The 144,179-nt window shown below is 39.7% G+C and overlaps 1 protein-coding gene across 1 annotated transcript; it reads left to right on the forward strand.

The window, feature by feature from the left end:
- The first annotated feature begins 33,663 nt into the window (after positions 1-33,663).
- Positions 33,664-110,414, forward strand: LOC149191359 (uncharacterized). The gene is made up of 6 exons (XM_089404194.1): positions 33,664-34,976; positions 35,267-35,368; positions 106,317-106,421; positions 109,149-109,275; positions 109,556-109,609; positions 109,950-110,414. The coding sequence occupies exons 1-6, from the start codon at positions 34,405-34,407 to the stop codon at positions 110,019-110,021; spliced, it is 1,032 nt and encodes a 343-aa protein (XP_089260320.1). The 5' UTR covers positions 33,664-34,404; the 3' UTR covers positions 110,022-110,414.
- The last annotated feature ends 33,765 nt before the right edge of the window (positions 110,415-144,179 follow it).

The raw sequence follows: 144,179 nt of genomic DNA on the forward strand, positions 1-144,179 counted from the left end.
TGGTCACGCAGATCATTTCTTTCATCATTCTTTTTCTATTAATCGCACCTTCATATGACCAAATCGTACCCTCATCATTCTCCTATATTTGCGCTGTTAGCGCTTGAAATTTCACCTCAGGCTGAGAAAGGTAAACCTCAAGGCAACATCAAACCATTTAGCCTCGTAGCTAGCCCTACGGGGCAGGAGAAGGCTCTCTCCGGTCAATCTCGGTAAAATATTCAAAAGATGAGATGACCAATAAGGTAACACTGATATTAGGCTAGTAAACTGATCAAAAAGGGGTTTTTAATTAAATGACGGGGTTTTTCTGGGCGCATGGGCAAAATCACAGCTTGAACAGAGAAATATAATGAACAACACAGATTATCGACTGAGGCAAGGTAGGCAAGAAATTTAACACCAAATCTAGATTTAAATGGGATGGCAAGACTGGTGAGGAGCTGACAAGGGCATAAGAGTTGAATCCTTGTCAAACAGAGGAAAACATTGAATATGAACAAACTTATAGGCAGAGCATATAATACTATGAATTCTTACCTAAACACTTCATTTGTTCAATTAGAAATGATCATGAAGTGAAATGAAACATAACAGGTTGCATATGAAACAAAGGGAAAACTTACGCTAAATTATCATACCACAGGAATCTCAGAAGTCAGAGCTATATTTTCATTAAAAAACTTTGTCAAAGACTGTACAATGGAGCTCAGTTCTCCTACAGCACTCAGAATTTTCTTTCCCCACTAATTGTCTGTGGTGTTGAATCCGAGAGATCCTCTCACAGAACTCATGGCAAGACATATACTGAAAACATGTGACTGCCATAGGACAGGCCTGTAACTCTGCTAAAGAGGGGGGCTCCTCTCGCTTATGATGTCCACCCTTTCCACCTTTATGAGGCCTCCTCTGTACCTCAATCTCTGAAGCTGATGACTAGTCATCACTTTGCTCATAAGTTTCGGTTTCTGACATGTTTAAAAGAGCAAAGTGGACAAAATGTACTGCTGCTTCTGCTTTATAAAATGCTGATTTCTATGTTGTTTCAAGGGGACAAGGAACATGAGGGAAATGTTAGGGGAGGGGTATTTTTACAAGGAATTGGGAATATATGAATATAACAGGGAATTTAAGGAAAACATTGCAAACAATTATTGCATATAGGAATAAATGTTTATAATCAGGAATATTGGGAAATCATTTGCAAAAATCACTGCATATAGGAATACATGTATAGAAAGTGAACATATGGGAATATGCATACATGCATTAACAGGGGAAGATAGGGAAATATATTTACAAAACTCTTTACATATTCACCAACAAATTCTTGTGTTTACACATGCATATGGTGCAGCAAGATTAGGGTTTGAGTTTTTTGATGCCTTGGGAGAGGGGTAAGGTTTGCATTTTTAGTGATTAGGGAGAAGGGAGGGTTTGCATTTTATTTATAAAATAGTATGGGAAAATAGATATAAATACAAATGTGAGTGGAAAGGGGAAGGAGGGAAACAATTACAAAGGGAAAAAAACCTTGAAACAACACAAACCCTAGCACATTTTAACCATTAATATTGCAGTCATATGAAGCCTCTTCCACTTGCACAATTTGATTCTTAAACACAAGCATGAGGGCCTTCAATCATAACCAACAACCAAATTGAAGTGTAGAGGGCCTACCTCAAACAACTTGAAGATTTGGAGGGAGTTTGAGCGATTTTGAGTTGAGTTTGCAGGGGAAACGTTGACGGGTCGCGCGCCTTACCCAACGGGTCGCGCGCGCTTGACGGGTCGCGCCCGTTACAAAACAACACTGCTGGATGCTCGCTGACGGGTCGCGCGCCTGTCTTGAGCCCGAATTTGACCAGATTTTGCCCAAAGCTCTTGGATACTTGCTCACTCGCACTTGCCAATGCCTTGGATGCATAATGAGAGTAAAAGGAGGGAGATTGGGTTTTTATAAACTCCATTTGAAAAAATTTCATGCTCAAACCCACTTTCTAAAGTTTCTCATTGACACTTTACAAAATTGACTTTTTGGCTTCCTTTGTCCTGAAATTGACTCATTTAGTGCTTTGACTTGATTCTTTTTGCAGGTAGATCATCTGAGGGATCTAGGCAAGGGGACCAGGGTTGCATTTTGTCCGCTGAACACTTTTGAAATTTCATCACTTTTTACAAAAATTTAAAATGACCTTGGCTTTAAAAACAGAGTTTTTTAAATCCAAGGTGAAAATTAACTGTACAATATTGAAATTTGTGAAGAAACACTTTTAAAATCATCCCTCTGGCTTGCTGGGCACCATTTGACCTTCAGAGACATGACCTTGTAATCCATCTTGACCAAAACCCTAGACCTAGGAATTTGACCTTATGAAAAAACAAGACAAGCTTTGAGAGAGCTCAATGACTGAGATGACCTGATCCAGCAATGCCAGGAGGGGGACAATGACACCAGCTCCTCCATCAGGGTTATGGCATGCCTAATGGGATGCAAAAATTAACACTGATGAGACACCTACCTATGCAAATGCAAAGATCTTTGATCACTGATGGAGGGCTACTAGACCGACTCTAACACGCGCCAATCATCAAAACTATCTTTGTGCATACCCCACCATCTTGCGGGTGTAGTGCACAACACCCAATCCAATGCCTAAAAGCGATGCTTCTCTGGTACTTCCCTTTCAAATACATCCAAAAAGTGATCAACATCATTTAACCCATCATAGTAAGGCATATTTCTTACCTCTGATGATACACAGCCCAACAACTTGGTCATCATATTACAGTGCATCGTAGATGCTTCATGTAGTCGATTCTGCCAGTGCTCTAGTTCTTCATCTAAATCTGATGTGTAGGAGCTCTCGCGGTCCCATGCAATACATCTATCTGCTATTAGATTCACCCAATCCTGATTTCGCGCCATTATTTTGTAAATCTGGTCCAAATTGTCATCACTTTCATAATCACGGACTGGTTCAGTATAGTGCGGTCCTTCTGCAGGGTCCTGGTACCACTACATGGAGTGATTTCTTCTCAAATATCATCTTTTGCTTCTTCATATTGATTACCCCATTCATGTCAATGGCCCAATCGATCCCAAGGAGCACAGGGTAGGGATTGTTGTCATCCATAATCTCTATCACTTCAAAATCATCTAGTGCACTCGCGCCTTCAATATCAACTGTTACCCCCTGGAACCTCTCCATTGGGATGATTTTCTGTTGATTCGCCATCCTTAACTGAATCAGAGACCACTATATCGCATGTCTCCTCATTCTTTCCCATGTCTGTTTTAGCAAAATGTTCGCATCGGACCCTAGGTCTAAGATAACTTGGTCCATTTCGTATTCTCCTATCTGCGTAGTGAGTCTCATCTCACGTCTAGTTCTTGCCTTATGCTTACCAATATTTCTAACTATGGGCGGTCCGTCAGTAGCATTTTCCTTTCCAGCACACTTATTGATCAGCTCCTGCAGTCCCATCACAGCCTTGCTATCGCATAGAAGTTTCATGCAGGTCTCCAAGAACGTGGTAATCATGGACGGGTCCATCTCTTCAGTCGGCTTCTCTTGAATCCCTGAGGTAGAGGCCTCAGCGAAACATTTTTTCGCTTCATAAATGTTTCTTTTGTGCATTCTATATCAAACTCAGTCTCCTTTTCTAGTGCTTTGCGGACCTAATCACCTTCTTCAGGCTGCTTCCCCTTATCCTCACCAGTCATTGATCCACTCTGCAACACAATATTTATCTTAGGATCTTCCTCACGAGGCTCAACCCTCATCACTTGCAGGTTCTGAGTCAGTTGTTGAGGCTACGCGCCCTTCTCGCGTATCTTAGCTAACAATATAGGGCAATCCTTCGTTGCATGGTCAAACTGAGTACAATAGCAGCATGACAGTCGCGTCGGGTTTGGGCAGTCTCGCGCGTAGTGTCCTAGTCCTCCACAATTGTAACAAATAACGTGCCCTCAACCTTTACCAGGTCCTCCTCCACCTCGGCCTCATCCGCACCCTTGATACTTGCCTCGCGCTCCTCCAGTGCCTTGGTCCGGAGGCTGTGTTTTTGCTACACCTTGTATGCAGGTGTCTTGTCCATCATTAATTCGTAACTCCGGAAATTGTGCTCATCATGACCCACAGATTGACAGAAGTTGCAGAAGAGTTGTTGTGGTGTCTGTACAAATTTCTGCAGCAAATGGCAATTGTCTGTCGCATGTTTCCTAGCTACCTGACAGATAACACACCATTGCACGGGCCCTGTACTTGGCCCTGTTGCATCTTCCGGCCTCAGAGGATTTGGTCCCCCTGCTGCAACATAATTTGCGAAAACAAGATAGTGATCTTTGTCATGCCCCTAGCTTTTGCACTTTAGGCACCACACTTCTTCGCGCGCCTCTGGCCGAGCTGTTCTGTCTTTTTCCAGACTTTGCATTTCAAGGCAAAGTTTCTACAACTACGCGTGAATCTGTTGAACCCCTAGATTAGCATCTTGCATCGGTATCTCGTGCAATCTCAATGTGATTTCTAGAGCTTCCGCTTGGGTCCCAATCTTCTGTTGTGATAGCGCAACCCTTAGATGAGGCAAGAGCGAGGCCACAAACCATTCGCGGTGCTGCCCATTAGTCAGATTCATGTTAGCCTCACGGATCATACACTTCAATCTCTGATCCAAATCCCAGGGCGTCTCACTAGGCTTCATCATGATCTCTTTGAATCCCACAATTGATTGCGCCTCAAACTTAGGTCTACTAAATTCCTTATTTAGCGCAGTTTGGATATTTGCCAACGCGGATGTCAAATTATTAGTGCAGTACTTAATGTACCAAGTTAGTGCACAGTCCTGCAAAGCACTAACCAACGTTACTTTCTTCATTTGATCATTCATGATACCCTGAGCTTCCCATACAGCCTTTGCGACGAACCAAAATTGGTCTGGATCTTCATTTCCCACGCCCTTGAACACAGGTAGCTTTATGGAGTTCGCCATGTTGAATGGTGGTGGAGGTGGTGGTGGTGTGGGTGAGGGTGTAAGCGGTGGGGGTGAAGATGGAGGTGGTGTGGGTGGATGAGGTATTCGCGGGAACCCTTGCTTTATCAACTGAATAGCACTCTATGGAGAAGCTTGTGCTGCTCCCTCGTCGTCACTCAAAGGAGGTTCAATCAGCAGGCTATATTCAGGGCCTTTTCTTCCTCCATCCTTGAAAGTCCTTCCACTTCGCGTAGCCCCAAACATCAAGGTAACTGCATAACCCACTTTTCACACAAGAGCATCTTAATCCAAGTATTTAATGATTTCAAATACTTACCTCATGACCCTTTGAAGAAGCAGCGCTCTGCTTCGCTGTAACTGACCGAAGTATCGACCATGAACTCTGTCACAAACCCTCCTATGATACGATCGAGCCAATGATCGACAACGCACGCGATCTTATCTTCAGAGGCTTCCAATTTCCGCACTAACTCCAGGGTCCAGACAATCAGACCATCAAGCCTCCACCTCCCTTGGTCGTCTTCCAACTTTGCAATCCACTCGTATAATTCAACCAGGAAGGAACAAAAGAAGATTTCATGTATCTCTGTGTACATATATCTGTCCAACCACTGTTCTTTCGTCAATCGCAGATTCATGTTTTCTTGTGGTGCGAATTCGTGGATTTTTCTATCCAACCAGTCTTCAATCTCCTTCTTAGTTGGATTCCACTAATGCGACATCACACATCTCGTTATGAATATCCCGGTCCTGGCAACAGAACCATTTGTTTGCTCGATGGGCCTTGACCCAAGTTCAACGTTAATCTGCCAGGCAAATCCCTACACTACTAGCCCTTTCGGCATCAATCCACGAAGTGCAAACTGAAGTCTCACCGGAAGTAGTATGGGGGGATGCAGGAACCAAGTTTTCGCACCCTGAGATGGTTGTGATGTTGGTTATATGCCCTAACCTTCCTTCACGCATAACGATAAGCCCTTTAGCACTTATCGAAGTACTTCTCTTATTTGTCCTTAAAGCCTCCGCGAAAGTCTCCGATTATCCTTCACGGACCCTAGATAGATAGATCAGGCACTTACACGCCTCTGTAATTACTCTTACTTTTGTATTTACTCAGATTCACTTGAGTATCGGTTAACTTTAACATGCATTACGGTTATCTTCGCGTAAACAGATATTCTTACTTGTGTTTATATGAAAAAGTAAAATACATAGATTCCCGCATCAATAAAGCATTAATTCATAACCCTAGTATTCAACATAACATCATTGCAACATTCATAAAAAAAAGTAAAATAATGCATACATAGATAATTCCAGAATACTTCTCTTTATTGATAATCCAAATTTCCTGTACAGACTCTGACTACACTGCGCACGCAGCTGCAGGGGTCCGTGCACTCAGCTGTGGACTTCTACTGTAGGCCTCTGTGCACTCAACTGCAGAGCCTCTTCCTACGCTAAGACTCTTCGCTCCTAGCTCTCACAAACCCATAAAATTACTAAGAACTCTACCAAAAACTTGTGACTTAACTACCTTAGACTCTTCTAAGACTCCCTTTTTATATAATCCCATGGTCCATGGACCAAGGGAGGATCTCATCAAGCCAACACAACTATCTAAACTAAGGGCAAAAACCATTTTTTATTGCTTATATCTTCACGCTTCGCGGCCACAAAATGTGGAGACTTTACATTCTTTACACAAACTTGGGCCTTTAGCCCCCAAACTTGGGATTTTAACCCCAAAATTGACCCCAGGGGACCCGTTCCCAACATGGACCCATTTTCCATAAGTGCATCTTGGAAATCAAGTCTCGCACACTAACTCCCATCTCATGTTTACCTTGGCGAGCTTATGGATTTGGGTAAATGTGGGAGGGGTGGTTACACTAAAATACACTAAATATAAAGTTAAGAAGTACAATATTTCATTCTCAACCCAATAACTCACACACTTTGTCAAACTACTCATTTATTCAAGTGACACAAATCTATGTAATTGGAACAAATCAAAACCAAGTAAACATGAGTGCAGTAAAGGTCGAATTGAAAGTTGGGAGCATCCTTCCCCGACCTCCTTCAAAGAATTTCACCCAATTTCATTATACAACACCATTTATAAAGTGATAATGAAAGTGATCGCCTTTAATTTAAAGCACTACCTGTCAAGATCCATTCAAGTGAGTAGTTTGGCTTCTTGGAAGGGAGGCATATACATGAAGTGATCATAGTTGTACATAAAGGCCTCCACAACATCAAAACTCTAAATATAAAAGGTTCAATAGTCAGAATTGACCTCTTAAAAGCCTATGATAGAGTCAACTAGATTTACCTTCGACTCTTGCTTACACACTTAGGCTTAAACCTAGACTTTATCACTTGGGTAATGAGTTGTATCCAAATTGTTTCCTTTTTAGTATTGATAAATGGGTCAATCTCACCTTTCTTCCATGCTCAACAAGGGTTATGTCAAGGATGCCCCTTCTCCCCACTGTTGTTTCTACTAATGGTTGAAGGCTTGAGTCGATTGTTGGTAGAGGCAAAAAGGTGAGGAGAATTTCAAGCTATATTCATTACCAAGGCAATGGCAATAACCCATCCTCTCTTCATGGACAATATTCTCATTTTTTGCAATGAAACTCTAAGAGAGGTGGCAAAGCTATCAGATCTTGTAGATCTCTTTAGACAAGCCATAAGAATGGTAATTAATATAGAAAATCCACAACCACCTTCCACAACTTGGAAGAAGAGGAAACTCGTTAGATGACTTGTTTACTCTTGTTTGAGGCTAGACATCAGAATGAGAGGTTTAAATACTTGGGGTTTTAGATCAAGGTAAACAGTCACAATAAAGAGGCTTAGTTGTACCTCATTTCCAAGGTGGACAAAAGATTAAAAAAAGATGGCTCTCAAGGGTTCGAAAACTTGTCTTTATAAAATTAGTACTGGAGGCCATACATGTTTACTGGATGTTCGTAGCCTCAATATCAAAGGGAATTTTGGAAAAAAATTGAAGAACCTGCTGCAACATTTTATGGTCCAGGAGGCAGGAGAAAGGGGTTCTCCCTTGGGAAAAATGGGACAAGAAAGCATTACCAAAACTCTTGGGTGGTTGGGGATTGAAAAAGATTTTTCAATTTTCTAAAGTGCTGGCAGCAAAATGTGGATGGAGACATATCTCAACACAAAGTCTTTGGATGGAGATATTTATACAAAAATATATAGCACCAAGCACCCTAGAGGAATGGATTAGAAGGGTGGATAAGTCTTGAACAAACATTTCGGTTGTTTGGAGGGTAATGTTAAACTCTTTCAACCTAATCAACAATAGATTGGTATGGAAGATTGGTAAAGGGGATCGAGTGAAACTTGGACTCGACCCATGGATAGGTACTTTCCAAAGCCATGTGCTACCTTAACCCTAATCGACACCTTACGAGACAATGGTTTTTCAAAACTTGCTCACATTGGCAATCTAACCAGAACCACCATATGGAGACAAGGGTAGATTACAGTGGAGGTACTAGGAATTGAGGCAGATTTTAATGGAAGCTAGAACAACTATGTGCTGGCCTTGTCAACGAGCCATATGCGTTTAACATATAAAGAGGACAAACTCATTTGGAGCACCTATCATTTTGGAGATTATACCCCCAAACTTGGCTACATCTCTTTGGAAGTAGATAAAGTTCATGGTGACTTGAAGTAGTGGTGGAAAACAATATGGAAATCAAAATGCCCAACAAAGGGAAAAATTCTCATGTGGTGCTTGTTAGAGGGGAAAGTTCCAACATGGGATGTGCTTCAAAGGAGGTATGTGATAAGGCCAGGTTGGTGCTCCTTATGCAAAAAATGGTGAAACAATCACTCATGTCTTCCAGGAGTGCCCTTTCATTAAAAAATCTTTAGCAGTGTGCCAAGAAGCCATGGGACAACTCAATCAGTGAGAAGGAACAATGTTGGAAGAATCATGGAGGGCATGGCTCACAAATCCCTTTTTTTGGGCATACAAGACACTTCCCTTAATCATTTGTTGGGGGGGTGTTCCTGGCACACTATAGAGCCATTTTTTAGGACCAACCCTTGGCCCTTGAACATGTAGCAGTGAAATCCCTAGCCATACTCAATCACTTTCCACAAGAAAAATATACAGTCCCTACAAGAGTGATAATTGATGAAAGGCCAGATCACTCCAAGCCGTGGGTCTACCTTTATGGTGAATTAGATGAACTTGGGCAAAGGAATGGAGGAGGCTCCTCCACCTGTTCGAAACTCACCTCTTCCTCATCAAAATGGGTTTTGGTTCGGGGACAAACAACCAAACTAGGTTACTAGCCTGCAAACATCTTTTACTTTTTGCCTTAGAAAAAGGGTGCACACAACTTCAAGTATATGCAAATTTACTTTTGACAATCAACTAGTTCAATAAAACACAGGCATGCAAAATTATTACACTTGTTCCTCTTGCAGAAGAAACTCTAAGCATAAAATACATGTACACTAACATTTCTATATCTCACATATACAAGGAACATAATCAACTAGTGAATAAACTTTCCAAAGTTGACACAGAGCTAGAAAAAGACTTGTAGCAGGTGTTGGAGCAACATGATGGCAACAATTCTGAGTACTACCATTGGCCCTGCAGAGAGCCTCCTTTTGAAGGGATTAATTTCAGACTTCTTTGATACTTTATTTTACAATTGTTTTCAGAATCAAAATGTAATACTTATTTTGCTACTAAGTGTGGAATTGCTTTCCACTTATTTTTGACTTGATGTAATGAATTGTTTTTACAACAACCCCATTTTTGAGAGCACGAGCTGTTTTTTTCTCTCTTCACAGAAGACGCTTCAATGCTTATAGAACAAATTTTCAAAACAACACGAATACATGATATGCATGTATATGAATAACGTAACTTTTTATCATTTCCTCAATCATTGAAAATTACAATTTTTTCCTTTAAAAAAACAACAACAAAACAAAACATCACTATTATACCTACAAATCAATACCCAACATTGTTACTACTTTGATATTGTTTAGTCGAAGTTTCAAATTTCATAATTAAATAAAAACATTCAAGCTATAAAAGATGGTTATTTCCCTATTAGAGTGGAGGCAAATCCATTACCAAAGGTTGAAATAAACAGGTTGCCTCATGCTAATAGTCAAGGAAGGTGACGTTGCAGGAATATGGAGGTTTCCTAACGCTAACAGTGAGGGTGTTTGACATTGCCATTTTCCTTCTTTGTTATTACATCGAGAGGCGCTCTACAACCCAGTATGGGGTAGATGTAAAGCGTAAATGTTTAACATTTAACATTCCTAAATGTTGTATGAGACCCCCTTGTTTGTGGGACAAGGGACCCACCTCCGGGCAACGATTTGACTGCTAAGTCTACAGAGGCATACATACTCTACCCCCTCTAGTTTTGAACCTATGACCTCTTAGGAGGAAACATATTCTCTTAACCATTAGGTCCACTCAAGCTATTAAAGTTAATAATAAAAATTTAAAGTTAAAGTCAATTTCTTATATTTTGATTTTGTTGTTAACTTGCGAATAGGCTTTGTTACAATACCATGGGCCAATACCATGACCTATCAATACCACATGCCCAAAAACCATAACTTATTTCACAATCAAAACATTTTATAACCATATGACATGATTTTTAACCATGGATATTCACCCCCACTTTACCTTGGATATTATTAACATGTAAATAGTCTTTGTTGCAATACCATGGGCCAATATTATGGCCTATCAATACCACATGCCATAGTATTGGAGTTTCCATAGTATTGGCCCATGGTATTGTAACCGAGTATTGGATACAATATCCATTGACTATTGAGAAGGTTTATAATTAATTTGGAGTTACTCATTCTATCTTACTTTTTATTTTAAATTTTTTAATAAATTTGAAGTTTTAAATAAGATATGAGTGAGAGCGATGAATAGATAAATGTCAAACGTTTGTAAACTCTATATATTTTATGGAGAATATCTTTATATTTTAAAGAAAATATTTTTTTTTGTTTACTAGTTATGTGAGTTCTCAGATGATGGGCATGATTTACATGTGCCTTGGGCATCTAAGTCGTCAAAATCACCCGGGAATCAAGATGACCTAGACCACACCAACCCTTAGCATGACTAGATTTTACCCATGGAATTTCAAACAAATGACCTTTACAGCATGGAGTGCCTTAACATAACACCTTATCACCATTTGCTCTACACCCTGTGGGCTTTAAAGAAAACATTTTTATATTCTATATGAAAAATATATATGTTTTGGTTTCCAAGGGATTATTTAAACTTAATAACAAGACTCAAAGCCATTATAACAAATCTCATCATGTCACTTGTATAAATTGAACTTGAATGGAAGGATAACCATCCTTCTTACCATCCATGCGACATAAACCTAAACACACACATATATAATCATGATTTTATCTTTATTATAGGGAAAAAGTTGAGTAATTTTATTAAAAGCAACAAAATTATAAAAGTAGATACTAGTAAATATTTCAACCTGCCTCAAAATACCTTTGCATGAGTGGCTGTATCCATTCTCAAAAAAATTCCTTTTGAGATTACATTAAAGGAAATAAAAAACTACATTGTTTTGAAATAAAACTCGGTAGATAGGCTGTTGACGGTGCTGGACCCGCCAACATTCAGGGGATCACCTAGGTATGAAGTCCCAACTAGACCTCACACCGTTCGGTGTGGGAGTCCCATCCGATACGATGGCCTGGTTGCCATTATCTTAAAGATTTTCCTCAAGTTTGTCAACACAGGAGAGTGGTTTGCTTTGTCTTCGAGTAGTGAGGTTCGTGTGCCTGGTGATTGCTAGTGTTACTTGTGTCAATGGTTCTTTCAATGTAGAGGGAGAGGATGGGAGTGAGTCCAAAGTCGGTTGGGAGGAAGCCCCAACTCTATTAGAAACACACAACACAACACGACATGCACAACTTCTAGAAGAACAATCCACACAGATGCGGCAGTCACAACACACAAGGGAAGATAACACGCACAACACTTAGCGAATGAGTCCTCACGAGTGCAACGGTTGTTATAGCAAGTTTTATGCGAAATGTCTGTTTGATGTTCGGGGATGTAACCAACACGGGCATGACAACGTTAACAACACATACAACACATTTTCATTAATATATATGTATGACAACAAGTGAATGAGTTCAAGTGTTAAATACATGTTAAAGAAGCATGCATTACAAGTGTTCAAGAATAGTCTTACAACAGTTACAATATATGTGTGAAAACATGATGGCATGTTAGCAGGCTTCTGAATTAAGCAAAAGTTCCAAGACACATCGTTACACCATACATCATTAACCCCGTGGGCGGGCGTTGGAGCCACTACTTACTCCTCAATGAAAATATTATAGACTCTCAAGGCTATGTGGGAGGAGCTGAGGTAAAAAATCCCTTTGCATGTAGAAATGAGGAGGTATTTATAGGCAAGGATGAAACTGACCCTTGTGGTTGTTTTAGTACCCTCATGACATTTCGACTTTACATGACTCTTCATACAACAAGTGGGTCTCTTGAACTTCCACGTTACATTACATTGATTGACAGTATAGCCCATAGTAGAGATGTGGACGACATGAATCATGACAAGAATCGACATGATAGTGCTGGTACACTCGTGCTACTGCTGGTATGCATGTCGAGTTGTAATATTTTTGAGTGATGGATGTCCTCATGGTGTGTCACAGCTTCACCCCCACATGGAAAAGTGTGTGGAGCCTTCGATGGTCGTTGGTTCGCTTGATGTTGCATTCTCACATTGCTTCTTGCTTGTATGTTGGTACGGTTGACATGTTCATCCATTCGCGAAGATTACATGTTCGCTTGTCCGTTAATCCACGAACACATATTTGCATGATCGTCCGTTCGTGATCACATCTCTTTGCATGCATTATTTGTTCATCCATTGGTGAACATGTCATTCTGCATGTACTCCCTTTGTTCATCCCATCTGTCTTCGTACCATGTTTGTTTGTGTACCTGTATCTGTAGCCACTCATGACGAGACGACATCAAATCCACAAACCTCCTAGTCTACCATGATGCATGATCGTTTTGGATGCAGGTGACCGAGAGAGGAGACAAGGTTGCAAGCTGGGATGGAGGCTCTGGGCCCTGCTGATGAAAACTGCGCAACAGTCACTGGGTGATGGAGATGGGCAATCCAGATCGACAGTGACTATCCGCGGGGTCTGGCTGGGCTGGAGGACAAAAATTGTGCAGTTTTTGAGAGGAACAGTCTGAGCTGTGGGAAGGCTAGGCAGGCAACATCTACGTAATTTCCGGAAGGAATGGGCAGTGGGAGCTTGGCAGCCAAAACCACGCAATTCCTAGAGGGAACTAGCAGCTGGCTGCTGGGTCACTAGCAGCAAAAACTACGCAATTCCTAAGGGGAACTGGTAGTTAGCTGTCAGGAGCTTGGCAGCAAAAACTGTGCAATTCCTGGTGGGAACTAGCAGTCAGCTGCGGGAGCTTGGCAGCAAAAACTGCGCAATTCCTGGAGGGAAGTGGCAGTCTGTTGTGGGGAGCTGCTAGCGGGAAAAACTGCACTGATGCTAGGAGGCTGGCCTGCTGATCACCTCTGCAGAGTTTCTGAGCTGAGTCGACTACTGGGTAGCAGAGGGCTTGCTCATGAAAACTGTGTAGTTTTTCGGGTGAGCAGCGGGTCGACTGACTGGAGGGCTAGCTGGAGAAACTGCCTAATTTCTGAGGTTCAGAACTTCAACGAAATGACTAAGTGTGTGAATGAGTGAAAAGGTGCATACATGATAGTGCAAACACACACTTACATGACTTGACGACGAGACAACTCAAACTATCTAGACACACATGCTCAACGTGACTGACCGACCCTTAGACGACTGCGACGATGCTTACGCGACAGTGAATATGACTTTGTGTGTGAGCGCGACAGATGTTTACATAATGAACACAACCTGTACACATGAAGCGAAGACCTTATGTATGACCAGAACATGGTCGCAAGCATGATATTGACATCAACATGAAAAAGTTGTCGGTGAAATGATCAAGCAAGGTGGGTGCGAAGACTCACACGAGCTCACGAAGTGAACCCGTGTGGGTGGAGTCATCAAGTAAAACTCTCGAAAGAGGCTTCAAAATTGGATGCAAGGTAAAATTTTGGAGGGTGTTGTAGTCACTACAAAACTTGGCGACACACTAGTAGAACTCCAACTTCTCTGTTTTGGTTCATTGACAGCATACGACCTTGGTCTTTTTGGGAGTATTGAATCACTCTTCGGGTTGCTTCAACTTCCCCACTTACCCCATGGACATACATGGTTCACCTTTTGCCAACTCAGCCAAACACAACAAAAGTTCAGCTTGATCCCAGTGTTTCGAAATCGGGAAGGATAGTTTAGCTCGCGAGTTGAAGATTTTCAGAGTATAAGTTTTCATCTCTAATGTTGCTCCACTACCAGTAGGTTTGGACAGTACCCCAGCTAAGTCCCATAGGAACACACTCATTGCTCCACTACCAGCGAGTCTGGTCAATACCCCAGTGGATTTGCATGCTTCACCTCTCTGCACAAGAAGCATTTCTCTTCTTTTGCCTTTGTATTTTTTTTCAAGAGGATTGTGCTTAGGCACTTATTTATTTTTGGTGCAGAAGAGGGATCCCAACTTATTGAGAGTAGAAGAGGTTGTTCCTTCAGAGAAGCATGTAAGACCTTTGACATAGGTTTGCTCGTTTAGACTTCCCCCTTCTCTGCTTCTACTAGTTGAATGAGCTTGAACACACGGAGCATAAAGGCTGAGTACAGGCATGGGGCTTCCCAGTGTGGACACAGGTTCACGGTTGGACCAAAACTCCCGTTGCAGATGGCTCGTATTTTCCTTCAAGAATTCATCGACTGAAGGATATAACCAAGCATGGAGAAGCTGGACACAAGACTGGCCAAGTGCTAAAGTGTCACAAGTCTCTTCAATCTCAGCCACATACTCATTCAAAAGCCAGAATGTAGTAGATGGCAACACTTATTTTCGGAAACAAAAATAGTAAGGTATTAAGCAACTCAAACAAATGAAAACAAAAATAGTAAGTGAAGCAAACCAAATAAAAACAAAGATAGTAAGCAAGGCAAACAAAATGAAAACAACAAGTAGCAAGCAAACTATGTACATGACACGAGGCGCGGCCCAACCTACTGGAAGTAGTGCTTGAGATCTTGGTCATTGACAGGAAGGTTGCAATCCTCCCGTCAAGTGATCGTAGACGGTATGTGTGTGGGCCAAGCTTCTCATGGACTGTGTAAACACCAATCCACAGGGGTTGGAACTTCATATGTTTGCCTTTGTCTTCATGGGACTTATCCCATTTCAGAACCAAGTCACTAACACCGAAGTTAGCTTTCCATGCAGACTTCTTATCGAACCATCTCTTGATATGGTTCTGGTGGAGTGTGAATTTATTTTTTGCTTTCATCCTTTCTTCCTGAAGCTTATGGAGATCATCCATCCTACACTAAACTAGTTGGAAAGGCTTGCCTTGGGATTCTTGGGAAAGCTGAAGTGTAGGCAAGTAGATATTGGGTGGAAGGATGACTTCTTTACCATAGACCAAGAAGTACGATGAGGTGTTCAGAGAGGGTTTGGGGTTACACGGTCAACCCATAATGCATTCTTTAGGGCGGTGTGCCAGTTGCCCTGTTCAGAGAAAATGATCTTTTTGATTATGCAGATGAGTTTTTTATTCATGGATTCTAAGAGACTGTTTCCTTACAGGTAATAGTTAGATGAGTGTTTAAGCACAATATCATTCTGTAATGCAAAATCATAAAGTTTCAAAGACGAGAAGTATGTTTCATTATAAAAAACAAGTGATATCGGAACGCCGAAGCGTGAGATGATGTTCTGCTGGAGGAAGTTGATGACCTCCTGGTCGTTCACTTGTTTGAGCGGAACTGCTTCTGTCCACCGCGTGAAGTAATCAGTTGTTGTTAGAATGTAGCAGTGTTGCTTTGACAAATGTGGGAAGATTTCCCCAATGATGTCCAGGCCCCACTGTTGAAATGGTTCAGTCACTGCAACAGGGTGTAGTGGGGCTGCTGATCTTTGTGTTCTGTCAGCGCATCATTGATAGACCAGGCACTTGCGGGCATAAGTATGTGCATCCTTGAATAATGTGGTCCAGTAGAAACTGGCTCGCATAACTTTGTGCACAGTGGTGTTTCCCGCAAAGTGACCCCCGGTGGGTTCGTCATGCAGATCTTGTAGCACCTTCTCTGATTCATGTGCCTCCAAACACCTAAGCAAAACTTTGTTACTATGCTTCCTGTAAAGCACTCTGTGCACCAACTAATATGCTAAGGCTTTGAGGCACAATTCCCTCTTTTATCTGATGGAAAAGTGAGAGGGTACGATGTCATGTTCAAGGTACTGGCACACATTTGTGTACCAAGAGGTTTCGTCTTCCGTGGGTGTTGATTGCCTTATATCATACATCTCAATTTCCTACTCCCAGTCAACGAGCTCTTCTTCACTCTCTGGTGCGTGTACTGCTTTAGCTACAGGTCTATAGAGCCCATGTCCTTTGATCGTGTGAAATATCTTGATTTCAAGATCATACTCTTGCAAGCTTGTCATCCAGTTTGTGCATCGTTCACCCAGTTCTTGTTGTACAAGCAATGTGTGAACTGCTGGGTGTGGAACAAATACTATGCAGTGGTTCTTCAACAAGGAAGGCCTGAAATGTTTCAACACCTTATAAATTGCATAAGCTTGCTTGTCAATGACGGGTAGTTGAGTTCTGGTCCCTGCATGCTTGCGTTCATGAAGGAGATTGGGTGTTCATCGTTCATCTCATCCTTTTGAATGAGTACTGTAGTGAGCGAATTATCGGAGGCGAAGGTGTATAGCAGGAAATCCTTCTTGAAGTCCGGGCTATAGAGTGCAAGCACTTCTGCGATAGCCTACTTGATCTGGGTGAATGCATACTTTTCCCTCTTGCGCTAGTTGTAGACTTCATGTTTCTTGATCATGTCTTGCATGGGCTTGACCATCTGTGCATAATTCGAGATGAACTTCTGGAGGAAGTTTATCTTGCTCGAGAAGGATTGCATGGATTTCTTATTGGTTGGGTGAGGGATCTATGTAATAGTTTGGACCCGGTCCAGATCCACCTTGGTCCCACTTTTGGAAACAATGTGTCCGAGAAGGTTCCCCTCGGACACGGTGAATACACTTTTTTTGGGATTCAAGGAAATCACATATCTCCGGCATTGCTCAAAAATTTTCTTCAAATGGTGTATGTGGTCCTCACGTCTTCTTAAGAACACAGTCATGTCGTCGAGGTATACCACTATGCTCTGTCTGATGAATCCATGAAAAGTGATGTCCATGGTGCACTAAAAGGTTGTGCCTGCATTTAACAACCCAAACAACATTCATCTGTAAGCGAACATACCCCACTCGGTACGGAAGGTAGTCGTAATTCTGTCAGGTTCTGCTACCAGAACCTAATTGTATCCTAAAAAACCGTCGAGTAGGGAAAACATCTCTATCCTAGGTACTGTTTGCAGAATGTGGTCCATAGATGGCATGGGGTAGTTGTCTTTGTCTGAGGTGCGGTTCACATTTCAGAAATCAACACACAAGCGGATTTCCTCGAACTTCTTGCATACAGGAATAAGGTTTGAAACCCACGTGGAATGGCAAAATTTGTATATGTTCTGTGCATCCAATAGCTTGGTCAACTCCTTTTGTATGAGGGGTTCAAGTGATGGATGTACTTTTCTCAGCTTCTTCTGATATGGCTTGACCCCTTCTTTGATCGTAATGATGTGTTGGATGATCTGCATGTCATAATTTTTTAGATCATCATACGTCCACACAAACACATCTCAGTACTATTTGAACAAGAGGACAAAGGCTTGCCACTCTTGTTGTGTCCAACCTGTACCAAGATTAACAAACTTTAGATCTTGTTCTGTTCCCAGGTTTATCAATTCATGCATCATGGTGGAACTATGGGTCTTGCTGTTCCTCGACCCCTGAAAATGTTCTTGCAAGTCATAAAGCTTTTCCAATGTTGCCACACCTTTTGTGATATGGTGGCTTTTTCTATTACCATCTTCTGCTTGCAGAGAGCGCTCATGCTCATCATCATCTATCGCTACATCTTTGAAGACGTCAGCATTGGCCATGAAATGCAGTATGTGTTGATCATCATTAAACACACGTAAATTAGTTATTTTATCTGGGATAGATGGTTTGCCCAAAATTTCAATAGTAAATCTATCCCTAATCGGTGACATTCATGAAGCTGCATTTGCCAAAGCAATAACCGCGTTATGCATACATGGTACAACAATGATGTTAAATGCTTGGAAGTTAGAGATTAGTCACCATACCTCTTGCTAGTAACTTTTGAGATGCGGTGACAAACAATGAATGGTGTTACGTACCTACCATACCACTATCTCTGAATCACCTACCACTTTGAGCACGACCACGTTGAGGCTGATGGCTTTCTGCAAGCCCAACACGAGTGCTTCATACTCAGCAACATTGTTTGTGCACTCGAACTCCAAGCACCTTGAAACCAAATGCTTCCTTCTGTAAGGGTCGATCAAGACACACCCGACTCCTGAGCCATCCTGTGTCTTTGATCCGTCAAAGTAAATGGAACACAACTTGTCTGTACACAGACTGTTTGACGTGCTTGTTGTAGAAATTCTGTAAATTCTCTACAAATCTCGCTCTGAGACCTATGTAGAAAATATGACTGTAGATTAACCCGATAATGCAATATAAATCAAAGCAGAATACTATAACCTACTTCTACTATCAATTTGTGGAAGCTTTAAAGATCGAGTTGAACATATAACCAGAAGAAGATGAATCAATTGCAACAATACATATGAAAATACTTTGGGGAAAGCCTCAGCTAAAAACCCCACTATCTGTATTATCATACAAGGTAGAAATACATAGGAATTATACAAAGCCTTAGCTCTCACAGCTAGCCAACTCTCAGTGCAATCCTCACAGATGCTCACAGGCAAACTTGGCTTCTCACAAGCCTTCTCCTCTACCCTCCAAGCTTCTATTTCCTTGCGTTGTTCCTTTGGGATGATCTCCTTCAACTAAGTGGAAAACCTCTTCTACCCAGTGGATGATCACTTGATCTCACGCACTGTCAGAACTGCGCAATCCTCAAGGAATTATTCCTTCTGCATGCATGAGTTTTCTATATAAGAAAACACATGCAATTAATAGTACATTGTCCTTGTCTTTAATCTCAACTGGGTCTTTCTCAGAATAGACATGCATGAGTTTCTAATGAGGGAATCTTCAGTTATCTGGAGTACACTAGTTGAGTGCATCCATGCATCAAATGACTGTTAACTCGCTATTAGTTCCTCAAACAGTTTGGAACTAATTTAATTGGACTTAACTCAGTAAACTGAGTTAACTAATTACAACTCAAATATAACTCAATCTTATCTCCTTAATTTAAGGGATAACTCTTGCATGACTTCATAAATACTTCTAACTTGAATTTCTCCAACTAATTAAGTCAAAATAACTTAATTAATTATTCTCAAGTAGCTGGTAAGACTAAATTTGATTTTAATTCACAATTTAATTCAAGGACAAATTAAATTGGAATTTTTGGGTTCTATTTTATCATTTCTTGTTGCTATTTTCAATACTCCCCCTCAACAAGAAAGGAATCCAACTCGATCCTGATCGTGAACCTTTGGAATGTTATGCATGCAACACTTCTCTCTAATGTTGTTGCTCCAGCAACTCCAGAAACAAAAAAACATCCAACCTGAATCAATATGATGCATCTGTCATCAAAGTCTCTGACTGTTATTGCCTCTGTCAATTGAAAACTTTGCGCTTCTGCTGACTTTGCCTTTCTGCACTGTCGTCAATCCTTCTCTACGCTCTTCAGTATCTAACTTCTCTAGCCTCTGTCACTTTGATCTCTGATTGCATCAAGCCCACTGATTCCCCCTGCTACTATGTACTTTGGACTCCCGTAGCAAGGTACGATCCATGAGATAAAACCTCTCAATGGACTCTGCCCAATTTCAACCTTCATGGGACTATCACTTCACATCGCCCCACCTCACACCTGGAGGTATGGATGTATTTGATCCCTCTGCCCACTTGGATCGAAATTCCCCCCTAATGGAGGTATATGCATGAGTGGATCTCTTCACTCAGTCTCCTCTCTGCTTCTCCAATTGTGGCTCCTCCACAATTGTCTGAGACTTCTTCTGGGGCTGCATGTTGAGTGGTAATTTACTCTCCCTCTCAACCACCAAGTCTCTAACATTTGCCTTACTCCTTAAGGCTTTGAATGCATCTTGAACCTAAAGAGAATACAGGTTCTTAACTCATGAGCCGATCTGTTTCACTTGTCTCGTGGTGATGTGTCTAAGGAAAACCTCTCCCTTACTAAAAAACACATCATAGCCACGGTCTTCCAATACCGCGACCAATACCAAGTTATTCTTTAGTCCAGACACATATTTCACATCTGACAAGGTGAGAGGAACTCCATGCTCCCTCTGAAAAGCAACTGTGCCCACTCTTGAAACACTATACCTTCCGTCGTCACCCATCTCTATGCGCATCTTGAGGTCTTTCTCCTCCAAGGTACTGAATAAATTTTTATCACCGGTCATGTGGCATGAGGTTCCAATGTCAAGATGATCCAGGTGGCTTTAGAGAGACACATAGGGCAAAGAGGGCTCAAATATCAAAGTGGCCAAAATGACTTCGAACTAGGACCAGAGCATAGATCTCATCGTCCTGATCATGGAGGTGCGAACGGTTCGTCAAACCGAGCTCGTATGAGGGAGAACGGGCCAGTCAAAGTTTTGGTCAAAAGTGGGTTGTGGGCCAGGTTTAAGTGTCCTACAATTTGACTGACCCCGAGGCATAAACCTAGCTCCCAAAATTGGTCGAAATTGTTGCCTCGTTAATTTTCCAAGTGACCCTTATTTTCTAGAATTTTCAGAACACTCCTTCTTTATAAAAAACAAATAGAATTTGTTATGAGGTGGCAGGCCACCACCCCCGCACCCCAAAATTTCATAACAAAATATTATTATAAGGCCAACGGGTCATACTTCCCCGCTGGCCTAATTGGCCCTACAATATTATCAAACATGTATTTTAAGGCCAACGGGCCATAACTCCCCGCCGGCATAATTGCCCTTACCATATTATCAAACATGTATTTTAAGGCCGACGGGCCATAACTCCTCGACGGCCAAATCAAAAATATATATCGGGTCGGCATCGCATATATTATTAAACATATGAGGTCGAGGCCATAACCTCCCGCCGGTCGAATCGCATCAATTTATGGTTTCGGGTCGGCGGCCATAACCCCTGCTAAACCCTCCTCCACAACCCCCGCATATATCATATATTGCATATATATCGGGGTGGGCGGGCCACTGGCGGTGGACCCGACCCACACCTCATCACCCCGATACAATATATATCGCCGACACATATGTAAACACGTCGATACATACGGCTAGTCAAAGCGTCGATCGTTGATTTTAAGGCGCTGACAGCGGGAGTTAAGGGACCGGCGGGGGTCGACCCACATGGCCGGCCCACAAGCGGGTGGCCCCGACATAAAAACAAAACTTAAAACAAATGTAACCGCCCCTATTAAAATGGGGAACATATGGTTAAATGTGTCAGGTTTGGGCATGGGCGGGATTTGATCCCCCGACCCCATGCCTTTCATTACTATCTTTTACCGTGAGGCCAATGGCCTATTTGTTGGTAAATCCGCCCAGCAATTTTATATAAACATAGGTTTTTACCAGTGCACATACTTAGAGACAGGGGAGAGACTATAGGCACGGATTTCGAGGCAGTTAATTAATATTTTAATGCAGGAACCATGAATTTTGCAGGAGGGCAAAATTTTCACTTTGTCAGATTTTGACAAATTTTATATGGATTCTACACCTCTTGTCACCACGAGCGCAACGGTGTTGTCCATTTCTCCATCAAAGTTTTGAATTTTTCAGCAATTTCCAGAATTCACGTGGCACCATGATTTCAGCGAAAATTGGGAGTGGAACCATGAGCCTTGAAATTTTCCCAAGGAGGTAAAGTTTTGCCATGTTAGATTATAGTCAAGTTTATACTTGTTTTTCATGGTTTTCCACAGGGATCGCAATGGAGAGATCAGATTCACCATCTGAGTTGCAGATTTCTAGTCCACCGATGGAGTAGAATCTTTGAGGAATCCCGAGGGAATCTAAAAGATTCCGTGAGCCCATAATTCTCAACTTCTTAGAATTTGGATTTTGGACAGTCGATTCAGCACTACTCGATGCCACAAATTTGATGGTGTCTTCAGATTTCTTATTCTCCCATTTCTTCTTCTAGCCACTTTTCTAAGTGCCAGTGCAGATGTCCACATTCTTGTGCAAGTAGCCATCTTCATACGATCGATGCCTTGAGATCGATGGTCCGAGCAGCTTCATTAGTGTGACATCCACTTCTTCAGATGGCCCTTAGTTGTGAGGTATATGCAATGTTCATGTACTTCTTCTTTATGCATTATGCTGCACATATCCTTGATTGATGTTGATGCAGGATCTTGTTTATTACATGTTGTCATGATTCCTTGCTTGATTTGATGCAGAATCTTTTATGTGATGTACTTGTTGTCATAACTCATCATGTTATGCTTTGAGATCCCTTGTTGTATGTTGTTGGGATACTCTTGTTGTCGTCATGCATGTGTTTTGCATTGAGATCCCTTTTGTGCCATGTTGGCGGGATGCTCACCATACATGTTTTTTGTGTCATACTGATAGGAGTCTATTGGTTGAGAATTCCAGTAATGGAATATCTCTTAGAGCCACTCCTGCATGAGGGCATTTTTCCTTGTATGATTGAGACATCATCTCTGTGTACATCACCATTATTGATAGCACTTAATGCAACGGCCTACACCATCTTGACACCGGGGCCCGGAGATGTAGTCCCTCCTCGACAAACTCCGTTATCAACGGCTTATTTTTTCATGTGCTAATGATTAATATGTTCCTCTTCTTTTCCGCATGCAGATGTATTCATTAATGTTCTTTTAAAATGCAATTTAACACATCACAAAAGTAAAAGGTCTTGGAAGGGTCCTTCTTCACACTCGGACCTGGATCAAGTGGTATCAGAGCGGTCTTTGCGTTGATGTGAATTGCAGCGTGAACAATGGAACGTGTAGCGACAAAGAATGAAAGAGTGATGTACGAGACCATGGTCAACATTTCCAAGAGAGTGGAAATCGTGTATGAAACTCTACAGAAAGAGACAAAGGAAAAGGAGCGATTACAGCTTCAGTTGCAAGCCACAGAAGAGGCCATGGAAGAACTGAAGAAAAACAAACATAATCTTCAAACAGAGAATGATGAATTGAAGATGCATCTACATGAAGAGAAAGAGGAAAAACAAAGTTTGCTACGACAACTGCAAGCAAAGGACAAGGCCTTGGAAAAGCTACAGCGAGACCCATGTGAGGTAAAAAGTAGTTCTCCATCTTCATGTATGTTTCCTGATAATGATTTCGTTGTTTTTGAAAATCATACCACAGGAATTGGCTCCAAACTGTTGAAGAGAATGGGGTACAAAGGAAAAGGCTTGGGCGTTAATGGCCAAGGCATTGTCAATCCCATCAAAGTGGAGGAATTACTGTGTCGAACATGACTTGGGTATGTCAGGAAAGAAGTTGGGGAATGCGCTAAGACAGCGAGCGAACCACCAACAACGGATGACGGGAGACCCTCATCAGTTCTTTCCAAATCGAAAGAGGAGGTAAAAGATGTTGATTTCCTTTTAGTTTCACCTTCTCATAGTATGATGTTTGTTGGAGATTTGGAGATCCCAATTACAAGGACAAATATGAGGCTCCTTACAAGGACGAGGCACAAGGAGAAAGAAGAACTTGGTGTTAATAACCAAGGCATCACTCAACCTTTGGAGGTTGTGCACAAACATCGATTTGCAGGCTCGAGATACACTAAAGGAGAGTGCTCGAAGGTGTTAGATTCGTCTGAGACATCATCGAGGAAAGAGAATGATGGGAAAACATCCCCATCATCCCATGGCAGTTTCCATTGCAGGGAGAGAGCTGAGGCAAGCTCTCATTGCCATACTAACATCAGAGACAGCAAAGGAAGGTATAACCATTTTTGATCTTCGAATGTTAATTTTGATTATGATCATGTTGTTAATAATGAACGAAGATCAAGGCATCAAAAAACATGTACCTTTTGTGGTTTACCTAACCATACCTTTTCTAAGTGTTGGAAGAGAATGGCAGCACTCAAAAAGATGAGGCGTGAAAAACCCTCGCAACAGTAGGTTAAGTAGATATGGAGGAAGAAAACCCACTGCAGTCATTGCAAAAATGGCCATCAAAGAGCCACTTGTTGGATGCTCCATCCAGAGCAACGCCTTAAAGATAAAGCTTCGGTGCGTGAACCAGGTGAAGGAATTGTTCGACAAGAAAAACCACCTCAAGGAGGTGACCCATTCACATTGATAAGTGAAAAATGGTTTCTAGACATGTTGTCATTTCATGGTCATTCTTTTGTAAATCATTTGTTGCATTTTAAAATGTAAAAGTGATGATGTGTTTCCATCACTTGGTTAGCAACAATGATGTCTAGTGTTTTGAGTTGTATTTTACACTTTGAAAGTGATGATAATGTTTGGCCTTATGTATGTAAATCATGTGTTGCAGTGATGATGTGTCTTCTATCACTTTTTGAAGCAACCATGATCTGTTAGCCTTATTGTCATAGCTGGGGCATTGCGTCCATCTTGTTGTAAACTTGACCACCGAGTGTGTGTTATAAACTCATGGAAAGTGTGGGACGTTTGGGTCTTTAGTTGGTCATGTCAATTAAGCATGTAATTTTCAAAACCATGTACTACAGGTTGCAGAGGTAGTAGGTGTTGGCTCGTCGCTTAAGGCTCCGAAGAACAAAGGTGAAGGAGATGGAAGCGAGACCTTTTCAGGACGCTTGTGATGCAGACATGGTACAGAGAAAGTTGCAGATTATTTTTCATGCTTTTGGAGGACAAAAAGCTCCTCAATGGGGAGGATTGATCCAGGTGGCTCCAAAGAGACACACAGGACAAAGAGGGCTCAAAAATCAAAGTGCTCAGAATGACTTCAAACCAGGACCAAAGCGTAGATCTCGTCGCCCTAATCACGGAGGTGCGAACGGTTCGTCAAACCGAGCTCGTATGAGGGAGAACGAGCCAATCAAAGTTTTGGTCAAAGTGGGCTTTGGGCCAGTTTTAAGTGTCCTACAATTTGACTGACCCCGAGGCATAAACCTAGCTCCCGAAATCAGTGGAAATTGTTGCTTCGTTAATTTGCCCAATGACCCTTATTTTCTAGAAGTTTTAGAACACTCCTTTATAAAAATCAAATATATGAGGTGGCAGGGCACCACCCCCGCCACCCCAAAATTTCATAACAAAATATTATTATAAGGTTGACGAGCCATAAATCCCCACCAGCCTAATCGCCCCTACCATATTATCAAACATGTATTTTAAGGCCGACGGGCCATAACTCCCCACCGGCCAAATCGCAAATATATATCGAGTCGGCATCGCTTATATTATTAACCATATAAGGTCGACGGACCATAACCTCTTGCCGGCCGAATCACATCAATTTATGTTTTCGGGTCGGCGGCCATAACCCCTGCCGAACCCTCCTCCACAACCATCACATATATCATATATTGCATATATATTGGGGTGGACGGGCCACTGGCGGTGGACCCGGCCCACACCTCATCACCCCGATACCATATATATCGCCGATTGCGATATTCGCCGACACATATGTAAACGTGTCGATACATACGCGCCAGTAAAAGCGTCGATCGTCGATTTTAATGCATTGACAGCGGGAGTTAAGGGACCAGCGGGGGTCGAACCCGCCCGACCCACATGGCCAGCCCCCAAGCGGGTGGCCCCGATATAACAAAAAAACTTAAAACAAATGTAACCACACCTATTAAAATGGGGAAATTATGGTTAAACATGCTAGGTTTGGGCATGGGCGAGATTTGATCCCCCGACCCCATGCCTTTCATTACTATCTTTTACCGTGAGGCCAATGGCCTATTTGTTGGTAAATCCGCCCATCAATTTTATATAAACGCAGATTTTTACCAATGCACACAGTTCGAGACAGGGGAGAGACTACAGGCACGGATTTCGAGGCAGTTAATTAATATTTTAATGCAGGAACCATGAATTTTGCAGGAGGGCAAAATTTTCATTTTGTCAGATTTTGACAAATTTTATATGGATTCTACACCTCTTGTCACCACGAGCACAACGGTGTTGTCCATTTCTCCATCAAAGTTCTGAATTTTTCGGTAATTTCCAGAATTCACGTGGCACCATGATTTCAGCGAAAATAGGGAGTGGAACCATGAGCCTTGAAATTTTCCCAAGGAGGTAAAATTTTGCCATGTCAGATTATAGTCAAGTTTATACTTGTTTTTCATGGTTTTCCGCAGGGATCGCAATGGAGAGATCAGATTCGCCATCTGAGTTGCAGATTTCTAGTCCACCCATGGAGCAGAATCTTTGAGGAATCCCGAGGGAATCTAAAAGATTCCTTGAGCCCACAATTCTCAACTTCTTAGAATTTGGATTTTGGATAGTTGATTCAGCACTACTCGATGCCAGAAATCTGATGGTGTCTTCAGATTTCTTATTCTCTCATTTCTTCTTCTAGCCACTTTTCTAAGTGCTAGTGCAGATGTCCACATTCTTGTGTGAGCAACCATCTTCATACGATTGATGACTTGAGATCGATGGTCCAAGCAGCTTCAACAGTGTGACATCCACTTCTTCAGATGACCCTTGGTTGTGAGGTATATGCAGTGTTCATGTACTTCTTCTTTATGCATTATGGTGCATAGATCCTTGATTGATGTTGATGCACGATCTTGTTTATTACATGTTTTCATGATTCCTTACTTGATTTGATGCAGAATCTTTTATGTGATGTACTTGTTGTCATAGCTCATCATGTTATGCTTTGAGATCCCTTGTTGTATGTTGTTGGGATACTCTTGTTGTCGTCATGCATGTGTTTTGCATTGAGATCCCTTTTGTGCCATGTTAGCGGGATGCTCACCATGCATGTTTTTTGTGTCATACTGATAGGAGTCTGTTGATTGAGAATTCCAGTAGTGTAATATCTCTTAGAGCCACTCCTGCGTGAGGGCATTTTTCCTTGTATGATTGAGACATCATCTCTGTGTACATCACCATTATTGACAACACTTAATGCAGCGACCTACACCATCTTGACACCGGGGCTCGGAGATGTAGTCCCTCCTGGACGAACTCCGTTATCAACGGCTTATGTTTCATGTGTTGATGATTGATATGTTCCTCTTCTTTTCTGCATGCAGATGTATTCATTAATGTTCTTTTAAAATGAAATTTAACACATCACGAAAGTAAAAGGTCTTGGAAGGGTCCTTCTTCACACCCGGACCTGGATCACAAGATACCAGACACAACCCATCATTAATGACACCATGCATGCGATGAGGGTAAAGTCCATTTCGAACTGAGAGGCTAATGCCTCACCTTCTCATCCTTCCGAGGATCCCTTCTTAGACTTCTTCGATGGGAAATTAGTCGCATAATGTCCCATCTCGTGATAATTAAAGCATCTCACTTTAGACTTGTCACCCTTCTTCCTTCCATGAGAAGAATTCAATTTGGAATGGGAAACCTTCCTCTTCCCTTTCCTTGCCTTACTTGCTAAGGCCATATTTTCTTCATCATCATCCTTGGATGAAGAACCATCTCGTGTGCTCCTCCTGATCACCTCCTGCATGAGATCCGACCACAATCCTTCCCAATCCGACAGTTTCTCCCTTCCATTCACGAAGTCCTGGTAGCTATTCCAACTCTTTGGAAGGCTAAGGAGAGTGAGGCTCACCATATCATCATCGACAGTAGTTATTCCCACACTACTAAGCTCATCTTTGCAGGTGGTGAGCTTATTCAGATATGTGGAAATAGTATCGCCCTTCTCCATCTTGATTCTTCGAAGCTTATCCTTGAGCGCCAATTTCCTTTGGTCGCTACTGTTCTGGTAGAGGTCTTTCAATTTCTTCCACATTGAAAATGGAGTATCCTTCCCATGGAGACTCGAGACAATATGGTCTCGAACTCCCTCAAGGATGATCCATCTCACCTTTGCCACACACTTCTTCCACTCAACCAACTCTTGTGCATTAGTTGAAGCTGGCTTTTGGATTTCTTAATCAATGAATTCCTTCAAGCCATTGTCTTCTAATACACCCTCCATTATATCTTTCCATGCTATGTAATTCGAGCTGCCTTCCAAGGCATACTCGAGTCTCAAGCCATAGAAGGCCATTGGCCAACCTTAAAGTATGATATGAAATCGATTTTCACCTGTAACCTTGAACATCAAACTTCGAATTCTCTTCTCAGTGTATTGTGCAGAGTCTTCAATGGTCGTTGGTTCGCTTGATGTTGCATTCGCACATTACTTCTTGCTTGTAAGTTGGTAAGCTTGACAGGTTCATCCATTCGTGAAGAGTGCATGTTCTCTTGTTCGTTTGTCCGCGAACACATCTTTGAATGATCGTTCGTTCGCAAGCACATCTCTTTGCATGCATCGTTTGTTCATCCATTGGTGAACATGTCCTGGGATGGAGGCTCTGGGCATTGTTGATGAAAATTGCGCAACAGTCACTGGGTGATGGAGATGGGCAATCCGGATCGACAGTGACTGTCTGCAGGATTTTGCTCGGCTGGAGGACAAAACTGCACAGTTTTTGAGAGGAACAATTCGAGCTGCGGGAAGGTTAGGTAGACAAAATCTACGCAATTTCCGAAAGGAGCAGGCAACGGGAGCTTGGTAGGCAAAATTGCGCAATTCCTTGAGGGAACTGGCTGTTGGGTCAATATTAGCAAAAACTGCATAGTTCTTGAGGGGAACTGACAGTCAACTGTCGGGAGCTTGGCAGTAAAAACCGCAGAATTCTTAGAGGGAACTGGCAGTCAACTGCTGGAGCTTGGCAGAAAAAACTGCCCTATTCCTAGAGGGAACTGGCAGTCGGTTGTCGGGAGCTGCCGGCGGGAAAAACTGCGCTGATGCTAGGAGGGTGGCCTACTGATCACCTCTGCACAGTTTCTCCGCTGAGCGGACTGATGGGCAGTAAAGGGCTTGGTCATGAATACTGCACAATTTTCTGGGTGAGCAGCGTGTCGACTGACTAGAGGGCTCGCTGGAGAAACTGCGCAATTTTATGAGGGAGACAAGGATAGGCATTGGGTATTTGTCTGGCCTTTTTGTGCAATTTTCTCACCTAGCGAACCGGGCAAAGTTTGCAGCCTCTACGCAATTTTTGAGGGGCATGAGTCCCGGGGTGACTGCCGGGTCAAACTCTTCGGTTGACCAGCATGAAGGTTGATTGATCTGCTTGCGGGCATCGCAGCTTGAAATGGCTTGCTTGGTGCTTATGCGCTGTTCTGGGCAATAGTCGATCGAGTCGATGATGGGGTGAAGTCTGGTTGTTAAAGGGGAATCTAGCTGTCAGAACTTTAGCAAAATGACTAAGTGTGTGAACGAGTGAAAAGGTGCGTACGTGATAGTGCAAACACACACTTACATGACCTGACGACGAGATGAATCAAACCATCCAGACACATGCTCAACATGACTGACCGACGGTGTGAGCGACAAGCGTGACGCTTGTGATTGATCATTGGATGACTGCGAAGATGCTTGCACGAAAGTGAATATGACTCTGTGTGTGAGCGTGACATATGTTTACACAACGAACAAAACATGTACACATGAAGCGAAGACCTTATGTATGACCAAAACATGGTCGCAAGCATGACATTGTCATCAACATGCAAAAGTTGTCGGTGGAATGATCAAGCAAGGTGGGTGCGAAGACTCACACAAGCTCACAAAGTGAACCAGAGTGCGTGCAGTCATCAAGTAAAACTCTCAAAGGAGGCTTCAAAATTGGATGCAGGCCAAAATTTTGGAGGGTGTTGCAGCCGCTACAACATAGACATGATTCTAAATATGTATTATCCGTGCTCCATTGAGAGAGACAAGATTGATACATATACCTAAACTATCCAACAACTAACAAGTTTAAACAACCATACAACCCAATCATTCCCCTAAAAACTATGAAACAATGAAGACATTAAATCTAGGATTCATGAAAATGAAAAGAAAGTTGTCTTGGTTTGGATTCAAAGACCTCTCAGGTTCCTTCTTATAGCTCCAATCCTTACTTGGACAACTTGTCAATTTTAGTGTTTTTCTCTCTTGAGACATGAGAAAATGAGATATGAGTGAAAGATGGTTGTAAATTATCAACATATTGAAATAATGGTTGAAGTGAGAAGTTCCTTGGCATATAATGTCCTTTCATCCATTAAACAATTATAAGGAAATTACCAAAAAAATGAAGTTAAGTGATCTCCTTTTCCAGAGCCATAATTAAAACTAGCTTGAGAGCCATGAGCTCATTGTAATTATTTGTTTCCATACCAATCTTAACTCTGAAACAAATGGTATGGGAAGAGGAGAGGAAAATAATTCCCCTAGCCCCTCCTCAACGACGATCTTCTTGATAGGATTCATCAAATAAAGCCCACGCAAAAAGCTTCATTTACAAGTGGTGTTGAAACTAAGGAGTTGGTAGTCATTGTTGAAATTTGAGGAAAAACACTAACTATATTCAGACTTTGAGTGGCACACATGAGGGGTAGGATGTCCCTTCCTTCCCATCATTTAGTGTTTTTAGCCAATCAAATCTCCTATGACAAGGCGAGGGGAAGTGCTTTGAATGTTTTTGTGTCCTTGTTATGTATCCATTACCTTTAAGGCTTCTTTTATGGTGTTCCTTATCTAGTAGTTATAGAGGTCGATTAATCCTTCTATTCCTTTCCAAACATATTTTGAAAAAAGGATAAGAAATAGTTAGATGTAAATTTGATTCAAGATCTGCTTCATAATAACAACATTTGCTAGGGACTTAGAAACTTCTTTCTTGTAAAATTTCCTAGGTGATACCCATGTTATCAAGGAAAAGGCACATAATTTTTTTGGCTTTCACAGGGCATTTAAGCTTCCATATATATATTTCCACAACTAGAATGGTGGTTGGTCATCACTTTCTGTAGCCAGTCCCTTGTATTGAATCTAAGGCTCATATCTCCCATATGGCTTTAGAAACTAGAGGAGTTCATCCTCATCATCATTTAGGATAATATTTTAGAGCCTAAGATAGTTAGTGCAAGACTTCCAAGCCTTAACATATTTTTCATTAAGTTATGGATCTCTCAGCGAGAGTTGATGCCAACACCAACTGTTCGTGTCTTGCCAACAGGTGATGTGATGAAGGGCGAAAAAACCTCTGGCTCTAATGTCTTGAACAAGGGGAGTTGAAAATCTGTGAGAATCTCTATTTCCAATCTAGGGATTGAGGCTAATCAAGACCTTCTCTCCTTTATCAACCTTCCATATTAACCAATTCCCTAACACGGGGAAACCTATGATGGTAGCTTTCCATATTATGAAGGAGTTTGGGGTCTTTTTGTTTGGAGAATGTATCCAATCCTCTACTAAAGAGGAGGGCATGCATTTTTATTTAATAGTTTGGTCCCAAAGGCCCTTTCCTTGCAGTAGGAACCATACATTTATGGCAGTTAAGGATCTTGAAGAGGAATTGAATTTTTAGCCCCCAACCACCTTGAGATTTTGATATAGTAGTTATTCCAAGAAATTAGAGTTGTTCCTTTTTTTGAGCTCCCAACTAGATTAAATGATAACAATTTATCTTCTTTGTTTTAGGATTCCTTTTGGTATCCAAGTGAGGGACATCCAATAAACTGGAATGACCTCTAAAATAGATTTTACCAGGACAATCCATAATGTACACCAAATGTTTAACTTTTTCTCAATCTTGGCTATGAGCCATTATCAATTAGCCTTTAGATAAACATTGGCTTTTAAATGAAATCCTAGATACTTAAAATTTTTGCCAAAAGTAGAAATTAGGAAGGGGGAAATTTCACTAATGTAATTTTTCTTAGCTTCAGAGAGACCCTAGTAAGATACCATTGATTTAGGTGACTTTATCTCCATTTCCATGGCTTCACAAAAGAGATCTAAGATCTCTTCGAGTTTGTATACCATCTATTTTGAACCATCATAGAAATGTCATTGACAAATAGTAAATGATAAAGAAGGCAATAAATACCAATTCAATTTGAATAGCTTTGGATAATTTATTGGTTGAGGATATCTCGAAAGCTTTACTAGGGCCTTCTACAACTAGTAAAAAGAGAAGAGGGGATACTAGAAACCCCTATCGTATGCCTCATTTAGGCTTGAAAAAGGGGGATGCTACTCCTTTGATTACGACCAAAAAAGAAATTAAGGTTATGCAACCCATTTTCTAGGCCACAAAGTGAAGATTGAACCCAAGAATGAATGAATGAATGAATAATGAATGATATTTTAACGTCCATTAGACTAAAAATAGTCTATGGGACTACCAATCTCCCTGTTTGTTGCCTTTTGCAATTCAATCATTTTCTTACTCAAATTGATGATGAGCTGATCCAACTTTCTAACAATCCCCTCACTAAAAAGACAATGCCAAGGAATTGATGCTAACATACTTATTTGTCCCTGATGTCTTTGAAAGCATCACATTCCAAAATGAGAGGCTTATCTGATTCCACTGCCTCAGAAGTGCAAAAAATAACAACTTACTTTGTTAAAAGCATTAAAAAGGTCCACTTTAACTATCATAGATTTTAGGTTTCATACACTAACATAATCTTGTAAACTATCAAACAAAGAATATATTAAAATATCTCTAACATATTTATTGACCAACCAAAATAGCAGATTAAAAACGACTACAAATTTATTAACTGACATTTGGTAACATTACCAAATAAATATTAATATAAGTAATATTACTAAAAATATTACTACCACTTTAACAACATAATCTTGCTAACTATAAAACAAAAAATATATTAGAATATCTCTAACATATTTGTTAACAAACCAAAATAGAATACACTAATTTATAACCCTGAATTTAATAGAGTATAAGTATTAATATAAGTGATATTTTCTACTTATGTGATCCATAATGAATTAAGGAAAATCTTTTGGTAGAAATCAAAAGAAATTTTTTTGACCAACACATTGAATCAACAAATATGGTTCATCATCAAAACTAGATAATATTAGGAAAAATAAATAATACTATTAAAAATATTGCCACCACTTCAACCATAAAACTTCAAAAATCCAAACAAATAAAAGTTTTTTAAACTACAATAAAAATATGATTTAAATTTATTATTTTCCACATTTAATAAAATAAAATTTTAAAGGTTAAACTAATGGATAAGTAACTCATTAGTATTAAACTCAGACCTTTCCAAGAGCTAATAATAATGCATATATTTCCAATTGAAGTTACAGATAATGGATGTTTTGTGAATCCCTGCCGTGAGGTGAGGAAGAGTTGGTAATGGTCATTTTCTTTTCCCATTTAAAATCAGTCCTAAGTGGAAAACGGAAATCCCAGGAGACAGGGCGGAGCCCAAGGACATTTATAATGTCCATATTGCAATTTGCGCCGCGTGATTGTCGCGACAGTGAAATTGATGCCATATTTGCATTCATTTGATTTTGAGAAGGGCGTAAACAGGCCTTTAGATTTTTTAAAAGGAAAACAAATCTGGTACAAACAGATACCTATCTGTGAAAGTAAGCAGGCTTGGCGTTTACACCAGCATGGGACGAACAAAAATCAATTTCCTTTTCAGAAACTGAGATGGCCTGTAATTTGAAAGCGGTGACGAGGCCTATGGAAATTCCCCATATATAACACGGACAAACAGACACAGAAACAGCGATACCATACTTGTTGTCGAAGGCACGCCGTGGCAGGCGGGTACGACAAGACCCACATTTTGGAGGTCGGGAGATGGTGGCTTTTAAGCAAATTTTCTCAATGGGTATATGCCTACATTAACGGATTTAAATGCCAGATAAGCCACCAGTCGGTTGCACACGCGAAATTGGCAGTAAACATGGCGATCCAGGACTGGTTAGAATTGGAAAGAAAACTGCCAATTGAGGATGCAATTATGGGGATCCAGGATTGACTTGGAATTCAGGGAAAATAAATTATCCCAATTTACTGTGTCTGTTGTTTTGGGTAGAGATGAAGTGGGAGGGATTTGCATATGCAGCAGGCGCAGCTGTGGGTCACAGCTGCATCGATGTGAGCAGGAAGATGGCAGCCCAGCATTTCAGCCCTGCAGAGCTGATTGCCCTCGTGGGTCTCCTGGACGCCCTTTTGCTCTGCGCTGTTGTTTGGGCTTTTGGGTCTAATAGCAACATTGGATCTATGGAATCTCTGTTCCAAACCCACGATCAAAGCCTGCTGAGAATTCTGGTCATAAGTGCAGGCCTTAAGGTGATGGCAGGGTACATGTACCAGAGGGCATTGCAGGTCTCTCCTATGTCTGTGACAATACCATATCTTGCGTTCACTCCTGTCATGTTGGTCTTTACCAGCTATTTCTTGATAAATGAGATGCCCAGCTTCAGGGGCCTATTGGGCGTTGTGGTTGTGACTGTGGGGGGTTATATGCTTGTTGTGGAGAAGCATGGGAAGATACAGAGGGCAAACCAGTTGGAAGAGGGCAGAGGAAATCACACGGTAGAGCCATTCAATATCTCCTTGGGAGCAGAGACAAAGAAGGCTTTTTCTGTAAGATCTCTTTTTGATTGGTATGTGTAAAAAAAATTAAAGTGCTTTCTCTTTTCTATTTTTTGATGTCACAACAATGGGCTTTTCTTCAATCCATTTCGGTCATAGAAATTTTCTTGTTTTTCCACGACTTACGTTTTTTTCCCACCCTGTTGTGTCTCGCTCTTCCTGTTTTTTGGGAAATTCTCTAGACCTGCTACTTATTACCCCAAATCATCGACTCATAGCTCGAGGGTGATCGACTTGGGATCTATGCATGCTACAAAATTTTACTTCATGCAAGATGAGACTGATGGAAATATCCCTGCAGGTTTTTGTCCAGCCACATTTTTGAACCATTTATGGCGTTGAGGAATGAAGAGGGCAGCCTTTTAATGCTCGCTGTTGCAGGAGTGTTTAGCATTAGTAACGGGTGGGCTTCTCTGCTCAGTCCCTCTACGTTTATAAACATCTTTTTAATGTAAAAGACTAGTTGCTTGAAGTCCTTTAGAGCTAGATGTTTGGAGCCAAATGAATTATGAACTTTCGGTTGATATGGACAACTGGGAATTAAGAAGGAACATTGACAAATGCAATATCATTTGCCCTATACCTGTCTATAATGAACTGCATTTTAAATTTTTTAAACTGAAACAGAAATTTGTATTCATTCAAAAAGATGGCTGTGCCGAAGCTAGCAGCGATGATATTCTACAGAGTTTATGGGATTGCAACAGAACTATACATAATTCTAGAGTAACAGCTATAATCATTAACGCCTCTTCCAAACAGGATTACCATGTATTTCTACTAGTGGCTTGCTTAACATACTGGGGACAAAATAAAAACAACTGGAAAATACATTCAAACTCAGTCAGAAATGGACACCGCCTTGTTCTTCTTGCCATTCGCCTCCTCCAAACTGGAGTTCCACGTATTTCTACTAGTGGGCTGTTCAAGATATTGAGAGAAAGTACAAACAACTCAAAACTACTTTCAGACTCAGTCAGAAATGGACACTGCCTTGTTCTTCCTGCCCCTTGCCTGAATGAGGGGAGTTTGGGCCTTCGATCTCTATAGGATCTCGATTCTGATGGGCTGTTTCATCTTCTGTTATCCCTGCAGGAGGCAAATTCCTGGTGCCATGATTGTTGGAGGCAAATTCCTGATGCCATGATTGTTGGAGGTGACGGAAAGTGAATCCATACGCTGTGAGAGAGTTAGACAGCAAAGTCTGCCCCACTCAACCTCTAGAGAGTTAGTTCGTTGTTCCTGAAATAGGAGAAGGCTCATAATATTGGCATTATTTGTGGCACTAGCCTGTTGAAACTGTTAATTTTTCAATACCAGATCTGATTTAAAATGTCCAGCAATTTATTTTATACCCAGAAAATGTATTCACCCAGTAAATTATTTTATTGAAAACTGCTGAATAAAAAATACACCGGCATTTAACTTAAATAATTGCAGCGGAAATTTAAATACAAAAGCAGTCAGAAAATACAGCAAAATTTCACTCTCCAAATTCTCCTCCATTTGTCTACGACTCAGAACAATTAGGGTCCCCTAACAGGGAAAATGACCCTCATAGAATACACAGAAAATTCAGCAAAGTTGAACTTGGAATTTTTGGCCCACTGGAAATTTCGGCCTCCTGAAAAATTTGGCCCACTGGAAATTTGGCTCCTCCAATCTGCAAAATCGACCTTTTCTTTCTTGCCCTGTACAGCCCCTTACACCCTAGGAAATTTGCCCTTCACCCCTGCACAAGGCTCTGCTGGAAAACCCAACCTTCTCCCAAAATTTCAGCCTCCTCTCTCCAAGTACTTGGCCTCCTCTGATTCTTCTCCTGGAATCTCCTTGTTGGACACTTTTCTTGCACGTCCATCTTGAGTCTTTGACTCCCTTGAGAAAATTGCTTTACCATTAACTAGATGTGTCTTTGACCTCTCCCTTAGGGTTTTTTTTATAATTTCTGATTGAGCTAGATCGCTAACCCCAGATCTCCTATGTCATGGATGGCTAGGATTAGATCCTAAGCCTCATTTGAGATCAGTGGTAGAGATTAGATCTAACTCACTAAAGTGAATTAATTCACTTTTCATTATAAAACCTTAGCCCAATAGCCAACATTAATTAATAAATTAATCAATGTGCTTTTATTATGTTAAACTTACGAATGAGATCATAAAAGTCACTTGCTCAACATGATCAAGTACCTAAAGAGGCCTTTGGACATCTTTTGCATGCTTGATACCTCCTGTGCAGAAGCACCTCTCCGAGCTATCATCATCAACACAAACTTGGTGATTTCGGAGGAAATTGGCATTACTGCACTGCTGTTGGCCTGGTTGATGTTTTTGTGTTTGCAAAGAACCTGTCTGGCCTCCTTTACGTTGTTGTTGTCCATGGCTGGTGTTGAAATTTGTAATTAGGTTCAGTCTTCATAATATCTTATGTATTCTTGATTTTAGGTATTTGATGTAAAAGAGAAAGAAAATTTATTATTATTATTTTATAGCATGGGTTTCATGTTCAAGGTCAAAGCACCTATTGTGTGCTTCTAGGGTTTTGTCATAAGTCAAGGAGTCAAAATAGTCATTGTTATATGTAATAGACCCTATTGGGCATCTTGTATCAAGTAAAAAATTGTGTCAGAAGTCCCTCCAACACCAAGTCGTTCTGCAAGAGAACAAGTCAGCCTCATGAAGGGTAATTCGACCTCTTTAGAAGCCTATATATAAGAAGCATTCATTCTCATTTGAAGGATATCATCAAGAAAGTTCGATCACTGGAAGAAGAAGTAGAAAAGCAAGAAAGAAGAGCGAAGGACAAGACAAGGACTAGAAGACAACAAAATTTGAAGTTTTTGGGTCAATATCTCTCACACGTGCGAAGAAGAAGCTAGGGTTTCTGCAACTACATAGGACGAAATTTCAGATCTCCAAGGAAGGTCAAAATCTGTGATCAAAAGACAAGACATATCATCTATTTGTTCAAGAAATAAGAAGCAAGCCAAGTGAAGGAGTAAGGAGGCCTAAAATAGCCTATCTATCCCACATGTGCGAAGTTGCAGCTGCTATAGAAGGGTCGAAATGTTGGAGACCTGCAGTGAAGGCCAAAATTGTTGCTGGGGGTCGAAGTGGCAGAAAGTTGCCGGGGTTGAAGTTGCTAAAGTTGTTGGAAGGACAAAAATTGTTGCTCATCTACAAGGAAGATTGACTTGGTCTTGGAGGGGTCTTTGTCTTGGGTCTAAAGGACTTGGAATTCATCTTTTGAAGATTCTATAAGAAGAGAATAATTCTTGTGGGTTTTCCTCTTTTGGAGAGGTTTTGGCCCTGGCTAGCAACCTATATCTTGTGTCCACTTGTTTTATTGATCTTCATGTTTTGGTAGAACATAATAATAATCAAGAGAAGAAGAAGCTAATTATAAATTCTACAAGTTGAAGTAAAAGAACATCACAAGCAATTACCAAAGTGAGAGAAATCACCCTAATCTAGTTACCCTAGATATCTCAACATGGTATTGGAACTAAGGTGACAATGAAAGACAACTTGAAGATCATAAGGGCCGAATATAAAAGGAGGAACATCAAGGAGATCTAGTCATCACATCGCAAAGACCCTTTCATCTTGAAGGAAGAACTCTTGGAAGAAGAAAAGAAGACCTCAAGGACCCCACCACCATCTCAAAGAAAGGACTCTACACATTTGAAGTATTTTGGGAAGCCTCCACATTCTTCAGCATCATCAAAGGAATCAAAGTGATCTCCCTCATATTGAAGAAAAAGATCACACCTCAAGCACTTGTGAAGGAAGAAGAACATCTCTCTCTCATCTTGAAGAAAAGGAACCATCATTTTGAAGAAGGTAGATCATCCCTACCTTATTCTAAATCTCACACTCTAGTGGAAGACATCATTGGCAAGGAGGCGTCTTCATTTGTCAGGTAAGTACTTTATATTTATGTTTCATCTTACAAATCAAATGACTACTTTCTTCAAGGAGAACAATAAACTTGTTGGTACTTCAAACTACCTTGCATGGAAGAAAATAATAGATTTGATTCTCATAGAAAATGAAGTTTTTGAGTATGTCAAGGGTTCCATTATGAAGCCTCCTCAAGAACAAGTTCAAGCATTGTCAAAATATATGAAAGGAGAAATAAGGGCTCAAAGAATCCTCATTGAATCCATCAAGGATTCTCTCATTCCCTTTGTAGCAAATTTGAAGGCATCAAAAGAGATCTATGACAAGTTAGTAGAGTTGTACTCTGTAAGTACAACTAGGGAAATGTTATCTTTAAGAAATTAATTGTACAAGATGAAAGTATCAAAAGAAGAAGGGGTAGCTTCTTATGAAGGTATCTCAAATTAGAAATCAACTACAAGAGCTAGGAGAAACAATGTCAGATATAGAGATGACTACTTGTGTACTTAATGCACTACCAGATGAATGGGGCGACTTTGTATCAAGCATTTATGGAAAGAAGGAAGCTACACCATTCAATGATCTATGGGCATTATGTAAGATTGAAGAAACCAGATTAAAAGCAAAGAATGGCGTTGGATCAAATGAGCAAACACAAGCATTTGCAACAATGACAATGAAGAAAGGAAAGTTTGGAAAATTCGAGTCTCGAAAGAAATTTAATAAGAAAATTGACATGTCTAAGATTCAGTGCTATGATGTAATAAATATGGACACTTCAAAAGGAATTGTCCCAAACTCAAGAAGGGCAACGGGAAAAGGAAAGAAAGAAGTGAAGCCCATGTGGCCGAAGAAGTAGAAGAACCGAAAGAGAAGAAATCAAAGAAGGAAGAATTGAAAGACCTCTACTATTAAAGGTCTCTCACACATTGAGTTTATTTTCAAGACAACAATTATGATAGGAAGTAGTACAATTATGATAGAATGCATTGTAGCAATAATTGAGATGGCATCATTAATATAAATATAAAAGGATAGTACGAGTAGCAATTTGTATGGTTGAAGCAAGTCATCTAGCAAGATAAAAGGATAAGAGATTATCACACCTCATCATCATTAGAATAAAGTATTTACAGAAAAGGGATCATCAAAATCCTCCATTAGAATCTTTGTTGCAAAAGTTCACCTTTACCTAGAAGAAGCAAGTGTTACATAGATAGTCTACATTCCACCTAGTGTGGGATCCACAGTTTAGAAGTATAAAGATATGGTGTCGAAGAAGTGCAACATGACAATTTAGTTGAAGCATTTTCATCTTCAAAAAAGAAAAAGGAAGCTGCTGAAGAAAGCCTATATGACCACATGAAGGAAAAGGTATACATGTATCTGATAATTTTTAATATTTAAATAAAGGGATGTCATCACTTAGTTGCTTGACAAAATGGTTATAATGCTCTATCTCATAAGCATGATTAAAGAAGAAAGATCTCTTCCATATGAAAAGTATATGAAGGCATAAGTTTGGCATACTACATTATGACATGATAAGATCAACATCATATGATCTCATAAAAGATATGAGGTGATGGGCAACAATTGTTGCTATACAAGAGGAGCTATGTATAGAGATCCCGAGAAAGCAATATGTGAAGAAGTTGAAAGGAGAGTTCGTGAAGATGTGTCTACAACTACATAGATAGTATGGATAATCAACATCTCATGTTAAAAGATTGGTTATGACATCACCATGAAGAAATTATGAAGACCCTGATAAGAATGATGAAGAAGGAGAACCTCTGTAATGGAAGCTTTAGAGATGGATTCGTATAGAAAAGGATGTTGATGTTGCAGAAGCAGATGTTATGACGAAAGGCCATCATGAAGAGAAGGTTGTAGAAATTCACCTACAACTGGTTCACATAAATTTGATAGATGATTTTGAGAAGAACATGACTTGGAAGAGGTAGCAGTATGAAGGATAGCCAAATAATGACAAAGAAGGTCACTTTCTGATGAAAAGAAGGATGACATTACTAGCATTACGCGGTTCAACACTATGTTGTTGAGAAATCTAGGGGGCAACAAGTGTAGGTGATTTCTCTTACTTTGATAACTGCTTGTGATGTATTTTTACTTTACTTGATTAACTACTTCTTTCCTTTTATTATTATTAGTGTTCTCTATCATCAAACAACTACCAAATCATAAAGAACAATGAGACAATAGGACACTAGATGTAGGCGATCAGCCAGGGCCAAAACTTCTCCAACTTAGAGGAAAACCCACCAGAATTCTTCTCTTCCAATAGAAATTCAATTGACGAATTCCAAGACCTATGACCATTGACCAAGACCCTCCAAGACCAAGTCAACTTTCTTTCTTGAATAACTTCCAGTAACAAACTTTGACCTTTCAGGAACTTTCATAACAACTTCGACCCCAGCAACAATTTTTGCAACTTCGACCTTGATGCAACTTCAACAACTTTGACCTAGTAACTTCACAGCTTCGATCCTGCAACTTCACAGCTTCGATGTAGCTTCACAACTTCGATGTAGCTTCAGAACTTTGATGCAACTTCAAAATTTCGCCTTGCTTAGTGATTGTAGAAACCCTAACAAAAGAGAGAGAGAGAGAGGCCCAAAAACTTTGAACTTGTTCTTCTTCTCCTTCTTCGTCCTTTTCCAGCTTCTATCTTGAGGAGATCAAACTTGCTTGAGAGTATTTCCAAATGAGGTCGAGTTCCTTTCTATATATAGGCTTTTGAGGGGTACGAATTGCTATCTTTAGGCCGACTTGTCCCTTCATGTAGGCTGACTTGATCTTTGTGCCATGACGAGGTCTTGGAGGGTCTTTTGACTCAATAAATTTTTCTTTATAATATGTAACATGCCCAAATGGGTCTTCAATACATGACAATGACTCAATTGACTTTATGACAAACCTAGAAGCACTCAATGGGTGCTTGATGTATAAAATAAATTTCCTTGAGCATGAAACCCATGCCTCAAGAATAACAATAATAAATTTATTTTTCTTAAACCATTAAACACATAAAATTATGATTACATATGTCATTATGAAGACCGAACCTAGTTACATATTTCAACTCCCCCTCTTAGCTAGGGAGGTATTCATAATCCATACAAGGTACTTTGGACATTCTCAATCTGAAGAATTCTCATAAGAAGAGTCGGATTGGTAACCCACATGTTTAGCGTCATATCATCCAACATTGTCACATAGCAAGGCCTTGACTAACATCTCTATCTTTCCACAAGATCAGAGCACAATGCTGGCGAGACCAATTATTTATAGACACCATCATCATTCTCTCTCAAGGAACATACCCCACCTGGGTGTTCACAGGGTATGTCCTTCTAGGACTATTTTTATCTTGGATTCCCAGTCCTCAAAGAATATTGGTCCTCTACGACTACTCTTATCTTGGATGCCCTACAACATCGTCAAAGACTATGTTGCAGGAAACGTGGGGCAGAAGGGCGTTTCCATACGGAAACGGGTACGAAACGTGGAAACGCGTTTGGTACGGCCCTGAAACGCGTTTCAGGCCGTACTGCCACGTTTCACAAAACTGAAACATGGCCAGTATGGCCTGAAACGCGTTTCAGGGCCGTACGACCCACGTTTTAGCATTTACTTGTGTTTTTTTAATTTAATTTAATTTTATTTGTTTTCTAATCTATTCTTATGTTAGCCTAGTGACTTCTAGTTGCTTCCAGATGCCTATCTAATGTTATAAAAGTGAACTTTTGCCCTAGTGTTGATATGTAGTTCATGGTAATGTTAAATTCTTAAAGTAAAAATGATATTCTCCTTTATTTTTCATTTTCATCATTTTACTTAAATTTTTAACATTACCATGAAATGACTCAGGATGTTTGAGAGTGGTTTCGCCCTCATTGGATTTCATATGGAGAAAGTAGAATTTTAGATCTCACTCAAAATCCAGCAGACTTATCTGTTTTTCAAGATTTCAGGATTGGGGGGATTGCAATGTTTCCATTGGATTTTATCATGTACTAGGGTATGGAACTTGTATTTAATCAAGAGAACCAAGCCCTCTATGCAGGGGAGACTCCCAATAATCAAGAGAATGTAGGGTACTAGGGTATGAAACTTGTATTTAATCAAGAGCATTAAGGTCGTTCGACTATGTAAGAGGAGACTCCTAATCAAGCACGAGACAAGAAAATAGAAATTTCTCGTGGCTGATTTTGGATATTTCTATTTTCATTATGTGATTATTCATGAGTAAATGTGATGCAAATTTAGATACTTATAGTTTATGCATTGACAATTGACAGTTTTATCATAATGTAATAAATTAGAATGTATCATATATGCTTTATGATTGCACATATTTCTTAAATGTCCTAATATATATATATATATATATATATATATTCGCGTTTCCCCGTTTCCAAAATTTGGGGAGGTCGCGTTTCGTATCGCTTCCCGTTTCGGAAACTCGTACCCGTTTCTCCGTTTCGTGCAACCTTGGTCAAAGAGTATCAGATGCTAGATGCTTACCCAATCCTCCATTCTTTCTTCCCAAAGTGAAGACAAGGCTGACGTGTCTATCTCTCCCTCCCAACTAGGGAGGATATACCCATTCCTATAAAAAGTAATGTACCCAAGTTCCCTCTTACCGAGGGACTTGTCCAAGTTCCCTCTTAACCAGGGACTTGTCCAAGTTCCCTCTTAACCAGGGACTTGTTTCCAACAACAACTTTCTTCTTTAGTGGAGAACATAGGACCTTTCGCTGCTTGTTGAGCTCCTTTTCAACGTCATGAATTTAATCTTCATTATTATGGAGCCTTCATTTTGTAGGGCATCGACCATCCATCACTTTCCTCAAGTCAATCATGTCGTCCTTCCCCTCATCTGAAAGTGATCTTCTAGTCCACATCTGGCTTTCCTTCATACAACTACCTCTTACACGCAATTTTTCCTTCAAGATCTTCCATCCAACCACATGAGTGCTTAGTTGTAGATGACATCTACAACTCTCTTTCAGTAGCCTTGTATCAACCCATTCAAATGTTTTTAAAAAATAAAAAATGAACATCAAATCAAAGTTTATCTTTTGTGATGACCCTTCATCATCACATCTGCTTATAGCAACATCAACATCCGACATACATATTGACACATCCCCAAGATATTCAATGTCAAGGGTCTCTTTTCTTTCCAGACTTCATCAGAGTTTTCAGACCTTTTCCATGGAGATGTCATGGTCAATTCTCCTAGTCATCAGATGTTGATTTTCTTTTCTATGTGCTCATAGTTGCATCTTTTCACGATCTCTTCTTTCTTTCTTCACATATTGCTTCCCAAGAACTTTCATCCATAGTTCCTTCATCTTTGTCAACCACCTCATATTCCATATGAGGACGTATTATGTTGATTTCATCTAGTCAATATGTGAACCATGCCCTCATGCATCTTTCCAAAGAAAGAGATCCCTTTTCTTTGATCATGCTCATGAGATGGAACATTTACCCATGCAACTATATGATGACATGACTCAATTAAATACATGTATACATACCTCTTTCGTTCTTTTGGTCATCTAGGCTTCCTTCAATAAATTCCTTTCCTTGATTGGGAGCACTTCAACCATCTTGACATGTTGCTTTCCTTTGTCATCATACCATCATTCTTCCAAACAATGAATCCATGCAAGGTGGAATTCTCAGTGAGGCACTTGCTTCTTCCAAGAGGTGAACCTTCGAATGAAGGTTCCAACATAGGATCTTGATTATCCTCTTCCTACAAATGCTTCTTCCTAATGATGTATGATGAGCTCTACACTAAATGACTTTCTTCTAACCATAAGTACTACTTATGTTTTTCAATGAGGTTACCAAGAGCTACTTCCTTCTGTGATGACTAAGAACTACTTCCTTCGATGATGACTGCTACAACCATGCAGACTTCTACTTCAACTATCTTTCAAGTTTTTATAAGGATGTCTCGAGCTCTTGCTTTAATCGTATGCTTCTAATATGTTGACATCTTCTACTAAGATGCATCTCGTCATAATGCTTCTCATCTTGACTGCCATGGTGGAGGTCTTTTCACCTTCCACTTCTCCTTGCTATGTCTTGGAGAAACCCTAATAGTGAAGATCTATCCCTTTGGATTTCTTCTATCTTTCTTGTAGTGCCCATATTCTTGACAACCATAGCATTGGATCTTCGACATATTCTTCTTCTTTTTTTGAGGACCAAACATCCCAAACTTTCTTTTTTTCTTAGCCATGACAACAAATGCTTGAACCTGATTGTTTGATCCTATATCGCTTTTTGCCTTCAACTTGGTTTCTTCAATTTTACATAGTGACCAAAGTTCACTGAATGGGGTAGCTTCCTTCTTTCCATAGATGCTTGATGTAAAGTTGCCCCATTCCTTTAGTAGTGCATTGAGCACTATGGTGGTCATTTCTTTGTCGGACATTATTTTTCCCAACTCTTGTAGTTGGTCTCTTATTTCTGACACCCTCATAAAATATGAGGCTATTCCTTCTTCCTTTGATATCTTCATCTTGTAGAGTTCTTGTCTTAAATCACTTCTCCAATAGTACTTACGGGGAACAATTCTACTAGCTTCTCGTATATTTCTTTTGATGCCTCTAGCTTTGATACATTTGCTATGAGGGGATCTTTGATGGATTCTATAAGGATCCTTTGAGTCTTTACTTCCCCTTTCATGTACTTCGCTAGAGCTTGAGCTTCTTCCTTTGGAGGTTTAGTGATTGAACCCTTAACATGATCAATGACTTTGTTTATGAGGATCAAATCTGTCCTCTTCTTCCATGCAAGAAAGTTTGATGACCCAACCAATTTGTTGCTTTCCTTGCAAAATGAAGTCATTTTGATAGATTTAGATGTGGATATAAAGATAGTTGTGAAGATACTTCTTGATGATAATTTTTTGATTTTGATGATGAAGTTGATAGTAGAAGATGTCTTCCTACAAAAGTGGTCCTTAAAAGAGAGGGAGATCACCTTGGTTCCTTGATGATGATGGCAATGCCTTCTCCTCGATGAGCCTCCCTTTCTCAAATTCAACTTCAGTGAAATTTGTCTTCCAGTAATTTATTCAACCTCTTTTTCGACCCCTGCAATTTGACTGCAATTTTCGGTCACTGCAAAACCCTAGTTTCTGCACGGGTGGGAGAAAGACAAATTTTACCCTTCTCTCTTCTTTGCTTGGATAGAGGCTTCTTCTTTGCAACTCGGCTTGCAAGATGGCTTGCCTTCCACTTGTTTTTGGCCTCCTTAGGTGATTGTAATAATTCGGCTTCTGCTACAACAAATGAGCCCTAATCTCCTCGCACGTGTGAACAAGAATAGCCCAAAATAGACCCAAAATTACTTCGATCCTTTTATCTTCTTCGATGATGATATGTGAGCTTCCCAACAATGCTTCAAGTGTATAACCCTTCTTTGGATGAGCTAGGGTTTTGAGATCTTCTATCTTTGAGATGTGATGATCCTTGATTTTGTTGAGAAATCAATGCTAGTAGAGTTAGGGTTAGATTTCTCTTTCTTGTTAATTACTTGTGAATTATGTTGGCTTCTTATACTTTTTTGTTATATTATTTTTCATCAAGCAATTACCAAATTATGTGTGTATGAAGATAAAAAAACACAACACATAAGATGTAGGCACTCTACCAGGGCAAAACCCCTATCTAGGGGAAAACCTAGTCAAAATCTCTTCCTTAAATAGTTTTTCTTGAGACTCTTCAACCTAGACACAGACCTCCTCCAACCACCAATTCAGTTTCCTCTTCCAACAACTTTGACCTTGAAGCAACAACACTTCGACCCAACCAATGACAACAACAACAGCTTTGACTAGACAAGAAAGACTTTGATCTCCTAGAGGAATCCACACGAGAGAGAGATAGATAGCCCAAAATTTTGGTCGTGCCTTTTTCTCCTTTCTTCTCCAACTTCGCACTCCTTTTAACCTCCTTTCATACTTCACACTTTTCCAGCTCTTTCTTCTGGATATTGAACTTGTGTGAGAGAGAGTGAATGCTCCAAATGAATTCGAACTGCTCCAATATCCAGGCTTCTGGTGAGGTCAAATTACCCAGTTTGAGGCTGACTCTAATGGCTCAAAATAAATCCTAGAAGTCCTCAATGGGGACTTTGACATAAAACATGATGACCCAAGCATGAAACCCATGCTTTAATAAGTCATAATAATAATAATAATACAAATTTCTTTTTCTTTCTTTTGATAAATACATTTCATTTTGACTAAATTACAATTATGAAGATTGAACCTAGTTACATTTTCAACACTCCCTCTTAACTAGGGAGGTATTGATAATAACAAGTACAATGAAGATCTCAAAACATATGAACTATGAAGAGTTTAGGCACCGCAATGCCATGGACTAGATTCTTGACCAGGGCAATCTATCCAAGGTCCTCCAACAATTTAGGCACTCACGATGCCACGTACTAGATTCCTGACCAGGGCAATCTATTTGGGTGGGACTAAGATGGACTAAAGCTTTCAGCCTCTCTAGGTACCACCAGTCTTGCTAACCATCAACCCAGGGATCCAGGTGCGTATCCGAGGTTAGAGCTCTATGACCAACGCCACCCTTCCTACTTCGGGATCTAGACATCAACACAAAGTGTCGGCCAGATGTCCTCCCAAGCAATGTGTCTTACACACAAAGCCTCAACATATCAAATCTCTCCCGATCAAACATATCAATAACATCAAGCATGCTTCCAAAACTACGAGAGATTTATCTGTATAATCACAACCCCAATTAGTAACAAACTTTCAAATACATAAGTAAACACAAACCTTCGGGGTTTCTTGACATCTTGATGCTACCTTACAATTCATCACAGTAGGACTTCAAGGCTTTCCAAACAAATCTTGATAAAGTTTTCCTCAATCATTCAACTTCCTTTCCTACTTCACATATAGCAGCCAAATCCAACTTTCCTTCTTTCAGTAGCACCTTAATATGCATTCTCCAATTTCTTCAAGGTATCCATCATGACTATAGTATACCCTCCCTCTTAACTCGGGAGATATACTTCTTTCTTTATCCAGGCTCCCTTTTAACTTAGGGAGATCAACTTCTTTTCTACAACATTAAAGAATCTTTCATAGCTTCCATCCTTCTTGATCATCATCATTCATATAAATTCCTTCATCATGCTTTATCAAATCAACTTTACTTACGAACATCTTCATCATCTTGAAGATTATGTACCTACAAAACTTAGATAGCAAGTACAACCAAATACATACATATAGAAGCATGAAGTTAGCTATATCAGAATCATATGACAAAGGAAGTATTAACCATCAAATGTTTAGTTAGGTTCACAAACAACAAGAAACACATACATTTATACTTCAACTACATGCCAGGGTTTTGTCATAAACCCTAGATTTCATCATCAAGACTTCGAGTACCTCAATCAAGATAACGACCTTCATTATATCTAGGGCTTCAATATTTCTTCGAGAGTTATGACATACCCTACTAATATATTGCAAACCCTAGAAGCATTTCAAACGAATATAGTCCTACAATGCATCCAACAACTTTAGAACTCACATGTTAGACTTCCACTAGGATTCATTGCAAGATCCTAGATTTCATACAGGAGCCATTAAGCTTCAACAATCAAAGCCAATCACAACTCAATTTCATATTTCAACAATCTTAGGTTATCACATTGTCATCATATATTAGAAAGATTGAACTTCTACTGAGTTTTATTACAAAACCCTAGAATTCACAAATGATATCATCCTGGATATCAAACTTTGACTAGGGCTTAGTTCCAAACCTAGGACTTATGACCATCAACAATTAGGTCAATGCACATCTCTAGGATTTCATCATCATGCACTAGCATATCATAACATGTGTTAGTCAAACCCAAAGACACAAATATCAATATATTAAAGTTGGACATATAACAAACTTGATTAGACTAGGGTTTCGATCAGACAAAGACACATATACCTAGGATTTCATTCCTATGACATTATCTAAAATAAGGGTTTTGCTTATACACCCTACCAAACTGTAACGATCTAGGGTTTCAATTCCTAACACAACAAACCCTAATATATATCAATATTTCAAAGGTTTGGGATTTCAAACATCACCATACAACCCTAACAAGTTAGGGTTTCCATAACCATACCAAAGCCCCAAACATGACATCATCACAACATCAAACATTTCCTTTAGACTTCATCAATAACCCTAAGTAGGCTAGGGTTTCACACATTATCATTGACATACCCTTAAGTTAGGGTTTTTACAAAGAACCTTTTTAGGGTTCCATAAGAATAATCAAAGATATGAGGAGGGTAGATTTATCTAATGATGAATCACCCAATCAAGAATCTTTATGATTCAAGAGAGCTAGACACAATAATGTTATTAATATAGAATAGTTTATCGAGAATGAATACACCTTTATCATAAAGAGAGCAAAACTTATAGTCCAAGACATACCTTTTGTTTAACAAACCTTGTAATTTCAATGCTTTGTCTTGTGAGGCCTTCTTCCATAATTCTTGAGTCTTCAACAAGCTTTTCCTAAACAAGGAAAATATGAATAGAGATTTGATTAATATTTAATACAAACAAATTTAGATAGGTAAGGAAAACCAAAAATGAAAAGATAATACAAGGAATAAAATACTTACCTTTGGAAGTTGGTGAGGGATCCCTCTTAATCCTTACTTTACAATATGCAATCAATTCTTTAGAAGTGTATTCCCCACCATTGTCGAATCTCAAAGTCTTTATTTTTCTTTCAGTTAGGGTTTCCAATTCAGATCTAAACTCCTTGAATTTTTCAAATGCTTCATCCCTTTTCTTGAGAAGGTAGAGCTATGTCTTTGTAGAGTGATCATCAATGAATGTTACATAGTAAAGATGACCTCCAAGTGATTTGCTAGACATAGGCTCACACACATCAGAATGTCCGAGGTCTAATATTTCTTTAGACCTTGTTTCACTATTTGTAAATGGTTTTCTTGTATGTTTACCCAAGGAACATCCCTTGCAACCTCCTTCATGATCTTCTTTGATATTGGGGATGCCATGAACTAGTTGATTAAGAGTGGGAATGACCTTGTCGTGTTGATGACCATATCTTCTATGCCACAACTCAATGAGATTGATTTCCATATGAACTAGAGCTTGAGGAGATGGTGTTATGACTCTATATAAGCTTCCTTCACAAATTCCAATAACCCTAGCTTTATCAATTCTTGAATTTTTTCCCCAAACCAAAACCTTTCCATCAACAAAAGCAATTCTATCCCCTTTATCTTCTAAGCAATAAATTGAAAGCAAAGTATATTGTTGAGATGTAGCTTAGCTCCATTCTCCAACTTCAAGGATGTTGATCCCAAGCATCTAACAACATAGCTTTTGTTGTCTCCTAATTCCACTGCATGAGAAGATGGTTCCTTTGATAGAGTGTGAAGTTGTTTACTCTCCCCTATCATATGCCTTGATGCTCCACTATCAATAATCCATGCATTATCATCATTAAGTGAACCTGTAAGTGCAACCAAGAACCCTTGACTTTTGATCTTGTTGAATAAGTAGTAGAAGATCTTCTTGATCCAACTTCCTGCAGTATTGAATCCCATTCTCATATAACTTGTCATAGAGGGAGTAACCTTTTTCTTCAAGCCAACATAGTGATCTTCAATCTTCCTTGACCTTAGCTCTGATACTGTGTTGAAAAATCAATGCTAGTAGAGTGAGGGTTAGATTTCTCTTTCTTGATAATTACTTGTGAGTTATGTTGGCTTCTTATACTTCTTTGTTATATTATCTTTCTTCAAGAAATTACCAAATTATGTGTGTATGAAGATCATAAAAACACAAGACATAAGATGTAGGCACTCTGCCAAGGCAAAACCCGTATATAGGGGAAAACCCAATCAAAATCTCTTCCTTCAATAGTTTTTCTTGAGACTCTTCAACCTAGACACAGATCTCCTCCAACCACCAAGTCAGCCTCCTCTTTCAGCAACTTCGACCTTGAAGCAACAACACTTCGACCCAGCAAATGGCAGCAACAGTAGCAACAACAACTTCGACTAGACAAGAAAGACTTCGATCTCCTAGAGGAATCCACACAAGAGAGAGATAGATAGCCCAAAATTTTGATCTTGCCTTTTTCTCCCTTCTTCTCCAACTTCGCACTCCTTTTAGCCTCCTTTCCTACTTCACACTTTTCCAACTCTTTCTTTTGGATATCAAACTTGTGTGAGAGAGAGTGAATGTTCCAAATGAATTCGAATTGCTCCAATATATAGGATTTTGGTGAGGTTTAATTACCCAGTTTGAGGTCAACTTGATCTCTTTGAGGCCAACTTAGCGTGGAGGGGACAAATAACTTATTTGACTCAATATTAATTCTTTTTACATGATCAAAAAGCCCAAGAATGGTCTCTTTAAATGGAAAATGACTCTAATGACTCAGAATAAATCCTATAAGTCCTCAATGGGGACTTTGATATAAAACATGATGACCCAAGCATGAAACCCATGCTTCAATAAGTCATAGTAATAATAATAATTTTTTTTTCTTTCTTTTGATAAATACATTTCATTTTGACTCAATTACAATTATGAAGACCGAACCTAGTTACGTTTTCAACAGATATGAATGGTCTTTCTTGATGATTGATACTCTAGATGATCTTCTAGTGCTTCGTCTCTCGAGTGTCCTTCTTTAAGCTGCCTTTCCTTGCCTTGTCACCTTAGCTCTGATACCATGTTGAGAAATCTAGGGGGCAACAAGTGTAGGTGATTTCTCTTACTTTGATAACTGCTTGTGATGTATTTTTACTTTACTTGATTAACTTCTTCTTTCCTTTATTATTATTAGTGTTCTCTATCATCAAACAACTACCAAATCATAAAGAACAATGAGACAATAAGAGACAAGCTGTAGTTGATCATCCAGGGCCAAAACCTCTCCAACTGAGAGTAAAAACCACCATAATTCTTCTCTTCTTATAGAACTTTAATTGACGAATTCCAAGACCTATGACCCTTGACCAAGACCCTCCAAGACCAAGTCAACTTTCCTCCTTGAACAACTTCCAGCAACAAACTTCGACCTTTCAGGGAAATTTTCCAACAACTTTGACCTTTCAGGAAAATTTTCCAACAACTTCGACCCCAACAACAATTTCTACAACTTCGACTTTGATGCAACTTCAACAACTTTGACCTAGCAGCTTCATAGCTTTGACCTAGAGGCAGCTTCATGGCTTCGACCCTGCAGCTTCATAGCTTCGATGCAACTTCACAACTTCGATGCAGCTTCACAACTTCGATGTGGCTTCAAAATTTCGTCTTGCCTAGTGACTATAGAAACCCTAACAAGAGAGAGAGATCGGCTCAAAAACTTTGAACTTGTTCTTTTTCTCCTTCTTCGTCTGTTTCTAGCTTCTATCTTGAGGAGATCGAACTTGCTTGAGAGTATTTCTAAATGAGGTCGAGTTCTTTCTTATATATAGGCTTTTGAGGGGTACGAATTGCTATCTTTAGGCCGACTTGTCCCTTCATGTAGGACAACTTGATCTTTGTGCCATGACGAGGTCTTGGAGGGTCTTTTGACTTTATTTTGACTCAATAAATTTTTCTTTACAATATGTAACATGCCCAAATGGGTTTTCAATACATGACAATGACTCAATTGACTTAATGACAAACCTAGAAGCACTCAATGGGTGCTTGACCTATAAAATAAATTTCCTTGAGCATGAAACCCATGCCTCAAGAATAACAATAATAAATTTATTTTTCTCTTTCCATTAAACACATAAAATCATGATTACATATGTCATTATGAAGACCGAACCTATTTACATATTTCAACATATGTTTCGTTGAAAATAAAAAGGGAAAGTGATGAAGAAGATGGCTGAAGCCCTACAAACAAATTATGGAAGAAGATGGCTCCAAGATGTAGAAGTTGAAGTTTGTTCATGACTTGATGATGTAGAAAGAGGAGCCCTACCAGCAGTTGATAGTACCATGATCTCCACGAAAGAATAGATAACTGTTGTTGAAAACAAAGTCCCTTGTTAAAAGGGAGCTTGGGTATATTCCTTTCATGTAAAGGAATGAGTAGATCCTCCCTAGTTGAGAGGGAGAGATAGACACATCATTCTTGTCTTCATATCATGAAGAAAGAATGGAGGATTGGGTAAGCATCTGAGACCAATATCGATACTCTTTGAGGATGAGGTAGGGCATCCAATAGGTAAGAGTAATCGAAGAGGAGATTCCTTGAGGATGTGTAAATCCAAGACAGGAATGGTCCTAAAAGGACATACCTTGTGAACATCTGGATGGAATATGTGCATTGAGAGACAATGATGAAGGTGTCTATAAATCTTTGTCTCCTCAACATTGTGCTCTAATATAGTGCAGAGATAGAGCTGTTAGTTAAGGCCTTGCCATATGACAACGCTGGCTGATATGATGAGATGCACTGATATAAGCTGAAAATATAGCTTATGAGATGGCTTACCAATCCAACTCTTGTTATGAGAATTCTTCAGCATGAGAATGCCCATGTACCTTCTATTATGAATACCTCCCTAGTTAAGAGGGAGTGTTGAAATTTGTAACTAGGTTTGGTCTTCATAATATCTTATGTATTCTTGATTTTATGTCTTTGATGTAAAAGAGAGAAAATTTATTATTATTATTTTATAGCATGGTTTTATTGCTCAAGGTCAATATATTTGTAGGTCAAACACCCATTTTGTGCTTCTAGAGTTTTGTCATAGAGTCAAGGATTCAAAAGAGTCATTGTTGTATATAATAGATCCTACTGGGCATCTTGTATCAAGTCAAAAAAATTTATTTAAGTCAAAATTGTGTCAAAAGTTCCTCCAAGACCAAGTCGGCCTACAAGAGAACAAGTCGGCCACATGAACGGTAATTCGACATCCTTGGAAGCCTATATATAAGAGCAGTCAATCCCATTTGAAGGATATTATCAAGAAAGTTTGATCACTAGAAGAGGAAGTAAAAAAGCAAGAAAGAAGAGCGAAAGACAAGACGAGGACTAGAAGACAACAAAATTTGAAGTTTTTTGGTCAATATCTCTTACATGTGCGAAGAAGAAGCTAGGGTTTCTGTAGCTACATAGGACTAAATTTCAAATCTCGAAGGAAGTTCAAAATCCGTGATCAAAAGACAAGCCATATGATCTATTTGTTTAAGAAAGAAGAAACAAGCCAAGTGAAGTAGTAAGGAGGCCTAAAATAGCATATCTTTCCCATAGGTGCGAAGTTGCAGCTGCTGTAGAAGGGCTGAAAAGTTGCAGACCTGTAGTAAAGGTCGAAATTGTTGTTGGGGGTCGAAGTTGCAGAAAGCTGCTGGGGTCGAAGTTGCTAAAGTTATTGCAAGAACAAAATTTGTTGCTCATCTACAAGGAAGGTTGACTTGGTCTTGGAGGGGTCTTTGTCTTGGGTCTAAAGGCCTTTGAATTCATCATTTGAAGATTCTATAGGAAGAGAAGAATTCTTGTGGGTTTTCCTCTCTTGGAGAGGTTTTGGCCATGACTAGCAGCTTATATCTTGTGTCCACTTGTTCTATTGATCTTCATGTTTTGGTAGTTGTTTGATGATAAGAACACAATAATAATTAAGAGAAGAAGAAGCTAATTATAAATTCTTCAAATTGAAATAAAAGAACATCACAAGCAATTATCAAAGTAAGAGACATCACCCTAATCTAGCTACCCTAGATTTCTCAACAGCTGGCCTCACTATTCCTTCCACGCTTACATATTCAAAGAGTAAACTGTGGACATAATAAGGCAACTGGTCAAGAAACCAGAGTAAAAAATTCCCGAACTGAAAGACCAATTCACAAACCATAGAAAGAAGATAAACTCAAAGATTAACTTGCTCTTTTTGTTCTAGAATGCAATATGAAAAACACCAGAGACAAAGAAACCCAGAGAAAAAAGCTGAGAGACCAGGGCTTTCCTAGCTAGAGCACTAAAATGAGAGGAAGTCACCAACATTGGAAGCCAAACTCGACTTGGAATGACAATGCTTGGACAACTCTGATCTGAACATTTCCCATTGGGAGATTCATTGCATCCATTCCAAAAAGCACAAACCTCCACTGATAGAACAATGAAATCGCTGCCAGCTTCCAGACCCAACAAAACCCAAACCAAATTTCCAAAGAGATACCCCAATGCGGAGTACAAGATTGGCGTTGTCTCATATTTCATGTGAGAATTCATTCATGTGCATTGATTTATCATGAATGAGGTCTGCCAAATCATATGGGACAGGCCACCTTGCGTCGTCCTTCCCTAATCACATCCAGCTGTTGATTAATGAAGCCTGCATGTTGTTTGGAGTGCCAATTAATGTCCACCAACAATTAAATATATGGGATTAAGCTATAGCTGAACTTCCCATTTTTATTTAGAATGCCTGGGCTGAAGGAAGAGGCAATCTTTGTCCAACGATCCGCTTTTCCATTCAATTGACTCTTGATGTGGTAGGATGAGACTTGATAGAAATGAGATAAGATTCGATTGATTCAAGACACTATTGATTTTAACTTGCTGACCATTGGACTGGCTAGAGCAACCATTGTTTTGATTATTAGTATCAACTCCCCAAATACTATCAAAGACCTGAAACTTTTTGCCTTGGAGATGGAGAGACTACACCATAATGCATAAACCTCAGCTAAGTTATTCAAGACATTCCCAAGCTCGTAGGCATACTAAACAAGCTTGTTTTCTCTGGGATCATGAAGACTACTCCTTGTGCTTGCCACCCCTAATGAATTGCATTTTTAAAAAGTCAAAATAGACGCATTAATATCTTGAGATGCACAATTGTATATGGCATTCTTTATGCTCTCAAGCATCTCTCTTAATTATAAATTAAGATGTCTATATCATCACTTACAATGCATTGCCCTACTAATTTCTTGTTTGTTATGATATCTAAAGTTTGAACTATTTTCCTATTTTAAATTAAAATCCTTGAAAGCAATATATTTTACAGTCAACTCTTGTATGACAAATATTCTGCTATCTCATATGATATAAGCAATAGATGATTGATTAACGAAACCTATAAGAGCAACACCAATTCATACGATAGTGTTATCACATATTATGTGGAAAACAATTAATGGAGCATGAAACTCATAAATGATAGAAAACACAGATATATATTTTATTAATAATTTGAATGATGGTTACAAGTGTGGGAGGCCCCTGGCTTAAATACTGCCTTGGGTGCCTCTTGGTGAAGATCATGCCCTTTGCCTAATTACCTAATAGTTACTGATTAATTTTTACATAACATTGCCTCCCTCTTGAAAAGATGCTTTGTCCTCAAAGCATACGTAACAACGGGTGTTGTTGACGAAACACTTCTGTCTCCCAAGAAGCTTCTTCTTTTGGTAAGTCCTTCCACTTGATCAGGTATTCTTTGATTTCTCATGATTGCAACTCTTTTTCCCTGATGGAGATAATACCTTCTGGTTCTAGAATGACCCTTCCTTCGTCATCTAAAGTTGGAAGTGTTGATTGTGCTGAATGATGTTCGCCAAGTGCCTTTTTAAGGCAGGATACATGGAAAACGTTGTGAACGCGACTTTTATCAGGAAGGCTTATACTGTATGCTACTTGGCTGATCTTTTTGTTAATTTGGTACGGTCCATAAAACCTTGGTGCCAATTTGTTTTTTCCCTTTTGTTTTAAGGACAACTGCTTGTAAGGCTGATGTTTAACAAATACCCATTCTTCAACTTCAAATTCTCTCTCTTTTCTATTTCGGTCAACTTGCTGCTTCATATGATTTCTTGCATTATTTAGATTTTCTTTTAGGGTTTGGACGACTTTTTGGGTTTCTTCTAAATGGTCTTTAACAACTGGAAGTTTTCTCTCAATGATGGCAAAGTCCTTCCATTTCGGAGTTTCATAACTGTACAGAGCTTGAAATGGAGTCATTTTCGCCGACGTTTGGTAAGTAGAATTGTACCACCATTCCGTGAGATGTAACCACTGAGCTCACCTATTTTGTTTGTCTGTGGCATAACAACGCAGGTAGGTTTCTAAACATTTATTGACAGCCTCTGTTCAGCCATCTGTTTGAGGATGGTAGGCTGAACTAATGTTGAGTTAGGTTCCTATATGTTTGAAAAATTCCTTCCAAAAATTACCCTTGAATTTGGCATCTCTATCGCTCACAATGACCTTGGGAAATCCATGTAATTTGTAAACATTTTTGCAAAATATCTCAACGATTTGTTTTGCCGAGTCTGATTTCCTCATTCCAATAAAGTGAGCATACTTGGTGAGTTTGTCGACTACTACAAGAATTTTATCCTTACCATCAGACACAGGTAAACCTTCGATAAAGTCCATTGATATTTCTTCCCATTTCTAATTTAGGATATTTAAAGGATAAAGTAGTCCAGGTATCATAATATTTTCATTTTTATTCCTCTGGCATTTATCGCATTCTGCTACGTATTTTTGAATATTATTGTTCATTCCCTTCCAAAAGAATGATTGACGTGCATTATAGTAGGTTTTAAAGAATCCTACATGTCCAACCGACAGTGAATCGTGCGACTCTTTGAGAATCTTGGCTTTAAATTTGGAGTTTGAACTCAGATAAATTCTGCCCTTGTACCATAGAATATCGTTTTTCCATTCATATTTTGAATTATGAGGAAGGCTATTGATTATTGCACTTGTTTCTGGATCTTTTGCATATTCACTTCGAATCTCATTAAGCCATTTGGGGACAACATCTGACACTGCAAGTAATGATGGTTCTTCGTCTTTCATAGATAAAGTATCAACTACTATGTTATCTTTCCCTTTCTTATGTAATATATCCATGTCGAAGGCAACGATTTTTTCTATCCATTTTTGTTGTTCTGTAGATAGCATTTTCTGCTGGAGGAGATGCTAAAGACTATTATGATCTGTTCGTATTAGGAACTTACTTCCCAAGAGATATTGTCTCCATTTGGCTAATGCGTGCATAATAGCAAGCATTTCCTTGTTGTATGTAGACTTGAGACGTTCTTGCTTATTGAGCTTCCTGCTTTCAAACACGATTGGGTGACCATCCTACATTAGTACTGCTTCTATGCCAAAACCTGAAGCATCACACTCAATTACAAGTGGTTTTGAGAAGTCTGGAGTTGCCAATACAGGGACTATAGACATAACTTCCTTCAAGTCTTCAAAACACTTTTCTGCTTCATCATTCCAACGAAATTAGTTTTTCTTTAGAAGGTTTGTTAGGGGTACGGTTATATGGGCATAGCTTTTAATAAATCTTCGATAATACCCTGTCAATCCTAAGAATCTTGGAGATATTAATTGGTTTGGGCCATTCCTTTATAGCCTTGATCTTATTAGGATCTACTTTTACTCCTTCCTTGGATATTATATGTTCGAGATACTCTACTTCTTTCCCAAAAGTGCATTTGGACTTCTTGGCATATAACTAATGCTCTTCTAATACAATATGAACTTGCTCCAAATGTTGTAGGTGCTCCTTCCATTTTTACTATAAATTAGAATGTCATCAAAGAACACTAACACAAACTTCCTTAGATATGGATGGAATAGCTCGTTCATAGTAGTTTGGAATGTTGTTGGTGCTTTGGTTTAACCAAAAGTCCTTACTTTAAACTCATAATGACCTTCATGTGTTCGGAACGCAGTTTTTGTTATGTCTTCCAACCTTTTTCTGATCTGGTAATACCCTGACCTTAAGTCCAATTTTGAAATGTATTTAGCTCCATGTACTTCATCCCACATTTCATCAATAAAAGGGATTGGAAACTTGTTTTTAATTGTTATTTTGTTTAGTCCTTGATAATCAATGCATAATCTGAACGATCCATCTTTCTTTCGAACTAATACAACTGGAGCAACATACAAACTTTTACTTTTTGTGATAATGCCACATTTTAAAAGATCCTGGACTAATCTTTCAATTTCGGTTTTTTGATGATGTGGATATCGATACGGTTTGACATTAATGGGATTTGATCTTGATTTGACTTCAATTGTATGCTTGATTTCTCTTTTTGTAGGCAACTTCATTGGAAGATATTGGAATATTTTTTTGTGTTTTTGAATTAGCTTGGACCTACGGTGCTTCTTTGTTGACTAGATTTGAAGTCAACATTTCTAATTGATGACACTGTAATAAATAAGTTGGTGCTCCCTTCCGAATCATTTTCATCATCTGGGATGATGATACAATTTGATTCTCAGGGAGTTGGAACCCATATAACTTATATTTTTGCCCTTCCCATTTAAATTTTATAAATTGCTTCTGATGGTTGGCAGAGTAAGTGCTTAGGGTTTGAAGCCATTGGATACCTAGGACCACATCCACTCCTCCTAATGGTACAATGTAGAACGCAAATTCTAGATTATAGTCATGAATTTGTAATTTGACTTTATGGCATTTCCATACTTTTTCAATTTTCTTACCATCAGCTACCATAACCTTCATGTTGGGCATGGGAAATGTGAAAATGTTGAGTCTTTTCGCCATAGTTGAGTCCAAAAAGTTGTGGGTGCTACTAGTATCGATCAGAACCATTATGTTGCTCTTCTTGATATGTCCTTTTAACTTTAATGTTTGGGGCTGCGATATACCTATCATGGCCGATAATGACACTTTCAAAATATTCTCGTTATCTAGTTTTGGAGAACCTTTGATTTCTTCTACGCCTGATTCTTCACTGTTTGAATCATTAGTTACTTCACATTTATATAGGTTCTTTGTCTCTTTTCCTTTAGCACACCTATGTTTAGGGTTCCATTTTTCGCCACAACATTTGCACTTGCCCTCTTTCATTCTTTGCATTTCCAAGTTACTTTTTTCTCCTTCACGAAGATGTGGTGGAACATATTTTGTGTTATCCATGTTCGCAGCTTGGGAAAATTTTCGTCTCGAATATACTCTTTCAACTTTTGGCCACTGCATCTTTTCGTGCTTCTTTTCAACAAATTTTGCCTTCTGTCTTGTTACTTCTATAGATGTGATGTCATGAAAAGCTCAAGCTCAACTTGGATATGGGGTTTAAGCCCTATGATGTATGACTGAATCAAACGAGTTTTTGATAATCTAGGTACTTGTGTAGCTAAAGTCTCCCATTCTTGAGTGTATTCGTCCACATCTCCTTTTTTGTTGTAGTCTGGTGAGTGCTGAGAACAATTCTTCTTCCTTGACACCTTGGAACCTTTTAAAGAATGCATTTTTGAATTTCCTCCAACTGATAGCAAGTGTCGTCTTTTTCCACGACATACCAATTATATGCTTTGCCTTCCATTTGCATGGATGCATGCCTGATCTTTTCATCATCATTGTCAATACCGTAAACCTTGAAATATTCTTCTGCTTTATTGAACCATGCAACACTGCACTTCTTGTTACCATCAAATTTGGAGAGTTCAAGTTTTGCTCTTCGTTGATATGTCGCAATTGTTGGAGTAAAGAGAGGGTATTGATTCGCACGCTGCATATTTGAGAATTGATTCCAGAGCTGCATATTTTGAAAATTCGTGTTACTATTTTGTTGATGGGGTATGGACGATGCTTTTGGAGACTCGGGTTTCTCATGTGAGTCTGACGAGTTTGACGAATCCGAAGAATTGAGATGTTGAGTAGCTTCATTATTTTGGGGTATTTGATCGGGTGTAATCTTCAACTTGTCACAAATACAGGTCAACATCACCATTGCTTAACTATGAATTAAATCCACCTTATTTGAAAGGATCGCATGATCCTTTTTAAATTCATTATGGTTGTGCTTGAGCTGACTCTTTATTCTCTTTGTCATACCCTGGAGCTCCTCAATGTTTTCGCCATGTCCTGTCACCTTAGTCTCAAGATCTATCAATCTTTTATTAAAATCAACCATCGACATTGATGAAGACATTGAGCGGGTATGAGGTGGAGTATACTTATCCAGCATAACCTTTTTTGTTAACTTGACCTATTTTTTTTTTTTTTTAAATAATATATATATATAGTTTAAACAATTAAATTATTTTAATTATATAATAAAATCAATTTATATAATATTATGCAACTACATAGTATATGGTTATTTTTTAATTGAAACGGCGTGACCGATAGTTCACCGTTTGACCAGAGATTAATTGTTTGACCCATGGTAAACAAAAAGACATACGAAAATTCTATCGAGAGGGTCTCAAACTGTCACAAAAACCAAAATGAATGGCCAGATGTGGCATGGACGTGGTAGCAGACAATGGTTTTGACGGCAACCAAAGTAGTGGAAGCAAGGGTCGGGGGTTGTCGGTGATGGCAGCATGGATTAAAAGAAGGACACGTCAGTAGGATGGGTGAGTGCGGCAGTGGACAGGGTAATGGTCGGTTGGATGTTTGGCGTTTGGGTGGTATTGAGAAGTGGCTTGTGTTGATTTGGGTAGCATCAAATGTGCTCTAGCCACGAAAATTGGTGGAGAGGCTAAAGCACATGAGATCTCCAAGACCTAGAAATGGTTTGGGAAGAATCTAACCAGGTTGGGAGATATTAAAATAATTAATATTTTTAATGCCTAAGTCTAAACTTAGGAAAAGTAAAATATTAATGTGAATTAACATAAAACTGAGTTATAATGGTCCAAAAGTCATGGATCAAGCCAAATCTAATCTTAGCTATTGATTAGGGACTTAATCTCGACCGTTGAATTGTCAACGAGAAAAGTATAAGAAGAGGCTTGAGGGTCAGTTGGAGAACACACTGAGTTGATCAAGAATTCGATTTTCTGGGGCAGGGCTTGCTGAGGAAATCGAAGGAGTGATCAAAGTTGCAGCTGAGGGGCAGTGAATGCAGTAGCAAAGAGGCAGAGATAGTACCGGGAGCATCAACGCAGAAGCCAAGAGAGGGTTGACGCAGAGCCAGCTAGAGGCCACGTAGAAGCAGCTGGAGGCCACGCAAAGGCAACCAGGAGCTGCGCAAAGCTTGAGGAGGGCCAGCGTGGGAGATGCAGAGGCTCTAGAGGCTAACGCAGAGCCCAGAGAGGCGACGCTGGGCTAGAGAGGCCAACGCTAGGCTAGAGAGGCTGATGCAGACCCTAGAGGTTAACGCTGGGAGATTTCGTGGTGCAGATTGGGGTTGATATATGTCTCTGACTGAGAGGTACTACTGTCGAGGGCATTCTTTGTTGGGTGAGCCTTTTCTGGCACCCAGATTGTATTATGAAATTGCTTAATAATAAAACCCTCAGATAGCTGCACCGGTTTTCCTGCATTGGGTTTTTCCGGGGACATTAGTCCAAAAATAACGGTGTCACTTGTGTGCTTGTTTTTCCTTCAGTTGATGATTTGTATGTGTTGAGACTGTACTTGTATTTATTTATTTATTTTTTATTATTATTATTATTTTTTTTTTATTTTTCGAGTATTTACATGGTAAATAACTTGTTAATTAATAGATCAAGTAGGAAGAAATAAATTAGAAAGTAAGGAAGGATTTCTAATAGTTAGATTTAGAAATTCCAACATGGTATCGGAGCGTGGTTGCAGATCACAGGATAACTAAGGGCATCAACTGAACAGAGCAGCAGCAACAGAAACAGTTGTCCCAAGTGACAGAAGCTGTTCCTAGCGGAAAAGCAGCAAGGAAGGGGTGACGCAGTGCCTGCGTCATCAATTTGAGCCCAGAAGAGGATCAACGCAGTGGCAGAGAGGAGCAGACCTGACTTACGCAATGCCCGGTCATCGTTCTCAGTCAGGAAGGATTGACGCCTATGGCTAGGAGGTGCGGATTTTGCTGGTGCCGGGATTGCGTAGAGCCTAGAGGCTCTAACCTTCAGTTTGCTGGGGCATAGGAGGCTGTGGGTAAGCTATGGAGTGAAGCTGGTGGGGTACTGTGGTTAGAACAATACCTAACAGGGCAAGACCAAGGAGGAGGGAGTTGCCGTCGTGGATTTCTAGCCAAGTGGTGCAACTGCACTAACGATCGGAGTGGGGGCATCTCAACATTGGCAGATTGGTTTCCAGGATGGAAATTGAGGCTCAGAGGGAGTCACACCAAGAACTTCTAGGAGGGAAGTAAAGAGACTAGGAAGAGTCGAAAGAGGAGCAGCGAAATGGCAGTGAATGGGGTAAGAGATTAGGACAGACTGGACGGAGCCTCAAACTTTGTAGTCTGGAAGGCCAGGATCTTGTCCGTTCCAGACAGGAATCGTCTCAAGCACTTCGCCTTGAAAACGATAGCGATCCCAGTTGACCCGGCTGAGAATGAAAAGTACGAGGAGGCAATGGCGAGGGTCAAGAGCATCATCCTTGACGGGATCAAGGACCATGTAGTACCACATATTGCCGAGAAGGACATGACAAAGGTAATGTGGGAGGCCTTGGCGAAATTGTATCAGCATACTTCCGTGCAGAGGAAGATGCTACTAGAAAATCAGCTCCGACCATACCAGATGCAGAAGGGAGAGTAGATAGACGTCTTCCTCGGTCGTTTGAAGGAGATCCATGACCAACTAACTTCCATAGGGGCCACGCCGAATCGAGAATTGATGGTGAGGACTGCATTGAACGTAGTTTCAGAGGATTAGGAGGTATTTGTCTAGAGCATACTGGGCAGGTCGACCCTTCCAGATTGGGAGGAACTGTGGGCGGCTCTTCATCAAGAAGAGATCAAAAGGCTAACCAAGGCGGGAAGCAGCGGCAAGGGGGTCAGAATCAAGAAGGAGGAAGAGGAGGATGTTGCCCTAGCATCTGAGAGAAAGCAGGAGAAACGAAAGAAGGACCTTGCCAAGGTCAAATGCTTCCACTGTGGGGAACTGGGTTACTATACGAGCTAGTGTCCGAGGAAGTAGAGGAAGGGAGAGGCTTCTGAGACCAAGGCTGCGCCAACAAGGGCGGAGAAAGAAGTGGAGACAGATGATGACTGTGCCATGAGTGCTCATGCGCCACTTGAGAGGAAGTGGGAAGACATCAAGCTGTAGTCAGATGGACTACAGGCGATGAGGTGTAGGATCCTCGAGGTACCCAACCTCTTGGATTATACCTTGCGACGAGAGCCCCAAAGAGGAGTAGTAGGATTGGCAGATGTCGGTAGAGACAGATGCAGATGGAGCGACAAAGGGGGCTACAACATCGGGAGTGTTTCTAGCCTAATAGAGATGTCAGAGTTGGGAGATCAGTTACTTACTTCTCAGTAACTGAGTTGCAGTGCTATGGGCAGCACGATGCAACATGATGAGAGGGGTCGCAGTGCAGATGCAGTAGTGGCAGGGCCATGGGCAACAACACGGGTGCAGAGGGAGCTGCCGTATGGATGCAACAATGGCAGTGGCAGGGCCATGGGTAGCAGTACATGATGCAGTGGAGCAAAGAATGGTGGGCAGCAAGCCTAGCATCCGCACAAGGACCGATGCTGGATGATCAGGGTGATACTCAGTGAGGAGCATTACTAGAACACAATCTTCGCTAAGAGGGAGTGTTGATTTGGGTAGCATCGGATGTGCTTTAGCCACGAAAATTGGTGAAGAGGCTAAAGCACATGAGATCTCCAAGATCCAAAAATGGTTTGGGCAAAATCTAACCAGATTGGGGACATTAAAATAATTAATATTTTTAATGGAGTCCCTAAGTCTAAACTTAGGGAAAATAAAATATTAATGTGAATTAATATAAAACTGAGTTAGAATGGTCCAAAAGTCATGGATCAAGCCAGATCTAATTTTAGCCATTGATTAGGGACTTAATCTCGGCCATTGAATTGTCAACGAGAAAAGTATAAGAAGAGGCTTGAGGGTCAATTGGAGAACACACCGAGTTGATCAAGAATTTGATTTTCTGGGGCAGGGCTTGCTGAGGAAATCGAAGGAGTGATCAGAGTTGCAGCTGAAGGGCAGTGAATGCAGTAGTAGAGAGGGAGAGATAGTACCGGGAGCATCAATGCAGAAGCCGGGAGAGGGTTGACACAAAGCCAACTAGAGGCCACGCAAAAGCAGCTAGAAGCCACGCAAAGGTAGCTAGGAGTTGTGTAGAGCCTGAGGAGGGCCTGCGTGGGAGACATAGAGGCTCCAGAGGCTAACGCAGAGCCCAAAGATGTTGACGCTAGGCCAGAGTGGCTGACGCAGACCCTAGAGGTTGACGTTGGGAGATTTCGTGGGGCAGATTGGGGTTGATATCTGTCTCCGACTGAGAGCTACTACTGCCGAGGGCATTCTTTGTTGGGTGAGCCTTTTCTGGCACCCAGATTGTATTTTGAAATTGCTTAATAATAAAACCCTCAGATAGATGCACCGGTTTTCCCGCATTGGGTTTTTCCGGGGACATTAGTCCAAAAATAACAGTGTCACTTGTGTACTTGTTTTTCCTTCAGTTGATGATCCGTATGTGTTGAGACTGTACTTGTATTTTTTTTCGGTATTTACATGGTAAATAACTTGTTAATTAATAGAACAAGTAGGAAGAAATAAATCAGAAAGTAAGGAACGATTTCTAACAGTCAGACTTAGAAATTCCAACAGCTTCGACAGAGGATGATGGCAGAGGCAGAGAGCAACGATGGACTGTGGAGTACTGAACGATGCACCTGAACTGTATGAATCAAATGGCTCTGATCCAAATGGAGCATGAAATTCATAAATGATAGGAAACACAGATATATATTTTATTAATAATTTGAATGATGGTTACAAGTGTGGGAGGCCCCTGGCTTAAATACTGCCTTGGTTGCCTCTTGGTGAATGGGCATTATCTTTGATCATGCCCTTTGCCTAATTACCTAATAGTTACAAATTAATTTTTACATAACAGTCAACATATTTATAAAACCTAGAAATAGCAGAATCACTGTATAAACTTCAATCCTTGCTGTACCTCACTTAAATCATGGCGGTCACACAATCTAAATGGAGACATGTACAGGATAAACAGGAGCCATTCTGTCAAATTATTTTTCGAACCTTTGACATTTACTATTCAAGAGAAATGCCTTTTAAACTCATGCAACAATTGTTAAGCTATGGGGCAATTATTGGTTACTTGAATTAGCTGTAAAGCCCTACAGGTTCCTAGTAGCAACTAAGGAGACCTATCACTTCAAGGACATCTCTTAATACTTAGGATGGTGTTTTATTCTTGGCTACATACGGGAATTTGGCTGCGGTTAATAAGAGAAATGTAACATTGAGAGCAAGCGACAGTCAACCATCTAGGGTTATGCAGGTGGATAGACATCCAACATGTATCCTCAAATGATTCCTCACCGCACAATGTTATCTGAAAGTTGCTAAGTAATTTTATAGTATGGATGGGAATCGAGGTATTTGGGTTTCTAGCTTTATTGCACTAATACCTGTTGAACAGGCATTTTAGAATCTTTTGGTTAATGGGCTTTGCACCTCTGCCTTTGTTCCCACCGATAAAGGTCAAAGGAACTCAGATAACGGGATGTTGGAAGCCTTTCATTTTTTGTATTAAAGTTGTTTGTCTATTTTTGTCTTATTGTTGTCACTATTTTTGATATTGAAATAATTGACTTGGATATACTGTGACGTGCTCAATAATATAACCCATTACTGATTGGAGCATACCATCATCCTTTCTGATGTTTACATGCTAGAAATCTGAGAGTTTGTCTTTGTTTTATAGCCATTTACATCTTCTGTATTCTACAGTATCGGATGTATCATCAGTTTTTCTGTAGTGGTCGATCCTTCTCCGCAAGGGTCTTTGGCTGAAGATTGTCTTTTAGGATAAGGAGTTCAATATCCCTGGATATTTCACTTTATTATTTATGGTTTGGGTTTGTTAGGAAAATTTCCTTCACAGTTCTTACGCAGAATTGGTTTGCTTATGCTTTTCTGATATGAAGATTGTTTTTTTATCTTCTTCAATTTGAGTACCAAATATATGTTTTCATTTTGTTAATTCTCTTTAGGAGCAAGCCATCTCACCTTTCATAAGGTTATGCACGATATATATCAAGGACTCAATTTGCGTGTTGTTTGAAGCCATTCTTTTTTATTATTTCAGATTTGCTTGATTTTGTCTAGCTGCATTTGCCTTGAAGATGCTAATTTGTGACCTACTACATTTTGTTCGTCATCTGCTTCTCTCACTTGCCTTGGAGGTGACAGTTGTCTATGTTGAAGAATCTAGGGCAAAGTAGTGTAGTGTGGTTCTTCGTTACTTGATAACAATTTGTGGAGTCTTTTTTCTTTTTTTGTTAGTTTATTCTTCTTCTTCTTCTTATTAGTGCATATGTGTGTACTTCATCAAACTGCTACCAAAACATAAAAACAAGAACACAAGATGTTGGCTCTCTGCCAGGGCCAAAACCTCTCTTCTCTTGAGAGGAAAACCCTTTGGTGAATTTCTCTTATTGAAGCTTCTATTGATCAATGCCAAACCCTAGACCCCTGACAATGAGATCCTCCAAGCACAAGTCAAGTCTTCACTCCTTTCTGCACCATATACCTTGGCACTTCTTCCGACACTTTGTTTTCTGGCACTTCGTCCTCCTACTCTTTAGTAGGCTCTCTTTTACTAGTTCTAGAAGAGACACTAATATTTGATCCTTAGTGAGATCTTTCACCAAGGGTATACCTTCTTTTCTTTGACCCAATCGAGCTTCTTCTTGATGTATAGTGCAGGCTTGATATAGTGGTACTGCAACCCTGCCTTCTCGCACGTGTGGGAGGTTTCCTTTAAGCTTTTAGCTCCTTTTTCCTTTGCTAGAGAGACCCTCTTCTTTGCTTGAGTATGAGGCCTAATAGGCCTAAGTCACTATCCCAAACAAAGAATAATATATGACTGTGATCTCACTGCTGTTATAGCCGCAGACTGTCCTTCATTTTCTCACACGTGTGAGTTGTGACTGTGTATACCCTAGAAACAGTCCCTCAATCTTTGCTGTTCTTCCTCCTTACTTCGTTGCCCTAGTAGACCCTTTACCTCGACTTCCTTCGTTCTTCTTGTCCTCTCTTTTTCTTGCAGATTTCAGAGCTTGAATAGTGCGTTGTATTTGGAGTGGACAGCCTCTATAAATAGAGGATTGTCCCTCCATTTAGGCCGACTTTGAGGGCTGTTTGTAGGCCGACTTTGAGGGCTGTTTGGATGCTGATTTGTTGAGTAGACTTGGGATAGTTTTCATGGTGGTGTAGCATGCTTGAAGGAGCTTCTTGATGGTGCCATTGCATAGGAGTAGACTTGACTTTGCTTGGAGGTTATCCCTTTGAATTATATATTTATACATGCTGTAACATGCCCTTAAGGCCTTCAACATTTTCTTTTGACTATTTGACTCACCTATAGCACTTTGACATGTGCTAGACCTATTTCAATGAGCAAGAAACTCATTGACATATATTATAAAATAATATTTCTTTTCTTGAATAAGTACACATATCAAAAGTACATTTATGAAGATTGAACCTAGTTACACTTTGGCTATTATCAATCTTGAAGAATTCACATAAGGGAAACCAGATTAGCAATCCATCTGTTATAGCGTCATATCCATCGACATTGTCATAGTGCAAGGCCTTGACTAACAACTCATCTCTTTACGAGACCATGAGCTACAATGCTGGCGAGACTAATGATTTATAGACACCTTCATCATTGTCTCTCAAGGTACATACCCACCCGGGTGTTCTCCGAGTATGACCTTCTAGGACTATTCTTATCTTGGGTTCTCAGTGCTCAAAGAATATCGGTCCTGTTGCCTACTCTTGTCTTGGATGCCCTACACATCCTCAAAGAGTATCAGATGCCAGATGATTACCCAATCCTCCCATTCTTTCTTCCCAAGTGAAGACAAGAATGTTGTGTCTATCTTGTGTCTACATTTCCATTCATGGCCTTCATTTAGACTTACGGCTGTTAGTCCTGGTCTAGTGCATGACCATGAAATGGAAAACACAATTGTCACTCCTTTGTAATCAGGGGTGATCCAAAACTCCCTCTTGTTCAGGGACCTGTCAAAGCTCCCTCTTAATTGGGGACTCTTTCCTTCATCAGCAACTTCTTCTTCGTGGGTCCTTCAGCTGCTTGCTCTCCTTTCTTTCTTGATGTCATGAAGTCTTTTTCAAATTTCTTCTAGGTAGGGCACCATCCATCGATCAATTTCCTCCCTGATTTGTCATGTCATTGCTTCCTTCGAGGAAAGTGGATTTCTTGTCATTCCTCAGGTTTTCTTGTCATCTTGGCTACTCTGTTGTCATCTTGTCCATGCTTCGAAATATTCTTCTCATGGATGCTTCGTTGTACTTGCTTGTTTACATGCTTCGACCTAGTAGCCCATCATGACTTCATCCTGATATTGCTTCAACATTGCTTTTTGTTGGATGGTTTCTTCATCACGACATCTTCGTAGAGTAGAATCAGTTATCTGCACCTTTTATATCTCCAAGGCCTTCAAGGGTGTCAAGGGTCCTTTCTTCCTTTATCAAAGTTGTCCTGCCTTCTTTCGGGAGATATCTTCAAAGTATCTTGTCAAACAGTGATTCTCGGTGATCATGGTGTTCTTCCACATGCTTGATCTCTTTCTTCATTTGCTTCTTATCAGATAGATATGTCAACCATCTAATGCTTCCTGTGAGAGCATTCCTTCATTGCTTGCTTTCTGGACTTGTCAGCATTTCTTCTTGCTTCTTAGTCAACAATCTTATACTCCTTATGTGAGCATATTCTTTTGTTGACCTTCATTGCATTGTGGTACATGCCTTTGAGCATGTTCTTGGTGAAAGAGATTCTTTCATGCTTGATCATGTTATAGAATTATCCCATGACTCAATAATATACAAATGATAACATGACTAAACTTTAATGCATACATACCTCATCTAGATTCTCCTTTGATCATCGTAGCTTCATTTGATTGTCCTTGGTGTGGCCGTTCTTGCTTCATCTTAGCTTTCCTGCATATCATCCTTTTCTTGAATCCCATGAATGGGATTCCTAATGAGACATCTGCTTTGGTCCATGAACCTTCTTTTGAAGATTCCATTATACGATCTTAAAGACCCTTACCTTGCAAATGTTTCTTTTCTTTTGATGATGGAGGTCTTCAAAGATTCTTAATCATGATCAATCTTTCTTTCATCGTGGATGAGGTCTTATACTAAGTATGCTTCTTGTACATGAATATCTTGAGCTATATCTGACATGCTCCTATATTCTAGAAGTCATTTCTACCCATGCATTTTATTATCATGAAATGCTACATCTTCATGAGTATCTAGAACTCTATGTATATCATGCTTCTAGATTCTAGAGGATGTTTCTAGCTTTGCAATATTATTTTATTCCTACATGCTCCTATACTAAAAACCTTGAAAGAAGTCTAGAAGTAAAGAGTTTGACCTAGTCATAGTAGAGATCTGGAGGATCTTCCTTCTTTTGCTTCTTTCCTTCTTCTTTCATCTCTTGAGTTATGTGAGCTTCTTCCCTCTTCCTTTTGTTGTTGTTGTCCTTCTTAAGCTTAGGACAATCCCTTTTGTAGTGTCCATATTCTTGGCATCCAAAACATTGGGTTTTGGACATGTCTTTGTTGTTTGTTCTTCGAGGACCAAACTTGCCAAATTTACCCTTTCTTTTGGCCTTGGCAGCAAATGCTTGCTCTTTTGATCCCACATCTTCTTTTGCCTTAAGTCTGGTTTCCTCTGTCCTGCATAGAGACCACATTTCACTGAGAGTGGTTGCTTCCTTCTTGGCATATATGCTTGATGTGAAGTTTCCCCACTCCTCAGGTAGAGCATTGAGTACTACAATTGTCATCTCTTTGTCAGACATGACTTCCCCAAGCTCTTGAAGTTGATCTCTCATTTCAGAGATTTTCATGAAGTAGGGAGCTATTCCTTCTTTTGTTATCTTCATCTTGTACAATTCATTCCTCAGAGATATTACTTCTCCGGTTTTGGATACCAAGAATAACTCTACTAGCTTATCATAAATTTCTTTTGATGTCTCAAACTTGGAGACATAAGGAATGAGAGAGTCTTTGATTGATTCTATCAGAATCCTTTGAGCTCTTATCTCATCCTTATTGTACTTGGCTAATGCTTGAGTTTGTTCCTTAGCAGGGACAATGATATTCCTTTTGACATGTTCAAGGAGTTCATTCTCCTTGAGAAGTAGATCAGTCCTCTTCTTCCATGCAAGAAAGTTATTGGTACCTACCAATTTATTGCTTTCCTTGCAAAAAGACATTGATGTATATTCAGAAGGGGACATGTACTTACTTGATAGATTTTGAGATGTAATGAATTTGCTTCCTCCTTGAAGAATTGATGGCTTGCCTTCCTAGGCTTAATGTACTTAATGTTTCCTTCTGCAAGTGGACTTGCTTGATGATGAGATTTGCTTGAAGATTTGTAGCTTGATGTAGGTCCTGCTTCAATATGCTCTTCTTTGTAGGTGCCTTTATATAAGGCTCTTCTTCTAGCTTTGTAGACCTCCTTGATGAATGATGCATTGTAGACCCTTCTTGTCCTTGAAGTGATTGAGACTTCTAGGCTTGATGCTTCAACTTTGTAAATGGTTCTCCCTGATGAGTGTTCTTGAGTTGCCCTTTCCTTGATGTGTCACCTTAGCTCTGATACCATGTTGAAGAATCTAGGGCAAAGTAGTGTAGTGTGATTCTTCGTTACTTGATAACAATTTGTGGAGTCTTTTTACTTTTCTTGTTAGCTTATTCTTCTTCTTCTTATTCTTATTTGTGCATATGTGTGTACTTCATCAAACTGCTACCAAAACATAAAAACAAGAACACGAGATGTTGGCTCTCTGCCAGGGCCAAAACCTCTCTTCTCTTGAGAGGAAAACCCTTTAGTGAATTTCTCTTATTGAAGCTTTTATTGATCAATGCCAAACCCTAGACCCCTGACAAAGAGATCCTCCAAGCACAAGTCAAGTCTTCACTCCTTTCTGCACCATATACCCTGGCACTTCTTCCAGCACTTTGTTTTCTGGCACTTCGTCCTCCTTCCGACACTTCGTTCTTCTACTCCTTAGTAGGCTCTCTTATACTAGTTCTAGAAGAGACACTAATCTTTGATCCTTAGTGAGATATTTCACCAAGGGTATACCTTCTTTCTCTTGACCCAATCAAGCTTCTTCTTGATGTATAGTGCAGGCTTGATATAGTGGTACTGCAACCCTGCCTTCTCGCACGTGTGGGAGGTTTCCTTTAAGCTTTTAACTCCTTTTTCCTTTGCTAGAGAGACTCTCTTCTTCACTTGAGTATGAGGCCTAATAGGCCTAAGTCACTAGCCCAAACAAAGAATAATATATGACTGTGATCTCACTGTTGTTATAGCCGCAGACTGTCCTTCATTTCCTTGCACGTGTGACTGTGTATACCCTAGAAACAATCCCTCAATCTTCGCTGTTTTTCCTCCTTACTTCGCTGTCCCAATAGACCCTTTACCTCGGTTTCCTTCGTTCTTCTTGTCCTCTCTTTTTCTTGCGGATTTCAGAGCTTGAGTAGTGCATTGTATTTAGAGTGGACAACCTCTATAAATAGAGGACTGTCCCTCCATTTAGGCAGACTTGTAGGCCGACTTGATTGACTGTTTGTAGGCCGACTTTGAGGGCTGTTTGGATGTTGATTTGTTGAGCAGACTTCGGATAGCTTTGATGGTGGTGTAGCATGCTTGAAGGAGCTTCTTGATGGTGCCATTGCATAGGAGTAGACTTGACTTTGCTTGGAGGTTATCCCTTTGACTGATATATTTATACATGGTGTAACATGCCCTTAAGGCCTTCCAACATTTTCTTTTGACTATTTGACTCACCTATAACACTTTTCATGTGCTAGACCTATTTCAATGAGCAATAAACTCATTGACATATATTATAAAATAATATTTCTTTTCTTGAATAAGTACAGATATCATAAGTACATTTATGAAGATTGAACCTAGTTACACTTTCCTTCAATAGTTTACTATAGTAAATGAATGTTTGTAGATTTGGTATGGGCTTTCCTTTGGGAATTTATCATAATTGACTGTTAAAGGTTGCTTTAAGGTTTTTTGAACATTTTGGATATTCTTGCTCAAACATGTACATGCCTTGTTTAGCCTCTACTTAAATTATTGAGGGGTTCTTTTGCAAACTTGAATATTGAGGGGCTAATTTGGTTTCTGTCCAGACGGTTATCGTTTATATCTTGGTTTACATCCTAGCTTTTTGGTACCCAACAGTGATTTGAATTGATCTTATGGGGAAGTTTCAATTACTTGTAGCCACCCAAAACACCTCATTACAAACTTGGAAGCTTTAGCTTCTAGAGTATGATTGAGGATTAGGTCTAACAACTCTCATAACAACTGCAATATCTAGAATCAAAATCCTAAAAATTAATTTGAAACTAAATTAGAACTTGGATCTCTCACATCTTATGGTCCCTATTGTTAGCTTTCGGGGTTACTCCAAGCGTGTTTTCACCTTGCTAGCATAGCACCAGGTCTCTTAGCCCCTTGGTGATGCTTCATGGACATGGGTGGCTTATTTTGGGTGGATGCTTGACCTTGGTTAGAGTGTTAGCATAGTGCCCTTACCTAGGAGGTTGTTACCCTAATCAATATGATGACTAACCTATTGGGTGCACACAATAGGGTGTCAATTACTTGATTAGGAGAGGTACCTACCTAAAAGGAGAAGCTCTAGGCACTTGAAGGAGCTCACTTAGCTCTAGGAGCATAGGACCATGTGATATACACCTTGTAGGTTGGGCACTTGACTTGAGGATGATTGGATTGAGGATCATACTTCGTGGATTGGTTGTGGGGTGGACACATATGTTGAGGTTGAGCATTGGGGCTTAGTGACCACATTAGCACGCATGTTGAGGAGCATTGGGTATAGGAGGACATATGGTACACAGTGTGAGGAGTGCCTTGTGTGAGGTCACTTGGATGGTATTGGTGAAGCATTGTAGAAGAGGGATCATTAGACTAAAAGCTTGTTGGAGAGTGCATCATCTTGGAAAAGGGGCATTGAGCTCAAGGAGCATCATGCATTGAGTGTGCTTGATCTTGGGAGTTGGAAAACCCTTGCATGACATTTATATATTCCTGTATACTAGGGTGCTCCATGTGGGGTTGCTTTTTTGTTTACTTGTATGGACATAAGTCCTTATTTTATGTTAGCTTCCTTCACTTACGATACATATAAAGGGAGGAGAGTGATCTTGTAATTTTTGCCATCATTTACCCCATTCTATTTTTGTCAGTCTTGGAGATGTCTTGTAGAGAGTAGGGCATTAGGGTTAGTGAATAAACCATAGGAAAAGACGAGAGAGAGAGAGATGTCTTGGATGTTCTTAGAAGGACGCTGTTGTGAGATGCTAGGGTTTGTGCTATGCAAGTAAACCCTAGAGAAGAATATGATAGTGGAGGTGATGATGCTTTATCTCATGGCTCTTATTGTAGTGTTGCTGTTCTAACTTGAGCTAATGCCTTGGATGATTTTGTAGCCTTGTTGTTGTGTGATGCATGGAGGGTAGGGCAAGATCATGGAGAGCCTAGCTTGATGAGTATTGAGCTTGGTGTGATGCCTTGTGTGGAAGAAGACTTAGTTATTGTGTTTTTGATGTTCCATGGAGGTCTTGGTGCTTGCATTGATGCAAGAATTGAAGACCTAGGGTTTAAGGATTCAATCCCAAGGATGCACATATAGACTTAGAGCCTAGCACTAGGGTTTTCTTGCATGTGCTTGTGTGATGCAAAATGGCTAGGGTTTATAAACCCTAAAGAAGACAAGAGCATATGAGTGGAGAGCTTGTGCGATACAAGGTTGGTGTATGTGCCAAGGAGGACTTGTTGGTGTTGGTGCTAGTTTGTTGATGATCTTCGGGTGGAGTGATCAACTTTGGTTGGGAGTGATTCTTAGTTAGAAGGAGTTGGTGGCTAGGGTTTTTGTCTGGTTTTCCTAGATAGGGATTGGAGTGCTTGAGTTGTACCAACTTTGTAGTAGAGCTGTGGTATGTACCTAACTTCCCAAATTTTGTGTACTCACAATTTGATTTTCAACTCGTGTTATTGTTGTGATTGAGTAGATTTCAGCTCTAGTTATGCATGGTGATTTCACATAGCATTGAGTTGAATGGATTAAGTGATTTAACATATCTAGAAGATAAAGGAGCAGATTTGTTGCTGTTATAATATGCTCTAATAAGACTTTTCAGATATGTTATAAACTTGTAAAATGTGCCCTACGGTTTGTCGCGTTGTGGTATTGAAGTACACTTGAATGGTATATATTTTCTTGGGTTGCCTTGTGAAACTGGGTTGAAGAGAAGTGAAACACTGTTGTTGTGAAATACTTGTATTTCATATAGATCTAGGAAAAGTCAAGGTTGAGGTGAAGTTTTATAATTTGCATTAATTGCACGATCCTTCAAATTTCAACATGGTAACAAAGATGATTTGATTGAGATTGCCTTCTTCCGAATATCCTACATACAAAGGACTATAAACAAAAGTCTTAAAAGGGAAAATATATATGCAATTGTAATATTTCTAATGGAAAATTTAATAGTAGATACTAGAAATGATCTTGAACAACAAAATAATCGCAAATAGACACACAACCAACAATTTGATACACAAGTAGACAACAATAAAATTTCTGAGCCATTTATTAATCCACTGGAAAGAGTATATCAACATGAAGGAATAGTGGAACCTGGGCTTGCCAAGCAAGCGAAGCAAAACCCAGAAACAGATCTCTGACCGAAATGATGTATGACGCCTGGTAATGATGTAGACGATCCAGTGAGAACACTATTGCAAACCTGCTACTGCAAACCTACTCTCTCCAAAACTCCGCTGAAGCACCATGAGATTTCTGGGTGAAATCTCCTAAGCCTTTATTTCATTATTATTTTAATCACTTAGTACCTTTTCCCTCCTTTTATCTAATTAAAGTACCTTTTTAATTTAGGAAAATGGTAAATCAGCCACCATCCCTCAGGTCACTGAATTGAAATGAAGAATTATAATGACATCCACGAGACTAAGAACGATCTAAGGGACCCAAATATCCAACCAACAAAACGTCACACAATTTTTCTCCATAACAGCCCTCTTGGCTTGGATCATGATAAAATAGTTTTCCGTCTTGTGAAGCTTTCCTTCCACAAATAGCTCCCACAGAATGTCCACTTTCAGGTCACTTTTGAACTGACTACGAATGTCCTTATAGGCAGGACACTCCATGATGAAGTGCCATTTGGTTTCAACCGCTCCTTCCTCACAAAAGACACAAGTTCTTTCTTCCCACTCTTCCTTGGGAACTACCCATCTACCTATTTCGCATCTAAGATGATGGGATATGGTCGTTAGCTATGCTATTAAAATCTTAGCCTTTCCCTTGATTGTAGCACTCAAATAGGTCTTTTCATTATGTGACCATGTTGGGTTGAAATTATTAACATATATCATTTTTTTACAGCCAACCTGTTTTTCCCACATGGCAGTCCTGAATTTTTCAAGTACCCAATTTTTTATTTCCACTTTAGAATTAGGACAGTCCTACCAATTGATTCCCCATTTTCCCATCCACTTGTCATTTTGCTTCCTCCAAGTTTTCTTCCTACGCTTTAACTCTTTTGCCATGATCAACTTGGGTCATCGGTGTTCATCCATGCCATCCACCTTTTTTAAATATGTTAACAAACAGATGATTGCTAAAGCTTCCATCGGAAACAAACCAGCCTCTGCTAGCAAGATCTCATATGGGACAGTTGATTTGATGTTAAGGCTACTAGTGATTAAGTGTTTTTGAATTCTTTCTACCTGTCTCCATTTATTGTCTGACATGCTGCTCCCCCAAACTTCGCACCCATAGAGGACAACTAGAGTAACTAACAATCCAAAAAGAGTTTTCTTGGTTTTCCAATCCCATAATTCTGCTTTCCTGCATCTATTTTGAAGAAGGTAAGAAGCTCTCCACCCCCCTTGAATCCTTTTAGTTCTGCATGTCTCCCAACTGAGCCTGTTGTGAAAAACAATTCCTAGGTACTTGTACTCTTCCACTAACTCCAAGGCTTTTCCCTAAAAAATAAAGCTAACTTGTTGCTTTTTCTACTTCAAAGAGAAGATCATGACTTTAGTTTTGCTAGTATTTACTTGAATCCCCACCTCTTGATAGAAGAGCTCTAATGCCTTCAAATGCTCTCTCAAACCATGAGCAAATTTTGCGATTAGAATAAGATCGTCTGCATACAGAAGTAGCTTCACCACAAAAGACACAAGTTCTTTCTTCTCACTCTTCCTTGGGAACTACCCATCTACTTGTTTTGCATCTAAGATGATGGGATCCGGTCCTTAGATATGCTATTAAAATCTTAGCCTTTCCCTTGATTGCGGCACTCAAATAGGTCTTTTCATTATGTGACCATGTTGGGTTGAAATTATTAACATATATCATTTTTTTACTACTAGCCTGTTTTTCCCACATGGCGGTCTTGAATTTTTCAAGTACCCAATTTTTAATTTCCACTTGAGAATTAGGACTATCCTGCCAATTGGTTCCCCATTTTCCCATCCACTTGTCATTCTGCTTCCTCCAAATTTTCTTCCTACGCTTTAACTCTTTTGCCATGATCAACTTGGGCTAGTGGTGTTTATCCATGCCATCCACCTTTTTTAAATATGTTAACAAACAAATGATTGCTGAAGCTTCCATCGGAAACAAACCAGCCTCTGCTAGCAAGATTGCATATGGGATAGTTGATTTGACGTTAAGGCTACTAGTGATTAAGTGTTTTTGAATTCTTTCTACCCGTCTCCACTTATTGTCTGATATGCTGCTCCAACTTCACACCCATAGAGGACAAGCAGAGTAACTAACAATTCAAAAAGAGTTTTCTTGGTTTTCCAATCCCATAATTTCTGCTTTCCTGCATCTATTCTGAAGAAGGTAAGACACTCTCCAGCCCCCTTGAATCCTTTTAGTTCTGTGTGTCTCCCAACTGAGCCTGTTGTGAAAAACAATTCCTAGGTACTTGTACTCTTCCACTAGCTCCAAGGATTTTCCCTAAAAAATAAAGCTAACTTGTTGCTTTTTCCGCTTCAAAGAGAAGATCATGACTTTAGTTTTGCTAGTATTTACTTGAATCCCCACCTCTTGACAGAAGAGCTCTAATGCCTTCAAATGCTCTCTCAAACCATGAGAAAATTTTGCGATTAGAATAAGATCATTTGCATACAAAAGTAGCTTCACCACATATCTTGCTAGTTGAACACCCTCTCCACTAGTGTTGTTCACCCATTCTTCCATCTTATCAATATATAGACCAAAAAGCATGCGAGAAAGAGGGCACCCTTGCTTAACCCCTATGCCACTACCAAAGCATTCAGAAAAGCCTTCCTTATGCACAACTACTCTATACTCCCTTGGAATTCCAAGCTCTTCCATTCTTCTCCAAAGCTTATCTCTAGGGACAGTGTCAAAGGCTTTCTTGAAGTCAACGAAGCAGCAAAAGGCCTCCTTGCTCTGGATGTCCCAAACTTTTTCGACGAAGTGCCTAAGAGTGATGCAATTATCAATGGTGGAGTGCCTTGGCCTAAAACCAACTTGTCCTTTAGCTCTTTTACCCTCTTTTTCTGCTTAGTTGTTGATTCTATGCTCAAACATGCTCCCAAACAATTTTCCAAGAAGAGGATTGACCATAATAGTGCGGTAATTAGTGGGATTATTGATGTCTCCACTTTTGTAAAGAGGGATAACCACACTCGTAGTCCATTCCACTGGAAAATTTCCTTGCATGACCTTGTTGAATATCCTTTTAATGATTGGGGCCAAGGTCTCAACACCCCACTTTAAAAATTCTGCCTGCAAACCATCAATGTCTTGAGCCTTACCATTTGCTAAATTTTATACCCCGCTTGACCTCCTCCACTGAGAATAACTCGGTTGTAGAGTTGATTATGGGGGATTACTTTTCTCTTGATCTCTCTCATAGAGGAGCTTCACATAATCTAACCACTGTGCCATTGATATATTATTGTCTGTTTTCTGTCTTTTGTTGTAGCTCCCGCCAAAAACCTTTGGGGTTGTTCTTTCCCAAAGCAATTAATTCATTCCTTCTTGCAGCCACGTAACTTTCTTTTTTAGTTTTAATCATATTTTTATACTTCTTCAGGGTTTCACTATTTGTCTCCTTCTTAAGTGACCTTTTAGCAGCCTTGCATTCTTCATCATACCAAGGATTAGTTGGAAAAGTGTTTGAGACCTTCTTCTTAGGCTGAGATCTTTTGCACACCTCTAAAGCTTTGTGGATTAGAGGGATCAACATACTACTGCAAAAGCACTCTGTTCCTGCACTATCTTCTTTGACATCTGTGTTGTTTTTTGTCACCTGAAAGTGTTGTTCTAGAGCCGCAACAAATAGCTCTTGATTTTCTTGGTTCATGAGGATTCTTCCACTTGCATGTGCTTTCTTTTGAGATTGTTAGGTCTGCACTTCATGTAGCTCACTTGTGTGCATGCCCAACTTAATAAAGAGAGGCAACTGGTCTGAGTTCATCTCAATAGGACAATCCCCAATCCTGAAATCCGATATATTGCAAATCAAGCTCTGGGAGCATATCACATAATCCACCACACTTTGATCGTTGTAAGTTTTACATGTGATGCCCCTGGATCTTGGCCAATCTTTGATGCCATTGCAAATAACCATGTCGTAGAGGGTACATAAGCCTAACAACTCAATGCCAAAGTGGGACACACTCCCATTTCCAGCCTGGGAGGTCCTTGTCCACATGTGCTCCTCAATCTCTTCTAACCAAACGAGGTTGTTGTCCATATTCTCATTACTTCCCAATTGAATAGACTGATTGTTTGTTGTACTAGCATTAAAGTCCCCAATTAACACTGTATCTCTTAATATCCTGAAGGCATCATACCAAGGATTAGTTGGAAAAGTGTTTGAGACCTTCTTCTTAGGACGAGATCTTTTGCACACCTCTAAAGCTTTGTGGATTAGAGGGATGAACATACTGCTGCAAAAGCACTCTATTCCTGCACTATCTTCTTTGACATTTGTGTTGTTTTTTGTCACCTGAAAGTGTTGTTCCAAAGCCGCAACAAATAGCTCTTGATTTTCTTGGTTCATGAGGATTCTTCCACTTGCATTCGCTTTCTTTTGAGATTGTTGGGTCTGCACTTCCTGTAGCTCACTTGTTTGCATGCCCAATTAATAACGAGAGGCAAATGGTCTGGGTTCATCTCAATAGGACAAGCCCCAATCCCGAAATCCGACAAATTGCAAATCAAGCTCTGGGAGCATATCACATAATCCACCACACTTTGACCGTTGTAAGTTTTACATGTGATGCCCCTAGATCTTGGCCAAGCTTTGATGCCATTGCAAATAACCATGTCGTAGAGGCTACATAAGCCTAACAACTCAACACCAAAGTGGGACACACTCCCATTTCCATCCTGGGAGGTTCTTGTCCATGCGTGATCCTCAATCTCTTCTAACAAAAGGAGGTTGTTGTCCATATTCTCATCACCTCCCAATTAAATAGACTGATTGTTTGCTGCCCTAGCATTAAAGTCCCCAATTAACACTGTATCTCTTAACACCCTGAAGGCAGAGATATCTCTTTTCAAAGCATCAAAAGGGTCTATGTTATCTAAATTTGTCTTCTTGTAAAACTTTGAATTTTTTGGGGCAAAGCCAGCCTGAATGTTACTTTGTTGTTGATCTTCTTTTTCCACTTTTACCATTCTGCCCCACGATTCTCTTATTAGAACTGTGATCCCTCCATGCCCTTTGCCTGTTCCTGTTTCTTCATTCCACACTGAAACCTTATTGAAGCCTTCATTTTCTGGAACCTTGCAGCTCTCATGCTCATGGGTTTCTAAAAGGATAATGATGTCTTTCCCTTCTGGTATGGGCCCCAAATCTGATCCTCTTCTCCATGGAAAACTTTTATAGTTCCAACTTACCATGCTTAGATACTCTCGGTGGGTCCCGTCTCCCTATTTGTCATTTGTTAAATGCTCGCTGATTTGGGCTTTCCCTTTTTTCAGCCACGCCTACTTTCCTTCTTCCTTTACTGATTTCACCTTCTCCCCTTCCTTCGATCTTCCTGTTGGTCCCATGTCAAGTCATTATCTAGATATATGTGAGTGCCTCTAAGCAACCCCCTATTTTTTAGGATAGCTATTTTGTCTTCTGTGCTTCTTAAAGTAACTCTCACATGTCTATTCCTTCCGATTTTTGGTTTCCTACCTATTCTATTTGCTTGCTAGATATAGCTTGTCCATTTCAGTTCATCCCTGAGAAAATCCCTTGTTAAAATGTCCATTCTCTCTTTCTCTCCATAATCCTTCAAACCTTTGATGATGAGATTTGTGGCCTTATCTTGTCTATTTTTAAATTTTTTCTTCTCTTATTTGTCTCTCTATGGTTTTTTTTTGCTCAACCAATGGTTCCTTTACTATTTGAGTTTGGGGTTTAGCTTCTTCTATTTGTTGTCTTATTTTATTTTCTTTCATTTCCCTGTTTGCAATTGTTGATTGAAGCTCTTCCATTTGAATTTCTTTGTTAGTTGTCCTTGTCCCTGTGTCTTTTTCCTCTACAACTTTCGGTTGCTCTAATTCCTGTTTCAAAGTGACCAATTCTCATTGCCCTCTTTCCATACTGCTTTATAAATTTATTACCTGCTCTTTGAGGATCTTGTTTTCCTTTTCGAGTTTTTGATTAACCTCCAAAATTTATTTTAACTTAAGATCATCGAATTGCCCTTTTAGCTCAATGAATTCAATTCTTTTCTTCATTCTCATGAGTTCGCAAACATAGAGCTCAAATGACCATAACAACGGAGTGGTTGTGGGGCTATATGTGTCCATGTTTTTTCTTCTCTATTTGTTGGTGTAACTTTGCTTTCACCTTGCATTGGACTAGACCCCTCGTGTGTCGATAAGATCGCCTTGTTTTTACTATTGACCACCCTTCGTCTTGCCTGTTCCTCTACTAATGACTGTAACTTGGTAGTAACACTTGCATTACTTTTAGCTGATTTTGATAGGATCCAAGTGAATTTTTTTTCTTTGTGATTGTCTCATCTTTTTCTTTTTGGCTTGTCTGCGCCTTAAAATCCCCTTGTACTACTTCTCATTCACAAAAATCAACTTTTCCTTTGTGTCGAATGCATTAGCTTGATGCACCCCAAGCAAAAGGGGCTCCAAGTCCCACTTACATTCTTAGTAAAGAGTGCTGGGGTAGGGTTCCCTATCCCCTCCTGAGGCTTGGAAAGTGTGGTTCCATGGTCTGCACCAACCCTCCTTTGATAACACCCTTAAAATGAAGCCCGGTAAAGTCATTTCCCACCATCTCATCCTGTAGATCTTTTCATTTCGGTTCCAAGGAACTATTACACTAAGGTATTCCGTCAAGTATTCCTCCTGGAATCCCACCTTAAGCATAATTAGGTGAGTTAAGATCAATAATAACTTGATTTTCAAAAGTTGTCAGAATGCAACGAAACAAAAGGCAAGTTGTGCGGATGATGGAATGTGCTAAGCGAATGTTGTTGGACTCCATAAAAACTCCTCAAAACCCCATAAAGCCCCTGCATAAGCCCTTGGGTTGACTGATGGAGTAAACCTGCTCTTGTGACCTAGCTTCCACCAACCCTAGAAGTCCATCCTACCACGCCATAAGGGAAACTAGAAAAAGGAGCATGAAAAATCCTCCTACCCCAAGATTGCTTTCCCTCAAGCAATCCATATCTGTCAGCCAATCTGGCGGTCTTGTGCAACTGAGAACCAATACTTGGGTCCCATACAAACCATTGGGTGATACCATGCCTTTGTGCCACCCAACCATGAACAGATCCCTTAGTGCCCGAATCCTAGACTAAACTCTGTCTCATCCTACCATCAATAGATCCTCTTGGATCCCAATGCCACCATGGCCAATCATCAACACCCCTATCCCATGGCTCCAACTAGGCTTTGTCTCTTGCTCCATCAATCGAATACCAACTCATCACTTCTCTCCAATCCAACCCCTGACACAAACCAATGCCAATCCCACTCTGCTGATGCTGGGATGGAATGTTGAAGAGTTGTCAGCTTGCAACCCACTGCCAACTGGAGCATGTAGTACCCCTCATGTCTAAGTGTCCCCACTGTACTATGTTCCTGACTAAGAATATCGCACCATCAATAGGATACTAACTCATGATCTCCCGCCAATCCAACCTGTGGGAAAGATTAGATGCATAGGCACCTGTATATGGGATAAGTTCCCTATGCTACATTGTGCTCAAATCATGCGACTCTGCCTAGAAAACCACCCAGATCTATTTAAGAAATCCTGCCTCTCTCTCTTTAATAGTCCAAAGTCGATAACTTATGTTGCAAGCATTGTCTATGTACTCTTGGAGAGGGTTGCTACTTGGAAATACTGTAGTTTTGCTCGCTATCATTGCATCTATTTGCACCTCATCAATGGGTAGGCCCAAAGATGGATGCACCATCTCCTCCCTCATCCAAGAGGAAACTCCTCGCTCCTCCAGTCTACCAACCTCTTGCAAAACCATCTTGTCAAACTCCAACACCTCCTGACAACAAGTGTCTGCAAATACTACCACCTTGGTGGTTGTCTGTACATCTGCTTGCTCCTCATCAATAGCTGGCCCCAAGGATGTTTGCTCATCCTCCTCCACCATAGGCTCAACTGGAGCCACCAGCTGACTCTCCAAAGATGGCCTATCACGCACATTGTGCTACACTATGTGCTACTCATGCTGAATGGCGACAAGGTGCTCATCAATCTCCTCTACCAAACATGGCTGCATCTCTGAGCTGTTGTCAACAGCTCCCCATGACTGTTCATGCCCCTCAGAGGTGTCCTCGTAAGAACCCATGGACTCAACCATAAAAGAAGAATCCTCATCTTAAAGGTCAGAAGGAATCTCCTCTTGATCTACCCCTATCATCTCCTTGGAAAGGTTGCTTGGGAGTGAGAACGGGGAGCGAAATTTTCAAAAGCTCCCTGTTCGAGCAAATTTTTATATAATATATATTTTTATATATTTTGATGCATATATGTCAACAAAAACATGTATAATGATGAATTAAATATAAAAAGCACAAAAACATGGATCGAACCATATAACATCAATCATCTAGAAGTTATAATCTTCATCAACCACGTCCACAAGTTAGTAACATACAACATATCGAGTCTCATCATTCATCAATCTTGAAGTTTCAAGATTTCAAAATTCGATATATAACATTTATCATCATTGATCACTGAAGTTGTAACTTGTACTTGTAACCATTGCCATTACCAAGTAATCAAACGATAACAAATAATATCTAACATGAAATGAAATGTTTCAACTTTCAACTTTCATGAAGCATCATATTCATAATTCATTACCAATGAGTCATAATTGCCAACTTCAAACTTAAGTTGTCATATATTGTTTACAAAAAATGTCATAATAAATATGAAAGAGGCAACAATTATAAAAACTACTAGAAACTAGAAAAGACAAGTAAATCTATTATCTATTGCTAATGCTTGGGCCTCTTGCCGCCACGAGAAATGTCTAATTTCTGAGAAAGCATGTAGAATGATGAATTAGTTATAAAAAACATAAAAACATGGATTAAACCATATAACATCAATCATCTAGTAGTTACAATCTTCATCAACCACAGGTCCACAAGTTACAAGTTATGATTTATATAGCATGTAAGGGTGCACATAACCAATATAACATTGAGAGTAATCCATCTCTAAACCGAAAATACATCAACAAACAAGCTCTAGATGGCATCTAACATCCAAAAAATCATGCTACAACAAATACCTACATATCATCAAAATCATTGCCTCTCTTGGGATCTTTGTAATTAATGTCACCCTCTAAGCATTAGCATAAGATAGAAAAAACGTAGCATGTCAAGTTAAGATTTTGTTTGAGTGATGGGTACATTTTTAGTAGGGTCATGATAGAGGAGTTCGACAATCAATGTCACTAACATCAAGGTACATAGAGGGATTGGTGCTTTTGGTTAAATATGAGTTTCATACCCTAGTACATGACAAAATCCAATGGAAACATTGCTATCTCCCCAATCCTGAAATCTTGAAAAACTAATTAGTCTACTGGATTTTGAGTGAGATCTAAAATTCTACTTTCTCCATATGAAATCCAATGAGGTTGGAACCATTCTCAAACATCCTGAGTCATTTCATGGTAATGTTAAAAATTTAAATAAAATGATGGAAATAAATGAGAATGTCACTTTTACGTTAAGAATTTAACATTACCATGAATTGCATATCAATACTAGGGCCATAGGCTTGATCATTAGGCCGCCCCACTCAAAAAGTCTTGTTTCTTTGAAAAAAATTTGCATTTGGAATGTGTTTGCAATTTTGTTGTTATTTCTTTTTTCTTTTATCGAAAAAAGCTAGGTCGCTCCCTTTGGGAGCAAATTTTTGGAGTGTGCTCCCAAGGTTGCTCTTGATGTGCTTTCAAAGGGAGTGCGCTTCGGGAATGGATTCGAGGAGGGGGGCTGCTCCCTCGCAACCCTGCTCCTTGGGGTCACCCGAACATGAGTGGTCAGATCTCCAAGGTTCCTTGCAGATGAAGCAAAGACCTTTTCTCCTCAACTCATTCTTGCTGCATGGTTGGTCACCACAAATCCTCTGCAACTCCTCCTGGGTTAGCTGCCTTCTGAAGAATCTCATGTTTTGCTCAACCACCCTTTTGGCTAGCTCATAGGCAATTGGTGAGACAACTTGTGTCTTCCTCCAAATGGCTAACAATTTGGTCTGCAACTGTTTGCGAATGATGTCACCTTCAACTAGTAATGAAGATAAGATATCTCGCATGTTGGCTTTTACCTCCTCAGGGTGATGCTCTCTGATGTTGGTGAAGAAGAATTGGCACATCTGAAGGATCAAATCATCCTGCTCTAGATCAAGCATGACTACGTAGGATTTGATTTTGGCCATGGTGTCTAGGATTACGAGCCTTCTATCAAAGTTTGAGCTCTGGGTGTCATGTAGTCCTGAATAACACTCTACAATCAATTGAAAGACCTCTTCATGATGTCATCATTATAGGGAGGAAAGGGTGCTACTATCCTCAGAATATCGCTAAAACAGGATGTGATGATAAGCTTGGCTTTTTTACCTACATGCTCCAAGAATCTGGGTTGTACCAATGCAAACATAGCTGGCTCTAGAGCCAAATTTAAACTCCAATTAATTTTGATCCACCTTGGAAAGATAAGATTCCAACTCTTCCAATGTGAGGTCATCTCTTGATCTTCCAGCTTTTAATTCTGGCCCAAGTACGAAAAGCCAATTCCCCACTTATTTTTCCTTTTGGAAGTCTCTCAGATGCCTCTATTGGAGCAAATTATGTACCTTCCTGGAGAAGGGTCTGTTGTTCTGTTTGGGTGCATGGTGTTTCACAAAACTAACTTTTGCACTGTTCAATCTTGTCAATTTGTTTAGGAGTTCCTCCATGGTTTAGCCCAATGATGACAAGAACATTTGTGATAATGAGGCCACTGTTTTCCGAGTTTGTTGTATTTCTTAGTGAAGTGTTTTAGCGAACAATTTGTTGATTGTAAAATTCCCCTCCCATCTAGTCTCAAAGTTTTAACATCTTCTGGGTTCGTATTTCAAATTTCTCATTGTTGCCTTCCATCAAACCGTTTAATTGTGCCCTGTTGGTCTATTAGCTTATCTCCTCAATTCTTCTTTGGTTATGGCAACCTTTATACTTTAGCAAAAATCACCTAGATTTGGTCGTTGAGTTGGCATGCAGTCCCAAAGTGTAGCTACAACCTCGCTGGTATCTACAGAAAGCATCTTCGAATACTTCAACCTGATTTCCAGAGCTCGTGGTCTTGCATAGGAATGGGTCACGACCCTCTGGAGTTTAGTCTCACGCCCAACATATGTAATATTTGCTGCCTATAATAGATTTCTTCTCCATGAGTCACACGTTCTAGTCCCCACCATCCCTTGATACGTTGCCGGAAATGAGGAAGAAAAAACATTGTTCAACAGTTGGAGGCACTCGTGGCTTCACTGGATGCTCGAACTGACCTCCCACAGAGAGAAATCGAGCCACTACTTGTCACAACCAGTGACCATGATGAGGGTAACTCCTTCTAGATTCAAACTTGGTCCCCTGTTTGGTTTTGAAGCTCGATTTCCAAGGCACAAAATTTCAAGTAGCAAAGGTAATGGCAACTCTTCCTTCCCACAGAAGGGAACTCAACCCAGAGACAAGGTATCTCGTCTAGCAATAGAGATAAGGAGATTCACTTCTCTTCTCTTAGGGAATCTCGTCCAACTATGAGTCTCGTCCAACAAGAGAAAGGAAAGACTCAAACTCTGTATATACTCCAGAAATCATTCAGTGGCACAAAGGAAATCGTTTACCAGTGACCAGAACTCGTCCCTTATTCTTTCCCAGCCACGACACAATTCTCTTCTATACAAGAAAATTCGGCCCCTAAGGAAATCTTAACTTGGTATGCTATTGAAGATAGTCAAATAAATGGAAGCTTCGTCCTCTTCATGGAGATGAAATTCGACCTAGACAATTTTATCCCTGGTATAAGAAAGCAATGTTGGAATTGGCTTTCTAGTGTTGAAATTTGTAGCTAGGTTCGGTCTTCATAATATTTTATGTACTCTTGTTTCTAAATATTTGATGTAAAAGAAAAAGGAAAATTATTATTATTTTATAGCATGGATTTTATGCTTAAGTTTAAATTGTTCTAGGTTAAGGCACCCATTGTGTGCTTCTAGGTTTTTGTCATAGAGTCAAGAAGTCAAGAGAGTTATTCTCACATGTATTAGACCCTATTGGGCAGGTTGTAACTATTGAAGAATCTAGGGCAAAGTAGTGTAGTGTGATTCTTCGTTACTTGATAACAATTTGTGGAGTCTTTTTACTTTTCTTGTTAGCTTCTTCTTCTTCTTCTTCTTATTAGTGCATATGTATGTACTTCATCAAACTACTATCAAAACATAAAAACAAGAACACAAGATGTTGGCTCTTTGCAAGGGCCAAAACCTCTCTTCTATTGAGAGGAAAACCCTTTAGTGAATTTCTCTTATTGAAGCTTCTTTTGATCAATGCCAAACCCTAGACCCCTGACAATGAGATCCTCCAAGCACAAGTCAAGTCTTCACTCCTTTCTGCACCATGTACTCCAACACTTCTTCCGGCACTTTGTTTCCCGACACTTCGTCCTCCTTCCTCCGACACGTCGTTCTTCTTTCAATTTCTTAGTAACCTTGTTGCACTTGCTCTAGAGAAGGTGTCTTTCCCTTACGAGGATCCTTCATTCTCCAACCAAATGAACTCCTTCTTCAAAGTGTAGGTGTAGACTAGAAGTGACTATTTGGCAGCCCTAAATTCTCGCACTTGTGACTGTTGTAGCCTCTTTTCCTTCTTTGTTTGAGTGCCCTTCTTCTTCGCTTGGGGGTCCTTCTTCCATGTTAGAGTAGTAGGCCTTGTAGGCCTAGTTTCAGCCCCAACCGAGGGTGGATGTATGACTGTGGTTTACTATTGTCCTAGCCGCAGGAACAACTCTCAGATTTCCGCACATGTGACTGTAGTAGTCCTTGGAACAACCTTCAAGACTTTAGTAGTGAATTCTCTCACTTTGCTGCCTTTGGAGACCTTCTCACTTCGTTGTGCTTACCTTCTTCTTCGCTGATTTTAGAGCACTTCTTGTACGTTTTATGAGGAGTGGACAACCTCTATAAATAGAGGTCTATCCCTCCTCTTTAGGTTGACTAGACACTTCTTTAGGCCGACTTGTAGAGTGGACTTCAGATGGTTCTTTGATGGAGTAGAGAGCTTGAATGAGCTTATTGATTGTGCCATTGCTAAGAGAAGACTTGTGACTTTGCTTGGAGGTGTTCTCTTGACCATAATACATATACATACAAGGTATAACATGCCCTTAATGTCTTCAACTTATTATTTTGACTATTTGACTCACCTATAGCCACTTTAAATAGTGCTGGACCTATTTTCAATGAGCAAGAAACTCATTGACATATATTATAAATATAATATTTCTTTTTTCTTGAATGAATAAAGACCGAACCTAGTTACCTTTCCTTCAACACTCCCTCTTAACTAGGGATTTTAATTTATGGTATGTTCTATGCTTAGTGCAGTTTACTTTGATTTCTTCTTATTAGCCACTGTTTAGCAATCACATAAACATAAAGTAAAATGTTGATAGAACATTAATAGATTGATAGAAAACAAGCCAAGACAAGAGACACCAGATGTGGCGGCTAGCCAGGGACAAACCCCAATGTGGGGAAACCCTTTGATCAATTCTTCTTTAGTCTTCAATAGTTCAACAAAGAGAAATAGTACAAATTCATAAATCTGTAATTTTATGACAATAGCAACAAACCCTAACCAGTAAAGTCAAATCAGGTCAAACAAGATGAAATTGACCTTCAATATGTTTGGTCAATTTCCCGGTCATCTAGTCCTCCAAAAGCAAGAAGAAGCAACCCATAAACAACCCCCAAAAGACAGTCAAACTGCAGTCAACTGAAGTCAACCTGCTGCCCCAAACTAGGGTACTCAACGTTGGTCAAACCAAAGGTTAGATTGCCTAGGTTTGCGTGCCAAAAATTGCGGCATGCCTAGGATAGGCTGCCACACTAAAATTGCACTCCTAAAAAGTCAATGCTTGGTCAACGTTGTCCAAAACGTCTTGCTGCAGCTTTTGCGTCCTCCTGCATCCCCTTCCTTGCCCTTCTACGTCCTCCTTCCCACGTGTGGGCTTCTCTTCCTTGTTTGTAAACCCAATCAACTAAGGAGAGAAGAGTGCGTGAGAGATGAGATGAGTGAATAATGACTTAACCTCACTTGTATTTATATGATATGCTGGGCATGTGTGCCACACATTTAGCTGCTGGCCGACCTTGACAATTTGTTAAGTAAATATAAATAAATTCATATCTCCATAAATACTTGTCGGAATCGGATGATCATTAGATCAATCCTACACCTCTCAACGAGAGGAATCAAGGAAAAATACCAGCTGCCATAAATAAGATGACCCACATGGAGTTTGGCCCTAGGTGCCTATTTTAACAAGGGAGGTATTCATAGAACATTACAAGGTGTTTGGCTATTATCAATCTTGAAGAATTCATATAAGAGAAACTGGATTAGCAATCCATCTGTTATAGCATCATATCCATTAGCATTGTCATAGTGCAAGGCCTTGACTAACAACTCCATCTCTTTACGAGACCATGAGCTACAATGCTGGCGAGACCAATGATTTATAGACACCTTCATCATTGTCTCTCAAGGTACATACCCACCCGGGTGTTCTCCAAGTATGATCTTTTAGGACTATTCTTATCTTGGGTTCCCAACCCTCAAAGAATATCGGTCCTCTTGCCTACTCTTGTCTTGGATGCCCTACACATCCTCAAAGAGTATCGGATGCCAGATGATTACCTAATCCTCCCATTCTTTCTTCCCAAGTGAAGACAAGAATGTTGTGTCTATTTTGTGTCTACATTTCCATTCATGGCCTTCATCTAGACTTACGACTGTTAGTCCTGGTCTAGTGCATGACCCATGAAATGGAAAACACAATTGTCACTCCTTTGTAATCAGGGGTGATCCAAAACTCCCTCTTGATCAGGGACCTGTCAAAGCTCCCTCTTAATTGGGGACTCTTTCCTTCATCAACAACTTCTTCTTCGTGGGTCCTTCAGCTGCTTGATCTCCTTTCTTTCTTGATGTCATGAAGTCTTTGTTTGAACTTCTTCTAGGTAGGGCACCATCCATCGATCACTTTCCTTCTTGGTTTGTCATGTCATTGCTTCGTGGAAAGTGACTATCAGGTTTTCTTGTCATCTTGGCTACTCCTTTGTCATCTTGTCCATGCTTCAGAATACTCTTCTCATGGATGCTTCATAGTACTTTCTAGGTTACATGCTTTGACCTAGTAGCCCATCATGACTTCATCTTGATATTGCTTCAACATTGCTTTTTCTTTTGTTGGATGGCTTCTTCATCATGACATCTCTGTAGAGTAGAATTAGTTATCTGCACCTTTTGTATCTCCAAGGCCTTCATAGGTGTCAAGGGTCCTTTCTTTATCAGAGTTGTCCTACCTTCTTTCGGGAGATATCTTCAAGGCCTTTGTTAGATAGTGATTCTTGGTGATCATGGTGTTCTTCACATGCTTGATCTCTTTTCTTCATTTTCTTCTCCTCAGATAGATAGGTCAACCATCTAATGCTTCTTGTGAGAGCATTCCTTCATTGCTTGCTTTTTGGACTTGTCAGCATTTCTTCTTGCTTCTTAGTCAACAATCTTATGCTCCTTATGTGAGCATATTCTTTTGTTGACCTTCATTGCATTGTAGTGCATGCCTTCGAGCATGTCCTTGGTGAAAGAGATTCTTTCATGCTTGATCATGTTATAGAGCTATACCCATGACTCAATAATATACAAATGATAACATGACTTAAACGTTGATGCATACATACCTCATCTTGATTCTCCTCTGATCATTCTTGCTTCATTTGATTGACCTTGGTGTGGCCCTACTTGCTTCATCTTAGCTTTCCTGCATATCATCCTTTTTCTTGAATCCCATGAATGGGATTCCCAATGAGACATCTGCCTTGGTTCATGAACCTTCTTTTGAAGGTTTCATCATAGGATCTTAAAGATCCTCGCCTTGCAAATGTTTCCTTTCTTTTGATGATGTAGGTCTTCTAAGACTCTTGTCATGATCAATTTTCTTTCATCGTGTATGAGGTCCTATACTAGGTATGCTTCTTCTACATGAATATCTTGAGCTATATCTGCCATGCTCCTATATTCTAGAATAAATGCTACATCTACATGAGTGTCTAGAACTCTATGTATATCATGTTGCTAGATTTTAGAGGATGCTTCTAGCCATGCAATTTTAATTTATTCCTACATGCTCCTATTCTACTCAAAACTTTGAAAGAAGTCTGGAAGTAAAGAGTTTGACCTAGTCATAGTAGAGATCCAGAGGATCTTCCTTCTTTTGCTTCTTTCCTTCTTCTCTCATCTCGAGTTGTGTGAGCTTCTTCCCTCTTCCTTTTGTTGTTGTTGTCCTTCTTAAGCTTAGGACAATTCCTTTTGTAATTTCCATATTCTTGGCATCCAAAGCATTGGATCTTGGACATGTCCTTGTTGTTTGTTCTTCGAGGACCAAACTTGCCAAATTTACCCTTTCTTTTGGCCATTGTAGCAAATGCTTGCTCCTTTGATCCCACATCTTCCTTTGCCTTAAGTTTGGTTTCCTCTGTTCTACATAGAGACCATATTTCACTGAGAGTGGTTGCTTCCTTCTTGGCATATACGCTTGATGTGAAGTTTCTCCACTCCTCAGGTAGAGCATTAAGTACTATAGTTGTCATTTCTCTGTCAGACATGACTTCCCCAAGCTCTTGAAGTTGATATCTCATTTAAGAGATTTTCATGAAGTAGGGAGCTATTCCTTCCTCTGTTATCTTCATCTTGTACTATTCATTCCTCAGAGATATTACTTCTCCAGTTGTGGATACTGAGAATAGCTCTACTAGCTTATCATAAATTTCTTTGGATAGTTTCAAACTTGGAGACATATAGAATGAGAGAGTCTTTGATTGATTCTATCAAAATCCTTTGAATTCTTGTCTCATCCTTATTTTACTTGGCTAAGGCTTGAGTCTGCTCCTTAGCAGGGATAGTGATATTCCCTTTGACATGCTCTAGGAGTTCGTTCTCCTTTAGTAGATCATTCCTCTTCTTCCATGTAAGAAAGTTATTGGTACCTACCAATTTATTGCTCTCCTTGCAAAAAGAGATTGAAATATATTCAAAAGGGGACATGTACTTGATAGATTTTGAGATGTAATGGAATTGCTTCCTCCTTGAAGGCTTGATGGCTTGTCTTCCTTGGATCTTGATGCTCTTCAAGTTGCCTTCTTCAAGTGGACTTGCTTGATGATGAGGTTTGATGATGACTTGTAGCTTGATGTAGGTCCTATTTCAATCTGCTTTTCTTTGTAGGTGCCTTTATGTAAGGCTCTTCTTCTACCTCTGTAGACCTTCTTGGTGAATGATAGATTGTAGACTCTTCTTGTCCTTGAAGTGATTGAGACTTCTAGGCTTGATGCTTCCCTTTGATGAGTGTTCTTGAGTTGCCCTTTCCTTGATGTGTCACCTAACGCTTTGATACCATGTTGAAGAATCTAGGGCAAAGTAGTGTAGTGTGATTCTTCGTTACTTGATAACAATTTGTGGAGTCTTTTTACTTTTCTTGTTAGCTTATTCTTCTTCTTCTTCTTATTAGTGCATATGTGTGTACTTCATCAAACTGCTATCAAAACATAAAAACAAGAACACAAGATGTTGGCTCTCTGCCAAGGCCAAAACCTCTCTTCTCTTGAGAGAAAAACCCTTTAGTAAATTTCTCTTATTGAAACTTCTTTTGATCAATGCCAAACCCTAGATCCCTGACAATGAGATCCTCCAAGCACAAGTCAATTCTTCACTCTTTTCTGCACCATGTACTCCGGCACTTTGTTTCCCGACACTTTGTCCTCCTTCCTCCGGCACTTCGTTCTTCTTTCAATTTCTTAGTAACCTTGTTGCACTTGCTCTAGAGAAGGTGTCTTTCCCTTATGATGATCCTTCATTCTCCAACCAAATGAGCTCCTTCTTCAAAGTGTAGGTGCAGACTGGAAGTGACTGTTTGGCAGCCCTAAATTCTCGCACGTGTGACTATTGTAGCCTCTTTTCCTTCTTTGTTTGAGTGCCCTTCTTCTTTGCTTGGGGGTCCTTCTTCCACGTTAGAGTAGTAGGCCTTGTAGGCCTAGTTTCAGCCCCAACCGAGGGTGGATGTATGACTGTGGTTTACTGCTGTCCTAGCTGTAGGAACAACTCTCAGATTTCCGCACGTGTGACTGTAGTAGTCTTTGGAACAACCTTCAAGACTTCGGTGGTGAACCCTCTCACTTTGCTGCCTTTGGAGACCTTCTCACTTCGTTGTGCTTACCTTCTTCTTCTCTGATTTTAGAGCACTTGTTATACGTTTTATGAGTAGTGGACAACCTCTATAAATAGAGGTCTATCCCTCCTATTTAGGCCGACTAGACAGTTCTTTAGGCCGACTTGTCTGGCTGCTTGTAGGCCGACTTGTAGAGTGGACTTTGGATGGTTCTTTGATGGAGTAGAGAGCTTGAATGAGCTTATTGATGGTGCCATTGCTAGGAGACTTGTGACTTTGCTTGGAGGTGTTCTCTTGACCATAATACATATGCATACAAGGTATAACATGCCCTTAATGTCTTCAACTTATTCTTTTGACTATTTGACTCACCTATAGCACTTTAAATAGTGTTGGACCTATTTTCAACGAGCAAGAAACTCATTGACATATATTATAAAAATAATATTTCTTTTCCTTGAATAAATACAAATATCAAAAGTACATTTATGATGACGGAACCTAGTTACCTTTCCTTCAACAGTGACAAGTGAAAAGAATTTATTTTGAGTCAAAAGTGTCAAAATACCCCTCCAAGACCAAGTCGGTCTGGTAGTAAAGAATTCGTCCTCATTAGGGCTATTTGGCCTCCTTGAAAGGCTATATTTAAGAAACCATTCAACTTCATTTAGAGACTCACTCACTCATTCAATCAAGGAAGCGAAGACAAGAAGCAAGAGGGGAAGCAAAGGTCTAAAAGAAAGAAGGAAAGACAAAATTTTGATTTTTTCTCTATCTCACACGTGCAAAGGAGGTTAGGGTTTCTGCAACTACATGGATGAAATTTTTGAACTATAAAAGAAGGGATGAAATCTGAAGTAACAAAGTCAAGTTGATAATCTACAAGCCTTTGAAGAAGAAACAACCCAAGCAAAGGCAGGAGGAAGCCTAAAAGATCACTAATCACCAACACATGCGAAATTGTAGGACTGCAGTGAGGGTCGAAGTTTGTTGCTGGGGGTAGAAGTTGAGCATTTGAAAGAGATTTGACTTGATTTGACTTGGTGAAGAGAAGCACATCCTCATGAATGTTGAATTGGTCTTGGAAGGGTCTTAGTCTTGGGTCTAAGGGTTTTGGAATTCATCATTTGAAGATTCTATAAGAAGAGGAGATTTTTGTGGGTTTTCCTCTCTAAGAGAGGTTTTGGCCCTGGCTTGCAACCTACGTCTTGTGTCCATTTGTTCTATTGATCTTCATGTTTTGGTAGCTATTAGATGATAAGAACATTCTACTAATAAGAGAATAAGAAACTAATCATAAAGAAAAGTAAAAGAATATCACAAGCAGTTATCAAGTTAAAGAGAAATCACTTCAATTTAAGCCCTATTGATTTCTCAACATGGTATCAGAGCTAAGGTTCACAAAGGGCATAATGAAGATCACTACCTCCTTGAAGAAGTCATTAAAGGTCTCATTGAAGCAGTTCTCCATGATGTCAAAACATCTCAAGCAAAGCATCAAAGCATTTGGGGATCTCCTATTGTCTATCAAGAACTATATGACAAAGACCTCCTCTACAAAGGATTTGAATGAAGGACTATTCTTAGCTCTTACATGTACTTTTGAAGATGAGAACATATGGGTAATTGACAGTGGAGTTTCTAGACATATGACAGGTGAACATGGACAACTAAAGACCCTATCAAAAGGAATATCTTCTCATTCAGTCGAACTTGGAGATAAAAAGAGTTATGCAGTAAGAGGAATTGGATCAACCACGTTGGAGCTAGAAGATGGAGGAAACATACATCTCAACAACATCCTATATGTCCCAGGTTTGAAGAAAAATTTACTTTCCATTTCTTGTCTAGAAGATAAAGGAGATAGAATTGCTTTTGTTGATGGAAAAGTTATGGTATGGGGTAAGGGCTCTAGCATTAATAATGCAAAAATCATTGGGATTCATGAGGGAAGGCTCTATAGATTACTTACACCTCTCTCTCAAGCCTTAGTTCACCTTGAAATCAGCCCATGTGAACTTTGGCATAGAAGGTTTGGACACCTTCATTACAAAATCTTACCATCTTTAAACTCAATGGTGAATGGCATCCCTGAACTAAAGGAAGATCATGAAGGAATTTGTAAGGGATGTGCATTAGGCAAAAATGTGAAGAAACCTTTTGGAAGCAGTATTACAATATCTAGGGAAATTTTGGATCTCATTGACTCTGATGTTTGTGGTCTTATGGCTACAAAATCTCTTGGAGGTCATTTGTACTATGTAACTTTCATTGATGACCACTCAAGAAAGACTTGGATTTATCTTCTTAAGTCCAAGGATGAAGTATTTGATAAATTTCAAGAATTCAAGGCAGAAGTGGAGAATCTTACAGAAAGAAAGATAAAAGTGCTAAGATCTGACAATGGAGGGGAATACACATAAAAAAAACTCGTAGGTTTTGGTAAGGAGGCTGGAACTAAGAGGGAGTTGATAGTTTTATACAATCCTGAACAAAATGGAGTAGCAGAAAGAAAGAATTGTACAATTGAAAAATGTGTTAGAGCTATGTTACATGATCAAGACTTACCTCAATTTCTGTGAGGTGAAGCGTCCAAAACAACAGTCTATATTCAAAGTCGAAGTCCCCATAGGATACTTGAGAACATGACTCCTGAAGAAGCGTTTACCGGAAGAAAGCCACATGTAGATTATCTTTGAATATTTGATTGCCATGTCTACATTCAAATTTCAAAAGATAAAAAGAAAAAATTGGATCCTACAAGCATGAAGGGCATATTTGTTGGTTATAATGCCTCATCAAAGGCATATAGAATCTACATCAAGGAAGGTCACCGAATTGAAGTAAGAAGAGATGTGATTTTTGATGAAAAAAATGCGTACAAGAAGTCTAAAGATCTCCTTATTGATTCAGATGATGAATATCTACCAATATTTACAGAAAGTCCAAGGGAAGAAGAAGATAATGTTCCCAATTATGAAGAAGAAGGTCCCAATGAACCTGTGCAGCAAGTCATAATCCTTGAAACTCATAAGAGATCCACTTGGTTAACATCAACTCTTTAAGAAGCAGAAGGACATGCTGCAGCTAAAGGAACATTTAGGGAAAGTACAAAGCCTAAAAGATATTTAGGGTATGAAGCCTATATGACAAAGTTAATTGAAGCAAAACCATCCACTTTTGAAGAAGCTATCAAACATCAAGAATGGAAAGATGCCATGAAAGAAGAATATCAGTCTATAATGAAAAATGGAGTTTGGGAAATCATTCCTAGGCCGAATGACAAATTTGTTGTAACTTCCAAATGGCTCTACAAGATTAAGCATGCAGCAGATGGAAGCATTGACAAGTACAAAACAAGGTTTGTGGCTAGGGGTTTCTCTCAACAAGAAGGCATTGACTATGAAGAAACATTTGCTCCTACAACAAGATACACAACAATAAGATCATTAATCTCTTTGGCAACAACTATGGGATGGAACATCCATCAAATGGATGTCAAGACAACTTTCCTAAATGGTACCATTGATGAAGAAGTATATATTGAGCAACCCTTGGGATTTGAAGTACATAGTAAAGAAACTCATGTCTGTAGGTTGAAGAAGGCACTTTATGGCCTTAAACAAGTCCCAAGGGCTTGGTATCCTAGGATGGATTTGTATCTACTAAGGATTGTTTTTTCAAGGAGTTCTGCAGATCCAAATAGTGAAGGATGAACCAATGATCATTCTTCTATATGTGGATGACCTACTCATAATACGTTTGAAAAGTCGTATTCAAGAATGCAAGAAACAATGGGCAACAAAATTTGATATGAAGGATCTAGGGCTTATACATTATTACTTGGGGTTGGAGGTTTGGTAGAAACTTGACAAAATATATCTAGGCCAAGGAAACTATGTGATTAAGATGTTAAAAAAGTTTGGCATGATGGATAGCAAATCGATGACAATTCCCATGATCACCAATTTGAAGAAGTTGAGAAGTTCAGAATTAAGCCTTGTAGATCCCACACGTTACAGATAATTGGTTGGCTCTCTGATGTATCTTGTAAACACATCTAGACATATGTTTTGCATTAAATATTCTCAACCAATTTCAGATGAAGCCTAGACATGATCATTGGATAGCAGCCAAACATATATGATGGAAAGAAGTATGATGGAAAGAAGTACGATCTCTAGTCATCAATCTTGCTTCTTTTTGAGCACATGATGTCCATAATTTCTCAAATGAAGGAGCTTCTTTCCAACTGCTTATGTTTGCTGCAAATGCATCCCATGATCTAGGGAGACCATTGAGTGCTGTAGTCACAAGTTCTTGATCGAGAATTGATTCTCCAAGAGTTTGAATTTGATCTCTTATTTGCGAAATCTTCACAAAGTATGAAGCCACAATGTCGTCATTAGTCATCTTTATAATTCAGAGCTCACTGGTTTGAATTTGATCTCTTATTTGCGAAATCCTCACAAAGTATGAAGCCACAGTGTCGTCATTAGTCATCTTTATATTTCAAAGCTCATTCTTTTAACTCATTGATTGACCAACATTCTTGATAGTGTAGATATTTATTAGGGCATCATACATCTTCTTGGTGGTCTCGTGCTTTGTAATGTAGGGAATGAGATGATCTTTAATGGAGTCCACTATTAGACGCATGGCAGTAATGTCATCATCCTTAAACTTCTCTTTTCCAGCTGCATCAGTTGGTTCTATAGTCTTTCCTGTCACACTATCCAACAATTTGTTTTTGGCAAGAATGATATCTATTTTAACTTTCCAAGCTCTTAAGTTTTATGCTTCCTCTAGCTTGTTTTTGGATTTCATGGAGGAAGCCATAGATGCTGATGTACAAGAATGACTTTAATAAAATGCTCTCTCTAGGGTTTCTGCAAGAGTGATATCAATGTACCTTCCTTCTATCACCAAAGCTCTGATACCATGTTGAGTTTCTAGTGCAATTAGGGTTAGCACAATATTTTTAAAATTCCGATAATCACTTTTGATGTAAATATTTTTTCAACTTGTTCCAATATATTAGTTAACAATTATACTTCAGAAATTCAACAATAAAGAACAATAGAACAATAGAGATCACAATGCACAAAAGAGAGACAAGATTTACCCTGGGAAAACCCACTACGGGGAAAAACCCAACAACCTTTTCAATAGAGAAATTCTTCTTGTTCAATGAGAGACACACCTAAACCTATGGTCAAACTTGGTCTTCTCCTCCAAGTCAAGTCACCCAAACTGATCCTGCACTTTGCTCTTGATCCTGCACTTCTAGAATTTTGGCCCTCCTAAAATAACCAGTTACCCAAAATTTCGGCCCCGTAGTAGTTTCCCAAGTAACCCAGAAAATTTTGGCCCCCTGCAACAGTTGCCCCAAAAACTGCGAATCACAAAGAGGGAGATTCCTTCACACGTGCAATTTGCAAGAGAGAGCCAGGAGAGAGAAAATTCAGCCTTCTTCTTCATCCTTCTTTGTCCTTGTCATTTTCTCACTTGCCCATAAACTGTCTTGAGAGAGGAATGCGAATTGCCCAAATGAGGAGCTCGAGTTGCCTTTATATAGTGGTATGTCTAGGGTGAATGGATGTGTCTCTTGGCCAAGGCTGACTTGACTTGGAGGGAAGTCGACTTGTCACTTTTGGAGTCAAAATTTTCATTTCAAAATTTAAATTTACATGTTTTAAAAGTCGCAATGGGACTTTGACACAAAACAAATTTTCTTTTGACTCAAGCATTTATAAATGTGCTTTACAATGATAAATACAATTACATAAATTGACCAAAAGTACATTATGAAGATCGACCATAGTTAAATTCAATAAGCCGCAAAACCCCAAAATTAAAAATATTTCTGCTGCCATAAAAAGAAGAAATTCGCTGCTGCAAACCCTAGTGATCTCGGATCTCTCTCTTAGAGTTTTCTAGAGCTTTGATACCATGTTAAATCTCCTAATACCAACCCAAATTTATTTTCTCGCAACAATTATTTATTCCCAACAATTTATTTTATTAACCAAATAAATTCTGAATTGTTGAAAAATAAAATCATTGGTATTTTAACATCTAGAAATTTATATGCAGCAGAAATAAAATCAGAGAGATATCAATCACACATTACAACAGATAAACACCCACAACAATTCTCCTTCATTCATTAATATGGAAAATTAGGGTTTGGACTCAGAATTTACAAAGAAAAATATTGTGGCTAGAACCTGCAACTTGGCACTGTTGGAATACTTCAGCCCAAGGAAATTTGACCAATTGGAAACTAGCCACTGAAGAAATTCAGCTTGGAGAAAATCGGCCCACCTCTCACCAATAAATCAGCCCTTGCGCCTTGCCCTCACTCAGCCTCTGTGCACTCACAAATTGGACCTAGCAAATTGGTCTCTCCAGCAATTGCGCCTCCTCACTTCCATAATTCGACCTCTCCAATCTCCAACAAATCGGCCTCTTGGAAACACTCCCGAAATTTTACCTGTATTCTCCTTCTTTCTCCTCAGTGTAATTGAGCTTCTCGCTTTAGAGAACTCACTCTCACCTTCTTGAGAAACTTGTTTTTCCAAAATGCTGTAGCTCCTCTCTTCTTTGTTTGTGTCTTCACCCCTCCCTTAGGCTTTCATTTATAATCTTCATTAAGCCCAAGTCCCTAACCCTAACAACCCTTCTAGAAGATCTAGGAGATCATTGGTTGAGATTATTTCTAAGACACTTAAATAGTTTTACTTTTTATCCTTAGAAAATGACTTAATAGTCCACAATAATTATTTGACTTTAATTATTGTACTTTTCCTAAGTTATACTTAGGAAAGAAGACATAAATACTTAGAGGTAATAAATGATCTCCTACATGCCAAGACACCAAGCTTATGGAAAAGACCTTCAGAAGCTATACAAGCTTCAACATTTATTTCATTTCTAATTACATTAAAATCAAAATTCAAATATGGAAATTTCTGGGCCATTTTACCCAAGAGGACTTCACCCAAATTCTTGAAAAAACAATTTCTAGCTTGCTGGAAATTGACCTTTTTTGGTGTCATAGCACTTCATAAGTCTCTATTTTGATTCTCAAGGCTTTCCACCCCTAGACATAAAATCTGGAATTGCTTAGGCACTTTTAGGGTCGCTGATTTAGGCTTAACAGGTTGCTGTTCCTTTTTTTACGCAGACTTTAAAATCTGATTTTATAGGACAACAAACAATTTTGACACAAATCTCTCACCAGTGGTCCAAACTGCAATGTAATTACATATTTGGTTAGAGTAAATTTTGTACACCAAAATCGATTGGTCACACTCCATATTTTTCGTGTTTTGGTTCTTCTAAATCCTCTGTTTAGTTTTCTGCTGTATAGTGATAGTGTAAACTAGCTAGACAGTTATGGGAGATTAACATCTCCACTTCTAGTGACCCCATCTAAGGCATTGATTTTGTTTGGGATTGTTTGTGGTAATATTTGGGACTCCTCCTTTGAACATTTAGGAGGTTGTTTTGTCTATACAGCGAGGGCTTGGGCTGACGTGACAGTAGGCCCCTGTCCTGTGTATGTTCATCCAACAGGTTGCCAGAACCTTATCAACCCTGCTAATTGGATTAGTAATAGGTCAATGTAAAAGAAAAAAGAATAAAATAGCTTAGATTCATCTCAACCCTGGACCTTTTAAGCAGCAAGAGGTTCTCACATGGGTTTTTTTATGCTTTATAGATCCAGGGATAATATGGATCTATGCTAATTTATAATCAAAGGAAGCCTTTGTGTCAAAATATAATCCCTTATTGCTCCTCCTTACTGGACAGGTTAAGGATATGTTTCAGTCTTTTTGATTTGTACTGCTTATAAAATTAAGATGGAAAAAAAAGTTGACCTCAAACATTGTGTGAAGAAAAGAAAGCACCAATATAACCAGGGGTCAAAAAAAAACAGTGAGAGGTTTGCATGAGAGTTTTTCATAATCCCTCCTGGTAGCTTAATAGTCAATGGAAGTTTTCATGTCAAAGACAATTGGCTTATTGTTCCTCGTTAGTGTACAATTTAAGGTTATGTTCCACAGTCCCATTGACTGCTTCTACTTATCTATGGCATTTGTATTATTTACTTATTTTGCCATGGGTTACTTTATGAATATTGCATGCATAAGAAGCACAAAATGTTGCTTGTAGATACATTTAGCTTGTGATGTTATAGGTCTGTCTGGGACCCAACTACAGGTAAGCAAAAGATGGTTAAGCAATGGAGCACGGGGATCAAAAAAATCTGCGGTAACATTGTTGAAGGCAAAATTTTAATAAAATGTAAGCTTTGACATATTTCTATTAACATGCTTCAAGGTTAATAACATCTACACATTTAGAGTAGAAAAGATTTCAAGTAGGTAACTCTTAATAAACATCTATGAATCCTAGATATGCTTGTTTTAGGAGGAGGTACTTTTCTACTCTCTTTTGAGAGAACTGTATCAGCAGTTTACCATGCCACAAGTATTGGCATCCGTCTAAGAACATTAATTAGCAATGAAGGCAAACTGCAGTGCCAACTATGCAAAGGTCCAATGTAATCAGTTGGGACCTACTTCTGAGGCATCTATCTTTTAGTACACAAGTATTATTACAGGATTCTTAATGGCCTGCAAGTTTGTCTATCCTAAAGACCAGAATTCTTGAACAATCTCCCAAACCCTGCTCAAGTTTTATATAACCTTTACTGAGCCTTTCATCTAAAAGTCTGTCATCCAGTTTATGATGGCTGAGCTATCGTCAACACGACACAACTTGAATAATTTCACATGTATACACGTCCTACCTGGTTGCTGGGATGACAAAATATTGAGTGTAACAAACTTGCCATAATAGAAGTTTCATCTTTTCAAAATTGGCCAGCGCATGTTGCAAAATTCTTTGGAAGTTTTACTAACATATAGAATTCACCTTGTGGTCCATCACTGTATTGGAATCTGTCAAGAAATTGGAAAAACACAAGCACAATTGAAGACTGGTTAGTGTAAGGCAAATCTCCACAATCAGTTTTATAGAATAAAGCTAAATAGACCTTATGAAGCACAATGACGCCAATGGAAATAAAACAGAAAATTTCCTCCAATCAGTTTATCTGTCATCAATAACCTCAAAATTTGACTACAAATGCATTCTGGTAGAACACACCATAGCAGGTACGTTTGAAGTATTTTTAATAATAGAACTATGCAAAAACCCTGTGTACTGAATGAGGGACCAAGCGCAGAGTTGAAAGATTTGTCCTTCTCGATCCAAATGTAGAAATGACTATACTTTTCTTTATAAAGATGTAATTTGTTTCTATGAACACAAAATGACCAATGAGTGGTCTTCAGTATGCTTTAACTGATCCATGACAAGCAGGTTTGTCTGAAAATTGCATGTCCTTATTATTGTGACAATTATTTTTGGCAAGTATTAACTTTCCAATTGTTTTCCAGGGGACCTATATTGCATATGATATGCCTAGAAGTCCTAGTTGTTAAGTCCATCAATCATCTCTTCCATATTTACGATGATGCAAACAAAGACCCCAAAGTAGTAGATAACAATTTGAAACTTTAATTCAGAAAATTGAAAACTATTGAATTTGAAGTTACAAAATCGAGGGACAATTAACAATGATACTATTGAGCAAGAATTTTTGGATATAGGAAGGACGATTGACATGCTGTGATCAAGTTTGGAGAACACTTGACAGTGGTACACAAAAACTTCAAAGTACAAAGACAGTAAATTGGACGATACACCAGGAGAACATCTAAGGACAACCTAGCTGGACATAACAATTGGGCTTACTCATGCTAGTTGTTCATGTTGATTTAACAAAAAGATATTTTCATTTTGATCCTTGAAGGTCCAAATCTGGAATATTTTCGCTTCTTTTACTTACCATGCACAGCAAACCCATATGCTATTTACAGAATTATAACAGACATCGACCATTCTTATTAACCTTTTATATGAAGTAGATTAACACGTTCTAGTATCATGTTGTTTGAGAATGAAAGTAACTTTTGTAAATTACCAAAATGTAATTCATGCTTTTCAGTTCCTCCAGGGCTTCTATATCTGAAGACTTTTCAGTCCAGTAGTATTGCACCTTTAACAGTGTCAAAATCATGACCTCTGTTGGTCACATGTATGCTCTTTCAATGAGACATGTTTTATAATTATCTCAGCTTGCAGTAATTTTGTAGTTCTACTGACGAACATAGTGGGAGAAGAATCAACCAGCTTAACTACCAAGGCTTTTTAATGTGTTATGTGGGGTGTGGAAAACTTTTTATTTTTGTGGTGTTATTCCTAGTGCTTCAATATTTGAAATTTGAATGCTGCACACTCTGGAATTTGAATGTTTGTTTAAAGCCCTTAGTATTGTTGAAGAATCTAGGGCAAATGTAGTTATTGTGATTCTTCTTAGCATGATAACTATTTGTGAGGTATTTTAATTTTTTGCTTATTAGCACGATCTTATCTTTATTTCATTAGTGTGTGTATTTCTTACTTCATCAAATAGTTACCAAAATACAAGAGACAAGAACACAAGATGTTGGCTTTCTGCCAGGGCCAAAACCTCTCCCTCTTGGAGAGGAAAACCTGCACAAAATTCTTCTTATAGAGATTCCAATTGACGAATACCAAGACCATGACCCTTGACCTATTTAGCCACTCCAAGACCAAGACACCAATCCTCTTCTTTGTCACTGCTTGAGATCATCATCATTGCTGCACCACTGAGGCTTTCACCACCGAGATCTTCATTACTGCTGCAACACCATTGCTGCACCTTCATTGAGGACTTTACCATGACAAAGAGATCATTGTTGCTGCACCATAGCTGCTCCTTCACTTAGCTCATTGCTGCACTCTCACTTGAGATCTTCACCATGTCAACAAGGTTTCTATACTGTGTGAGAGCTGCACCGAGATCATGATCTTGTCTTCATTATGACCGAGACCATGATTGCTACTTTACCGAAATCATGACTGTGTTTAGTATGTCGAGAATGCTTCACTGTGGGATCACCGAGCTTCTTCTTATCACAACCATACGGAGAATGTAACTGTCTAGAGAGCATGCTGAGTGTATCACTGAGATCCTTATTATCATAATTATGCCCAGAACGTGATTGTGATTCTCTTCCTGCACTGAGAGCTTCATTGCTATGCCGAGAGTGCTACCACCAAGAGGGTCACACTGTAATTACTTACTGTAATTATACCCGAAGTTGCAGAGACTTGTGTTCACTCTCCTGCACCTCATCCGAGACCCTATACCACTGTGCTTGACCGAGACTTCAGAGATGTATGCAGAGATATCTCTGCTCCTCATCCGAAGTTGCAGGATGTCCGAGATTCTGAGCTTCTGTGGTGACCTTAGCTGGGTTTATATAGTTGTCACGTCTCCATAATAAGCCAACATGTTAGGGTGAACCGATGTGTTTCTATTTTTGAGCCGACTTGTCATATATATATGCTTTGAGGTCGACATGACTGTCTTCTTCATCGTTTAGCTTGCAGACTTCTTCTTGTGCTTGTCTTGGAGGATTGTGCTTGTCTTGGAGGGTTGTTTAGACTTTTCTATAGACTTGTAAGTTGTACATGACATTGACTCTTTGACATCCTAAGGCTCTCAATGGGAGCCACTAAATAAATAAACCTCTTGCTCATGAAACCCATGCAGCAAGGAATAATAAATTCATTTTACAAAAATCATAATTACAATGTCATGAAGACCGAACCTAGTTACACTTTCTTCAACAAGCATGCTGCATTATGGATCATCATCAAACTATCAGTTATGCCATGGCCCACATTCTATCTGATGACGATTAGCCAACGCTTGGGTAGGTATTTGTTCCATACCTTGTTTCTTATGCTGATAGCTCATAATCTTTACAATGCCTGTTGTAATTCATCATTCATATTTTCCTCACGTAAACATCAACAATAAGCCTTAACATTAACTATGGGAATTACTAAACATCCATAAACAGTTTGTTCCAAAAATAGTGGTATATAATATTCAAGGAGAGAGTTAAAAACCTGATCAAAGCTCCTAGGCCAGCAAGGACTGAAATGCATTCTTTGTTCCCTACCTTGCTGTCTTTTGCATTGTTTGTACATATTTGTGTTACTGAGGAAAATTGGAAAGGTTAAGAGAGTGAAGTGAAAAGGATAAAGAGGATATTATGATTATTTCTTGCTTTGACATTCGAATATCTTATAATGGGTGTACTTTGTTTCAGTTTGGATAAAATGGGAACACACTTATCTCCATCCCCAGTTTTATTTGCAGCAGTTCAACGAGTAATTATGGCAATACCAGTTGTCTTTTATTTGATTCTCATAAGGTTAGTTATCTTAAACTTTGATAAAATTTTGTATATGCATATCTTTTTAATTGGTTGTTGGCATTTATGATGCTGTCTGCAAAAGGATACAGGTATGCATTAGCACTGTTGCTTTTTGCTATTTTAGCAAGTATGGATGTACATGCTTTTTAAGGAAGGGATAACCATAGAGCGCTACAGAGTTTTGTTTGGTGTCATCGTGTCACTTTTCCTGCCAAATCATAGTACAGTTAACTTTAATATCTTTGTTGCTGTGCTTACCTGATTTTGTTTTCATTTCAGTCATTATTGTTCTAGATCACCATTTTACCATGTTGGTCAAAAGTTTTGTATTGTTAAAATGTTATATTTCATAATGATTTGTTCTTTTGTTCTCTTGGTTTTTCTATTGTTTGGTTATTATAGCAAGGGCTAACTAATTGTAATTTTGAGGAGGTTCCTTATGTAGCACCAATCAATGCCTATGGTAGGCTAAATATAAGCTCCCCCTTAATCAGTTGTTTTCTGAGTGTTTTATTACATGTTTGATTTATCTTATACATGGAATGTTGCTGATATAATGTGTTTCAGATTTGAGTATAGATAATTTTCATTTTCTTCTGCCCTTTTCCCCTACCTTGCCATTGAACAATGACCCATTCTGTTCCCTTCCCCTCTGAAACCAGTAGAACAGTTATCAGTAATTTCCAGCCATATTTGATTGTGCCATCCTTGATCCATGAGGATTAAAACATCTTTGATGGGAAAAAGCTCAATTGACTATAGTATATGCCTCTAACAAGTATAACAGTTCACAGGCAGAAAATTTATACAAAGTCTATATGCTTTCCAAACCATTTAGTTTCTTATATTTCAATTTTTCTCAGGGGCATATTATACTTCAAAAAGAAACCATTGGTCTTAAAACATAACAACAATTCTATCAAAATGGACTAAATGTTATCAGATATATTACATTTTTGGCTGCACCTATGGTGTGCCTGTCAAAAACTAGTGAAGCAAAATGAATGAACCATTGCATCAATTTCAAGATTCACATTTTTCCAACAAAAAATTCGACTAGCCTGCAATTTTTATACCAGAATCTGTAAAAAAAAACATGTCAGCCTTGCAAGTTTGTTTGACTACACTTATGGTGTGCATTTCAAAAACTAGTGAAGTGAAATGAATGAAGCATAGCATGAAATTCGAGATCTACATTGTACAAATCAACAGTTCAACTAACCTGCAAAATCTATCAGAATCTGTAAAAATATTGTAATTTGTTTACTTTGCAAGTTTGTTATAGGACTTTAATCTGATTCTTTATCTGTGTCATCATTTCCCTCACCCATGGCTTCATCGGTAGAGGGAAATCTAGACATCACCTGAGTCTTGACTGGATCCACGATGAGTTTTAGTCAGATTCAGAATGAGTTTCAAGTATCCAAATATAGGTACACTAGTATGATCCCATCCAAGTAGATTTGCGGCCCAAGACTGAATGCTTCTGCCTCAGCTGATTATTACTGATTAGCCGATCCACCTCTAGGGTTCCCTTTCGTGGGCACCAGAAAATAATGATTAGTGGCTCAGTCTTATCTGTCTCATGGGGCCTGTTCGGTTGAAAATTGGTCAAGGTCTGTAAAGAGTAAAGACCACTTCCTCAGCTGCCAATTGATCCCCTAAAACATTGGTCGGTAGTGGTCAACTGCCCAAATTTCATCATTTGCTACTCCTTTGTTTTGTGATTTTCTAATGTTTCTTCTATGTTCACTTTTCTCCTACTTTCCCTTCTAGGTTACTGTGTCTTTCACATTCATTCACATGTTATACCATGAAGTTTTGCAATATTACTAAATTTTTATAGAGCATATTTAGAGTAAGTACATTTTATTAAAATTATTTTGAAATTTCAAGTTTACTTTTTGATTAAACTTATGATATTTTATGCATCCTATTTTTGTATTCTCGGTGCAGAATGTATTTGAAAATGCCATTTTTTGTATCTAAGAGTTCAGCCATTGCCATAACAACATTTCCATTAAAGCTAGCAGTAACTGATGAAGGTCACAGATTAAGATTTTCATTTAAACTTTAAAGTTGTTGAGATTATTTCATTCTGAGCATATTAGAATGATGGCTATGAGCTTCATGGTCTGAGATTGATTTACAAAGATGATTGCTCCCTAGGGCTTCACTAAATATTGCTTTGGCAAGTGCATGTTGATGTCAATTCATACAAGTAAAGTTATCAATAGGGAGTTTGTGAAATTAAGGAGTTCATGATAATTCTGACTTATTAAGTTCTTTGAAGTTGCATATTCTACCTGTTGCTGTATGATATAGAATATTTTAATCTTTAACATACTTTTCTAAGTACGACTTTTTATAATAACAACCTTAATTTGTCTGACAAAAGGCTTACAATAAATATGAATCTAGTATATTTACATGAATTAGTGCATTGTTCTTAAGGACATTCTGCTTTCGTGTTTTGTCAGATTATGCATGAATAAACTTGTGCAGTATTTTGTTTTAAAAAGCTCATGAATCAGCCAATTTACATATTAAGAGCTACCTTTGCTAGTGTGACATTGGCCTCCTTTTTGTGCCCTTGTCCATATAGTGTACAGCCCATGGTCTCTCAAGGATATGGGGCTTTATATTTTTTGGTGTTGCTTCTCTTTCTTGAATCTTTGTAAAAAATATATAACAATACAGTGATGGTACTTGTGGGCTGTGCAGTCCAAGATCTTTTAAGCATCTGTTGCGTCGCTTCCCTGCCTTTGTAGCGATTTCTGTCTTTGAAATAGTGGCATTTATTTGCTATCTAAAGAGCCTGGAGACTTTGCTAGTTTCCTATGCAATTGCGGTGAGTTATTGTTTCTTTGACAACTAGTGTAAAATGGTTGAAACTCAAAAGTAATGAGGATATATTTAACTGCAGGCAGTTTCACAATTTTGCATGAAAAATTGAACTTGATAAGATAGGTAGAGGGGTCAAGGATAAAAGAGAGTGGAAATACTTGAGCATGTGATTTATAACATTTTTATAGTTTCCTATCTCATGCCAATAAAACATTTCCTAGGGTTCTTTTTTTGAGTCTTATTTTCCATGAATCTAATTAACATCTACTTCAACTTTCTTTCAGGCAAAACGTAGCAATGTGCTACTATCAGTTATCGTTGGAAGAGTAGTATTCAAGGTAATTTTGCTCTCTTTGGAAAATGATACTTGTGCTGAATTAATGGTTCTTTTGGTCTGGGTCCAAATAATCCTTTGCTTTGTATAATATTCTTTTCTCATCATTTGAAAATCGTGCACTTTCAGTGACGATTATGTAAATTATTGGGAATTAAAGTAACACAAACCCAGATATTGCTCATGCATGTAAAGATGCATCTAAGAATATTCCTGTACACATATGGGTTGGCATCTGTGCATATGGGAACATGCGCTGTGAATAAATTTACAGCTATGCATTCTGTTGTTTGATCATGAGTAGCCACCTCATTTATTTTGGGAATGTTGCCTTTTGGTTTCAGGAGAAGATCTGGAAAAAACTCCCATTTGTCATTTTGATGGTCGCAGGAATGGTACTTATTATTCTAGCTTAGGCTGGTACACGTGAGAATTTGTGGAAGACTAATTGGATACATGAAGCTATCAAAGTAAACACACAAATAACCTAATACAGAATCCGTGGAAAGGATCATCGTTGTAGTTTATGGGCAAATATGAGAGGATACGAAAACCCAGCTTAAATTGGGGCTTCAATGTAATTAAGTTTCACCATTAATACTAAATTAAATACTTTATACAACCAATCATAGAGATGCAAAATCTGGTCATTTAATCACATGATCTGCATCTCCTTGCAGCGCTTATTTGTTGTAAACGAGCAAGGTGACAGCACATTATTTTAAAGGGCCATTGATAATAAAACTGGCATTTTTAGTGCCCTTTATAATTTGGTATTCCAGATCATCATTTGAAGCTTTCACAGATTACCTATATCGTGTATATTCTATTCAGAGCAGATTATGTTGCCATCTGATTATAAGCAGAATGAAATGTTGAATTTGTGGGCCCACCATTTCATATATATCCCTTCAATGCTCAACAGTCCGACGTCATCATGTTTTAACAGAGTTGCTTGAGGAAAAAAGGATGTTTACATAATGAAGTCACAACAGTCCGAAGTCATCATTTTTTAACAGAGTTGCTTGTGGACGTGCTTACAATGCACGCTGGTAGATACTTTTGTTATTGCTAAAGAGGAAAAAAATATGTTTACGTAATGAAGTCATACAGACACAGGTAGGGAGCACTGCTGTCGATTCTATATATCGGCCTCTGTTTTTATCAGTCAGAGTTGATACACAAATCTTGTGATTTTAAGTGAATTATTCTCCTCCTTATAGCTTAATTTTCTGTCCTTTTATTTTTCAAGGAAAACTTTGCTGGGAAAATCAAGGGATGCTTCTCTATATCTGTGGATGGCATTTCTAGTAAACTGGTTGCTTAGAATAGTGTGCCTCACTTAGGGTATTTGAATTGGGCACCTTTTGACACGAAACTAGCCTGATACTCAACAATATTAGTGACAACCAGTTAAGCTAATTCCTTTTGGACTATTTTCTGGTTATCCTTATGGAATTGATGTTGGGACCTCTCCTGTATGAGGTTATTGGTAACAGTACTATAAATGATTGCAAAAAAATTAATATGGCTGGGGAACTTTTGACTACCATTCTAATAACAATATAATAATTGACGACTACGAAGTATAATAAATGTAATAAAAATGTTGAATATGCTGAATACATTTTCACATTTCATGATGAGAGGGGCAGTTGAATATAACAAATAGATTGAATTTATGTGCTTCCTCCATAGTTCGAGAAGACTGCTGTTTGAATCTTCAGCAAGTTTCAGTTATAAAATATAGGGTAATTACCTGATTGTATGAAACACTTAGATTTAGAATTGTTATATTTAAAAAAAATATTCAGATTGCTCGTGAACCGTTGTAATTTATAGTTATGTTATTTTAGTTATTCGAACCTGTAGTCCCTAACAAATTGCATAGAAAAGAGTGAAAGCCATAGGTGAATTCGCGTGGGGTGGATTACAAAATGATTTAAAATAAAATAATATTGTTTTTCCTTGTCGAGAGGTAGACACTTGCTCTTCGACCCAGCTGTTCAAGTGGTCCAAATAAATCAAGCTATCAAATAGCGAAGTGGTTGAAAGTGTCATGTAGGTTGGAAGTTCGTCCTTATACATTGCATAGTTGAGAGTAATAGTGGATATTGGGCCAATAATCGTTAGAACCTTATTTTTAAACTCGTTTTTCCAGTTCTCAGCTGTTTGTGTATATTTGATCTGAAATTACTCTTACGAATGTATGCGAGATTCCATGGTTGTGTGTATATGATCTGAAATTACTCGTGGGAATGTTTGTGACATGTCCCTGTGTGCACTTGATGTCATGGGAATAGGAGCCACTGAACATTCTATTAAATTTTGGGTTTCAAGGGACCTCTTCATTAGGGCATGGTAGAGAAGTTTCTCATGAAAGCTAATGAATTACCTAATATTAGTTCAATTATTTTCTCAACTTGTTACTTCATTTCCCTACTGTTTGTGTGTACTTGATTTAAATATACTTTGTGCAAATGTATGTGGTATCCCTTTTGTGTACTGCAAGCCACAGGGTCAGGAGCCACTAAACAGGACCTTCAACTTGTCATTCCATTTCCTTCCTGTTTGTGTGTACTTGATTTAATGTATCTGATTTGATTTAATTGGTGCAAATGTATGTGACATCCCCTTTTGTGCACTCGAAGCCACAGGGTGAAGAGCCACTAAATAGGACCTTCATACTTTGTCACTCAAAAGACCCATTCATTAGGGCATAACAAAGAATGTTTTCCATAGGGGTCTAAAATTATATATTGCACATTTATCAGAGTATGATAAAAATATAGTAGATTTAACTAAGCATGGATTAATATTTCATGGCGGACAAATGGCCATGATTCGAATTAAATATAATTACACAACACACAAAGTACATATATTTTTCTTTTGACTATGAATTCTGTATTTCAATTATATTCAAGTTCAAGAACAAAGTGCAACCCTTAGGTGAGTTAGGAAAGCTACATGTTGTCACCATAACATCAGTTCCTTTTTCTTTTTGCTAGTTCTTTTTCAGTAAGGGGGGAATATCTACAATAAGATCACTAATCTATCCTTAAAAGCAGATCTGAATCACTAGTTTTCTCTAATAAGGGGGTATCTATAATAAGATCACAAATCTATCCTTGAAAGCAGATCAAAGAATTAGATTAATGTAATGGTGTAGAAGGTTTGTCACTGTATAAACTGTGAAATTCAAGGAGACTAATACCTTATCTTCAGGACAATGGACAAGCTTGAACATGTATCAAAGTGTAATAAATATGATAACACCAAATATTATTAATGATATCAACAAGATTTATGTGCTAAACAATATGAAATACTCTCAAATAATACAATTTCATATCCAATTCGACATATACATCCATACCATGTAATCATAGTTGAAGAGAACTATTGAACAAACCATTGGCAAAAATATTCAATTAAATCTGATTACATAAACAGATGTAAGTTGGTCATTTTAGTCACTAATTATCGTCATATTTGGTGTAAACAACCCACCAAAACTAATGTAAATAGCTTCAACCAAGAAAGTACAATAAAAAATGTGTATTGGTGCCATAACTAGAAAATTTGATTTAAACAAAATGAAGAAACGGAAGTTTAAAATTGTCAAAAATCTTTCCACCAACTTGCAAAAGAATAGAGATTAATCTGACTTCTTTTGGAGGTCTTTCCTCCTTTCCAATTTGCCATTTCCATATAAAATTTCTTCTCTTTATAACCTCTTCCCATTAGAATATTATTAAGAAACATCTAGATTCCTTCAGGGATAGAATGCTCCCCTTCGAAAGGAAAATTTGACTTGATTTCAAGGTTTGAAGATGCACCAAAGGTAGAATGATATCTCCTCATTTAAGCATAGTTCTCTAAATATGTAGAAATTGGCTCAAACAACGTCTTCCCCAAATGACCTCAAAGGTGAAATATGCCTTCAAAGACATAGAATTACTTTGATTTCATATGTTAAGGGGCTGGGATTCACATTGCATGTGAAATTTCCATGATTTCAATTAACTGGAATGTAATCTTCTATCTACTGGAGATTAATTGTCTTCAGAGTTATTACTTCGACAAATAATGATTAAATAACTATTGCAATCTTCACAAATAAAAACACTGGAAAATAAAATATAAAACTGAGAAAATGATGCACACACATAAAAATATGACACCATTATTTTTGGACAAATGTCCTTGGAAAATCCCAGAAGGGAAAACCAGTGCAACAGGTGATGGTTTCATTATTATTCAACAATTTAGGAGAAATTACAATTGGTTGCTATAAAATGGAAAACCTCCAACAAATACTGATCTTCACTGGCAATAATTTGGAGACTAACTATCTCCCTCTGCAAACCAACTCAACCTCCTAACTGCTCACGCTTCCTCCAGACACTCGCATTGCACTCTTGAAATGCGTAATACTGGTTGGGGATAACTCACATAGCCCTGTAAACCCTTCCCTACAAGTTATTGTGCCTCACCTAGCTGTTTAAACCCACTCGCTCTGCCTCTGGGAAATATATCCTGTCTATGGAAACTAAAACATGGTCTCTTCCACAACTCGCACTAGTGTTTTCAACCTCCTCTGTAGATAATTCAACCTCCTCTTCATGTCTCCCGAACATTGGAAACACTGAGAAAATATCCTTCGGAATCTTGGTCCCAAATCTTTGCTGAACCCATGCTAACTGCGCCCTTGTTGGATCAAGACAACTGCAAATGGTCGAAGTGTTGAAAAATTAAAGTGTCTCAATGTGCCTTCTCCAAACCTTTTGATCTGCTCTTATAATCTATCGTTGGACTCTCAACGACCCCAACCACATCTCAATCAATGGCTAAGATCATCTTAACTCCGCCAATTAACTCTTTTAGTAGTCTCTATAGCAAATCTGAACTTCCTTAATTAAATCACTTTAATTAATCAGTTTTCCTAAGTTAGGTTTAGGAAATATTTAATTATTGGCTAATTAATTTAATTGAGGTGTCTCCAAGTCTTCTTGCGAAACCTTTTATGGGTTTTGGAGATGTAATGTTCGTTAGTTTCTTAGGCACCATAGAGACTAGAAAACTTCTCCGTTGCTACCCCAAACAAAAACTAATACTCCCTCTTAACAAGGAAGGTGTTCCCCACTATACCCATTTTCTCCTCGAAGTAGACAAACTTTGCTCTACCTAAGGCCTTTATGAGTATATCTGCAACTTGCTGATCTGTGGGAACACGCTGTAACTGAACTGATCCACGCTGCACACAATCTCTGATTCTTTTGCTATATGTTATAGCTGAACCATCCTGTGCTACTACTGCGCTACTCTAATCTGCCATTGCTGATGCTTTTGCCCTTAAGTGTCTATGGTTGGAATTGCACCTTGCTCTCTGCATATGGCCAATTCACGTTGCCTCCCTCTCGTCTCTGTGTTGCTGCTATCACTACAAAATTTGTGTCGATCTCATACTGATATACTGAGTCACTGCAACCAGATATGCATTGTCTCTCGAGTGTCTGACTGCGCCATACTGGCTCTACATTGTCTCTCTGCAAGTATCTAACTGTGCCTTCTTTCGATCCTCTTGCTACTTTATAGATTTGATCTACTGATCAACCCTCCTTTGTTATGGTCTAGATCTCCTTGCCGCTCCTTCCTCCAACCTTGCCCGCACTGGCATATTAGAGTATCATACTCCATCTAAGGATAATGTTGCAAATATTGCGAATTCATCCTCCAACTTAGTAGACAAGTCCTCGATCTTTTTTGAAGCTGCTGTCTGCTTCGCTTTCTTGTCCTTTCTCTTCGGACACTAATTGACATAGTGACCAAGCTCACCACAACTGAAACGCTTGAACTTCTACAAATCTTTCTTCTTCTTTTCTCCTTTATAGTCTTGTCCTGAGCTGAGTCCTTTCTTTACTTTTCCCTTTCCTACAAGAGTGATGTACTCCTCCTTTGCCTTTGGCCCCTTGCTACTGCTGCTAGTATTACCCTCGATTAAGCTAAGCCTGAGCCCCTCTTGAATGAAATCACTCCATAGGTGTTCCCAATCTAGGAGCTTGTCACGCCCAAAAATCATCTAGATGAACGTATGCCATTCCTTGGTAAACCCATTGAGAGTTATCTGCACTAGCTCGTCATCTACTGACTTCTCTCCTACTTCAATGAGTTCGTCTTTGACACACTGAATCTTGGTGAGATAGGTCATTACGTTCTTGCCCTTGTTCATTTTGACCTTCCTTCTGATTCTTGGAAGGATCTTGGTACAACTTGACTATGGCATCACACATCTCTTTTACAGTTCTCTTCTTTGCAATATGCAGAACGATATGATCTCGTACACCAATGAGAATCATCTTCTTCACGTTGGCATTATCCCTCATGTAGTCATGAAACTGGATAGGATTTGTTGGTAAAGCTATCATTGTTGTAGCAAATTCCTTCAGACCATGCTCATCCAACTGGAATATTATCATGGTCTTCTTGATGCCAAAGTTGGAGGCTCCGTCCAACCTGTCCTAATCTCTCAATCTTGCTGCGACCATTTCTGAAAAACTTTGTGAAACTCAAATAAATGGAGAAATCTCACTCCTCGAACTGGGAAATCAATCTGGAAACACTGAGCTTCCTCTGTAAAAACCATCTCGACATCCTTTTGTAGACTTGCACCCTTTGCCTGTAGCTCGCACTAGAACCTGTAACTCGCATTGGAAACTGAGAAATGAGTCTCGAAATTTGTTTCGACAAATACACTGCCTCCCAATGCTCTCTAAAGCTACTCACACCTCCTTTTAGATTTGGTATTGGAAATGGAATTAGTGCTTCAGATCTACGAACTGGGTAGATTGGCTATTCGTACTTCTTGCTTTGTCCCTCTCTCTGTAGATTGAATTCGACCTTATCTGACCTTGAGAATACTGGAGAAATGATAACTGGATTGAAACCCTTGTGTGCTTTCTCTTCCTTGTCTTGCGCTGATCTGTTTTGCGAAATCTGATTTGCCTCTAGAAAATTTGTCCGACAACCTCACTGCTGCATCTACAATTTGCACTGTCTGGCTAGCCTTGTGTAGATCTAGTTCTCTGTGCTTCAGATATTATTGGGCGCCGGATCCCCCCCAACGGAAGTTTTGGGGCTTAAAGCCCAAGTTTTGACCAAGTCCGATGTAAAGACTTCGCGATTTGTGGGCGCGGAGCGCGAAGATGGTAAATGAGTTAGAGGGTTGTAGCAAGTTCTTTCAGACCATGCTCATCCAACTGGAATAGTATCATGGTCTTCTTGATGCCAAAGTTGGAGGCTCCGTCCAACCTGTCCTGATCTCCCAATCTTGCTGCGACCATTTCTGAAAAAATTTGTGAAACTCAAATAAATGGAGAAATCTCACTCCTCGAACTGGGAAATCAATCTGGAAACACTGAGCTTCCTCTGTAAAAACCATCTCGACATCCTTTTGCAGACTTGCACCCTTTGCCTGTAGCTTGCACTAGAACCTGTAACTCGCATTGGAAACTGAGAAATGAGTCTCGAAATTTGTTTCGACAAATACACTGCCTCCCAATTCTCTCTAAAGCTACTCACACCTTTTAGATTTGGTATTGGAAATGGAATTAGTGCTTCAGATCTACAAACTGGGTAGATTGGCTATTCGTACTTCTTGCTTTGTCCCTCTCTTTGTAGATTGAATTCGACCTTATCTGACCTTGAGAATACTGGAGAAATGATAATTGGATTGAAACCCTTGTGTGCTTTCTCTTCCTTGTCTTGCGCTGATCTGCTTTGCGAAATCTGATTTGCCTCTAGAAAATTTGTCCGACAACCTCACTGCTGCATCTACAATTTGCACTGTCTGGCTTGCCTTGCGTAGATCTAGTTCTCGGTGCTTCAGATATTATTGGGCGTGGGATCCCCCCCAAGGGAAGTTTTGGGGCTTAAAGCCCAAGTTTTTACTAAGTCCAATGTAAAGAATTTGCGATTTGTGGGCGCGGAGCGCGAAGATGGTAAATGAGTCAGAGGGTTGTCCGCCCTCCTTTTTGTAATGTAATGTTGGTTTGAGAGATCTATCCATGGTCCGCGAACCATGGGATTGTATAAATAGAGCGAGGCTCTAAGTGTAAAGAAAATAAGATAGGAATGAATCAATGGGAGATCTAATAAGGAAGCATTGGGTCTGAGTGTAGAGTCGTGTCTTTGGGTCGTAGAGTAGGAGAAGGCTCTGCAGCTGAGTGCACAGAGGCCTAGTAGTCCGTAGTTGAGTGCGCGGACCCCTGCAGCTGAGTGCGCAGGGCAGGTTGAGTATGTAACCGATTGGAGTATTAATAAAGAGAAGTTTTACAATATTTCTGTGTATCTTTTCCTGTTTTATGCATTGATGTATATTGGGTATGAATTGCAAGTTTATTGTTTATTTGCTGTGCAAACTTATATGAATGTGTTGAATTAGAGAATATAATATAAGGTATTTGTTTATACGAAGATAACTAATTGTTATAAGAAGATAAGTAAGATCCGCGGTGTGACTTGGGAAAATAGTGTAGATCGCTGCTCTAGCAGCGCGAAAGGCCCACAACCCCTGGTTAGAGCTACGCGAAGACGAATATAACAGGGCCGCGAAGGCCTCGCAGGCCAGGAAAGTGCGCGAAGTAACCTGCGTGAAAGTATTCATAGTTGGACTAAATCAACCCCTCAGACATCTCAAGGGTGTGGAAACCTGGTTCCAACATCCCCCCATACTGCTTTGGATGAGACCTCAGTCCGCGCTTCGCGGACTGTCGCTGAAAGGGCCAATAGTACATGGATTTGTTTGGCTAATTAACTCCAAACCTGGGTCAGGCCCCAACAAGCCAACAAATGGTTCCATTGCCGGGACCGGAATCTGCATAGAGATGTCTGATGTCGTATCATTGGAATCCAACTAAGAAAGAAATTGAAGGTTGGTTGGATAGAAGAATTCACGAGTTCGCGACACAGGACAACATGAATCCACGACTATCAAAAGAAGAGTGGTTATGTTGAAAATGGCAACAAGAAATGCTAAAAATAGCACTACTATAAATAGTAGTTCAGGTCCCAGTGCTGCACTGAACAACAAGGAATGAAAAATGGAAGTGCTATTTTTAGCAGTTCAGGATAGATTCCTATTTTAGTTAGTCTCTAAACTAAAATAGTGAAGTAAAATTCGAATTTGATCTTAGCAGCTGTTTGTAAAATAATTAATTAATTCATCTTGAGTTAATTAGTTAAGGAAAAATAAACATGAAGTCTATGTGAGGACATGCAACAGTTATTCCTTTGATTAAGGGATTTATCCATTAGTTAAAGGATAAGGATGAGTTGTAATTATGAGTTGTAATTAGTTGTCTTAGTTAAACTGAGTTAAGTCTAGTTAGATTAATTCTAACAGTTTGTTGAATTAATTGTGAGTTTAGTTAGTTAATGCTTGCATGCATGTAACTGCTGCTCTCCAGATAATTGAATATTCTCTCATAAATAACTCATGCATGTTAGTTCAGAGAAAGACCCAGTTGAGATCAGAGGAGGGACAATGTACTATCAGTTGGATGAATTTTTCTTATAAAGGAAACTCATATATGCAGAAGGATTTATCTCCTTCAGGATTGTGTAGTTACTACTAGGCCAACTGAGCAGTGTGAGGTGGGAATTCACATGTGTGGAAGCACTGGACCCCAAGAAAAACTGTACAAGGAAATAGGAATCTTGGAGGGCAGAGGAGAAGGTTGTGAGAGCCTTTGACTATCTATGAGTAGTATTGTTTGATTGCAGAGAGAACATATAGCTTGAGAGTTGATTCTTTTGTAACTTGAATAAACTTTCCATTTGTATGATAACACAGAGATTGGGGTTTTAGGCTGAGGCTTTCCCAGGTTATTTCTTCTGGGTTATGTGTGATTGTTTTCTCATTCTCAGTTATATGTGTTCTCTTGATCTTGCTCAATTCAATTAAGCTTCCGCAAAATATTATAGAAGTAGATCTTGTATTTTGTTTTAGTATATTGCATAATCTGTTGATTTACAGTGGGAATTTCTACATGGTATCAGAGCAAAGGTGATCAAGGCGAAGAAAAATATACAAGAAGGAGAAGTTCGAAGTTTGTGGTTCATGAATATAGAAATCGAGTTCTTATCACACCTCAATTTCTCCAATGGCGTTCAATTGTTTAAGCTTCGAGTATGCCCTTGATGGCAACTCGAATTATATAGCCTGGAAGGATCACATAGAAGTAGTATTAGAGGATAACGGTCTAAAGGAATTCATTGGTCAAGAAGTCCCCAAGCTGACTGATGTTGCTCAACTGGTGGAATGGAAGAAATGTGTGGCTAGAGCAAGGAGAATCTTCCTGGAGGGAGTTCGAGACCACATTGTCTCAAGCCTCCATGGGAAGGAGACACTGTTTTCGATGTGGAAAACATTGAAAGATCTATATCAGAACAACAACGATCAGAGGAAGCTGGCGCTGAAAGACAAGCTTTGGAAAATCAAGTGTGAAAAGGGCAACACGATCTCTACATATTTGAACAAGCTCACCACCTGCAGGGATGAGCTTGGAAGTGTAGGGATCACGACAGTGGATGATGACATGGTGAGTCTTGCTCTCCTCGGTCTTCCTAAGAGCTGGCATAGCTACCAAAAATCGGTGAATGGAAAAGAAAAACTGCCAAATTGGGAACGACTTTGGTCGGATCTGATGCAGGAGGAGATAAGGAGAAGCACCAAAGATGGTTCTTCATCCAAGGAGGATGAAGAAAATTGTGCCTTAGTGAGTAAGGCAACGAAAGGGAAGGAGAAGGATTCTCATCCCAAATCGAGTTCTTCCTATGGTGGGAAGAAGTTTGACAAATCGAAAGTGTGATGCTTTCATTGTCATGAGGTGGGCCATTTTGCTACAAATTGTCCACAGAAGAAATCCAAAAAGGGATCCAAGGAGGGATTAGAAGGTGAGGCACTGGCCTCACAGTTCAAGTTGGATTTCACACTCTTTGCATGCATGGTTTCATCCATGGTGGGATGTGGTTGGTTTCTTGACAGTGGGGCTTCTTTCCACATGACCAGCGACAAGAGTTTGTTCAGTACCTTGGAGGAGAAAAATCTCCAAATACTCATAGCGATGGGTAATGATGAAAAGTATAATGTCTCAGGTGTAGGCACAATTGTTTTTCAGAGGGAGCATGGAGCTCGCATTACCTTGACCGATGTCAAGTATGTACCAGGACTGAGGAAAAATTTGGTGTTGATTGCAATGATGGAAGACGAAGGCTATGATGTAGTCTTCAATAAGGGAAAGGTTTTCCTTAGATACATCATCACGAGACAAGTGAAGCAGATCGGTTCACGAGTCAAGAACCTGTATGCTCTTGAGGTTCAAGATGCATGCAAAGCCTTGAGGAGCAAGGAAACTATTGGAGACTTGGTGGTTGAGAGGGAGAGTACACTACCTCTCAACATGCATCGCTAGAATAGTCTCAGACAATTGTGGAGGAGCCACAGTTGGTGAAACAACTTCAGGAGGTTGTGGAGTAGCTACAACTAGAGAAGTCGAGAGGAGATCGAGTGGAGGCATCCACTCATGCAGAGACCTCCAGTAGGGGGAATTTCGAGCCAAGTGGGAAGAGGGATCACATGCATCCATACCTCTAGGTAGGAGGTGGGGCGATGTGGAGTGTCAGTTCCAAGAAGTCTAGAATAGGGAAGGATTATTGAGGTACCCAACCTCTTTGATTAGACCTTGCTACAGGAGCCCTGATGAGGAGTAGCAGGACTGGCTAAGTGGGTAGAGACAGATGCAGATGGAGTGACAGAGAGAGCTACAGTGTAGGAATCCCAAGACAATGCAGAGCGACAGAGAGAGCTACAGTGCAGGAATCCCAAGACAATGCAGAGCGACAGAGAGAGCTACAGTGCAGGAATCCCAAGACAATGCAGAGCTAGTAGGATGCAACAATGTGAGAGGCACATGAGTGTTGCACCAGTGCAGAATGGCACAGAGGGGTGTGCAATGATGCGAGATGCATGGAGTGTTGCAGTAGCTTAGAGGTCGCAGAGGGAGCACTTATCAGCGACAGAGGAAGATTCAGCATCAGAGGATGTTTCTAGCCCAACAGGGAGGTTGTTGGGAGATTTTTTTGTTTCTAGAGTTGCCGGAGCAACAACACTTGGGAGAAGTGTTGCATGCAGAACATTCCAAAGGCTTAGGATCGGGTTCGAGTTGAAGCCTTTCTTGTTGAGAGGGAGTGTTGAAAATGGCAACAAGAAATGCTAAAAATAGAAGTGCTAAAAATAGCATTGCTATAATAGCAGTTCAGGTCCCAATGCTGGAGTGAGCAACAAGGAACGAAAAATGGAAGTGCTAAAAATAGCATTGCTATTTTTAGCAGTTCGAGATAGATTCCAATTTTAGTTAGTCCCTGAACTAAAATAGTGAAGTAAAATTCGAATTTGATCTTAGCAGCTGTTTGTAAAATAATTAATTAATTCATCTTGAGTTAATTAGTTAAGGAAAAATAAACATGAAGTCTATGTGAGGACATGCAACAATTATTCCTTTGATTAAGGGATTTATCCATTAGTTAAAGGATAAGGATGAGTTGTAATTAGTTGGCTCAGTTAGATTGAGTTAAGTCTAGTTAGATTAATTCTAACAGTTTGTTGAATTAATTGTGAGTTCAGTTAGTTAATTCTTGCATGCATGTAACTGGTGCTCTCCATATAACTGAATATTCTTTCATAAATAACTCATGCATGTCAGTTCAGAGAAAGACCCAGTTGAAATCAGAGGAGGGAAAATGTACTATCAGTTGGATGATTTTTTCCTATAAAGGAAACTCATATATGCAGAAGGATTTATCTTCTTCAGGATTGCGTAGTTACTACTAGGCCAAGTGAGCAGTGTGAGGTGGGGATTCACATGTGTGGAAGCACTGGACCCCAAGAAAAAATGCGCAAGGAAATATGAGGCTTAGAGGGTAGAGGAGAAGGTTGTGAGAGCCTTTGACTGTTTATGAGCAGTATTGTTTGATTGTAGAGTGGAGGATAGCTTGAGAGATGATTCTTTTGTAACTTGAATAAGATTTCCACTTGTATGATAATACAGAGATTGGGGTTTTAGGTTGAGGCTTTCCCCAGGTTATTTCTTTTGTGTTATGTGTGATTGTTTTCTCATTCTCAGTTATATGTTTTCTCTTGATCTTGCTCAATTTGATTAAGCTTCCGCAAAATATTGCATAATCTGTTGATCTATAGTGGGAGTTTCTACAGGTTAGACTGCTATCTGTACACAGAGATCCACAAAATTTTCTTCGCGTCTTTTCCTATTGAGCTGTACGAGTGGATTGCGAAGCTAACAGATAGCCTAGGAAGGTGCAAGCTCGACAATCTTATTGTGTGGACTCCAAAATTAGTGCGCAGATTGGAAGCATCGGAGGATAAGATCGCGCGTGCTGTTGATCACTGGCTCGATCAGATTATAGGAGGATTCATTATTGAGTTCGCAGTAGACACTACGGTAAGCTACAACGAGGCCGAGCGACGCTTTCTCAAAGGACCGCGAGGTAAGTACGTTAAGTCTCTAAACACTTGGATTAAAATGCTACTGTGTGAAAAGCGGATTATGCGAATACATTGATGTTCGGGGCTATGCGAAGTGGGAGAATTTATAGAAATGAAGGTAGTGCAGAACTAAAGACTAGCCCTTTGATTTCACCTCCACGAGGGGACGAGGAAGAACTCGTGAAAGTCTCACCAAGAAGTGCGATTAATTTGATAATGCAGAGGATTCCGCGCATACCACCCCCACCCACACCACCACCAGTTTCACCGCCTCCACCCCCATCTTCGCCTGTACCACCTCTGCCACCACCACGAGTCAATATGGCAAGCGCGATAAAGTTTCCGGTGTTCAAGGGAGTAGGAAATGAAGAGCCGGACCAATTTTGGTTCGTGATAAGGGCTGTATAGGAAGCACAGGCAGTTACAGATGATAACATGAAGAAAGCAATGTTGGTCAGCGCTCTGCAGGATCGCGCGCTGACCTGGTATATTAAGCATTCTAATGACAATCCGAATGCGGGGATCACGGATATCCAAATTGCGCTGAATAGAGAATTTAGCAAGCCGAATTCAGAGGCATAGTTGATCATTGGGTTGAAGGAGATCACAATGCTACCAGGCGAGACTCCTTGGGAGTTGGATTAGAGACTGAAGTGCACAATTCGCGAAGCTAATATGACTTTGACGGATGGACAACACCACGAATGGTTTGTAGCATCGCTAACGCCACATTTAAGGAACACATTGTCACAACAAAGGTTAACAACCCAGACAGAGGCCTTGGAGATTGCGATGAGGCTACATGAGACCTCGATATAGGATCCTAACCTAGGAGTTCAGCAGATCCACACGTAGTTGAAAAACTTATGCCTTGAGATGTAGAGTCTGAAACAGGACAGGATGGCTCGCTCGGAAGTGCGCGAAGAAGTATGGTGCGTAAAATGCAAGGGTCAGGGACATGAAAAGGACCACTGGCCGGTGTTCATAAATTACCTCGCAAGAGAAGGGCTAACACTGTTAAGACCAGAGGCATAAGTAGGACCTAACGCGGCACCTACTTTGTGGTGCGCGATTTGTCAAATAGGAGGAAAGCATGTTATGGACAACTGCCATTTGTTACAGAAGTACACACAGAATTCACAACAATTGTTCTGTAATTTTTGTAGATCGGTTGGACACGATGAGCGCACTTGTAGAAGCTATGAGCTGATGATGGATAGAAATCCCACCTCCAGAATTCAGGCTGAAACGCGGCCCCTTGACCAGAACCCAGGAGTGGTGCGAACCAGATTTCAGGGGCGCGGACAAGGCCGGGGTGGAGGAGGACTTGGAAGAGGCTGTAGACAACTGATATGTTACAATTGCGGGGGGGCAGGACATTATGTCCGTGATTGTACGAATCCAATGCGTCCATCATGTTTGTATTGTACCTTGTTTGATCATGAGATGGAGGATTATCCCACACTGATAGCTAGGCTGCATGACAAGGGAACGCTCCAACCTCCCCCGAATTAGAACCTGCAGATGATGAGGTCCGAGTCGCGCGAGGAAGATCCCAATGTGAACATTGTGCTCCAAAGTGGAATTACGACAGGAGATGATAAAGGAAAACAACGTGAAGATAATACTTGGGTTCGCAAGGCTTTGACGAAAGAACCAGAGTTTGATTTGGAGAACGCTAAGGAAACCTTCATGGAAGCTAGGAAGAGCTTCATTGATGCCTTCAATCTAGGAAGCAAAGACAGAGCGGAGCCAGAAATGGACCCATCGATGCTCACAACATTCCTAGAAACATGCATGAAGCTACTGGATGACAGTAAGGATGTAAAGGGATTGCAGGGACTCCTTAATAGTTGCACTGGGACCGTGCCAGGATAACCGCGCGTATTCCAGAATATTGGAAATCATGTGACAAGGACGGGAAGAGAAACGAGGTTGACCACGTAGATTGGAGAATATGAGATGGACCAAGTAATTATGGACCTAGGGTTGGACGCGAATGTTTTGCCGAATCAGACATGGGAGCGCATGGGAAGGCCTACGCTGCAATGGTATCCTATCTAACTACGAATGGTGAACCAACAAAAGATAATACCCATGGGGAGATTGCAGGGAATCACTGTGGATATCGAAGGAGCGAGCGCGCTATCAGACTTTGAAGTGATAGAGATTGTTGATGACAATAATCCATACCCCGCGCTATTAGGAATCTATTGGGCCACTGACATGAACGGTGTGATAAATCTGAAGAAGCACAAGATGATTTTTGAGAAAAAGTCTCTGCGCGTAGTCATACCTTTGGACCTTGCTGAAGATCACGCTACATTGAGCCAGTGCGCGACTATGAAAGCGACGATGACTTAGACTGCATCTACAAGATAACCACGCGAGAACAAGACTGGGTAAATCCCACCGCGAATGGACGAATCTCATGGGAGTGCGAAAGCTCCTGTACATCGGATTTAGATGAAGAGATAGAGTGATGGAAGAACCGGTTACACGAGGTAACCACGCTGAACTGCAACATGATGACAAGATCGCTGCGCTGCATATCAACGGAAGTAAGGGATCTGCCTACTTATGATGGGATAAGCGAGGTAGATGCTTTCCTGAACAGAATTGAAAAAGATGTGCCAGAACAACATCGTTTCGAGGCTTTGAAATGGGTACTATGCGCTATGCCTGCGAGGTGGTGGGGTAAGCACCAAGGAAGCTTTAAGGATTGGCGCAAATGCAGGAGGATGATGCGCATGCATTTTGGGAAGCCTCAGATGCATCTAAAAGACAAATATAATGTACGGGATGGTCCGCGCATGCATCTTTCTAGGTGGGTACAGGAATATGGTAAATAGCGTGTGCGGATGCACATGGACTTTGCGTTTGGGAACATGGTCAATAAGCATGTGTTGGCGAGGCAATTGCACGAATGGTCCCTCTAGTTGGGACGACGAAGTGTGGAAAGAACGAGTGTGCAGAAGCCTTTAACGAAGTGTGCGAAGCACTGAACAGGGTATATAATACGCAACGGAGTGATTGGGACCTTTGCGTACCTGCAGTCTTATGGGCTTATAAGACAACGTGCAAGAAACTGACGGGACGGACACCTTTCCGACTGGTCTATGGAGTGGAATCCATAATACCATTGGAGTATATTGTGCCTAGTCTACACATAGCAGTGCTCATAGGTATGACGGACCAGGGAGCCCTGGAGGAGATGCTCGCGCAGTTGGAGGAACTCGAAGAGGAACGATTTTTCGTTGGATTCCATCAGCGGTTACAAAAGCAGCGCGAAAAGGCCTGGCATGATCGACATATAAAGTTTCACACCTTCAAGGTAAACAATTTGGTGTTGCTATATGACAGTAAGTTTGATAAATTATCGGGAAAGTTCAGAATGCATTGGTTGGGACCGTATGTTGTTAACGAGGTCACAGATGGCGGCGCGGTGCAGCTGGTAAAGCTAAATGGAGAGCCTTTCCTAGGAAATGGCAGTCGATTGAAGCCATACACGGGTGGCCCGACTATCTGACTAGCTGACAGAAGCACAGTCTTCACGCTCCAGGTAGCTGAGAGAAGGCGCCAGACTATAAATAGATGCAGGGGACGCATGAATAGATACAGGGGAGAAGTTTCGACACCGCAGTCTTAAAACAACGCGTACAGGAGATACAGTAGGCAACCGCTCAGTGCGTTGTCGACCTTGCAGCAGTCCGAGCAGATTTGGGAGGTCTCTGCACGAAGATCTCCGCACCGATAGAGTGTCTCAAGGGCGAGTCACGATGTTTGTGTTGGGGACCTGTTGAGTGTGGGACCCCCCCCAAGGCAAGTTTTGGGGCTTAAAGCCCAAGTTTTGACTAAGTCCGATGTAAAGACTCCGCGATTTGTGGGTGCAGAGTGCGAAGATGGTAAATGAATCAAAGGGTTGTCCGCCCTCTTTTTTGTAATGTAATTTCGATTTTAGAGATCTACCCATGGTCCGTGGACCATGGGATTGTATAAATAGAGCGAGGCTCTAAGTGTAAAGAAAATAAGATAGGAATGAATCAATGGGAGATCTAATAATGAAGCATTGAGTCTGAGTGTAGAGTCATGCCTTTGGGTCGTAGAGTAGGAGAAGGATCTGCAGCTGAGTGCGCAGAGGCTTAGTAGTGTGCAACTGAGTGCGCGGACCCCTGCAGCTGAGTGCGAAGAGAAAGTTGAGTTTGTAACCGATTGGAGAATTAATAAAGAGAAGTTTTACAATATTTCTGTGTATTTTTTTGTGTTTTATGCATTGAGTATATTGGGTATGAATTGAAAGTTTACTGTTTATTTGCTGTGAGAACTTATATGAATGTGTTGAATTAGAGAATATAATATAAGGTATTTGTTTACATGAAGATAACTAATTTTTATAAGAAGATAAGTAAGATCCGCGGTGTGACTTGGGGAAATAGCGTAGATCACTGATCTAACAGTGCGAAAGCCCCACAACCCCTAGTTAGGGCTACACGAAGACGAATATAACAGGGTCGCGAAGGACTCGTAGGCTAGGAAAGTGTGCGAAGTAACCTATGTGAAAGTATTCACAGTTGGACTAAATCAATCCCTCAGACATCTCAAGGGTGCAAAAGCCTGGTTCCAACATCCCCCCATACTGCTTCGGGTGAGACCTCAGTCCACACTCCACGGACTGTAGCCGAAAGGGCTAGTAGTACAGGGATTTGTTTGGATAATTAACTCCGAACCTGGGTCAGGCCCCAAAAAGCCAACATATAACCCTATGAACTACACAACCCTCGCTCTAGAGATTCACTAATCCGATCTTGTTGTTATACCATGTGAAATTTCCACAATTGGAATAAATTGGAACTTAATCTTCTACCTACTGGAGATTATTTGTCTTTTGAGTTATTAATTCGACAAATAATGATTAAATTACTATTGAAATCTGTTGATTTTTGTAGCTTGGTAGGTACTGCAAACTTCGAGGATCAAGGGTTTGGAGGAAGGAGCTCCACAAGTAGCCTTGTGGGTTTGAAACCCAAGCCTAGGGTTTTTCACCCATCGATGTTTGGGCCAAAACCGTGATGATATTTGGACATGTGATGGATGGATATGATAGAGGACAACAAGGAAAATCCAACACTTCAAGAATCGTCAAAATCCGAGTTGTCCTCACTGAGTTATGATTTTTTTAAGTTAAGGAGTGGGTTTGCACAAGAAGAGTTAATGTTGACTAGTTGTTATAAAGGCCTTATGACAACTTGTCAAGCCCTCTTTAAAACGTTTGGATGGAGCCCTTGTATATGATATAAATATAAGGTGACATGGTTTCATTTGAGCACATCCAAGGTGCAACACAAAGCAAAAAGGCATCTATCATTAGGTGAGGGAGATCTTTGTTTGGGCCGTAGAAAGAAGGCAGATTCCAGCGAAGGAATATGGCTAGTTGAGCATCTTCATGTGTATTCTGGGAGCCAAGTAATCTGTAGTAAGGGCTGAGATGTTTGAGGTATGGTTGGGCTGATTTGGGCAGATCCTGTAGGTGTGTTTCCTCCCTGTTTTGGAGTAGCGCAACCCTGTGTTATTGTAGGAGCTTAGTGTGTCTTAGAGAGGGTTCGAGAGGCCTAGAAGCATCCTCATGCTAGGCCACATGCACAAACAATCAAAACACAAGATTGGAGGAGCATACTAGGGCTGATTTGTCACTGAAATAGGCTGCAAACCTTTCTGTTGTAGTGCAGGTGATGGTACAACTATTTGAAGGTGGCCGAGAAGTCTAGGAGGCAGCTTAGCCCAAGCCATAGTCACAAGGAAAGGAAATCGAGTATATGAGCATGATTTGGAGGACAAATGTAGGTTGTTGCAGTAGGAAATTGGGTCTGTCAAGTACCCTATCTATGTCTGCTAGAAGTATGCAGGATCCTAGAAGAAGACACAAAGAATAAGGTATGGTTGTCTTCATTTGTTAATAATGGATGTTATAGGTTGTGGGTCCTAGATTAGGACAAGTGGAGTGCAGATCATCATCAGTGTTACACAATGTCAAGAGGAGAAAGAGAACGTTGCAGGTCAGTTTGGTCATCCTCTTGGGTTGATGATTTCTAGGTGGATGGGTAGGACATGTCGAGAAGTCTGTTAGCAACCAAGAGGAGGGTTTCCTAGGTGTGAGGATGCCCTAGCTAGAGGCAGATGCTACAAGAACATTGGTAACTCATTAACTGTTGGAGGGTAGCGTGAGAGTGGGCCAAGTGTGGACATTGGATTGGGAATTTATGGTTTACTGGAGGATAGCGTGATAGTGCCCAAGTTGGAGCCCAGTTTGCACCATCTTCATGGACTTAGATGGTTGCTAGAGTGGCGAAAGTTGAGCTCAAGGGTATGATCAACTAGGAGCCGTTTTGAGTAGCCTGAGACTTGTGTGTGGAGAAGACTACTACAACAGATGATGACCAGTCCTCTTAGCCTGTGTTCATTGTGGGAGATGGACATTTTACAGTGATAGGTGGCAACCCTCCGTGCCCTATGTTAGTCTTCATTGGAGCAACACAGGAAGACTATAGTGGGCTGAAGTCCCTGAGTAGCTGAGGAGCACCAGTGGGCAATTGAGAGTTGTTCACAAGTGAAGTTGTGAACAAATCGACATGAGTCTTAATGTGTTGTATCCTTGATGGACTAAGGCACAACTAGTGAGAAAATTGGTCGCCGAGGTTCAGTCGCTAGATGGACTTGGGGCATTTATAGAGTTAGGGGCTACAAATTGGGAGCCAAAGAACCAGGAAGGTACAAGATACGACTGAGGGGAGTTGTCAAGTCAACTACATCAACCAGATGATTAGAGTATCTTGTTGAGGGTATATTGGTTGTTGATGGACCGACACCAAGCCCCAATTTTGTATCTTGTATAAGTGTTGGACACCTAATCCTGAATGGGTTAGTGTGGAAGCTGAATAGACTAAGTAGTCCAAGAGACCTTGGGATGTGAAACCCAACGACCACAACAATGTACTATAAATGTATATCTCATGTTAATAAAAAAATGTACTGCATGTTTTATCTTTCATATTTTCTCTTGCTGCCCATGTGTGTTTAACATGGTATCAGAGCAGGCGATTGCTGGTCCTGCTTCATTTTGAGCCACTTGTTTTGTGGTCTCTATATATGTCAGTTATGTGTTACCTGACTTCTATCTGCCATATTCCTTTTACCTGGCTCTCTGTCAGCTAGAAGAGGTCTGTGCATGGATGTTTGTCTGTTTTCCATATACCATTTATAAAACCTGCGCCCTGCTCTTCTGTTGCGCTGTCATCCTGACTTGGTTTGAAACGTTTGCGCTGTCATACTGTAAATAGTTGAGCGCTGGCCTGACATTGAAACGTTTGAGTGCTGTCCTGACCTGAGCACTGTCCTGTCTGAGTGCTGTCATAAAACGTTCACCTGAACGCTGTCCTGACCTGAGCACTGTCCTGACTGAGCGTTGTAAAGTCTGCGTTTTTTAACGCTGCGTTGCTCTGAGGAATCCTGTAAAGTCTGCGTTTTTAACGCTGCGTTGCACTGATCCGAGGATTCTTGTCAAATAATTCTCTGCATTTTGTGGACCAGAAGAACGCGTTACATGTTTTCGGTGTATTTGTGTTTGACTGCAATTCCTGTTGCGTTTGATTGCAATTGCGAACTCTACACCTGATGTTGCATTCACAAGAACGCAACTTAGTCAAATTAAGGTGGTTAGTCAAATTAAGGTGAAGAGTAAAGTTCGGAATGTGTGGGGAGAAGCATTTCACTGTGTACTTCTCAAAGGCTTATTTGCCGACCCATTGATCCAGCACTTCAAAGAAGAAAGGTAATTTTACTTCATTGATAATCGTACCGCTGGGAAGGCTATCGGTGATGATATATGGGGCTTTGGCGTCCATTATATTCAGTGGGTTCATAATTTATGACACAGATGATCTGATAAAGCGGTATTCATATGACGAATACATATGGGCGGCCGTTGCGCTGTATTTAGTTGTTATCAATCTCTTTTAATTACTTCAGCGTTTCGTCTACCGCTGTTTTACATTTGAGGTTGCTCCATGGTTTGCCACTGAAGAAATCGCACTTGGATGCGATCATATGGTTTGATATTGGGTCTTTATCGCCGGGAATATGAAACGATCTGTAATACATTCGAGTCACAGTAACTCTGATATCTGGTAGCTGCAGCGATATCTCCGGTCTTCACAGACTTTCTGCTTTGTGTATACCAGTCGGTGGACGCGTGTTCGATTCTCAGGGCATACGTGTTTGATATCCCCTGAATTTCAAAAGGTGAATTGAAGATGAACATCATGGAAATTGCTCAGAAACTTCCGTGACATGCTTTCTGCGCCTTTTTCTGGTTGAATAATATTAATTTTGCTGAATACACTGTATGATTTGTTGCGTTGGTGTATTTGAAGACTGGTATGCGTGGTTATTTTGGTTATAATAATTGATATGCGTGGAGGTGTGGAGACTAACCGTGATAGTACTCTTGGTGCTCTTCTTTCACATATATATACACTTGTGTTGCGATACGTTACTCTCGGCGCTGAAATGAATCGATAGTCCGTGACCTGTGTTGCCATACCTATGGTTAATTTGAAGTGGTGGAACAGTTTGCAGTATATACACGGTGCGTATGATGGTCCCTTGGATGAATGTATTGCGTGATTGAACAATTAATTTATCTCTGGCATGGATTATATATGCGTTGGAATTGGTTATGTATTGAAGTGTGCACAACCTCTGTTTTGAGTATTAATATCCAAAGGAATATCAGATCTCCTTGATCGTATAGCCAGATGGGTTATAGTATTTGTTTGGGTTGTCGTTGAACAACATTTGGTCCAACAGTTGCATCAATTTATTGATATCATCGGGATATGGTCATCAAAAGTCACGATGGGATGCGATGGTTCAATGGTTGTAAACATGGATGGTACATCGATGGTTAAAAAATGTGTATTACATAGGCATGGAGCTTGTGGCCATTCGACCTTGTCGAGAGTGTAATAGATTCTTTCAAGCGACAGAACCTGCACACTGCCCGGGGAGACTAGAACAACGGTTTTGTACGAAGAGACCGAGACCCGCCAGTCCAGCAGAGTCGGTGCCGATATTTCCAGTGTTCCCGCCTGTATAACTTGACCTCCAGAAAAGGCGATACATGGATATAAAAACAGAAAAAACAGTAGTGACCTAATCAACCCATTCATGCAAAGAACTATAGAATCTGTGTTTGGAACTATGGCAGTTACGTTGGCCGTTTCATTTTAATTAATGAAACCTGTGCGTTCTTTTTTGAAGGCTGGTGTATATTTGTTGTTTGCGCTAAAAATATGGTCCGTCAAATGTCTGCTGAAAATTCATTCAATGCCCTGAGCGTTCGTTGGAAAGGTCGTTTCTTTTTGTGATGATTATTGCTCTTAATATGTGCACTGTATGTGCTGGACATTAAGTCTCTATTGCAGAGAAAGAAATCAGTTTTGTATATCGCTCATTGATTTATTTGTGTGCTGACCTGGAGCTGTATTGAATGCATCGAAAACTGTGATTAAAGCTGCCTGAATACGTTATGATGCTGCTTGAAATACGTTGAAGCTGCTGTTTTAAATAAGTTCGTATGAGGCCTGAATGGTATACGATCCAATGGTATGGTGATTGGTTTCAAATACACTTTGAATAGTTCGAATTCCATTTGCAACCGAGATTTTGTGCTTCTGTCCCTATAGTTGGATCCGATTTGATTGCTGGTGCCATTCATATGTTTAATGCTTTGCCGAGGTTGACCGCTGTAAATTACAGTTCAAAGAATGCCCATGACATGGTGTTATAATTATTGAAGTTTTGATAGCCATCATTTCTGAAGGAGTACTTGAAGGATCCAAACAAGTTTGCAGTTGCTGCTGCCCCAATTGTGGCATTGTATTTAAAACTCATTATAGTGCATTGATTCCTTGATTCCACTGCTGCATAAAGAGTTTGGTGAGCTGATTGTAATATTTTATGTTGCACACTGATCATTTGCTGACATTTACAAAGGATTTTTCTGTGTCTTTGTACTGTGAGTGGGTGTTACTTTTACTCATTGGGTCATAGTTGTGATTAGTTTAAAAAAAAAAAAAAAAAGGGTGTAATTTTGACAATGGAAAATATGGCTCGAATTACTGAAATATTAGAGTTCTTAAAAACTTTGATACATTCCTCTAATCATGATACATTAAAAGTCAGCAAAGTTTCTCTCACAGACATTTAGGTATGTCTACAAAATGCACAAGAGAAAATTGATTTTTTGCAGCTTGAATCTCAGCTACAGCAGGAAGAATTACAACAGTGGAGTCATCATTCTGAATCTGTTTCTGTTCAGAAGATTGAAACAGACTCCCATAAACAATGAGACAATAATGTTACAGTTCATTCAAATAAAGTAGCAGTTGTACATGCAGATGCAGAAACTCAGTCTGCACTTCCCAAGCCCATCATCAGACCTTGGGAACAACTTGTCCACAACAAGCACAGAACTAGTCTTGGATATGACAAGGACTTGTCCTTTCATATTCCAGACTATGCCAAGCCCATTCAGTTTCAGAGTGATGGATTCATTCATAACAGTTCACCTGCTCCTCATGACAGTTCACCTCCAGCTGTTCCAGATTCTGCCCCTCTTCCACAGCAACAACAATAACAACAAAAACAACAGATCGTGAAATGCCAACACTGTGACCGAGTTGGCCATATGAAAGATCACTGTTTTGATCTTCATCCATGTAAGCACTGTCATAAAACCAATCATTCTTCAAATAGATGCTTCAAAAACAAACGTCCTGCAAGAACAAAGATTATTCTTGGATGGATCGCTTCTTGGCAATGGGCATCAACAGCCAAGAAGATATTCCAAACTCATGTCAGAACTTGTTCCAGAGTATTGAACAGTCTTATAGTTGATTTTTCTCCATCATCTCACCTTGTATCTGACAGGGGGGAAATGATGGTCATCTACAAGCTTCAAAGCCACATCAAGCGAGCCTGAGCCACAACCTGCCACACCAGTTTCAGAGTTGTAGCCAGAAACAAAGATGCCCGTTGACATGCCTTCAGTTGGCAATCTGGGACACTTCCTCTAGCAGAAGACTTCAGCTTCTTGCCAGTTTTGGAAGAATTCCAGGAACACAATTGAGAACACTCCCTCTAGCAGAAGACTCCAGCTTCTTGCTAGTTTTGGAAGAGTTCCAGGAATTGTATTAAGCATTCTAGAGTTGTTGGTCATCCTTAAACCATCACAGGTTGAGACTTCCCTTTTCAGGTTGAAGTTTTACCTTTTATGCGGGGTGAGACCTCCCTTTTATGGTTGAAGGTTTCCCTCTTTAAAACAATAGGATCACTTCCTCTAGCAGAAAACTTCAGTTTCTTGCCAGTTTTGGAAGAGTTCCGGGAACTGCACTTAGCGTTCCAGTGTTGGTGGTCATCCTTAAACCACTGCCCTTTATACCAACATTTCATAGAGCACATTCAGCCTAGTGCTGCCATGCATTTTTTGCACATTTTGTATCACATCTCTCTTCTTGGACTCATACATAATCCTTCGGATTAAGGGGGGGAATGTTGGACACCTAATCCTAAATGGGTTAGTGTGGAAGCTGAATAGACTAAGTAGTCCAAGAGACCTTGGGATGTGAAACCCAATGGCCACAACAATGTACTATAAATGTATATCTCATGTTAATAAAAAAATGTACTGCATGTTTTATCTTTCATATTTTCTCTTGCTGCCCATGTGTGTTTAACAATAAGTGGATGTATGAGGGCCATTATCCTTGGTACGAGAGTGCTAGACTGTTGTATTATTTAGGTTGAATAATATAACGAAGTTGGGTTAAAAATTGTAAAAAGTTGTCTATATTTTGTGCACTAGAATATTTTCTGCTGTTTATATTCGGCTGTGCAAAGTAGATTCATTGTGATTCTTGGTTTGGTAGCATAAGATATTTAAGATTCTATCCCAGACACCAAGGTCGTAGAAAAACAACATGGTATCAGAGCATATCTGAGCTACTTTGAGGGACTGTGAATCAGAGTGTGCACAATGAAGCAACTCAAAGGGAGTTGTGGGTGTCAAGATCATGGAGTAGAGGGTTCAACTGAGGACATGGAGATGTGGTCTTGATTGGCTTAACAGTGAGATTCGTTGGGAGTTTTGGTGGAGATCTTGGTGAACAACAATTTGTTGTTGGGTAGATTATTGATCGTGGACTTTCGTTGATTTTACATGGATGGTTGGGACAACTCGAGGACCTCTTTGGCATGGATGAGATCAGGTTGATCGATATGGCTTCATGTAATGGACTATAAATTGGCAGTTTAGAGTCTTCATCGGATTGTGATGTTGCATATTCGAGATTGGAGGGATTTTCACAAGTGGTATTTGATCCAGGAGGATGAGTGCTTGCAGGACTGAGCCTGTGGAGATCGTGTAGGCTAAGAGGGAGTGTAGCCTTAGAGGGAGCAACCCTATGGAGGTTTGGGATCTTTAGGTTCATATGTGATGAGGCAGAGGCACTACCGATATTGTTGGGTTCATTCCATAAGGTATGCTGCAGTGATGGATGCCATATGGGCTAGTGTCGCAGAGATGATGATGGTTACTTCCTAGTCTTGGAAGTACCTCCCTCGCTAAGACGGAGTGTTGATTTTTGTAGCTTGTGAGGTACTCCAAGCCTTGAGGATCAATGGTTTGGAGGAAGGAGATCCATAAGTGGCATTGTGGGCTTGAAACCCGAGCTTGGGGTTTTGCACCCATCGATGTTTGGGCCAAAACCATAATGATATTCGGACATGTGATGGATGGAGATGATAGATGACAATGAGGAGAATCCAATGCTTCGAGAATCATCAAAATCCAAGTTGTCCTTAGTGAGTTATGAATTTTTTAAGTTAAGGAGTGGGTTTTCACAATAAGAGTTAAGGTCGACAAGTCATTAAAAAGGCCTTATGACAACTTGTCAAGCCCTCTTGGAAGTTTGGATGGAGCCCTTGTATATGATATAAATAAAAGGGTGAGATGGTTTTATTTGAGCACATCCAAGGTGTAACACAAAGCAAAAAGGAAACTCAAATTAGGTGAGGGAGACCTCTACTTGGGCCACAGAAAGAAGGCTGATTCCAGAAAAGGAGAGGATGGATAGTTGAGCATCCTCATGACTATTCTTGGAGTTGAGTAATCTGTAGTAAGGGTTGAGATGTTTTAGGTATGTTTAGGATGATTTGGGTAGACCCTGTAGGTGTGTTTCCTCCCTGTTTTGGAGTAGTGCAGACCTGTGATATTGCAAGAGATTAGTGTGTCTTGGAGAGGGTTCGAGAGGCATAGAAGCATCCTCATGCTAGGCCACATGCACAAATAGTCAAAGTGCAGGATTGGAGGAGCATACTAGGGATGATTTTTCACTGAAATAGGTAACAAGCCTTTCTCTTGTAGTGCAGGTGATGGTACAACTGTTTGAAGGTGGCTGAGAGGCCTAGGAGGAATCCTAGCCTAAGTCGTAGTCATAAGGAAAGAAAACAAAGTATATGAGCCTAATTTGGTGGAAAAATGTAGGTTGTTGCAGCAGGGAATTGGGACTATCAAGTACCTTAACTAGGTATGATAGAAGTATGCAGGAGCCCAGGATAAGTGAAGAAAAGACTAAGGTATGATTGTCTTGTTAATATTGGATGCTATAGGACGTGGGTCCTAGATTAGGACAAGTGGAGGAAATATAGAAGTGTAGATCATCCTCAACGTTACACAATGTCAAGAGGAGAAACAAAACATTGCAGGGAAGTTTGGTCATCCTCTTGAGTTGATGATTTGCAGGTGGATGGGTGTCCTAGGAGAGGAAACGTTGAGAACTCTATTAGTAGCCAAGAGGAGGGTTTCCTAGATGTGAGGATGCCCTAGCTAGAGGCAGATGCTACAATAACATTGATCACTCATGGACTGTTGGAGGGCAACGTGAGTGTGGGCCAAGTGTGAACATTGGATTGGGAATTTATGATTTGTTGGAGGACAACATGATATTGCGCAAGTTGGAGCTCGGTGTGCACTATATTCATGGACTTCTAGAGTGGTAAAATTTGAGATCAAGGGTCTGATCAACCAGGAGTAGTTTTAAGTAGCCGAGACTTGTGTGTGGAAAACTTCTACAATAGATGATGGGAAGTCCTCCTAGCCCGTGTTTATTGTGGGAGATGGAAATCTTGCAATAATAGGTGGAAACCCTCCAAGCCCTATGTTAGTCTTCATTGGAGCAACACAGGAAGAATATAGTGGGCTGAAGTCCCTGAGTAGCTAAGGAGAAACAATGGGCAGTTGAGAGTTTTTCACAAGTGAAGCTGTGAATAACTTGATAAGAGTCTCGATGTGTTGTGCCCTTGATGGACTAAGGCACAACTAATGAGAAGATTGATCATCGAGGTTCAATGGATAGATGGACTTGGAGCATTGATAGAGGGAGGGGCTACAGATTGGGAGCTGAAGAACTGGGCAGATACTGGGTGCAACCGAGGGGAGTTGTGAAGTCGACTACATCAGCTAGATGGTTAGAGTATCTTGTTGAGGGTGTATTGGTTGTCGATGGAACGACACCAAGCCTCAATATTGTAGCTTGTATCAATGGATGTATGAGGGCCATTATCCCTGGTATGGGAGCTCTAGACTGTTGTATTATTTATGTTGATTAATATAACGAATTTGGGTAAAAAATTGTTGTCTATATTTTGTGCACTAGTAGATTTACTGTTGTTTATATTCCACTGTGCAAAGTAGCTTCGTTATGATTCTTGGTTTGGTATCACCAAAGATTTAGATTCTATCCCAGACACCAAGGTCGTGGAAAAACAACATTCACAAATCAAAACACCACGGAAGATAAAATACAAAATTGAAAAAATGATGCACACATACATAAAATTATGGCATTGCTATTTTTGGAAAAATGTCCCTGGAAAAACCCTGAAGGGAAAAAAAGTGCAACAAATAAGGGATTTATTATTATTTATAAATTTAGGAGAAATTATAACTAGTTTCCATAGAATGGAAAACCTCTGACAAATTGTAACTACCCAATTTCTTAACCTCTTGTATGCAATGTAAATACTTTTATTAAAGAAATATGGGCTGAGTTATGGGACACAAATTCCAAAGAATGAGGAGGGTAATTTATATGACAACCAAGGAGGTTGGTAAGTATGCATCCTAAATGAGTTGAAGCATGAAATTAAGAGGAAAAGGGCCATGCTTCCTTGGTGGAAAAATTCAAGCAAATGAGGACAAAAATAAATAAATGGCATGACAGTTCCATTGAGCAGTTATGTCCATAGCACACAAGAAATGAATGAGCCGTTGAGGTTCAATCAATAGACAAGAAAGGGGGAGACGTGGCACGAACCCACAGGCGAGGAAGGTCCCACACAAACTATCAGACATCATGGGAAGAACCATCATGGACGAGAGGAGAGAAAATAGTTGGAACAACATGGAATGGTGCCACAGTGTACGAAGGAGAAAGAACAAACACAATCGAACGAAGTAGCAAAAAAAAGGGAAAGCTCTAGCAACTTTGAATAAAGAAAAAATGAACACTAAGAGAAATTAGAGGACACTAATTTCAGTTGGCAAGGAGTGAGGGAGGAAATCACTTCTAGGTGGGGAAGAAATTTCCTCTCAAGTCCCCAGTAGCCAAAATGTGGAGATGGTGATTCTCAGCAAATCCTGAAGGGCTGGGGTGGAAGAATTATTCCTGGAAAAATTCCAAGGGGATTTCTGGATGGATTCCTTATTGTATGTTTGCTTTTATTATGTTATGGAGTCTCCAAGTTGGGTGGAGACAACAAGTCTCTCTAGATTCCCTGTGTTTTTTTTTGCTTGCAACTTAGTTGGAGGGTAGAGGAGGAAAGATCTTTGGAGTCCTTGGAGCAACTAAAGGTTGTGTTTCAACCTTTGAGGAAAAAACCCATTATTCTTTGGAATCTATCTTAGGGGTGATGGATGCAAGTGAGAATTGGCTGCAAATATCTATGGTTGGATGGAGAGTACTGAAATTGGCGCTAGGTCAAATGCTGGATCAAATGAATCTGGGCCTAGATCTGCTAGGTATTTCTCTCGATCTATAACGGGCTCTGAATACCCCAAACCTAGTTGCCCAGAACTCCCGAGATAAGTGTTTCCCATGTAATCTATATGTTGATGAATTGTGAATTATATTATGGTTGGGAATGGTATGTGTACATGAGACATGACTGTATGAAGCATTATTATAGGATTGACTAATATGTTGTGTTAATGATAGAGGCATTGTGATAGCGTGTAAGAATGATGGATATGTGTAGAATTACTTAGCTTGAGCATTCTTATTCCTTATTGAAATATGATGAATCTATTGATTTCAAGTTTGTAATGCATTTTTGTATTGAAATGTGGTAATGTGGAGGATTTCCTCTTCTTTTATTCTTATTGACCTGGTATTTTATGTAAGAGTCTTCTTCAATTCTTCAATGATGCATGTCCTGGTGTTGGGATTCCACCTCCATTTATAAAGAACTTAGTCTAACAACTTTGTATCCTGTGCTATGTGAGGCATGACCTTATGAGCTTGAATGAATTGATTTTAAAGTTCTGTATTCCATACAAATATGCATCCTTGGTATGCACTTGTTAAGATTTAAGTCTCAAGGCTGAGTGTGTTATCTCTGTGCGGAGATGGCATGGGAAAAACCCTGTTTACATGATTGGTTTCAACCATCGTAATCAGCTTGAGTGGTACTCTATAGTGGGTATTCATATATCAGGTCACTTTTGTTATTAAGTTTCTTGGAATTCCTATTCAAACAAATAAGATGATTGAGCGCTTGTGTTACTACCGGTTAAGTGACTGTTCTTAAGTTCCATGCTTGTAATTGAACATAATGGGAGAATTTCTTGTTTCTTTGAGTATTGTAGATTCCTGTGTGACCTTTTGGGCATCACATGCTTTACAGTTGTCTCTGTAAGCTTGTCATGCTAGTTGGACCTTCAAGAGGTGCCTTGGGATCTCTGGATTGAGATTGACTTGTTATCCATAAACTATTGAGGAATTGAGGAGACTATAAGTATTGAAGGGTTGAATGGGCAAGTCCCTGTTTCATATTCTGTGTTTTCTTCCATTAAGGACCTAAAGGAGAAGAACTTTTTGTAAGCTTAAAAGAGATAGCACCAATCCGTGCTTCATATAGCCTAAATAATGACGTTGAAATGTGGGTGTGAGTTTAAACATTTGTAGAACAAATGTGGTAGAGCCATGGTTGTGAACCTTCACAAATGTCCCAGGCAAAAGCATTATCTTATTCCCTTAACCTTAACAGCTGATCCATGGTCATGATGGGATTCATCAAGCTGAATAAGGGATGGCTTCAAGGCTAGATCAATAACCATAAAATTGCAAGCATAACTCAATGCAAGGCCATCATAATGAGTGGCAAAGATGAAGTTGGTAAGGCTATCAATAACTGGCAAGGGCCCGGAATGACGTAATCTAAGATAAGCCGCATCCCATAATTCCACAGAAAGTTGCACAAAGGGAAGAGCCGCGATGACATGGACTGGGCGGAATTGGAAAGGTCGTCAATTTGGTACCACTTATGGACCAATCACAAGAAGTTGCACACTGCGCATGTGGCCCCACGTTACACTTATTCCCAGAGGCTATTTCCCTGAAGCGTGAAGAGGAGCACGCGTTAAGGAGGAGTGGGATGACATGATCTTGAGCTATAGTGGCATACACATGTTCACAACAAGCTGCTCATTAGAGATATGCATGTAGAAATTATTGTGTAGATTCTAAACTACTCATGAAATTTTCTAAATCACAAGACTGAAAGCTACTCTACTCATCCGCAGAAGCAAATTAACGATCGATAATACAAATTATTAACATGCATCAAGATTCAACATATATACTTAGATATTTATCTAGGGGAAAGAAACTTCTCATAACCCCATACCGTCTGTATTTCATTAATCAAATATTAGAGAAGAAATACAATGCTTGCTCAAGCCTGAGCACACCCTGCACTAGTATAGTCTATCTATCTACCTCACAAGCTAACTTTGGACAATACTCAACCAATTTTCCTACCTTCCAAGCTCCTATTTCCTTGCATTGTTTGATGAGGAATTAGCCCCTATTAATTAGGGAATTTTCTCATTGAGAATTGCACAATTCCTCTAGGCGCTTCTTTGATTGCATGCAACACTTGTACAACTTGGAAAATTCTACAACTGATAGTACACTACCCTTGAACTCCAATCTCAACTGGGTAACTCGAATTTCATGCATGCATGAGTTAATTTAGGTTGATTGATCAGTTAAATGGTTAAACACTGAAGTTGCACCCCACTGCTAGACCTCCCACTAGTTCCTCCAATAGTTGAAACTAGTTTAACTAACCTTAAACCAATTTAACTGAATTAAATTGTTACAACTGAAATTAACTCAACCTAGGCCCCTAAAATTTAGGAATCACTGTACAAAACTCAAGTTCATGGCCCCAACTAAAATTAACTAAACTAGTTGAGTGATAACAACTATTTCAACTCAGTTAACTCATTCAAGTTGTCTAGTGATGTGGAATTTCAATTTTCTCCTAATTTAATCAAAGGAAAAATTAAATTAGGAATTTCTTGCTGCATTTTCAACACTCCCTCTCAGCAAGAACGGGATTATCACCCATCCTTATCTTGAATATGTGGAATGTATTACATGCAACACTTCTCTCTATTGCTACTGCTAGTGCAACATCTGCAACTGAGAAGCATCCTACATAATCATCCAAATAAAATAAATACAAAAAATATTGAATCAATCTGCAACTATCCATTGGGAAAAATGTGCTGTTGCTAATTCTGCTACTGAGCCTCTTGCTCTTCTCTCCTTAGTATTTGTTGAAAATGCAACAAGATGATGGAGCTTAGTGAAAAGAAGTCGCCTTCACTAAGTGGGCCCGCAGGCTATTTTTGGCGCAAAGTCTATTTTAAGACTATGTCTATTTTTAGACATATGGATCATGGTCTATGAGTTGCAGGATGCTATTTATGGATGATTGGTCATGTTGGTAAAAATATATGGACCTCTATTTTTAGACATATGGGAGGAGTCTATTTTTAGACTGCCAGTCTAAAAATAGAACAATCAAATATTATTAGCTCTTAATAATATTTGGACTATAAACATTATCTTATCCTCTTGCAGCACTTCAGTTCGAGCTACGGATGTGGCACATGCAACTGCCAGAAGGAAATATGCTTTTCCTATGGGTTAGTTGAGCTATTGCATGATGGGCTTCAGTTAGAACTTAAGTGATTGAGTTTGGTGGAGTTGATTAAGGAGTTGATGGAGTTGTGTTCAGTTTGACTTAGTTGAACTAGTTGTATTTAGTCTAACTGCCGAATACACTAGTGATGAGTGATGTGAATTAATTATTAATTAATTCACTAATTATTAACTCATAAATCAACTAAAGAATACATCAGTTAACTCAGTGCATGGACAGTTCAGTGGAGACAAGTGTTAGAGGTGGGTGAAAGAGTGAGACTACTATCAATTGTGACTATAGCTGTGCATGAGATTTTGCACAATCATTGATTGAGATTTCCAATGAGGATTGCGCAGTACAAGCCAAGGGAATTCGAACTTGGATCAGATCATTCTCAACTTGGATTGTGCAATAAATGCAGGCAAACATTGGAGGAGATTTGAACCCGTGACTTGTTTAGATCTGTGCTAGTTTGTGTGTAGCTGGTGGAGATAGTACTGAGTACTTGTGAGGAGTATTGTACTATGTATTGTTACATGTTCTCTATCATTATAATATACAGATAGTTAGGGGTTTTCAGTTGTATGCTTTCCCCATTACATACTGTGTTGATATGTGTGATTGATGTTTCAATGTGCACATGTGATTGTTTCTTTATTCCGCAAATTGATGATCAACGTAGAGGAGGTTATGTATTATTCATGCATTCCACAAATAGTGTATAATCAGGATAATCTATGTGAATAAGTGTTATATTATTCAAAATTTCTACATGTTATCAGAGCGAAGTTGATCATTAGATCTATTATTCAGAAAGTGATTACATTTTATTTCTTCAGGCAGAGTCTCTAATTGGGCCAGGTAGCCTCTGGATTCATCCTTATTTTGGAAGGTGAGATATCCAGTAAATGCCCATACAGTCAATCTCTATACAAGAAATACTTTTTTCTCATGAATTTTAGATCAGAAGCGGTTGAGTTTTGAGTTGGTGGAAATCGAATTTGCAGCAGTGTTTTCTTGGTGTCGAAGTTGAAATGTCTTTCAACGGATTATGATTGGAGTATGCCCTTGAAGGCAGCTCGAATTATATTGCATGGAAAGATAGGATGGAGGCGGTGTTAGATGAAAATGGGTTGAAGGAGTTCATAGATGCTGAGGTCCCAAAGCCTACTGATGTTGCTCACGTTGAGGCTTGGCAAAAGAAGACAACAAAGTGTCGAAGGATTCTGTTGGAGGGCGTGAAGGATCAAATTGTATACAGCCTGCATGGAAAGGCTTCTCCATACTTGATGTGGAAAGCGTTGACAGATTTATTCCAAAGCAAGAGCGACCAGAGGAAGTTGGCGCTCAAGGATAAACTTAGAAACATTAAGTGTGAGAATGGAGACAGTATGCCCAAGTATCTCACAAAGTTCACCCAATGCTGGGATGAGCTGGGAAATGTGGGGGTGACGGTCGATGATGAGGACTTGGTGAGCTTGGATCTCCTTAGTCTTCTGAAGAGTTGGCATTCCTATCAGGACTCTGTCAATGGTCGGGAGAAATTGCCAGGATGGGAGAGACTTTGGTTTGATCTTGTGCAAGAGGAGATCAGGCGGAATACCAGGGACAAATCTTCATCAAAGGCATCTGATGAAGAAAATTGCGCTTTGGCTGCGAAAGCAAAGAAGGGGAG

The sequence above is a fragment of the Pinus tabuliformis genome, chromosome 2_2 (assembly GCF_031772625.1).
Source record: "Pinus tabuliformis cultivar Carrire ecotype Pingquan chromosome 2_2, CPIR1, whole genome shotgun sequence".
NCBI lineage: Eukaryota > Viridiplantae > Streptophyta > Pinopsida > Pinales > Pinaceae > Pinus > Pinus tabuliformis.

Bases quoted from the DNA above. Each gene is read 5' to 3' on its own strand.
- LOC149191359 (XM_089404194.1), top strand. From the start codon at position 34,405: ATGAAGTGGGAGGGATTTGCATATGCAGCAGGCGCAGCTGTGGGTCAC. The intron at 35,369-106,316 runs GTGGGCTTCTCT...ACTTTGTTTCAG, and splicing joins GTGTTTAGCATTAGTAACGG to TTTGGATAAAATGGGAACAC. The intron at 106,422-109,148 runs GTTAGTTATCTT...TGGGCTGTGCAG, and splicing joins TTTTATTTGATTCTCATAAG to TCCAAGATCTTTTAAGCATC.